The sequence below is a fragment of the Leucoraja erinacea genome, chromosome 12 (assembly GCF_028641065.1).
Source record: "Leucoraja erinacea ecotype New England chromosome 12, Leri_hhj_1, whole genome shotgun sequence".
Lineage (NCBI taxonomy): Eukaryota > Metazoa > Chordata > Chondrichthyes > Rajiformes > Rajidae > Leucoraja > Leucoraja erinaceus.
In genome coordinates this window covers 11322389-11466567 of record NC_073388.1, presented here as the reverse complement: position 1 = coordinate 11466567, position 144179 = coordinate 11322389, and the positions used below count along the sequence as shown (strand labels likewise).

Genomic DNA, 144179 nt, shown 5'->3' with positions numbered 1-144179 from the left:
TATTATCACGTGTACCGATGTACAGTGGAAAGCTTTTGTTGCCAGCATCTGTCGTCAAGATCAAACCCAGGTCCCTGGCTCTGTGAGGCAGCAACTCTAAACCGCTGTGCCACCATATTTGTGTCCAATCCACACTGAAGTACAGCAGACCACCTCCACATCTTACTTTTGAAGAAGGGTCCCATTCTGAAACTGTGGTGGCACGGTGCTGCTGCGGTAGAGTTGCTTACAGCACCAGCGGCCTGGGTTCGATCCTGACTAGGGCGCTGTCTGTATAGAGTTTGTGCGTTCTCCCCGTGATCACGTGGGTTTTCTCCGAGATCTTCGGTTTCCTCCCACACTCAAAAAACATACAGGTTTGTAGGTTAATTAGTTTAGTTTTGTTTAGTTTAGAGATACAGTGCGAAAACAGGCCCTTCGACCCACCGGGTCCGTGCCGACCAGTGACTCCCGCATATTAACACTATCCCACGGACACTAGGGACAATATTTTACATTTACCAAGCCAATTAATCTACAAACCTGTACGTCTTTGGAGTGTGAGAGGAAATCGAAGACCCACGCAGGTCATGGGTAGAACGTACAAACTCTGTACAGACAGCACCCGTAGTCGGGATCAAACCCGGGTCTCCTGCGCTGCATTCGCTGTAAGGCAGCAACTCTATCGCTGCGCTTGGTATAAATGTAAATTGTCCCTAGTGTGTGTAGGTTATTGTTAATGTGCGGGGATCACTGGTCAGCGCAGACTTGGTGGGCCAAAGGGCATGTTCCCCTGCTGTATCCCTAAACTAAACTAAACTGTTCTCCAGAGACGCTGCCTGACCCGCTGAGTTACTCCAGCACTTTGTGTCTTTTTTATTCTCCTATGCGTTGTCCCTGCACCCACCTAGATTCCATCTATCTGAAGCAGATTTTGTATAAACTTAGTCTTCAAACCTAGTCTCTGAACAGCAAAGCCTAGAACAGCCTAGAGACAATAGACAATAGGTGCAGGAGCAGGCCGTTCGGCCCTTCGAGCCAGCACCGCCATTCAATGTGATCATGGCTGATCATCCCCAATCAGTACCCCGTTCCTGCCTTCTCCCCATATCCCCTGACTCCGCTATCTTTAAGCGACTCCCACCATAAATAACAAGCATTCCCCTAGCCATGACATGATAGCCAAGTTTATTTCAGTCAACGAGCTTGGAATGGTGACATTCATAAGCATTACAAACAAAAATTCAAGTACCATTAAAAATCAAACATACTATTAAAAACCTGATATATTATTACCTTGCTTTAAAATTATTTTTTAAAAGCAACACAAAAGAGTGGTAAACACTTTCATGTATTTTAATACATTTTGTTGTCTTAAGTTAATGTTTACATATAACTAAGTTACAGAAAATGTAAATGACCTGGACTTTACATCTTTTGCTTAGGTGTCGTTCCACTCCACTGAAATTAATGCTTGCTGACCTGAGTCAGGTTAAGTTGAGTGCAGGGTCAGCAAAATTCTCCAGGGCAATAGCTAAGATACTGCAAGAAGTTGATGCATAGCAACTGGACTGGAGGAAGAGCCCTGTCTCAGAGTGCTGTCCAGAGGACACTAATGCCCCCTTCCCACTTAGGAAACCTGAACGGAGCGGTTCCCGGAGGTTTTTGTCAGTCTCCCTTCCTGCTTCCACTACCTGCAACCTCCGGTAACCACCTGCAACCTCCGGGAACCGCACGGAAACCTTGGGTGGGGCGCAAAGTCTTCAGAGGTTTCCGTTCAGGATATTCAGAACTTCTATGTTCATCTTGAGATACAATAAACTGCAGGTGCTGGTTTACAAAAAAGAAGACACAAAGTGCTAGAGTAACACAGCAGGTCAAGCAGCATCTATGAAGAACATGGATAGTAGAGTTTAGTTTAGTTTTGTTTAGTTTAGACTGGACTTTTAGACTTTAGACGTTAAAGATACAGTGTAGAAACAGGTCCTTCAGCGCAGCGAGTCCGTGCCGACAGCGATCTCCCTATACATTAGCTCTGTCCTACACGCTAGGAATAATTTACAGAAGCCAATTAACCTATACACGTCCTTGGAATGTGGGAGGAAACCGGAGCACCCGGGGAAAACCCATGCGGTCACAGGGAGAACGTACAAACTCCGTACAGACAGCAACCGAGGTCAGGATCGAACCCGGGTCCCTGGTGCTGTAAGGCAGCAACTCTACTGCTGCGCCACCGTGCCGCTTAGTTTGGTTTAGTTTAATTGAGGTGATATTTTGGGTCGGGACCCTTCTTTAGACTGTTCATTTTGAAGTGATTTGATCTGGACCTTCCTGCAATAGAGCTGTGTGCTATTGATATACAGACTCCGCGATGCTCTGAATGAACAGAGTCATAGTTAAGGGCCTGTCCCACTTGCCGATTTTTTCGATGACTGCCGGCATCATTGACTGACGTATCAGGTTACCGAAACATTTGTGGCGTGATGCGGCACGACACGGTGGTGACGTGGCGTGATGTCGTATGACGCGTGGCGTTTTTTCAAGTGTCGCAACATTTTTTTGTCCCCGCTGGATTTTGAAATGTTCAAAATTTTTTGGCGACACTGAGATGACGCCGGGAATCGCCGAAAAAATTCGCCTGGTGGGACAGGCCCTTTATACAGCACGAAAACGGGCCCTTCTGCCCTAGTCACCCCATGCGGACCAAATTGCCAATCTGATCTAGTTTGCTTGTGTTTTGCCTATTTCCCTTTAAACATTTTTCTTTCTTTTTAGATGCTGTAATACTCACTTCTACCACTTCATTTAGCAGCTCTTTCCACTTGCCTGCCATCCTCTGTGTGATGAAATTGCCTCTCAGGTCCCCTTTAAATCTTTCGTTTCTCTTAACTTAACTTTATGCCCTCTAGTTTTTGCTTGCCCGAACTTTCACCTTAGCTACGCCCCTCATGATTCTACATTTCATGAATGTTAGAACAGGTTTAAAGGACGGGTGGAACAATGGCATGGGCAGCCCACTGGCACAGCTGGTAGAGATGCTGCCTCACAGCTCCAGTGACCTAGGTAGGTTCAATCCTGAACTCTGGTATTGTCTGTCGAGAGTTTGCACATTCTTCCTGTGGCCGTGGGGTTTCTTCTGGGTTCTCCGGTTTCCTCCCACATCCAAAGATGGGACGCTTAGTTGGTTAATTGGTCATTGTAGTTTGCACCTTGTGTGTAGATGCATGGTTGGGTCTAAGGGAGCTGTTGAGAATATGGTGAGAATAAAATGCGATTAGAGTGAAAGGATGCTTGATGGCTCGGAAGTGTGTTTTCCTTAGGCTTGACTTCATGATCACACTGTTTCTATTCTCCATTTCTTACGTTTTACATTCTTACTTTCTCAGCTATTAGTGCAGAATTCCAGTGTGGCAATAGGCCCTTCGGCCCACCGAGTCCGCACCGACCAGCGCTCCCCACACATTAACATTATCCTACTCACACTAGGGACAATTTTACCTTTATACCCAGCCAATTAACCTGCAAACCTGGACGTCTTTGGTGTGTGGGAGGAAACCGGAGCACCCGGAGAAAACCCACGTGGTCACGGGGAGAACGTACAAACTCCGTACAGACAAGCACCTGTGGTCGGGATCGAACCCGGGACTCTGGCGCTGTGAGTGCTGTAAGGCAACAACTCTACCACTGCGCCGCCATGCCGCCCATAACATTCTTGGCTGTTTATCACCTCTGTAGCAAAGCAGCACCTGAAGTGAGGACCTGAAAAAGGGATCTGACCAGAAGTGTCACCTATTCCTTTTCTCCAGAGGTGCTGCATGAGTTACTCCAGCATTGTGCATCTATCTTCAGTATAAACCAGCATCTGCAGTTCCTTCCTATACATAGCACCTGAAGAGATATCTTCTTATAACCATATAACCATATAACAATCACAGCACGGAAACAGGCCATCTCGGCCCTTCTAGTCTGTGTCGAACACTTACTCTCACCAGACTGATAGCTGGGATGTCAGGACTTTCATATGAAGAAAGACTGGATAGACTCGGTTTGTACTCGCTAGAATTTAGAAGATTGAGGGGGGATCTTATAGAAACTTACAAAATTCTTAAGGGGTTGGACAGGCTAGATGCAGGAAGATTGTTCCCGATGTTGGGGAAGTCCAGGACAAGGGGTCACAGTTTAAGGATAGGGGGAAATCTTTTAGGACCGAGATGAGGAAAGCTTTATTCACACAGAGAGTGGTGAATCTCTGGAATTCTCTGCCGCAGAAGGTAGTTGAGGCCAGTTCATTGGCTATATTTAAGAGGGAGTTAGATGTGGCCCTTGTGGCTAAAGGGATCGGGGGGGTATGGAGAGAAGGCAGGTACAGGATACTGAGTTGGATGATCAGCCATGATCATATTGAATGGTGGCGCAGGCTCGAAGGGCCGAATGGCCTACTCCTGCACCTATTTTCTATGTTTCTATGTTTCTATGTCCCATCTACCTGCACACAGTGACAATAGAAACCTGTTTATAAGCTAAATAGTCAAGTCAAGTCAAGTTTATTTGTCACATACACATACGAGATGTGCAGTGAAATGAAAGTGGCAATGCTCGCGGACTTTTGTGCATACCTTACGAAACTAAATAGCTTAAGGATACTTTGATACAGCTTGTGTATCAATTGGCCCAGCTCTTTCCAAGCTCAGCATCCTGGGAAGTGCAATAGCTTGACTTCATACATTCTGTATAAGCACTGTACCTGTGAAAAAGCAAATACTACAACTTCCATGACCAAGTCTTGCAGCTTCTATTTATAATCTGCTCCATGACTCAGATATAATGATTACATAGTTTAGGCAGCATATAACAATAGTGAGACATGAAAGATACTTTACACATCTTCTGAAAATGGGCAATATTTATCATTTTTCATCGTGCTCAGTTTCACCAATTGACCCCTGCTGAAAGGTGGCCAACTTGCAACGCTGGCTGGCTGGGATACAGGGCAGCATGGTGGCACAGAGGCAGAGTTGCTGCCTTACAGGGCCAGAGACCCGGGTTCGATCCTGCCTGTGGGTGCTGTCTCTACAGAGTTTGTATGTTCACCCTGTGACCTGCATGGGTTTTCTCTGGGAAGCTCCGGTTTCCCCCCACACTCCAAAGATGTACAGGTTTGTAGGTGAATTGGCTTGGTATAATTGTAAATTGTCCCTAGTGTGTAGGATGGTGTTGGTGTGCAGGGATTGCAGGTCAGTACGGACTCGGTGGGCCAAAGTGCCTGTTTCTACGCTGTATCTCTAAACTCAAAAATAAAACTAAACTAAACAAAACATGACATAAATCAGACGGAAGATTGGGTGGAGTGCAGCAAATGGAATTTACTACGAAGAAGTGAGGTATAACAGTTTGGGTAGTCAAATAAGTCAGACATAGACTGTAAATGGTAAGTCACTAAGGAATGTAGCTGAACAGTGGAATATAGAGGGCCAAGTCCGCAGTTCTCTGAAAGTATTAACACAGCTGGATAGGACGGTGTAGAAAGCAGATGTCATGCTCGCCTTCACAGATCAGAGAGTAGATTGCAAAAGTTGGGAAATAGTCGTACAACGTGGAAACAGGCTCTTCAGCCCTACTTGCCCACACCGACCAACATGCCCCATCTACACTAGTCCCACCCTGCCTGAATTTATAGACAATAGACAATAGACAATAGGTGCAGGAGTAGGCCATTTGGCCCTTCGAGCCAGCACCGCCATTCACTGTGATCATGGCTGATCATCCACAATCAGTACCCGTTCCTGCCTTCTCCCCATATCCCCTGACTCCGCTATCTTTAAGAGCTCTATCTAACTCTCTCTTGAATGCATCCAGAGAATTGGCCTCTACCTCCCTCTGAGGCAGAGAATTCTTCAGATTCACAACTTTCTGGGTGAAAAAAGTTTTTCCTCATCTCCGTTCTAAATGGCCTACCCCTTATTCTTAAACTGTGGCCCCTGGTTCTGGAGTCCCCCAACATCGGGAACATGTTTGTCCCTCTAAACCGGTCCGATCCAAGTACCTGTCTAAATGTTTCTTAAATTTTGCGATAGTACCTGCCTCAACTACCTCCTCCGGCAGCTCATTCCACGCACCCACCACCATTTGTGTGAAAAACCTACTCCTCAGGTTCCAATTAAATCTTTCCCCTCTCAACTTAACCCTGTGTCCTCTGATTCGTGATTCCCCTACTCTGGGAAAGAGACTCTGTGCATCTACCCGATCTATTCCTCTCATGATTTTGTACACCTCTACAAGAGTTATGTCGCAACTTTACAAAACCCTGGTCAGGCCAAACTTAGAATATTGTGTGCAATTCTGATGCCCTCAAGATAGGAAGGAGGTGATTAGTTTGGACACAGTGCAGGAGAGATTCACAAATACTTTACTTGGATTGGTGGACATTAATTATAGGGAGCAGGTTGGATAAGCTGGGCTTGTTTTCCATGAAATGGCAGTTTATGGAGTCAGATACAATGATTACTTTTTAGAGGCATTTTTAGCAGTTAAATAGGTTAAGGTGAGGGAAATCAGAACGGAGGCTAATTAAATAGTTCATAAATTCTAGGAGCCGAATTAGACCATTCGGCCCATCAAGTCTACACCACATGGTTGATCTATCTTTCCCTCTCAACCCCATTTTCCTGCCTTTGCCCAACCCCTGACACCCATACTAATCAAGAATTTCTCAATCTCTGCCTTAAAAATATCCATTGACTTGGCCTCCACAGCCTTCTGTGGCAAAAAATTCCACAGATTCACCACCCTGGATGCGTGTGCATGGGCTAAATGGTCAGCATGGTCCTGATGGGCCGAATGGCCCGTTTCTGCACTGTGCGAATATGGATACTGTGCGAGTATTGGTGGCCATTGTGTGTGGGAATAAAGAAATAGTCGAATGAAAATCCGTTGTTTTAAGCGACGGAGACTGGAGGCGATTGATTCCGTAAACAAGTTCAGCGTGACCAGTGGAGTGAAGATGTTTTGATTTGCAAATAAGTTTCCCTGCCTTCCTACAGCATTTTTTTTTAAACACAATCGGCGCCAAAGCTGGGATTTCATAGGACTGAGTTTTTATTTATGACTATTTTGGAGAGCATATCTTCGACAGGGCTTGACAGCCTTCCAAGGGCGGTCGAGGCTGCCAACGGCATGCAGACTGCCTTGCATAACACAGTCACACACTCCCTCTTCGCTGAGACAATGATCAGCCTCGCCACCTGTGCTGAAGCACCACTGCTTATCGAATTTCACACGTTCACATACACCGTTACCCCAAAGCAGACTTGCTCCAGTACTTTGGAGTTTTGTTTTCAAGTGTCACCAGCCAAAGCTATGGAAGATTAGTTAGTGTAAACTGAGAATGAAATGGAAGGGTTTCATTTAAGTGTTTATTTTGACATATCTATAAATATATATATTCTATGTTTTAATGTTGATGGTGACAGGTGCGTTAGTAGAGGTGGGCAGGGAGGGTAACTAGCGTCAGGCTAGTGAGATGTGTTTATATGACATAAAGTGACACCGTTCTTTCTGCTTTCCACCCACGACGTTCGAGACCTTCCCACGGCAGCGCTGATCCCGGGTGCAATTGTGAGTCATGTTCATGAAACGTTAGCAGACTGGATGCAGCATATGGCGAGGATCACAAGGGAAGAAGTGCCAGATTCATCATGTTTATATCTTAGTAAGTGTTAGGACACGGAGAACAACACGCACCTCTCCCCCTCCTGCCCAAACGTTGCTTCAAATGTGGAGATCTCTATTCTCGAGGAATCTACCACAGGTCATCTCTCAATGCCGGCCGCGTGTGACCTCGGGTATTGTTTTCAAATTATTGACGCGTCCAACCAAGGAGAGTTGAGGAGCATTTGCGAGCTCAGCCGTGCCATTTATATATAACCAACGCACAGCCAAGCACAGTTGTAACGCGGTGAACACAATTCAACCACCGTGTTCTCTCCTTCAGTGTGTGTGTGTGTATATATTTTCTGGTCGGATCAGAGCTTGGAGAACGAACGCCAGTAACCTTGTGGCTCGGTTTCCGATTTAGTGATGTTTTGAAAAGACGCCCAAAATTTCTCAGTAAAAAAAAAATAATCAGGCGGACAGTTCAAGCTGTGCAGTGAGGAGCAGAGAGGACTGTGCAGTGAGGAGCAAAGCCCACTGACTGCCCCTAATCCCGAGCCCAGGTGGAAATTAAAAAGAACTGCTCAGGACAATTAACTTTCGTAACAACACGCTCAACAACGCCGCTGGTTTAAGGGCTGCATGTTGCATGGCAATATATGCTAATCCCGAAATAAATAATGGCCAATACATTATTTATCTCGGCTAGAATAATTCAGTGACATATTGTCAAGGTCCCAGCCATCGCTGATTAATTCAAGTGCTTTCTGCCCAACGCTGGGTGCCGTTTCTGCATCGTATCTGAACCGTAGCAGTTTCTGAGCGGAATTAATATTCAATGGATACACAGATACAGTTGAAAGCATTTCTTTACTTACATAGCGCCTTAATTTCCTTTCTGGGGGCGATTTGATAAGCCAGCCGGTGTGAACGATGTCCTCCACACTCATGCCTGCGAGACGCCAGGACAACGTTTCTTTTTTTTTGGTGTGTGTATGTGTGTGTGTGTGTTTGATTTCGCTGTCAACTCAGCTTTCCCATGCACGGTGCAATGTTAAATCCATCCCAGTATCTGTCATCTGTCTAATGGCACAAGTTCCTTCTGTTCGGAGGCGGAAGCAAATAGCGAGGGAGCCGCACACACCACTTATCCCACCCATTTACACAGAGCTGTCCAATAATAGTCATATGGCGGCCTGACGCGAGGTAAACAACAAACACGCACACATCGCGCCCTTCCCCTCTCCAAAGGCAGAAAGAAAAACCGAAAGCGCGTCCAGACCACCCTCAATTGTGGAATCAAAAGAGATTAGAAACAGAAAACTCAAAACTGAATGGCGACATTGTGAGAAGTGATACAACGTATAATCGCCAATGGAAACAGGGTGTGTGTTTGAAAATAGAATTGAAATTCACCTCCTATTTCACAGATTAATAAGACATTTCTCCCGGTTGCATAAATCTAATGGGCCGGTGATAATTGGTAGGAATACAAAGCTTCTGCCGTAGACAAGCATACGGTGTATACATTAAAACCGAGACTGCGGTTATCTGCATTATTTTCAGTTGTCCGCGACTTCTTATTTCTACTTTCGAACTTGCTTCCCCTGTCGGTCTGATCGCACCTGTCGGTGTCATGTGCGAACATGTGCAGAGAAGTCCCATAGAAATACAGATCTTCATGGCCAAATGACCAAACCCAAAGCGTTGGGGGGGGGGGGGGGGGAGAGGAGGAACCGCGAGATGCTGGTTTAAAACAGAAGGCAGACACAAAAGGCTGGAGTAAACTCAGCGGGTCAGGCAGCATCTCTGGAGAGAAGGAATAGGAGACGTTTCGGGTCTTCAGGGGAAAAGGGAAACGAGAGATACAAACGGTACTTGGGAGTGTAAGGACGTTTCACAACGATTAAGGAGTTGTGTAAATTGATCTCTGCCGCTTTCCTTCCTCAAGTACCAAACACAATGAAGGCGCAATAACCAGTAGTCCCACTATCCAAATTGCAAGCATAATATTGCATGCTATTAGGCTTCAACAAACCTCAAATGGCGGGGGGGGGGGGGGGGGGGGGGGGGGGGGGGGACGATTCCTACATTTGATGATTAAATAATAAATTCCATGGATTATTTTATCAAGCTTTAAACAATCTTCAGTGTTTATAAAACAAATATCAAATTGTAAATTCAAGGAAATGGCAGATGTTGGAATCTTGGTGGAACACAAAGTACTGGACCCTGTCCGATGCAGGGTACTGACCCCATATGTTGCCTATTCATATCCTCTGGAGATGCTGCCTGACCTGCTGAGTTACTCCAGCACTCTGTGATCGAACCAGATTGCAGCATCTGAATCTTGCTAGACCACAGTGCTGGAGCCAGTCTAAAGAAAGGTCCTGATCTGAGAGGGCGCCCATCCATGTTCTCCAGAAATGCTGCCTGACCTGCTGAGTTACTCCAGCACTTTGCGTTCTAATCAAATCAAATTGTAATCCTGATGCAAATGTAACTAAATGCATATTGCAAAACTACCACTAGTCTGACCTTCAACCATCTTCTCATCATTACTTCTAATCTTTCTTCTTTTCAATCGATGCTTATGTGGTCAGTTTTTTTTCCTGGTATTTACTATTTAACATTACAATACCCAAACCTGTAAACGACCATTCTCTCTTCATTCTCACTGTGGCAAAGTTAAATCTAACTGCAGTCTCGATCTATTTCAGGAACTCCTATTAAAAAAATTTCTACAATTATCAAGGTTTTTTCAATTCTTTCATAGCATTTCTTACTTTCTTCATTACTTTCAACCGACGATTCCTGTGGAATATGTTTTGACAAGTGTGAGCACTTAAATAGATAATGTAGACTTTTTCTGGTCCATCTGGCTGAGAAATTTGGATGACTAACACCCCTTTCCCAGAACCTATGCGACCTTCAAATACTCCAATGCAGCTGATGGGATGAGTCTGTTCTTTGTAGGCAGCATCCTATCAGGAAGTGTAACAGCTTGGTTTGGCAAAAGCTAGGACGGCCAGAAATTGGAGCTCAACATCGACATCGATAAGGAGTTAGTGGTGGACTTTAGGAGGAGGGGAACACTTCTGTCTCCTGTCTCCATCAATGGCGTGGATGTGCATTTGTACCAGGGAGTACAAATATCAAGGTATTTGTGTACCCGGACAGTAAACTGGACTGGTCCAGGAACGCTGAGGCCGTGTACAAGAAGGGACAGAGCCGGCTGTACATTTTGAGTAGGCTCCGCTCCTTCAACATCTGCAGTAAGATGCTGCAGATGTTCTACCAATCGGTGGTAGCCAGTGCCATCTTTTTCGCTGTTGTGTGCTGGGGCATCAGGGCGAAGCCCGCGGATGCCAATAGGATCAACAAACTCATCAGGAAGGCTGGCTCCTGTCCTGGGGGTGAAGTTGGATACATTGGAGGTGGTTTTGGAGGGGAGGATGCTCCTCAAACTGCGGAGCATCTTGGACAATATAGCTCACTCCCTCCATCACACACTGGTCAACCTGAGGAGCACCTTCAGCAACAGACTGGTTCCACCAAGATGCAGTAGAGAACGCCACAGGAGATCCTTCTTCTATCAAACTGTACAACTCCTCCCCCTCTGTCATGGGGTAGACTGAGACTGAGACTGACTCCCTCCCCCCTCCCCAATCTTTGCACATCCCCAATCCTTTCCACTCATCACTTTAATTTCATATTTTGTGTTTTATGACAGTTGGCAGATCAATTTCTCTCCTGGGATAAATAAAGTTCTATCGTATCGTATCATCGTAAATTGCAGAGTTGCAGATTTAGCCAAATCTATCACCCAGACCGATCTCCTCCCCCATTGACTCTTTCTACACATCATGCTGCCTCGGGAAAGCAGCCAACATAATCAAGAACCATTTTCACCCTCGTCATTCCCTGTTCTCCCCTCTCCTTTTGGGCAAAAGATTAAAAAAAACTGAAAGCACGAACCTCCAGATTCAGGAACAGTTTCCTCCCTTGATGTTATCAGAATGGTCCTCCCATAAGCTAAGATCTAGTCCTGATCTCCCAACCTACCACATTGTGGGCCTTGCACTTTTTTTGGGGTATTTTCTCAGTAGCTGTAAGACTACAACACTAACACAATATTCTGTGTTCTGGTGTTTCCCTTTCTACTTCCTGTTGTTCTTGTGTGTGGTTTGATTGTACCCTTGTATAGAATGATTTGACTGCATAGCACGAACACAACATTTTCACTGTAACTTAGTAATTACTAATAAACCAATATCATTGGGCCCAATTTACATTGTGACCAACAGCCAAACTGCTTGTTGCACTGCTCAGCTTCCTCACTTCATGGATTTCATTTTAGTTTAGTTTAGTTTTGTTCAGAGATACAGCACGAAAACAGGCCCTTCGGCCCACCGAGTCCACGCAGACCAGCGATCCCCATCCATGAGCACTATCCTACACACTAGGGATGATATACAATTTTTACCAAAGCCATTTAACGTACAAATCTGCATGTCATGAGTGTGGAAGGAAGCTAGGTCACGGAGCACCTGTTGTCAGGATCGCACCCAGTTCTCTGGCGCTTTAAGTCAGCAACACCGTACCGCCCATGTAATGTGACACGTTCTTCGGATCCCTTGGGCCTTATCATTCAAGTTCAGAAAGGAGTAGACCAAACTTCCCCAAGCATTACTAAAATCAAAAACACATCAAGCTTTACTTCACATCTGTGATCTCCATCAAACTGTAAGCATCCCATTTCATATTACATTTGTGATTTTTTTCCAAATATAGCAAACATAAGAAATCTCACTCAGTTTGTCATGTCACCCAATTTCTAGCAACCAGTTGCAGTCAAGCCTTAGTGGAGAGCAATGTCTCGTCATTCAAAAATTAGTTAATGTCTCCATTTAAGGCTGTAATTAACTGCAGAAAAAAAAACTATTGTTCTTTAACTGCATTGTAATAACTTTAGAGATCTACTTTGGTTTATTTTTTGCAAAGTTTGAAGATTTTTTATAGCTTAATAAAATAATGGATGGGGTAAAAATACCTGTGCAACTGACAGCCGAGCAGGTTCGACAAAAGCTGTGAGAGTCTTGTGGTTATTTAAAAACAGACAATTGGTTTGATGAAACAAAAAAGCACAATTCATTTTCAAAGGCTTCCCATTTCGGTCACGATATATTTTATCTTTGCCTATACTTTTCCCCAAGTCTACATCTTGAATGGGAATTGTACATTGATGAGCAGTTCTATACGGCAACAGTGACCACACATAAGTGTGGTCACTCCAGTGTTCTCATGATGATCAACACGCTGGTTCAGTTTGCGTCTGGCACGATAACCCACCTTGTTCGTGCCATCGTGTCATTTTAGATTTTAGTTTAGTTTACTTTAGAGATACAGCGCAGGAACAGTCCGACCAGCGATCCCCGCACAATAGCACTATCCTACACACACGAGGATCATTTACATTTACACCAAGCCAATTAGCCTACAGACCTGTACGTCTTTGGAGTGTGGGACGAAACCGGAGCACCCCAGTACAAACCCCAAGCAGGTCACGGGGATAACGAACAAACTTCGTACAGACAGCACCCGTAGTCAGGATTGAACCTGGGGCTCTGGTGCTGTAAGGCAACAGCTCTACCACTGCGTCACCGTGCCGCCCTATTGTCCAGAGTGTTTACTTCACAAATAATGAATTGAGGATTTTTGCAGGTAGTTTTTTTAAAGTTTTCTTGGCCAAGGATCTTGTCCCATCTTTTGTAAGATTGTGTATCTTTAGTTAATTTAGAGATACAGCGTGGAAACAGGCCCACCGAGTCCGGGCTGACCAGCGAACACCTGTACACTAGTGCTATCCCACACACAAGAGATGATTTACAGAAGCCAATTAACCTACAAACTTGCATGTCTTTGGAATGAGGGAGGAAACCGGAGCACCCAGAGGAAACCCACACGATCCACATGAGGGCGAACAGTACAAACTCGATACAGATGGCATCTGAGGTCAGGATCGAACCTGGTGCTGTAAGGCAGTAACTCTACAGCTGTGCCACCAGGCTGCCCTGAACAAAGGCTAATGAATGGACCTGGAAAAAGAAGCCTGGAATATTTCCGACCAGTATGGTTTCGCATCATGTCAGATAATATGTCCTTTGTATCCATGTAATAGTCAGAAAACAGTACAATGACATTTTGAAAATGAATTACCCTTTTTTGTTCCATCAAACCAAGTGTCTGTTTTTAAGTAATCACAACCCTCTCCCAGCTCTTGTTCAATATCTATGACTGTCAGCTACACAGGTATTTTTACCCTATAGATTCTTTTATTAAGCTTTAAAAAATCTTCAAACTTCATAAAAAATAAATCAAAGAAGATTTCTAAAGTTCTAACATGCAGCTAATGAACAATAGTTTTTTTCTTTAGAAGGAAGATAAGCACTCGAGACATGAGAACACGAATAGACTTATTCCACCAAAGATAGACACAAAATTCCGTAGTAACTCAGCGGGTCAGGCAGCATCTCTGGAGAAAAGGAATAGGTGACGTTTCGGGTTGAGACCCTTCTTCAGAGTAATTGTCAGTGAGGGTTCCCTCTTTCCTGAGTCTCAGTCTGAAGAACGGTCTCGAACCAAAACTTCACCTATTCCTTTCCTTTAGAGATGTTGCCGGACCCGCTGAGTTAATTCAGAATTTTGTGTCTATCTTCAGCGTAAAATTGCATCTGCAATTGCATCCTAGACTTATTCCACTACTCATTAAGATCTGATCTTGGGCTTAGATTGACTTTCCTGCTCATTCCTTCAGCTTTCATTGCTTCAGTAATACGGCCATCATGCTGCAGAAATATTAAGATGATGTCCTTTCTTTTGGAAGGAAGAGCGTGCTTAAAAACACACAATGTCCACGTGATTATGGACATGGGGGTGTTCCGCTCCCTGCATGTCCCTTAGTTCCATCATCTAATTGAAAATGCTCTGGCTTCCATACACTCAAAGCATGACTCAATGATTTTAAACATATTGTGTTGGAGGTGCTCAGAGGCAGCATCTCTGCAGAGAATGGACAGGTGACATTTCAGTTTGGCCTTTCCTTCAGACTCAAAACATTGCCTGTTCATTCCCTCTCAAGATGCTGCCTGACACGCTGAGTTCCTCCAGCACTTTGTGTTTTATTCAAGATTCCGGCATCTGCAGGTTGCTTCTTAGTGCCTTAATGTTGTAATGAGCATAGATATAACTTGGTACAGAGGAAGTAAAAAAGCTCAGAACATCATGCATGTTAGTTTGAGTTTATATTTCCAAGCCAGTTCAGAGCTGTATTATCATAATTAGTCATAATCCTAGTGAGATAAAATAAGGGACAAGGTAACTATGGTTTCTGATTCAGATGCAAACTGCATCCTTGTACAAATCAATTGAATCAAGTTCTCTATCTTTTCATATGATGAGTTACTATGTCTGCCATTTGTCCTTATATTTAAGAACTGATAACAATCAAAATAAATTAATATCAAAATAACAACCTTTTACCAGTATTGCGTCATCCGCCCACAGCTTTATCATCATTTGAGAGGAACCTGTTAAGCAATTCACCAAATGGATATCAAGCAATTACTCCAAAGAGGCAAGGAGAGGTCAGAACCTTGCATCAACGTTGCTTGAAATCACAACAAGAGATCGGAAGGTTGGTAGGGGTGAGCCAAGTATCCAGGATTGTCAAGCAACTTTGTAGGCGGCACAGCTGTTCAGCGGGAGAGTTGCTGCCTTTCTGCGCCAGAGACCCGGGTTCGATCCTGACTAAGAATGCTGTCTGTACGGAATTTGTACATTCTCCCTGTGACCTGTGTGGGGTTTTTTTCCCGGGTGCAACAGTGTCCTCCCACACTCCAAAGACGTGTAGGTTTGTAGGTTAATTGGCTTTGGTTAAATTGTAAATTGTCCCTAGCGTTAGTTTGCGGGAGGGGGGGGGGGGGGATCGCTGGTCGGCACGGACTGGGTGGGCCGAAGGGCCTATTTCCGCGCCGTATCTCTGAACTAAAACTAAACTAAACGAAAACTGAACTAAATCAATGGATTCAGAAGAGGAAGAAAGAGAAATAAAAGGCTTTAATAGGTTTCAAAGATGTCATGTGAAATGCTCGGTGCATAATTGATGTGAGATGATTTCCAGTTAAAAAGTGATGCAATATTTAAAAGTAACTACAGGCAGGCACACACCCTTATACATATCATAAATATAATTAGATTGTGGTCACTATGCTAATGGAGCTATGAATCTTTGTAGCATCGATAAGGGAGGAACATGTTTATGATTCCAAGCACTGCTGATAGATCTGTTTTATAATGCTCAGTATTTATGTTTATAGGATAGCATTGTAATGCAATACATTATGTGAACAGGAGACAGAAAGAGTCTTTATACTGTGGCGAGAACGTCCTGATTCTGGATTCTTGGGGACAACGGTCAGTTGTTTTACAACAAATATTCCAGCCAGCCCAGCATTGAGGTTCTCTCAAAACCAGAGAATCAAATAGGTTACAAATCCAGTTACATTTGGATGCATTATTCATTGCACAAGAATTACGTAATTTAGGCGATGGTAATGAATTTCTGTGTAAGCTGTGAACAAAGGAGCTTCTGCTATTGCCTGGCAGAGCCCCAGTAGACATATGTTCAGCCACATCATGATAAAGCACTACTTCTTATCCCTCAGTCCATTCAGTAGTAGATACTGTGCTACAGGAATACTTGCCTGATCATAAACCAACACTTACACTGGGTTGTGGCCCCCATTGAATTGCAAAGCCAGATCTTTTACATAGTTGAACGACAGCATCCAGCACATTGTGCTGGTTTATAAACTCGTGCACATAATCTCAGAGTTTTGGATGCATTTACAATCGTGACTAACTGACATGGTGCACTCAGTGCAATACAAAGTCCATTTACTCAACCTACAGGACAGACTGAATACATCAAAGGCCATGTGTAAGAAGGAACTGCAGGTGCTGGTCTATACCGAAGGTAGACACAAAATGCTGGAGTAACTCAGCAGGGTCACACGGCATCTCTGGGGAAAAAGGATGGGTGCCATTTCAGGTCTGAACCCTTCTTCAGACCCTGAGTCAGTCTTCAAACCACAGTGACACAGCGGTAGAGTTAATGCCCCTGTCCCACTTAGGAAACCTGAACGGAAACCTCTGGAGACTTTGCGCCCCACCCAAGTTTCCCATGCGGTTCCCGGAGGTTGCAGGTGGTTGCCGGAGGTTGCAGGTAGTGGAAGCAGGTAGGGAGACTGACAAAAACCTCTGGGAACCGCACGGAAACCTTGGGTAGGGCACAAAGTCTCCAGAGCTTTCCGTTCAGGTTTCCTAAGTAGGACAGGGGCATAACTGGTTTACAGCACCAGTGACCTGGGTTCAACCCTGATTACAGGTGCTGTCTGCGCGGAGTTTGTACGTTCTCCCTGTGACCGCATGGGTTTTCTTCGAAATATCGCCCATCCTTTTTTCTCCAGAGATGCTGACTGACCGGCTGAGTTTTAGTCTTTAGTTTTAGTTTTACACTAAATCACTGGCCCTCTGAGTTACTCCAGCACTTTGTGTCGATCAACGATCGTGTGCCTGCCTTCGGGCCAGAGTGGCGCATGGACTGAGATATGGTTCTGTTATAACTCCATCATAGAATCTTAGTCATAGAATGATACAGTGTGGAAACAGGCCCTTCGGCCCAACTTGCCCACACCGGCCAACATGTCCCAGCTACATTAATCCCACCTGCCAGCATTTGGTCCAAATCCCTCCAAACCTACCCTATCCATGTACCTGTCCTGTCTCTTAAATGTTGGGATAGTCCCAGCCTCCTCTGGCAGCTTGTTCCATACACCCACCACACTTTGTGTGAAAACGTTACCCCTCAGATTCCTATTCAATCTTTTCCCTTTCACCTTGAACCTTCTGTATGTCCTCTGTTCCTTGATCTCCCTACTCTTGGCAAGAGATTCTGTGCATCTGCCCGATCTATTCCTCTCATGATTTTGTACACCTCTATAAGACCACCCCTCATCATCCCGCACTCCAAGGAATAGAGCCCCAGTCTACTCAACCTCTCCCTATAGCTCAGACCCTCTAGTTCTGTCATTCTCATGGACAAGAGTTCTAGGTGTTAGAAACATAGAAACATAAAAAATAGGTGCAGGAGTAGGCTATTCGGCCCTTCGAGCCTGCACCGCCATTCAATATGATCATGGCTCATCATCCAACTCAGTATCCTGTACCTGCCTTCTCTCCATACCCCCTGTTCCCTTTAGCTACAAGGGCCACATCTAACTCCCTCTTAAATATAGCCAATGAACTGGCCTCAACTACCTTCTGTGATAGAGAGTTCCAGAGATTCATCACTCTCTGTGTGAAATTTTTTTTTCTCATCTCGGTCTTAAAAGACTTCCCCCTTATCCTTAAGCTGTGACCCCTTGTTCTGGACTTCCCCAACATCGGGAACAATCTTCCTGCATCTAGCCTGTCCAACCACTTAAGAATTTTGTACGTTTCTATGAGATCCCCCCTCAATCTTCTAAATTCTAGCGAGTACAAGCCGAGTCTATCCAGTCTTTCTTCATATGAAAGTCCTGCCATCCCAGGAATCAGTCTGGTGAACCTTCTGTGTACTACCTCTATGGCAAGAATGTCTTTCCTCAGATTAGGAGACCAAAACTGTACGCAATACTCGAGGTGTGGTCTCACCAAGACCCTGTACAACTGCAGTAGAACCACCCTGCTCTTATACTCAAATCCTTGTGCTATGAATGCAAACATACCATTCGCTTTCTTCACTGCCTGCTGCACCTGCATGCCTACTTTCAATGACTGGTTGCATCACCAATAACCAGTGCCATCCCGGTTGACCAGAGATCTATCAATATTTGGCCTCAAAACATGGAGCTCTTGCTTCTGTTGCTTCTGCACTCTCTCCATTTCCATGCACTCACTTTTTATTGTCCATTGGGGTAGCTCCAGAACTACAGCAATCCCTGTTGGCAGTCTAATATTTCAAAACACAAACAACTTGTATTACTTATGTGGAGCCTGAGTAGAGTTAACTACTTCAAAACCCTTCAGGGGATTGTTACAAGGGAAGAACTGATACTGTGTCAGAGAAGGAGACCAAGTTTTAAAAAAAAAGCTTGGTTGAAAGGGAAAATACTTTAATAATGGAAAAGACAAAGAACTGTAGGTGATATTTAATACACTAAAAGACACAATATGCTGCAGTAACTCAGCGGGTCAGACAGCAACTCTGGAGAACATGGCTAGATGGATTTTTGAGTTGGGATCCTTCTTCAGACTGTATCAAAAGTAAACACCTGATTCCAAGCATCATCTATCCATGTTCTCCAGAGATGCTATCTGGCCCACTGTACTTTGTCTCCTTTGTGTATTAACCAGCATCTGCTGTTCCTCGTTTCAACTATTTGCTCCAGCTCTGATTAAGTTTGTGGATCTTCAGGATAACGGTGGATAAAGGTCTTCAGCCATGTCAGATGCAGCAGAACTGGAATTAATGCAAATGCCGAAGAAGATGCCTTGTAAGTTCTGCCTATTTGGGTCTCGTGACTTTATGCTTTGGAAATTGTTATTTATAACATTTTTATTTCACTGTTAAATCCGAAATAAAATTAGCAAGGAATGTTGGAAACAAGAGATTTATATAAATATTAATGTAAGCTTTGGGGTGGCACAGCGGTGCAATGGTAGAGTTGCTGGCTCACTGCTCCGGAGACCTAGGTATGTCCCTGACTATGGATGCTGTCTGTACGGAGTTTGTACATTCTCCCTCTGACCTGCGTGGGTTTTCTCCGGGTGCTTTGGTTCCTCCCACACTCAAAGATGTATAGGCTAAAAGATTAGAGTTTAGAGATACAGCACGGAAACAGGCCCTTCGACCCACCGAGTCTGCACCGACCAGCAATCCCCGCACACTAACACCATCCTACACAGACTAAGGACAATTTACACCTACACCAAGCCAATTAACCTACAAACCTGTATGTCTTGGGAATGCGGGAGGAAACCGAAGAACTCGGAGAAAACCCACGCGGTCACGGGGAGAATATACAAACTCCCCACAGACAGCACCCGTAGTCGGGATCGAACCCGGGTCTCCGGTGCTGCAAGGAGCGCTGTAACGCAGCAACTCTACCGCTGCGCCACTGTGGCTTGTAGGCTGATTGGCTTTGGTAAAGTTGTAAATTGGCCCTAGTGCGTGGGACGGTGCAGGTGTTTGGGGATCGCTGGTCGGCGTGGACTAGCTGGGTCAAAGGGCCTGTTTCCGTGCTGTATCTCTAAAGTCTAAAGATAACACAAAAAAAAGACCCTTCGTGGGTGAAAACCAATTTAAAATTGCATGGCAAGACTCCAAGGAGAGATCTTCCGTCAGATGTATTGAAGATGAGTTGGGTTTTGAGAAGGATTTTTAAAGGAGGGGAGAGATCGAGCCATTAAATTGTTTGGGAAAGGTGCTCTAACAAGTGGGGGCGAAGGAAGCTGTGTGATGTAACACCATTGCCAACACATAAAGGATGGTGAATGCATGAAAGAATGGTCAAATGAATAAAGCATACATTGAGATTAAAGTTGAAGAGTGAAACTGGGGAAAGTCACCCCAAAATTTGGAGAGGACAAATGAACCTACAAAATCAATAGATTTGATCAGGCTGTTATCAGGCAACTGAACCATCCTCCCACAACTCGAGAGCAGTCCTGAACTACTATCTACGTCACTGGTGACCCTCGGACAATCTTGGATCGGACTTTACTGGCTTTATCTTGCACTAAACGTTATTCCGTTATCATGTATCTGTACACTGCAAAATGGCTCAATTATAATCATGTATTGTCTTTCCACTGATCCATTAGCATGCAACAATAGGTTTTCACTCGGGCCACGTGACAATAAACTAAACTGAACTGAGATATACAAAACCTATTGTCCTCTTATACTTCCCGAAGTTGTAATGCCTTTTTAGCATCGCAAAACCTACAATCCCTTCTTACCTTCCTTTAAAGTGAATGGTAGGGCTGAGAACTGCTGGAGAACAGAAGGACCTTGGAGTGTAAGTACATGATTCCCTGAAAGTTGTGTGTCAGGTGGCATTACTAACTTCATCAGGAAGGGCATTGGGTATAGAAGTCGGGACATTATGTCACAGTTCTACAAGAAGTTGGTGAGATATTTTGTTTGGTCACCCAGCTATAGGAAAGTTGCCATTAATCTGGAAACGGTGTAAAAACAGTTTTATGAGCATGTTGCCTGGATTCGACGGACTGCCTTACGGGGAGAGGTTAGGCAGGCTAGGATTTTACTCCTTGGAGGATAGGGGACTGCGCAATGTATAAAATGATGAATGACATAGATGGGGTGAATGCACACAGTCTTCATACCAGATTGGAAAATAAAGAATTAAAGGGGATAAATTTAAGGAGAGAGGGGAAAAATTTGATAGGGCTACTTTTTCACACAGAGGATGCTGGGTGCATGGGGCAAGCTACCAGACAAAGTGGTTGAGGCAGGTACAATAACAACATATAAGGGACATTTGGACAGGTACATGGATGGGAAAGGTTTAAAGGGTTACGGGTCAAACACAGGCCAACGGGACCAGCATAGATGGGCATCTTTGGTTGGTGTGGATGAGATGGGCTGAAAGGCCTGTTTCTAAGTTGTATGACTCTAAGATCTGGAGCCATGTAAACTGCTGGGAGAAGGGAAAACCCAAATAATAATACAGGCCAATGAAGTCAGGGAAACCCCACCCTGTCTCAAGTATTCAAAATGAATCCAGGAGATGACATTGACCTTAATTCTCATGACAGGATACTCACAAATTGTTCAATGTGAAAACCATCACTGCCAGAAATAGGCTTTGAGTTCAAGGAAATAAGCAAATCATTGTTTAATGCATGAGCTGCTAACGTCTTTAACAGGTCAACTATTCTTTGAAATTGAATGCCTAACCGCTAACCTCAGTCCAGTTTATGTTATTGTCACGTGCAACGTGGTACAGTGAAAAGCCTTTGTTGCGTGCTAACCAGTCTGCGGAAAGACAATGCATGATTACAATCGAGCCATTTACAAGTGTGCAAATAGGGAATAACGTTTAGTGCAAGATAAAGCCAGTGAAATGCGATCAAAGATAGTCCGAGGGTCCCCATGAGGTAGACAGTAGATCAGGTCTGCTCTCTAGTTGTGGAAGGATGGTTCAGTTGCCTGATAGCAGCTGGGAAGAAACCATATAACCATATAACCATATAACAATTATAGCACGTAAACAAGCCATCTCGACCCTACAAGTCCGTGCCGAACAACCTTCTCTGAATCTAGAGGTGTGCGTTTTCACACTTCGATACCTTTTGCCCGATGGGAGCAGGGAGAAACCTAGTTCTGCCTTTGAATCACTTTGGTTGTAATTATTTCCCCTTCTGAATTTTTGTTGAAATAAATGACACAGAACAAGACAATTCAATAACCACATTCTTTTTTTAATAAACCTTGATCAATTAACATTAAATTCATAGCTCCAGAGATGGCAGAAGGCAATTAAAGCACGTTCCTTTAGGAAGGAGACGAGGAGGAATTTCTTTAGTCGGAGGGTGGTGAATCTGTGGAATTCTTTGCCACTGAAGGCTGTGGAGGCCAAGTCAATGGATATTTTTAAAGCAGAGATAGATAGATTCTTGATTAGCACAGGTGTCAGGGGTTATGGGGAGAAGGCAGGAGAATGGGGTTAGGAGGGAGAGATACTGTAGATCATGATTGAATGGCAGAGTAGACTTGATGGGCCGAATGGCCTAATTCCACATATTAATGATGACCTTATTACATCTAGCACATCAAAGTAGGTAAGTTATTGTCCATCTGTCTATCAAAAAACCTCACCTGTTTCAACCTATTAGCTGTGTAGAAAGGAACTGCAGATGTTGGTATATGGTGAAGATAGACGCAAAGTGCTGGAGTAATTCAGCTGGTGAGGCAGCATCTCTGGAGAAAAAGGATGGGTGATGTTTCGGATCGGGACCTTTCTTCAGACACTGAATTTCGGGTCCCTATCTGAAACGTCACTGATCTTTTTTCTCCAGAGATGCTGCCTCACCGGCTGAGTTACTCCTGCGTTTTGTGTCTATCTTCAACCTGATATCTGCCATGCTTTGACCTGCCCTTTCTCCAGCCCCTCCTCTCTTCCAGGTTTCTTCCCTCCCCCTCCGAATCGGTCTGAAGAAGGGTCCCGACAGAAACATCCCCTACGCAAGCTCTCCAGAGAGGCTGCTTGACCCATTGATTTACACCAGTGCTTGTGTCTTTCTTTGTAAACTAGCATCTGCAGTTCCTTATTTATCCAATGTATCTTCATATTGCATTGAATCTTGTTAATCTCCTCTGCACTTTTTTCTAAGGTTCAACTCCTCAAGAAAATTAAAAGTGGGTACAGTATTTTAACTGAGGCTGTATCAAAAATTGGAATACAATGAATTTGTTAAGGTGTATTTTAGTTTGAATATAGAAACATAGAAAATAGGTGCAGGAGTAGGCCATTCGGCCCTTCGAGCCAGCCCCGCCATTCATCGCGATCATTGCTGATCGTCCACTATTAATAACTCATGCCTGCCTTCTCCCTATATCCCTTGACTCCACTAGCACCTAGAGCTCTATCTAACTCTAATATACTGTGAAACCTCATTATTTTAGCTTTATCTTCTTGAAATTTGTCATGAACGTTTGGAAAATAATACATTACCATGTGTCAGTGTGTTTCATCATTGACTGCAATTGTTTTCTCAATTATTTATATGGGGTCTATACATTTGGCCTATGCATGCTCATTCTGTATTTGTCCAAATTAAACATAATAACAAAACAGACACAATCACTCCACCCACTTGGATTTACTTGTAATATTTAAGCATCTTCCATTGTCATAATTTGCAGATTGTTCTTGCAGTTTACATTTAGACTATTAAAAGAAACGTCCATTGCCAGGTCTGGTCTCTGAAGTCTATAAATGCCATTGGCAGCTGTCAATTGCTTTCTGCCGAAGATAGACACAAAATGCTGCAGTAACTCTGACAGTCTGAAGAAGGGTCACAACCCAAAATGTCACCCATTCCTTCTCTCCAGAGATGCTGCCTGTCCCGCTGAGTTACACCAGTATTTCATGTCTATCTTTGGTGTAAAACCAGCATCCACAGTTTCTTCCTACACAATTGCTTTCCGCCATCGGGTTTGAAGCCAATTTTCAATCCATTGAAGGCAAACGTTTTTAATTCCACATGCTTTAATCAAGCTCATGATCAATATTGCCTAGTTATTAATCACAACAAACTCAAGATTTTCAGAGCTAGTAAAGAGGTTTGTGAATAATATCCCCTGATCACTAACCATCCTATAATAGAATACTTAGTTTCAAATGATGTTGCAAACTTTGTATTATTCATCACATAAAATAACATTTCCTTAGATTAGGGAGTGACCTTGAGCATAAGATGTTTGTACGCAAGTTGTCGTTGATAGGTGTATCCACTGGTTGACATGCAAGGCATTCTTTTTGGTAATTCTTTCTCTGTTTATTGTTTCAAAAGAAACTTGTATGGTGAAAATTGCCATTTACATTGTTATTTTCTTATGTCTTAGCATTTTTTTGATATCCAAACTTTGATTCATCAGTGATCGTTATCATTGTTCTACGACTCACTTTTGATTTTGGCTGTCACGTAGGATATAGGTTTAAGGTGAGGGGGCGAGAGATTTGATAGGAACCCGAGGGGTAACTTTTTCATACAAAGGATGGTGGGTGTATGGAACGAGCTGCCGGAAGAGGTAGTTGGGACAGGTAGTATCGGAACGTTTAAGAACCATTTAGACCAGTGGTTCCCAACTTTATTTTGGCCATGCCCCACCTAATCACCTCTAAAATCCTGATGCCCCCCCCCATGTGGTGATATATAATTCTTATCATTTAAAAAGTGAACTCCGTTTCAGCTGAAGAAGCTTAAAATACCTTGGTTTAAACAAGCTTCAAAAGAACATGGCATCCATGAAAAAGAAAATGAAATAAACAAAAGAGAGTTAATGTTCTGAGCAAGAAATTACTAAAAAATTGTTAAAAAAAAGAAAAAAACATTAGGTGGTATTAAAATAATAATAATGATAAATATGATCATAAAAGAGTATTCACAGGTAATAAAGAGAGAGAAAATTTCTATATTAGAATATTGAAATATTTGTGGATTGTCTCATACGAAAAATCGAAAATTTGGACCCAGACCTCCTCAGTCGCGCTCAATTGCCCCCCTTAAAAATCAAATTGCCCCCCACGTTGGGAACCACTGATTTAGACAGATACGTGGATAGGACAGATTTAGAGCAATATGGGCCAAATGCAGGCAGGTGGGACTGTGTAGCTGGGACATGTTGGCCGGTATGGGCAAGTCGGGCAGAAGGGCCTGCATCCATGATGTATGACTGTGACTCCATGACTGATTATTTCTCATTTGATTCCAGTGTTTCACAGCGTAAGATTAGTTCTTCCATTGATATTGTACATCTGTCTAAATTACCCTCAAATCTCAAAGCTTCAAACCTTTCTGAAAGTCCATGAATTTAATGGCCATTAAGTTCATTATTACCATCATCTGAGAATCAGAAATATTTTTCAAAGACCTCAAATAATTTTTAAGGTGCAGCTTTTTTTGTTGCCAGCCCAGTCTTTTTTCAAATCTAAATATTTTTTTTTTTTTGCATTCATAATAAGAAGTTAATGATATATTTTTTCTGACATGATATTTGGGGACAATATGCTATCACAATCACAATCGTAATAATACTTTGTTTAAGAAGGAACTGCAGATACTGGAAAATCAAAGGTTAACAAAAATGCTGGAGAAACTCAGCGGGTGAGGCAGCATCTATGAAGCGAAGGAAATAGGCAACTTTTGGGTCGAAACCCTTCTTCAGACTGATGTGAGGGTGGGGGGGGGAATGGAGAAAGGAAGAGGGTTGGGGGAGAGCTGAGAAGGGGAGAAGAAAGTAGGAACTATCTGAAATTAGAGAAGTCAATGTTCATACTGCTGGGGTGCAGAGTGCCCAAGTGAAATATGAGGTGCTGCTCTTCCAATTTACGGTGGTCCTCACTCTAGCCATGGAGGAGGCCCAGGACAGAAAGGTCGGATTCGGAATGGGAGGGGGAGTTGAAGTGCTGAGCCACCGGGAGATCAGGTTGGTTATTGCGAACCGAGCGGAGGTAATAATACTTTATTAGCCAAGTATGTTTTGCAACATACAAAGAATTTCATTTGCCACGTCAGTCATACAAATAAAAAGCAATGGAACACACAAAATACATTTTAACATAAACGTCCATCACAGTGACTCCTCCACATTCCTCACTGTGATGGAAGGCGAAATAAAACGTTCAATCTGTTCCATTTGCTCTCCCGTGGTTGGGGGCCTTGAGCCCTTCATTGAAGAGATGATCTTGACTTCCCTAGCCGCAGTGGGCCCTTCGCACCAGGACCATCAGCTCCTGCATCGGGGGGGGGGGGGGGGGTGTCAGCTCCCCCACGTCGGACGATCGAACCCCACGTCGGGGCTAGTCGAACCTTCCGCGACATTGCCGCTCCAGACATCCACAGCCTCTCCCGAGACTGCGAGCTCCTGATGTAAAGTCCGCAGGTGGAGCGATCCCAAGCGAGGGATCGACTCCGATATAAGTCCACGCCCCGTAGTGGGGCTCAAGGTCAGTCCGAGGAAGCCTCCACCTCCATCGATGGTTGGCCGCCGCAGAGCGACTGGAGAATGCGATCCGAAAATTAATCGCATCTCCAGGGAGGTAAGAAACTGAAAAAAGTTTCCCCCGACCCCCCTCCCCCCACATAAAACAAACCGGAGAACATTTACACAGACTTTTAACACACTAAAAATGTTTAAAAAAAACACAAAAAAACGGTATGTTTACGGTACTGCCAATCATTCGGCGCCCCTGGTGGTTGGCCAATATAAGAAACTCCCAAATGGGAGATACAGGTTAACAAGGTGATGGGTAACTGGCATTGGGTCAGGAGACAAAATAGGCTGCTTTCTTTTGGATAAATTGAAATTCATGAAGGATTGGAAGATGGAAGCCTAGAAAAAAGGTTTCCTACTGGAAAAATGAGCTTCCAGTGAAGGTGGTTAGCAGGTTCGTTTAGCGAAAAAAATTGTATATGGATGGGGCTGGAAGACGCAGGTATCAGCCTGTTTGAGAAATGGTTATATGGTTAAAAAGGTTTTCCTACTGGAAAAATTAGATAGCGAAAAAAATTGTATGGCTAAAGACATCAGCAGCTGAGAAACTCAGGTGCACGCTGAAGCCAACGAGATTCCACAGGAGGAATTAAATATTCTTCGTAACAGGGATTAAAGTATGTTTCAAGAGCCAAAGAGAGTATGGTTTGTTGGTATGAACGGATATTCAGGGTGAGTGATTAAAATAGTGGCAAAAGCAGGGAGCTAAGAGCGAAGAGCTTCACTTTTGATTTATCAATGATTCACTATTCTACAGGTGTCCTCCAAGCAAACTAGTGGCCTTGGAGTTCAGAGATGGGGTGAAGAGACAAAGCTAAATATTTTCACATTCCTGCTTCACCAGATTTCTCAAGCCTATGACCATCCCATCAGCTCACGTGCAGAAGTTGAAAAATGAGTCTGCAGCACAGGCTGCAGAATGGTAGCATGCAGTAGGACAAAAGTGGGGAGGGACCAAGGATTCACTAAACATGACTGGCCAAGTGGTATGTGTATAGGATTGATGGGAGTATAGAGACATAGAAACATACACAATAGGTGCAGGAGTAGGCTATTTGGCCTTTCGAGCCATCACCGTCATTCAATATGATCATGGTTGATCATATAAAATCAGTACCCCATTCCTGCTTTTTCCCCCTATCCCTTGATTCCTTTAGCCCTAAGAGCTAAATCCAACTCATGCAAAGGCAACACATGGAGCACCATGTGGCTATTTCAATGCAGGTTAATGGCATGGTCTGCTCCATGAGACACAGCGGAGAAGCTGATATCAAGAATCATGCAATCACATAGATACCATTTGTAATTTTGACCTGGCTTACATTCAACGATTAGCCAGACTAGTGACAAAATGTATCTGTTTGAAACCTGCACATTGTGGGCAACTGGATCAAGTGGAAAGGAAACACTTCTAATTGGTGCTACTCAACCCATTGTGCATCCCTTTAGTCCACTTTAAATATAACCCTCACTACGTTTAAATCTCTTCTTGGAAACAGGATGATAAACAATTGTCCTCAATCAGAAAGTTGTTTCAAACATAAAACACCTAATTATTTGTCTTTTTCTAAGACATTGAAAAAACCTTTCTTTCGTGATGGGATGGGAGAAACCTTGCAAGTAATGAACATCCCTGAACATTCTCTGCCTCAGAGGGCGGTGGAGGCAGGTTCTCGGGATGCTTTCAAGAGAGAGCTAGATAGGGCTCTTAAAAATAGCAGAGTTAGGGGATATGGGGAGAAGGCAGGAACGGGGTACTGATTGGGGATGATCGGCCATGATCACATTGAATGGCGGTGCTGCCTCGAAGGGCCGAATGGCCTACTCCTGCACCTATTGTCTATTGTTCTCAATGAGATGCAATGAGCCATGGTGTAGAACTGCTGCAGACCATATAGATGAAGGTAGATCCATAGGTACGTAAGTAGGACCTTGTTCCAATGCAATGATGGATCAGTAATATATTTCCAAGTCTAGAGAATGTACTGTTTGGAAAAGAAGTCTCAGAAGTCCCAACCACTTTCATCGAATAATGAGTTAAAAGAATATCAACTGTACGTTAGCCAGTACTATATCAGTAGTCCACGTGGGTGGAAACGAAACAGTTTTCTATCACATAGAGTTTAGTGTTGTTTAGTTTAGAGACCAGAGCAGAAACAGGCCGTTCGGCCCACCAAGTCTGCACTGACCAGTGATCTCTGTAGACTTACACTATCCTACACACACTAGGGACAATTTACATTATCCCAAGCCAATTAACCTACAAACCTGTACATCTTTGGAGTGTGGGAGGAAACTGGAGCACACAGAGAAAACCCATACAGCCACGGGGAGAACGTGCAAACTCCGTCCAGACAGCACCCATAGTCAGGATCAAACCCAGGTCTATGGCGCTGAAAGGCAGCGACTCTACCACTTACAAGTGCCGCCTACAAATTTATTTGACAATAGCTACTGAGCTCACCCCTAACAACCTTCCAAACACTTGTTGCGTTTTTGATCAATGTGGATGCAAGGTTTTGACCTTTGCTTGCCTCTTTGAAGTGATATTGAAGTTGTGAATTCCTTGATATACATTTTGTGAATTGCTTGACAGGTTCTTCTCAAATGATGATAAAACAGTGGGCCGATGACACAATATTGGTGTAAAGTTGCTATTTTGTCTTTAATTTAGTTTGATTGTTATCAATTCTTAAATATAAAAACAAATGGCAGACAAAGTAACTCATCATATGACGTGCAGAATGCACAAACGTGACAGCACCCATATGTACAAACTCTGACGCTGAAGGCAGCAATCCACCCTGCTCACCCTTAGAGGTTGTGCATTGTAAAAATTTGAGCTCATTAAACTAGTTTAGCTTTACAAAATGGCATGTTTTTAAAGGAGCACTTTTCTGAAGGCTGGTGACCTCTTGCATTCCCAATCAGTTTACTCCAGGCATGGGAGCTTTTCCTGGTGACCTTCAATTCCCAATCAACTCTGTTGTAATGAAGCATCTGATCATTTTTGTACTGACATTTGTCAGACTCTTATGTTGTGTACAAGCTGACTACCACTGTTCCCACATCACAACCAGAGGTCATAGCCTCCAGAATTAAAGGCCGCTCTTTTAGAAAAGAGGTGAGGAGGAACTTCTTTAGTCCGAGGGTAGTTAATTTGTGGAACTCATTGCCACAGAGGGCTGTGGAGGCCAAGTCAGTGGATTTTTTTAAGGCAGAGATAGACAAATTCTTGATTAGAATGGGTGTCAAGAGTTATGGGGAGAAGGCAGGAAATGGGGATTAGGATGGAGAGATAAGCCATGATTGAATGGCGGACTAGACCCGATGGGCCGAATGGTCAAAATCTACTCCTATAATTTGTGAACAATAATAGCTACATTTTATAACAATTTAATTAGCTGTAAATCATTTAATTAGTTGTATTTTATTTAATTCACATGTTTAATCAATAATGTTTTATTATTAATGTTTGATGTTTTATGTGTCATTCCTAACTGGCTGTATGTCATTGTCACTTGGGGGTGGAGCACCAAGGCAAATTCCTTGTATGTGAATACCTGGCCAATAAACTTATTCATTCAAAAACACAGGTGATGTCCTTTAAGGATTTATTATAGTTCCTTATTAAGTTCCTTCTTTAATTGGCACATTTTTCTCCAACACCTATTTACAATTAAAAAATGAAAAAATTACCCCTCTTGAGAGTTTAATAAACTAACCACACTTTTCATGCTGCTTTCTTTCATAAATTCACACCTTCATTTTAAGTTATACGATTTGGATAATTGTTGTTATGCTTCGACTGTTAAACTCCATTTCAGGTTGATTGCAATGTTTGTAACATAATTGTGAAGGCATCTATATTAAGATCATTCCCAAGCTTCCTGTTGAAGATCGGCAGGCATGGCTCAGGGGCGCCACCTTATGGCCAGTATGACGAGTCCTCGCTCTGCCGTTCTACATCTGACACAAATAGCAAAGTGGTGGGAGAATTCAGTAGGTCACACAGCATCCGTGGAGGAAATCAGACTGGAGAAGGATCCCGACCTGAAATGTCGCCTGTCCATTCCATCCACAGATGCTGCTTGACCCACTGAGTTCCTCCAATACTTTGTGTTTTGCTCAAGATTGCAGCATCCATGGTCTCTTGAGTCCCCATCACAGCTGCAATCAGGCAACTGAATCATCCTACCACAATCAGAGCAGTGCTGAACTACTATCTATCTTTTTGATGACCCTCAGACTATCCTTGATCGGACATTGCTGGCTTTTCCTTAGAAACATAGAAACATAGAAAATAGGTGCAGGAGTAGGCCATTCGGCCCTTCGAGCCTGCACCGCCATTCAATATGATCATGGCTGATCATCCAACTCAGTATCCTGTACCTGCCTCTCCATACCGCCTGATCCCTTTAGCCACAAGGGCTACATCTAACTCCCTCTTAAATATAGCCAATGAACTGGCCTCAACTACCTTCTGTGGCAGAGAATTCCAGAGATTCACCACTCTCTGTGTGAAAAATGTTCTCCTCATCTCGGTCCTAAAAGATTTCCCCCTTATCCTTAAACTGTGACCCCTTGTTCTGGACTTCCGCAACATCGGGAACAATCTTCCTACATCTAGCCTGTCCAACCCCTTAAGAATTTTGTAAGTTTCTATAAGATCCCCCCTCAATCTTCTAAATTCTAGCGAGTACAAACCAAGTCTATCCAGTCTTTCTTCATATGAAAGACCTGACATCCCAGGAATCAGTCTGGTGAACTTCTCTGTACTCCCTCCATGGCAAGAATGTCTTTCCTCAGATTAGGAGACCAAAACTGTACGCAATACTCCAGGTGTGGTCTCACCAAGACCCTGTACAACTGCAGTAGAACCTCCCTGCTCCTATACTCAAATCCTTTTGTTATGAATTGTTACAAAACATGAATCAAAACACCTCCTCAGCCACATACAGGCATTGTTCTGACTTCCACACTTTCTACATGGAAAGAAAATGCAGAATTTTGTTAATCTGCCATTTTGATGTTGCTATGGAGAGAGTGCCTATTTTTTAACCGATAAAGTGCATTTGATACTTTTTAGGTCGTATTAAATTGGGGTCATGTTGTAGTCAGTGACGTTAATTGCACAAACAAGAAAACGCATTTGTGGTAGCCAACGTGTTTTTTTGTATTAGTTCAGAAAGCCCTGGAACAAAAACACCATGGTTGTGATGGAAAGTATTGTGGATTTGAATTCTTAGTGCTTGCTCAACAAGTCATGCACATGCAATTGCTTGCCTTTATACAAAAACAGGAACTATAATGACTCCATACCCAATCTACAAAATGGCCAATAAAAGGCATTCATTTAATGCGTGGAAACAATTGTGCGAAGCATTTTGTTGCCACTCTTGATGGTAATCTTTTACAAAAATAAGTTCCTGAATGCTTTTGCTGCAAGGACAGCTGGAATTTATTGCCCTTTTCTGCAAAAGTTGTTTTGGGCTTCCTTCGGTACCTTCTGCTGCTCAGCAGTCCACATCCACCAGCGTACCATGGATAAAAGTACAGAGTCAGATCAATTTATTCATCTGGGGCAGTTTCTTCCCAGCTGTTATCTGGCTAGTGAACCATCCTACCACCACCTGAGAGCAGTGCTGAACTACATCTTGGTGACCCTTGGGCTGTCTTTGATTGGACTTTACTGGCTTTAACTTGCACTAAACATTATTCCTCATCAGGTAGTTCGTTTTACACTGTAAATGGCTCGATTGTAATCATGCATTGTCTTTCTGCTGACTGGATAGCACGCATCAATAGCTTTACACTGCACCTCGGTACACGTGACCATGACTAAACTGAGCAAGTCAAAATTAGGAGTATTAGTTTTTGGTTTTGGAGAACCAGTGTGGAAACAGGGTTGGACAGGCTAGATGCAGAAAGATTGTTCCCGATGTTGGGGAAGTCCAGAACAAGGGGTCACAGTTTAAGGATAAAGGGGAAATCTTTTAGGACTGAGATGAGAAAAACATTTTTTACACAGAGAGTAGTGAATCTCTGGAATTCTCTGCCACAGAATGTAGTTGAGGCCAGTTCATTGGCTATATTTAAGAGGGAGTTAGATGTGGCCCTTGTGGCTAAAGGGGATCAGGGGGGAGGTATGGTAGATAACGAGAGACAAAGCAGGTGCAGGATACGATTGAGTTTGTAAATTGATGCTTTCCTTCCTCAGCACCAAACCATTTTGATATTTAAGAGGGAGTTATATTGAATGGCTAAGGTGCAGGGGGCTCGAGAGAAGGCCAGGATACTGAGTTGGATGATCCTATGATCATATTGAATGGCTGCAGGCTCCTGAATAGCCTACTCCTGCACCTTTCTATGTTTCTATGTTTCTATTTGGCCCACAGAGTTCACACCGTTCAGTGATCACCTGCACAGACAATTTACAGATGCCAATTAACCTACAAACCGGCATGTTTTTAGAATGCGGGAGGAAACCGGAGCACCCAGTGGAAACCCACGCATCACAGGGAGAATATGCAAACTCCGTACAGGCAGCACCTGTAGTCAGGTTTGAACCTGGGTCTCTAGCGTTCTAAGGCAGCAACATACCTGTACATCATTGGAGTTGGGGAACACATATACAGTACTCAGCTTTTGACTAGTTCATATTGTCACAGAATTGTTTTGGATAATCCAGATAAACATTTGTTTAAAGGTAACAGTTATTGCTGGAGGATCTTTGGCAATATTAGTGTCATTTGAATGTCCAGAGAAGAAAGTTAGGATCCGTCTCACTCAAGATGGTCAGTCTTTGATACTTGTGACCATATTATTTGCCCTTTGACATTCCAAATGTAAAAGTCATTTACGTTCTGCTTTGTTGAGTTACCATACAGCGCACAAATAAGATAAACACAACACTTCAGAATTTAACATAAAACATAAAAAACATCCCCCCACAGTGGAATCAATGTTTCCCGCTGTGAGGGAAGGCACCAAAGTTCAGTCCTCTTCCTCTGTTCACCTGTGGTCGAGAAGTATGAGACTTATGAGCGGTACCTCTTCAACAAGAGACAGCAAGAAGCAGGAGAGAACTTGGAATCGTTTCTCCCTAGCCTGGGAACACGAGCGAAGTCCTGTAATGTCTGCCAGTGCATGACGGATAGCTTGCTCCGCGACAAGATCGTGCTTGGCATTAGCGACTCGCAGACGGGGAAACGTTTGCTGCAAGAAAAGCTCTGGCCAGCAGATGTATTGACATCTGCAACAGTGCTGAGACTACTGAGTCACATCTCCAGGCTTTCACCGACGGTGGAAGTAGCAGGTCTGCTGCTACTGTCCATAAAATCAGACAGCCGAGCGGCAAGAGAGGCGCTGGTGTGCACCATCCACACAAGCAAAGCAGTTGGGCTAAGCCAAAGAAAAGCCAAGGCCAGCACAATCAGGAAGCGAAAGTGTGCAGGTATTGTGGCAAGGAGCATGCAATGGACAAACAGCAATGTCCAGCCTAGAGGCAGACGTGTAAGCCATGCGGCAGTCAGAACCTCTTTGCCAAAGTGCGCAGAAAGAGGAAAGTGCACAAAGTGGACGACCAGGCTGGGAGTGACACGAGCATCGAGTTCATCGATAATATCACACTCACAATTAACACGGTGCAGCCTAGAGATGATGTCTACTTATTGATGCTCGTCAATGGGAAGCAGGTCGACTTCCAAGTGGACAACGTAGCGAGCATGAACATCTTGCCACGCAGATATTTACACGGCGTAAACCACACACTAGCTCCATGTCACAAGAATCTCATGATGTGGAATAAGACTACGATGGACGCGGAAGCAGTTTGCCGGGCTAAGCTGCTCAATCCCAGGACAAACCGCAAATATTCTGTTGAGTTAATTGTGGTCAGTGGTGCATTCACACCGCTGCTAGGAAGCAAAGCTAGTCAGCGAATGAATTTGATCACTGTGAATGACGAGTTTTCACTGTGTACACACATCGACTGTCGTAAAGGAGAAAGCGTGTGAGGCTGAAGGACGCTATGCCGAGGTGTTCGACGGTAAACTAGGAGAGTTGCAATCCAATCGACAGTAAACTAGGAGAAGCGCAATCCAGTCTTACCGCCATGATGATTACCTCATGCGATGAAGCAGAAGGTGAAGTCGGAGCTAGAGCGCATGGTGGAGCGCCACGTGATCTCACCAGTTCACGAGTCGACGAGTTGGGTCAGCCGGCTCGTGGTCGCGGAGAAAAAGGAATGACGATCTCCGGGTGTGCATGGATCCACGACCGCTAAACAAGGTGTTAAAGCGAGATCACTATCCGATCCTAGTTATTGAGGACATCTTGACCAAGCGAAGATCTTCAGTAAGCTAGACATGGGCTCAGCTCTGGCAGGTGAAACTGGACGATGAGTCGAGCGTATCCTCTGAAATCTTCCAGCGAAGATTACATCAAACGATCGAAGGGCTACCCGGAGTGATCTGCGTCGCAGACGACATCCTCGTCTATGGTAAAGGAGAGGCGATGGAGGACGCGATCATCGACCACGACTTGAAGCTCGAGCAGTTACTTCCTCGATGCGTACTGCAATACATCAAACTCAACAGAGACAAGTCCATCTTCAGAGCAACTGAGATACCTTTCTTAGGACACGTGATCACTAGCACAAGCCTGCAACCCGACCTCAAAAAGGTTGTCGATGTCGTCAACATGCCAGCACCCTCAGATGTACAGGGTGTGTAGAGGATGGTTGGATTTGTCAACTACCCAAGCCGCTTTCTACCCAGTCTGATACCCTTGAGCCCATCAGACAGCTGACAAGACCAGACATAGCATGGGACTGGCCTGCTGATGACTGTCGTCACTCACAGTGATCAATGCGCTGTTCAAGATCAGACAGATGGTGTCTGAAGCACCGATCTTAGCGTACTACAGTCCTAAGGAGGAGCTGATGATTCAGTGTGATGCAAGCAACAAGGGACTGGGGGCAGCCTTTCTCCAAACGGGACGTCCCACCGCATATGGGAGCAATAACCAACACCGAATCGCGATATACCTCGATGGAGAAGGAGATGCTCGATGCAGTATTCGCAATGGAGCATTTTCATTTATACACATTTGGTCGTTTCACCAGCATGATCCACGATCACAAGCCGCTGGAAATGATAGCGAAGAAGCCCCTAGTGAAAGCACCGAAGTATCTTCAAAGAATGCTACTCCACCTACGGAGCTATGATTTCGGCATCAGCTACTGTGTGGAATGAGCTTCCAGTGGAAGTGGTGGAGGCAGGTTCAATTTTATCATTTAAAAATAAATTGGATAGGTATATGGACGGGAAAGGAATGGAGGGTTATGGTCGAAGTGCAGGTGGATGGGACTAGGTGACAGTAAGTGTTCGGCATGGACTAGAAGGGCCGAGATGGCCTGTTTCCTTGCTGTAATTGTTATATGGTTATATGGCTACTGTCAGCGGAAGCTCATGTACCTTGCGGATACATTGTCGCGTGCAGTTAGCGGTACTCCGAGCAGAGAGCAAGCATTCGAGGAGGTCAACATGGTATCGCACTTGCTAATTCGCGATGAGCAAATGTGCGATGAAACAGCGAAATAAGACACGCTGCAGATGCTGAAACGAGTCATTATCAGTGGTTGGCCTTGCGAACGCGATAAGCTACCAGAGCAGCTCACACCTTATTGTAGCCAGATGGATGAGCTCGCGGTCCAAGATGGTTTGATCTTCAAGGGCGAACGCGTGATTATACCGCTAAGCTTACGCAGAGACATGAAAGAGAAAATACACTCTTCACATTTGGGCATCGAAGGCTACCTACAACGAGCATGCGAATGCCTAGTCTGGCCTGGCACGAGTAGCGGCATCAATCCGTATATCGCTACATATGATGTGTGCCGCACCTATGAGGTGAGCAAAAAAGCCACTTATGTGTCAAAGCTACCGACAAGGCCAAGGGAGAAAGTCGGCACAGATCTCTTCACATGGGACGGAAATGATTATCTTATCACTGTAGGCTACCATAGCAACTTTGTCGAAGTAGACCGGCTGAGACACACGAGCAGTCCAACCGTAATTCGCAAGTTGAAAGCTCATTTCGTGAGTTACGGCAGCCCGACACAAGTTGTGAGCGATAACGGATCTCAGTACACATCGATCGCATTTCGCCGGGGAATGGGATTTTGAGCAGCCGTGCAGCAGACCAGCTAATAGCAAAGTGAACGGGAAAGCAGAATCAGCCGTCAAAACAGCGAAGCAAATCATGAGGAAGAGCAACAAATCACGATCCAACACCTACCTAGCAATGTTGGATCATCGTAATACACCTTCGCAAGGGCTGAGTACGTCCCGCCCAGCGCCTCATGAATCGTCGCACGTGGACACTTCTGCCGACGACAGCTAGACTACTTGAACCCAGAGTTGGCTACGAGCATGAACGCATGAAGCAACGTGTTCAGCAGCAAGCTGACAATTACAAGTCAGCTAAAGACCTTTCCACACTTCATGAAGGGGATACAGTGTGAATGCAACCCCTCGTACAAGGAAAGAAGAGTTGGGAGAAAGCCATTGTTTCTCGCCAGCTTGATGAACGTCCATACGTGGTTCAGAGCCCATCTGGCATACATCGCGTACATCTCCGCAAGACCCGCGAAAATCCACCAGACGAGGTAGTCGCACGCCAACACGCGAAGCACAGTCAGACCATCAATGATCAGAGCGCATCTACAACACCGACAACAACTAATGTGTCACAGGCGTTTAATCAACAGCCAGCGCCTACTGAAAAGAAAACAGCTACAAAGCAAACTGACAAAAACAATGACATTGACATGAACAAAACAATGAAAACTCGTTCAGGTCGCGCAGCGAGACTGCCAGAGTATCACAGAAACTATGTGACATTGAGTTTATCATTATTAATTGTTATATTTGATGATGCATGTTTTTATGAATGACTAAACGAAACGGTCATGGAAAAGCATTTACTTTAGCTTGTGAGCAGTGCCGATCATTTGTTGACACAATTTACAAGTTCATGGTACGGGACATGTGTATTCACATTGCACAGTCAAGAAGCAATTTTCTCAAATTGTTATTGATTCTCAATGTTTAAAGTACATCATAAAACTGTCATTGTGATTTGATGGTCTGTATGAGGTTACAAGTATGTTAACCAAGTTTACGAAAGTTCGATAATGAAAAGGAAAGGAACTTTTACTTGAAAAAAGTGTTCTTTTCTCACTGGATAGATATATGCCAAGCGAGCATGCATTGTATATCTGTAAGTTTTTCTCTTTTGGAAAAAGGGGGAAATATTATGATATGGATGCGTGTAATGTATGCTACGAGAGATTGAATGACTTAATTAAGTCCACGCATGTGTTACACATTGGAAAACATGTCTCCAAACAGAGAGTACACGAAGGACTGCTGTAGCTGCGAGACCAGTGTAGGAACTGGAGGAAGTGCCCAGCAGGTGTATCTGTGATAATGGAGAGAGAAAAACTAACTTAATATTACAGCTGGTGATTAATGACAGTGGCCCAGTTCTGATCCGAATAGAGAAAGTTCAGAAATGGTTAGTTTTACTGCAGGATAACTGTAGTTGGTTCAATTCTACCCACTCCCATTAGCAAGGGCTGACTTACTGGGCAATTTCGACAGTTTGGCATTTCACAATGAACTAAACTAAACCCCAACTGCGGCTCGTAACAACCGGAGTGTGAACTGGTTTTGGTAAATGCACGCGGGTTCAATAGACTATTTCAGTACAATTGCTAATCAAGTCAAGTCAAGTTTATTTGTCACATACACATACGAGATGTGCAGTGAAATGAAAGTGGCAATGCTCGCGGACTTTTGTGCAAAAAGACAAACAACCAAACAAACTATAAACACAATCATAAACACACTTATTCTTTTACATAATAAATAATGGAAGGAAAAACATTCAGTAGAGTTAGTCCCTGGTGAGATAGGCGTTTACAGTCCGAATGGCCTCTGGGAAGAAACTCCTTCTCAACCTCTCCGTTCTCACCACATGGCAACGGAGGCGTTTGCCTGACCGTAGCAGCTGGAACAGTCCGTTGCAGGGGTGGAAGGGGTCTCTCATGATATTGTTGGCTCTGGAGTTGCACCTCCTGATGTATAGTTCCTGCAGGGGGGTGAGTGAAGTTCCCAAAGTGCGTTCGGCCGAACGCACTACTATCTGCAGAGTCTTCTTGTCCTTGGCAGAGCAATTCCCAAACCAGATGGTAATATTCCCGGGCAAGATGCTTTCCACCGCCGCTGCGTACAAGCACTGGAGGATCCTCGGAGACACTCTGAATTTCCTCAATTGCCTGAGGTGGTAAAGGCGCTGCCTTGCCTTACTCATGAGAGCTGAGGCGTGTGATGCCCATGTCATATCCTCGGAGATGTGGACTCCCAGATATTCAAAACAGTTCACCCTATCCACAGGATCCCCATTTATCCTCAATGGAGTGTACGTCCTCGGATGATGTGCCCTCCTAAAGTCCATGATCAGCTCCTTCGTTTTTTTGATGTTCAAGAGGAGGCTGTTATCCTGGCACCAGAGTGAATAATCGGGGATGTGATGGTGATACTATATGGGACTGCTGTGACAATAAATCACAATTGGACCACCACATTGCTCTGTGTGTGTTCTCGCCCTCCCACTAATTTCTAATTTGATACCAATTATTATTTTTCTATATTGTTAATAAACATAATCCTGATAAATAAAGATTAAACCCTGGATGAATAAAAAGTGTTATATTTTAATTTCTCTCCCCTGATGTTCGATGCTCTCCCCCCTCCCCCCGAAAAACCGCATGTCTGGCTAGTTACTTGTAAAAATTCCAGTCGGCATATTTATTTGTAGAAGGGTCTCGACCCGAAACATCGCCTACTTACTTCGCTCCATTGATGCTGTCTCACCCACTGAGTTTCTCCAGCATTTTTGTCTACCTATTTGATGGGGGATCTATCTTAAATGAAAATACTCTTAAACAGTAGGTATTAATCACTTAAATATTTTTCACCCTTCAAAATATACCTCTATCTATATTACTAAAAGCCTGTTCTTGACCGTTTTGGCCATCTGTGCTATGATTTCCGAGAGAACGCCGCCACCTACGGCCGTCATTTTTGGCCACTTCGCTCAGAGCCCCCCTCCGCCGCATGTGTGCCGAGGATTTTTCCCGTCGATTAAAAATGACAGAGATATTAATGTTTTTACAAAATTCCCCATTCTCTCTGCTGCCCCCGCTGGCGGCAGGGAGGAGGGACTATAAAACCAGGAAGTGGTGTGCCACACAGTCTCTTCAAGCTGGAGGAAGGCAGAGGGTCATGTTTCTCTGAGCTGTGAATAACACTGAACACATGTCTACTCAAATGCAAGTGCTCTTAGTGGTTCTAAAATGCTTGCAGAATGTATCTATTGGTTCTAAACTTGCAACAAAGTGTCTATTGGTTCTAAAGCTTGCAAAAAAAATGTCTATTGGTTCTAAAACTTTCAAAAAATGTCTATTGGTTCTAAATCTTGCAAAAAAAGTGTCTATTGGTTCTAAAGCTTGCAAAAGTGTGTCTATTGGTTCTAAAGCTTGCAAAACATGTCTATTGGTTCTAAATCTTGCAAAAAAAGTGTCTATTGGTTCTAAAGCTTGCAAAAAAATGTCTATTGTTCTCTATTGGTTCTAAAGCTTGCAAAAAAAATGTCTATTGGTTCTAAAGCTTGTAAAAAAATGTCTATTGGTTCTAAAGCTTGCAAAAAATGTCTATTGTTTCTAAAGCTTGCAAAAAGTGTCTCTATTGGTTCTAAAGCTTGCAAAACGTGTCTATTGGTTCTAAAGCTTGCAAAAAATGTCTATTGGTTTCTGAAGCTTGCAAAAAAAAGTCTATTGGTTCTAAAGCTTGCAAAAAAATGTCTATTGGTTCTAAAGCTTGCAAAAAATGTCTATTGGTTCTAAAGCTTGCAAAAAATGTCTATTGGTTCTAAAGCTTGCAAAAAATGTTTATTGGTTCTAAAGCTTGCAAAAAAATGTCTATTGGTTCTAAAGCTTGCAAAAAATGTCTCTATTGGTTCTAAAGCTTGCAAAAAAAATGTCTATTGGTTCTAAAGCTTGCAAAAAATGTCTCTATTGGTTCTAAAGCTTGCAAAAAGTGTCTCTATTGGTTCTAAAGCTTGCAAAAAGTGGCTCTATTGGTTCTAAAGCTTGCAAAAAAAATAGAAACATTGAAATTAGGTGCAGGAGTAGGCCATTCGGCCCTTCGAGCCTGCACCGCCATTCAATATGATCAAGGCTGATCATCCAACTCAGTATCCAGTACCTGCCTTCTCTCCATACCCTCTGATCCCCTTAGCCACAAGGGCCACATCTAACTCCCTCTTAAATATACCCAATGAACTGGCCTCGACTACCCTCTGCGGCAGAGAGTTCCAGAGATTCACCACTCTCTGTGTGAAAAAAGTTCTTCTCATCTCAGTTTTAAAGGATTTCCCCCTTATCCTTAAGCTGTGACCCCTTGTCCTGGACTTCCCCAACATCGGGAACAATCCTCCTGCATCTAGCCTGTCCAACCCCTTAAGAATGTTGTAAGTTTCTATAAGATCCCCCCTCAATCTCCTAAATTCTAGAGAGTATAAACCAAGTCTATCCAGTCTTTCTTCATAAGACAGTCCTGACATCCCAGGAATCAGTCTGGTGAACCTTCTCTGCACTCCCTCTATGGCAATAATGTCCTTCCTCAGATTTGGAGACCAAAACTGTACGCAATACTCCAGGTGTGGTCTCACCAAGACCCTGTACAACTGCAGTAGAACCTCCCTGCTCCTATACTCAAATCCTTTTGCTATGAAAGCTAACATACCATTCGCTTTCTTCACTGCCTGCTGCACCTGCATGCCTACTTTCAATGACTGGTGTACCATGACACCCAGGTCTCGCTGCATCTCCCCTTTTCCTAGTCGGCCACCATTTAGATAATAGTCTGCTTTCCTGTTTTTGCCACCAAAATGGATAACCTCACATTTATCCACATTATACTGCATCTGCCAAACATTTGCCCACTCACCCAGCCTATCCAAGTCACCTTGCAGTCTCCTAGCATCCTCCTCACAGCTAACACTGCCCCCCAGCTTAGTGTCATCCGCAAACTTGGAGATATTGCCTTCAATTCCATCATCCAGATCATTAATATATATTGTAAATAGCTGGGGTCCCAGCACTGAGCCTTGCGGTACCCCACTAGTCACTGCCTGCCATTGTGAAAAGGACCCGTTTACTCCTACTCTTGCAAAAAAATGTCTCTATTAGTTCTAAAGCTTGCAAAAAAATGTCTGTTGGTTCTAAAGCTTGCAAAAAAATGTCTATTTGGTTCTAAAGCTTCTCTATTGGTTCTAAAGCTTGCAAAAAAAAGTCTATTGGTTCTAAAGCTTGCAAAAAAATGTCTATTGGTTCTAAAGCTTGCTATTGGTTCTAAAAAAAAATGACTATTGGTTCTAAAGCTTGCAAAAAAATGTCTATTAGTTCTAAAGCTTGCAAAAAAATGTCTATTGGTTCTAAAGCTTGCAAAGAAAATGTCTATTGGTTCTAAAGCTTGCAAAAAAATGTCTATTTGTTCTAAAGCTTGCAAAAAATGTCTATTGGTTCTAAAGCTTGCAAAAAGTGTCTATTGGTTCTAAAGCTTGCAAAAAAAATGTCTATTGGTTCTAAAATGGTTCATACTAGCGCTCCAGAAAGCAACCTCCCCCTCCCTCCCCCTCCTGGTTGGCTTGGTTTGGGTGTGTCTTGAAATTGAAAGGCACTATTACTGCAAATGGTGGCTTGGGAGCTTTGGCTTGAAGTTGAAAGGCACTATTACTGCAAATGTTGGCTTGGGTGCTTCGGTGTTAAGTTGAAAGGCACTACTTACTTCAAATGGTGGCTTGGGTGCTTTGGCTTGAAGTTGAAAGGCACTACTTACCGCAAATGGTGGCTTGGGAGCTTTGACTTGAAGTTGAAAGGCACTACTTCCTGCAAATGGGGGGCGTGGGTGCATTGGCTTGAAGTTGGAAGGCACTACTAACTGCAAATTGTGGCTTGAAGTTGAAAGGCACTACATACTGCAAATGGTGGCTTGGGTGCATTGGCTTGAAGTTGAAAGGCACTACTTACTGCTAATGGTAGCATGAAGTTGAAAGGCACTACTAACTGCAAATTGTGGCTTGAAGTTGAAAGGCACTACATACTGCAAATGGTGGCTTGGGTGCATTGGCTTGAAGTTGAAAGGCACTACTTACTGCTAATGGTAGCATGAAGTTGAAAGGCACTACTTACTGCAAATGATGGCTTGGGTATGGCTTGAAGTTGAAAGGCACTATTTACTGCTAATGATAGCATGAAGTTGAAAGGCACTACTTACTGCAAATGGTGGCTTGGTTGCTTTGACTTGAAGTTGAAAGGCACCTCTTACTGCTAATGGTGGCTTGGGTGTGGTTTGAAGTTAAAAGGCATTACTTACTGCAAATGGTGGCTTGGGTGCTTTGGCTTGAAGTTAAAAGGCACCACTGTAAATGCACTTACTTCCTGTTTGCACTGTATATTGATTTTAGATCAAACGCTACCACTTACGGCTGTGATCTTTGGCCATCTTACTCAGTCCCCCTCCGCTGAGCAGGTGCAGAGAATTCTTCCCATCAATGAAAAATAAAAGTGTTATTAGTTTTTTTTTAAATGTTGAGAATCTCTCTCCTGTCAATCACTCCATGAAAGCCACACATTTTCCGGTGGGTGGGGGAGGGGTTATAAAACCCGGAAATGTGGGTGTGGCTCAGTCTCTGCAAGATCGCAGAGGGAGACGTCACAACTCGCTGTCTTTAGTGGCTTTGCACCCTACTTCAAATGGTATGAAACTGCACTTGAATTTGGTGGCCTTATATCCTGCTTGAAATAGAATTTCAAGGATTAGCCATGAGTCAACTACCAGCCCACCAGCCGTGAGTGAGTGAGTTGCCAGCACAACAGGCTTGATTGACTGAGACGCCAGCCCAAGAATCCATTTGGCGCACAATCTGCATACTAGCCCTCTGGAAACCAGTCCCTTCAGCCCACAACACTCATACTAGCGCTCCAGAAAGCCCCCCCCCCCCGGCCACCAATATTAGAATTGGTGGAGAGGCGGAATATTGTGTTGGATGACCAGCCCTCCTGTGTGATGCTGGGACCCAACGGGAGTGCCCCAGCCCGTTTGTTCCGTTAGTTGATTCACGGGATAATTGCCGGGAATAATGTCCATGCACAGACACTATTTATAGTCTGCAGATGATGTGAATACTGGGGATGGTATGGATTGTGGGGAGGGGAGTCTTGGAATACTGTGTGATGTCCCTAATCTTTTTTTTGTTTATTTGTTTTATAACTCCATGTCCATCTCTATCCTTATCCCTATCCCTATCCCAATCTCTATATCTATCTCCATCTCACCAGTGTTGAGGAAACACTAATCCTTGTTCATATGTTACTTCCTGTTCTCAACCTTTAACAAACTGTTGGAGCCTCAAGATAGTTTTAGTCATCTCCGTCATGCGGCACACCCAAACTTGATCATCTCCATCACGGTGAGTCATATCCATCACACAAGTATTTTATGTTCATAATGTGTTAAATAATACAATAACCATCATTATCAATTGTAATTGATAAATGAACTATGATTCTGCCTATTCATCTATTTAATATTGTTTTAGAGGAAGTTGGTGAAAAGTTAGGTGAAGGATACTGTCCTTGCTGAAAATCACCACTTTTTTTTGGCAGTAAACTGTTACAAAGGTTTAAAATCATGGCGTTAGACTGAAAAAGTACTTTTTGGGTGGTTTATTTGAGGAAAATACTCTACTATTTGAAAGACAGGGACAACAAATCGATTTAAGTTATATTTTAGTGTTGTTCATCATAAAAATGCGATGGATATGACTGAGGGTGATTCTTCAAGAAAGTGTCTATTTTTAAGTTTCTGGAAACCCGATTATAAAACTTAAATTTTTGCAACTTTGAATGGTGTTTCACATAGATGGACATCTCTACTAAAGGAAAAATGTTTGGAGCAAACTTTTACTGTCACTCAACACAGGTGAGTGACGGTATGACTCCAATCCTCGGGACAAACATTTTTGGGGAAAAAAGGTAAAATATATAATTTTATCAAGAGTAATTTTTTTAAGGGTGATAAATATTTTAATTACTAATACCTACCGTTTAAAAGTTTTTTTTTATTACAGATGGATCCCCCATTAAATAAATTATGCCGACTTGATATTTCACAAGGAACCATCAGGACATGCGGTTTTCCGGGGGGGGGGACGAACATCAGGGGGGAAATTACAAAATAGCACTTTGTTCATTTAGGGTTCAATCTTTATTTATGAGGATTATGTTTATTAACAATATAGAAAAATAAGAAATGGGATAGAATTTCCCTTATATACAGCACCAAAGTAGCGGGACACCAAAGTAGAAAGTTACTGAAGAATCACCCCTGAATGCAATGGCCAACCTGGAAATAATAAATTTAATTCTCTAAAGGATTGCGCCAAACATATTGTTCCCATAGCAGAGATGTTCATCTATGTGAAACAACATGCAAAGTTGCAAAAATCTAACTTTTATAATCGGGTTTCCAGAAACTTAAAAGTGGACACTTACTGAAGAATCACCCTCTACCTTAGTCTAACCCTGTCATGAACCTACCCCAACAACGACCGTGACCTGCCACCATCAGAGATATTCCGCCCTTTTCCTACCCACCCCTCACTAAACTCTGCAACTTTTCTCCCTCCCCCCCCGTTCTAGCAGAGACCGGTGAAATGTTAATTCCATTTCCATCTCGCATTTCCAGCATGCTCTGCTTTCAGATTTCCAGCGCCTGCAGTGTTTCTTTCTCGCCACTGCTCCTCAGCCTGCTGCTTGCTGCCCCCTCCCAGCCAGCGTGTAGCAAGAAAGCAGGCTACAGCAGGATATGCCCCGGCGCTGTTTGTTGCTTTATCATACGCACTGACCAACATGTCACGGGCTGGCAGAGAGAGGTGTGTCTGCTGACTGATTGGTGGAATGGTGACAAATCTCGCGATAGGATTTTGACAACACAGCAAAAGAGGGAGCTTTTTTTGAAAAAAACAAACCCAAAAAAGACCGACAGTCGAGTACAATCTGCGGCCGGTGATTTCATGGTGCGTGTGTTTTGCGCGGGGGCGAAAGGAAGATGAGCGAGGAGGAGAAAGCCAGCACGTCGGGGGAGCCGGAGAGGGTCGGGGTGAGTGTGGCGCCGAGGCGGGTTTCATGGAACGTTCATTGTTGCAATGAATTGTATCAATGGGCGATAGAACGCGGGGCAATGAATCAATGGGGTATCAATGGGCGATAGAACGCGGGGCAATGTATCAATGGGCGATAGAACGCGGGGCAATGTATCAATGGGCGATAGAACGCGGGGCAATGTATCAATTGGCGGTGGAACGCGGGGCATGTCTCAACTTTCCACCCGGCCTCGGCCGTGCGGGACTCCCTCTCAATACTTGTCATTCCACACTGATTACTACTGCTTCTACTACAGCAGCGCCGATCACCCATCTGCCTTTATTTTCAAAAACCGCACACGCATAACATGTTCGGAGCGCGCTGGGGGGTATTTATTGCGTCGGTGGCGGGAGATTGTTCTCTGGTGATCAGCGTTTTTGTTTTGGGATCATCCTGTGCGTTGTGGTTAACCAGCAAATGGCTGCTGTTGCTGCTGCTGGTGATGGTGGTCAAAGATCTAGCTTTAGTATTTTTGGTGGTGGTGGTGGTAGTGGGAGGGAGGGGGGCTGATGGAGCCTGTGCAGTTCAGGCCTAGCTGCCCAATAACGTCAACGCTGGCCACATCGTCTACAAAGCTGCATTATGTGACGTTTGCACTGGGGGAGCTGAAATCTGCAATGACTGGGCAGCAAACCTGGCCACCCTTCCCCTAAATAGGAAAGTAGCAATGTTTTACAAGTTCACTCGTCTCAGAATTCATCCCGTGGAATAAGTCATGAGTCTGAAATAATTTGAACGATTTAAAATTTGTTAGGGATGAAAAAGAAACCCAGATTGAATGGCCTAATTCTACTCCTATAATTTATGAACATTATTCAATTCAGTTTAAGAAGAATATTAGGGGGAAACTCAAAAACATACTAAAGTTAAGACAAGTAACTCGTCTGCTGAACATGTAATTACATATTTCAGTAATTGTTTTAAAACTTCAGTAAATTTCAATTCCTCACTTTGTTCATGGGATGTGTTTACTGACAATCCCTAATTAACCTGAGGGTGTTACTGGGTCTGCAGGGTTTTATTTATGAGGATAGCCTGGCATTTTTTCCCATAGAGAGCATAGGAGGCTGAGGGATGATCTAATAGACGCGGATACCAAGATGAGGGGCCAAGATAAGGTGAACAGCCACATTATTTTAACATGGGCAGGATATTCTAAAACTAGAGGGCATAAGGGAGAGAGGAAAGATTTAAAAAGGACCTGCGGGCAACTTTCTCACACAGAAGGTGGTGTGTATAGGGGGGTTGCACGAAAGATCATCGGGTCAAAGGGCGTGATACTTTCAAAGGTCAAAGCAGCTCAATCCTTCTGGAGTACAAGGCAGCTTCCGGCATACACTTAACACACAAAACGCATACATTCTTACCTGTTAAAAACCACCAAAATGGTCCATTTTTACGCTGTAAAAAATTGTGGAAATAGTGGTAACTGTGTGAGAAAACTGCCAAAATCACTGCTGCTCACTGACTTGCGAAAGAGCAGCATGCCAGCGGATTGAGGGCAAGTTCCGCTCACGACACCTGGGGCTGGAGGGTGACGAAAGATACTAGAGCACGATCTTGAGGGTAACTAAGTGCTCTGAACCTGAGGACCAAGGTGTAAAGGGCCGGAGGAGCGCATCCCTCGGTACAGCCCTCACTCTCCCCCCGGGGTCAGCGCTGTCTGGCCACGGCCGACCCCCCCGGCCCCGTCTCCCCCCTGTGAGGCCGCACTGTGATGGGCTGTGGGTCGGCAGCGCCCTCACAAGGGGCCAAGTGGAGCGGTGGCTCCGGGCAGTGGACACACAGGGCCATAATTCCGGCAACGTCCTCGTCAGCTGCAGCAGAGTTGGGGACAGTCTGGTCTCTCCGCCCACCCAGAGTCAGTGATCGCGCTGCATCGGGACCGGCACCCGACCCCCACACCGCCCTGACCCTTGGACCTCGACCCCCACACCGGGGGGATTCACCCCCCCGACCCTTGGACCTTGACCTCCAAACCGGGGGGATTCACCCCCCCCGACCCTTGGACCTCGACCCCCACACCGGGGGGATTCACCCCCGGACCCCCACCACAACACGGGGTGATTCATAACTCCCCCCGACTCCCACACGGGGGGACATATGGCCCTGGGTCCGTGAGTGTGGAACCAGTCAGCGTGGACTCCGGATGCTGGGACAGAAGACGGGCCCGTTGCACCGGCATCCATAGTAAGTGCTTACCTGACGTTCACCGCATGTACTCCAGAAGGCGTGGCAACAGTACGGGTCACGGGTCGTGACCTCGACTGCCCTGTAACCTCCTTATGTGAAATGAGTTTTGAAGAAAGAGCACAGTGACGCAGCTGGTAGAGCTGCTGCCCCACAACACCAGAGACCTGCTTTCGATCCTGACCGCAGGTGCTGGCTGTGTGGAGGTTGGACGTTCTCCTATTGACCGCGTGGGTTTCCCCCAGATGCTCCGCACGGTCTCTTCCCAAAGATGGGCTTTGTAGGTAAATTGGCCTCTAAAATGTCCCTATTGTATACGGAGTGGATGTGACTGATAACACAGAACAAGTGTGAATGGGTGATCAGTGGTGAGCTTGGACTCTGTGGGCCACAGGGTCTATTTCCAATGCTGTATCTCTAAACTAAACTAAACTGAACTAAACTAAACTAAACTAAACTAAACTACACTAAACTAAACTAAACTAAAGAAGTGATCTTATTGAAACATAATTCTGTTAAGGGCCAGGCAGGGTAAATGTTGAGTAGATGTTTGCTGTCATGGGAGAGTCTAGAGCCAAAAGCCACCGTCTCAGAATAAGGCTGAGATGAGGAATAATATTTTCTCCCATAGATTTATGAATCGTATGGACTACTCCTGATCCTACTTCTTATGGGTTGGGTTTTATTCATTGTTTTAGAGATACAGCATAGAAACAGGCCCTTCGGCCCGGAGAGTCCAAATAATTGCTGACCATTGATCACCCGTTTACACTGTTCAATGATATTCCAAGTTTGCATCCACTCCCTACACACTGGGGACATTTTACAGGGGACAATTAACTTACAAGTCCCAGGAGATGGGAGGAAACCCCAGAGCACCTGGAAGAAACCCACGCGGTCACATGGTGAAGGTGCAAACTCCATGCAGACAAACCGAAGTCTGGATAGAACTCAAGTAGTAACCTTTGAGCCATTGTCTCTGGCGCTGTGAAACAGCAGCTCTATGAGCTGCGCCACTTATCAGAAATACCTAAGACACAAACACAGCCTCATATATTCCATGGGAGGAACGACAACGTAGCCTTCGCCTTTGTATTGTATTCATTGTATTCAAATTTATTGTCATTGTCTCAATTTGAGACAACGAAATGAATTTCCCGTACAGGCAGTATCGTTAAAAAAAAAAAATCACAAGAAAAATAATAGAAATAAATAATAAATAAATAATCAAACATATTAAAAATAAAATTGAAATTGAATTAAAAATTTAAAAAAAGCACAAACACAGAAAGTCCACAACACAACATAACATAAATGGCACCCAGGTGTTTGCACCATAGTCCAGCCAGCCTCCCCTAGGTCCATCCGTGGTCGGGGCCTTCCGAATAACCCGCAGCCGCCGAGATGGGTGGAATAATAGGCCCTCCCGCCGATTGTGGAACGCCGACGCCGAACTACTCCTGATCCTACCTCCTCCTCAGGGTTGGGACCTTTTGATCATTGCCTTTTAGCCGGAGTCTGCAGCTCCTGAAACCACCCTTCGAGCCCGGCAGAGTCGCAGGAAATAATTGCTGACCATTGCGCCACCGCGTTGGGAGCTCTGCAAACCGCTGCTCCATGATGTCGGCAGCAGGTCCGGCTCCAGACGGCGACCCCCGGTAAGGCATCGCCAGCCCCGCGATGTTTCAGCGCTGTCCCGCTGCTGCTGGAGCTCCGGTCGATCCCAGCAGGAAAGGCCGCGCCAATCCAGGTAGGTAGGTCCATGGTGGGGGGGGGCAAACTCCATGCACTCGAAATAGTCGAAGTCCTGGACCAGAAGCGGCTGAAGGAGTAACCTTTGCAGCCATGCCCCCTCTCTGGCGCTGTGTGAAAAAACAGCAAAAAAAGCAAAAAAAACCTATCAGAAATATCTAAGACTAAAAAAACAAAAACCAAAAGATACATGGCTGTAGGTGGAGGCTGCTGGCACCAGCGCCACCGGAAGTACAATAGCCTTCAGTCAGGAATATCGTGGTCTTTTTATCGTGAACGTTTTCTTTGATGAAATTTGCCACACGGTTACAACATTTAAAATTAAACAATTTTGTAATTGCGTAATTTCACAGAATATCCGGGAATTCGATACCAAATATACTTTTGGAATGTTGTATAATTTTAATAGGTATTAGGTTAGAGCTGTTTACCACTGTACAAGATGAATAGAGCAATAATACTCTGATGTTTTTTTTTACAGCTCTTTACCCAGATCTGTCCTGCACCTAAACAAGAAACTCCAATTACACAGGTACATGGGCAGAATCAGTTCTGCAACACAGTGCATGCATTTATATACACACAAATATGTTGTATTTATTATTTTCATTTAATTTTCAATGTTTTATCTGTACCTGTGGTTTCCCAAATGAAATTTAGTTCTAATTTTGATTTTAAACATTTTGTTCCAAGATTTCTGTGCCGAGGAAACTTACTTTAAAAAATGAGGTTCAGAATAGTTATTATTTTAGAAAATGGACCCTGGAAAATCTGGGAGAAGGAAAAAAGAAGCTCTTGATTTCCTTGTTCCACTTTTTCAGTTCATACTAGTTCATATTAATTACTTTGCATCTCTCACAACTAGGAATGGCACAAGAAATGTTAGGAAACAATAAATTATGCCTTAAATAATGAAATGTATCAGTGCTGTATATTGCTGTTATTTTATACTCTTGCTGCTCAGATTTTTTTGTTCTCACATCAAACTAATGTTTTGTTGTTGTAGTTTAACTTTCTTCAGAAATTTATTTTCAATTTTAATTCTATAAATGAAAACATGGCTTTAGAACATACATTTTCCTAATATTTATTTTAGTTAGTGAAAATACCATCAGAAATATACATTTCTTTGGTTGGCATTTTTTTGGGGGCAGCTTAGCGGCACAGCGCTAGAGTTCTCCCTGTGACCTTGTGGGTTTGTAAGTTCTCCCTGTGACCTTGTGGGTTTTCTCCGATTGCTCCAGTTTCCTCCCTTCTTTCCTGTTCAAAGGCATACAAGTTTGTAGGTTAATTGGTTTTGGTAAAATTGTAAATTGTCCCTTGTGTGTAGGATAGTGGTAGTGTACAGGGTGACCACTTGGCGGTGCGGACCTGATGGTCAGAAGGGCTTGATTCCGTGCTGTATCTCGAAACGTTTCAACTTTGGTTGCATTTTGTGCTGTGCTAACTAGGACTATCCATGGCTTATAAATACCTATGAAAATAATAAAGTGCTGGAGGAACTCAGTGGGTCAGGCAGCATTTGTTGAGGGAATGGACAGAAGATATTTTGGGTCGGGACCCCTCAGATCTCTTTAGTGATTGCTTGCATTTGATTTATATGTCTTTTCGTTTAGTTCAGATTAGTTTAGAGATACAGCATGGAAACAAGCCCTTTGGCCCTCTTGAGTTCACACTGGTTCTATGTTATCCCACTTTTGCATCCACTCCCTGCACACTAGGGGCAATTTATTGACGTCAATTAATCTACAAACCCGCACGTCTTAGGGATGCGGAAGGAAACCGGAGCACCCGATGGAAACCCACGTGGTCACAGGGAGAACGAGCAAACTCCACACAGACAGCACACAAGGCCAGGATCAAACCAGGGTCTCTGGTGCTGTGAGGCATCAGCACTACCAGCTGCGCCACCATGCTGCCCTTTAAAAAAAAAGATACAACTTTCAGGCTGAACAATACATTCGGCTGAACATCTGCCTCGCATTAGCTCAGTAGTTAAGAAAGGGTTAATGGTTAAAGGATAACTCAAATTGGAGGAACAGCACGTCATATTAGACAGCTTACAACCCAGTGGTCTGAATATTGATTTCTCTAACTTCAAGTAACTCTTGCATCCGCTCTCTCTCTGTTCCTCCACCACCCAAGTTGTTTCACTAGCCTCAAAGCCGTCTTGTTGAGTTTCATTGTCTGTAACTCATTTTCACCTAGCCTGCAGCTATCAATGGCTATTTCCTTTATCACCGTAACTTTTTTGCATATCTTTCATTCATTTGTTCTGTATCTCTCCATATCACCGTCTATATCTGTCGTTTCCCTTTGCCCTCATTCTGAAGAAGGGTTCAGAAACATCAACGCTCCCCCTGAAATTTCACCAGTTCCTTTTGCCCAGAGATGCTGTCCGATGCTTTTTGTGTCTATCTAAGGGTTAAGCTTGGATTCCATTCCTCAGAGCTGTTTATGGCCCAAACCTTTCTGAAATAACAAATGAACAAAATCAGTACGTGGGAGAGGATGTTAGAAACAATTGTGACATTGGAAGGGCAGAAGTGGGAATAGTGTTTGCCAGCCAACTCTCTGACTCAGTGAGTGAGTGAGTAGGCGAGCCTGCTTATTGCTGCCAGCTCTTCACTGCTCAATCCATTCTCTGAATGTTGCTGCTCACTATTAGGTGTCCTTATATCAGGCGTTCATAATCCAGGCAAAGCCTGTAATTATGAATAGGTATTAATGTACAGACAACAAATCTGCCTGGATTTGTGACACTGTCAATGGATCCCTTAAGGTCCTGGAGTTTCTTTCCTCTTCATGCCATCATGCTTTTTTCTTTTAAAGAATAACTGAAGAAGCAACTTGTTATGTTTTTCCCAAATGCCTGCAGCCAGCATGATGTTAACCATGTGCAAACAGCAGTGCCGGATTTAGATGAAGAGAGTCCCCAGGCTATTCCACTTGTGAGGCCCTCCCAATCCCCCACCCCCACGACTAGAGGAAGATGGAAGAGTGTTTTAATTAATTTGAGTAAAGCCAAGGATGATGATGGGTGTTTAAAATTCCGCAATTCACAATTCCTTCTCTAAAGGACATAAAATGTTATAGTTAAATACCGTAGTGATTGAGTAGGTTTTTAGCAACGATTATCAGCTCTACCCCTAGCATTGCTCATTGCCAACTTCCTAGTTCAAATATCTTTGCACTTTCCTACTTACCCCTCAGTTTTGACTTTTGAAGCCTGCAAGTATCCAAAGAGGTTCCCTGCACCCGCCATCGCTGCTTCTGGAGCGCGTGTGAAAGTTTGCCGGACCCCGGTGCCACCAAATTGACAACGATGTGCAGTGGCGAACTGGGTCTAAAAATATTGGTTGCCAGGAGACAAAGGGGTCACACTTCATCAGGGGCTTACTTGATATAGGGGGGCCACTTCATCAGGGGCCCACTTGCCATCGAGCAAACTGACACCCTGGCCAGACCGCCACTGCCGATGTGCAGCCGAGCATGGCCAATGAGATTAGGGGCTGGAAAGCTGCACTTTTTAAAAATGTATTTATTGCCAGTGCTAGTGTTGAGTTATCAGCTTAACGCAGTATTATTCTGAAATGGAAGAAAAGGAAAATTACTGAAGGGTTGTTTAGAGACTACAGTGCATTGTGACAGCAAGAAAGCCCTATGACAGTGTCAAAAATATTATACACCTTGGCCGGAGGCCCCCTGGATTTTGAGGCCCTAGGCTTCAGCCAACCAAGCCTATAGTTCAATCTGGCACTGGCAAACAGGAGAATAATAATTCCTAAGACACAAAAAGCTGGAGTAACTCAGCGGGACAGGCAGCATCTCTGGAGAGAAGGAATGGGTGACGTTATGGGTCGAGACTCTTCTTCAGACTGGTTAGGTAAAAGGGAAACAAGAGATATAGACGGTGATGTGGAGAGATAAAGAACAATGAATGAAAGATAGGCAAAAAAGTAACGATGATAAAGGAAATAACTGTTTATTGTTAAGCTGTTTGTAGGGTGAAAATGGGAAGCTAGTGCGACATGTGCGGGGGAAAATAGAGAGCGAGGGAATGCCGGGGCTACATTAATAATAATAATAATTATACTTTATTAGCCAAGTATGTTTTGCAACGTATGAGGAATTTGATTTGCCATACAGTCATACCAATAACAAGCAATAAGGCACGCAAAATACATTTTAACATAAACATCCACCACAGTGACTCCTCCACATTCCTCACTGTGATGGAATACGAAAAAAAAGTTCAATCTCTTCCCTTCTTTGTCCTCCCGCGGTCGGGGGCCTCGAACCTTCCGTTGTCAGAGCGATCTTGGCGATCGTGCCCTCCGCGTCAGGACGATCATGCTCCCGCATCGGGGGGGATCTCATCTCCCCTGCGCTGGGCGATCGGACCACGGGTTGGGGCTGGTCGAACCTTCTACCACTTTGGAGATTCCCGACATCAGTTTCACCCCGAGACTGCGAACTCCTCGATGGTGAAATCCGCAGGCCGTGGTTGGATCGTCGACCCCAGGCATGGGGATCACAGGCTCCGATGGTAAGACCATGGCCCCGCGGTGGGGCTCAAAGTCAGTCTCGAATGAGGCCGCGAGCTCCATGATGTTGGGCCGCAGGGCGACCAGAGATACGATCTGGAAAACAATCGCATCTCCGGCAAGGTAAGAGACTGAAAAAAAGTTTCCCCTGACCCCCTCCCCCACCGCCCAACATAAAACAAACCAGAGAACAGTAACACAAACTTTTAAAACACACTAAATATAACAAAAAGATGAAAAGACAGACAGACCGTTGACTGCACCACCTGAAGTGAGGGAATTCAATATTCATACCAGTGGGCTGTAGGCTGCCCAAGCGAAATATGAGGTGCTGTTCCTCCAATTTGCGTTTAGCCTCACTCTGACAATGGAGGAGACCTAGGACAGAAATGGGAAAGAGAATTAAATTGTCGAGCATCAGGTTGGTTCAGGCGGACTGAGTGAGTGTGTTCCGCGAAACGATTGCCCAATCCGCGTTTGGTCTCGCCGATGTATAAGAGTCCTCATCTTGAACAATGGATACAGTAGGCGAGGTTGGAGGAAGTGCAAGTGAACCTCTGCCTCACCTGAAAGGATTAATAATGACTGTTTATGATACCGGTTTCTATAGATGTTACAACTTTTACTTCATCGCACAACTCAAATTATCTTTTCAGATTTAACCCATATTTTATTGTAATACAAATTATTGCCTGTATTGCTCTTGTGCAGTGTTTATTAGTGATCGTACTTTAAATAAACATCTCACAATTCAGAGCAATTGATCTTATCACATTTGTGTGGACAATTTAAGACTTGCAGATTTGTAGGTTAATTGAGCACTGTAAGTTGCCCCCTAGTATGTAGGAAGATGGATCGCAAGTTGGATAACATAGAATTGGATAATTTGTAAAACTTAATTCTCTCACTTTTAATGGTTCAACTAGTCCAAGTGGGAATGTCACCACGGGGGGGGGGGGGGGGGGTTGTGGTGTGGGGCGGGGTGTTGGGGGAGGGAGGATGTGGGAGAGGGTGGTTTGGGGCAGGGGGTGTGTGTGGGCGGGGAGGAGGGTTGTGGAGGAGGGGGGTTTGTGGGTGGGGAGGGAGGATGTGTGAGGGGAGGGGGGGTTGTGTGGGTGGGGTGTTGAATTGTGGGTGTGTGGGCGAGGGGGAGGGGGGGTGTGGGCAGGGAGGGGTTGTGGGGTGAGGGATTGCAGGGGAGAGGGGTGTATGGGGCGGGGGGAGGTGTGGGAGGGGGGGGAGGGGGGTGGGTGGGCAGGGAGGGGTTGTTGGGGGGAGTGATTGTGGGATGGGGGTATGTGTGGGAAGAGGGTTTGTGAGGGGGGCGAGAGGTGTGTGGGCGCGGGGGCTGTGTGGGAGAGGGGTGTATGTGGGCAGGGGGAGGGTTGTGTGAGGGGTGTGTGGGAGGGAGGGGGTGTGTGGGAGGGAGGGGTGTGTGGGAGGGGGGGGGGTGGGGGGGGGGGGGGAAGGGTGTGGGGCAGGGGGAGAAGAGAGCTCAGAAAAGACGGGGGAAGAGCCATGGGGAAGTGTGCGGCATTACGGGGAGGGGGTGCGGGAGCCAGCGAGGAGGACCAGAGGGGAAGGGGTTGGGGGTGCGATGTGGACTCACAGCGGGGTCTGGTCGCTTCGCTGGTCTCCGTTCTCCACACGGCTTGTGGACTCAGCCCCGCCTCCGGGGATTTATTCTCTTCGCCCCGCCCAGTGAATTAACAGCAAAGATTAATAGCTGGAGGGGTCATTTCCTTCATGGTGACTGACAGGCGAGAAGACCAAAATGCTGATCACACAATTTTTTAAACCTTCATAACTTTTGAAATCTACCACCGATCGGAACAAAACTTGGTGGCTTGGAGCAGAGTAAGGTGGCGAGTAATCCTAGCGATATAGGGTAGCGTTTTGCCGCAAATGTAATTACAACGCAGTGATCAAGATGAGAGTTTTAGTAATAGTATAGATGGTGCTTTTTTTATTACGTACTGAGGTACGCTGAATTTTTGTATTCAGTTTGAATCCCAATGAGATTTTTTCAATCCTGTGTGATCTGTGTTAAATGGGTGGTTAATGGCCAATGTAGACTCAGAGGGCTGCTTTCCAAGCTGTATCTCTCTATCTATCTTGGCATTCTACTTATATATACCAGCATTGTCATGGATTCTATTTTAGAAAATAAAATGTGATCAACGATGAACAGACTGAACAACATTTTCCTTCCCAACTTGAGTAGAAGGACAAAAATAGGAGACGTTTTGTCTGTCCTATTTTGGTTTAGTTTATTGTCATGTGTACCGAGGTACAGTGAAACGCTTTTGTTGCATGCTAACCAGTCAGTGGAAAGACTATACATGATTACAATCGAGCCAGTCACAGAGTACAGATACATGACAAAGGGAATAACATTTAGTGTAAGGTAAAGTCCGATTCAAGATAGTCCCAGGGTCTCCAATGAGGTAGACAGTAGCACAGGACACTAGTTGTGGTAGGAAGGTTCAGTTCCCTGTTAACAGCTGGGAAGAAACTGTCCCTAAATTTGGAGGTGTGCGTTTTCACACTTCTGTACCTCTTGCCTGATGGGAGAGGGGAGAAGAGGGAGTGGCCAGGGTGTGCTTCGTCCTTGATTATGCCGCTGGTCTTGCCGAGACAGCGTGAGGTGTAAATGGAGCCAATGGAATGGAGGTTGGTTTGTGTGATGGTCTGGGCTGCGGCCACATAGTTTTTGCAATTTCTTGCAGTCTGGGATGGAGCTGGTCCCGATAAAATGCTTTCTACCACCCATCTGCAGAAGTTGGTGAGAGTTGTTGGGGGACATGTTGAACTTCCTGAGCCTTCCAAGGAAGTAAAGGCATAGGCGTGCTTTTCCCTTCACCTGCTGCCTCCATGTCTTAGGAAAGAGAAGAAAGTTGTCTGTTTGGGTATTAAATCATTTCCTGCAATTATGATGCACTAAGTTTTTGCTACTGAGAAATTTTACCAGGCACGTTGGTGTAGCAGTATAGACCCGGGTTCGATCCTAGCTACGGGTGCTTGTCTCTATGGAATTTGTACGTTCTCCCCGTGACCTGCCTGGTTTTCTCTGAGATCTTTGGTTTCTTCCCACATTCCAAAGACGTATAGGTTTGTAGGTTAATTGGCTTTCTGTAAATGTAAAATTGACTCTAGTGTGGGTAGGATGGTTTTAATGTAAGGGAATCACTGGTCAATGCGGACACGGTGGGCAAAGGGCCTGTTTCCACGCAGTACAGTGCTTCCACTTTGAAGGAAATTACCGAAAATTCTGGTTGTCTTCGGTTAATTTTAGGGAAATGGAATAATTCCGGGAAATTTCCACATCCGGCCCGCAAAGGTAATACACACAGCACTGCCGGTTTGGTGCTCAAAGGTTTAAACAGAGGGCTGTCAGGTTAACGAGTGGGAATTTAAACAAAGAGCTGCCAGCTGCAGCGCTATGGGTTCTAAATATAGCGCTAGCTGTTTTAGTGCTATGGGCTTTAAACATAGCGCTGTGGGCTTTACACATAGCACTATGGGCACAGCGCTATGGGTCACAGGACGTTCGGGAAAATTCTCGTCTAACAATGAGTCTTTGACATTCCCTTTCTCAATTGAGCATTTGATTATTTTTCAGGCAGTGATAGAATTCTGGATAAGTCTAGTGGTGAAAAGTTACCAGTGGACGGTCGGATTACAGTTACATTGGGATTTGCCTTGATTTTACAGAACGGTGGGTGGGCTCAAGGGGCCAAGAGGGAGAGAGGGAGGGGTGGCGAGGAGGGAGAGAGGAGGGAGAGAGGGAGGGAGAGTGGGAGAAGGAGGAAGGGAGAGAGGGAGAAGGAGGGAGGGAGGGAATAAGAGAGGGAGGGAGGGAGAGAAAAATGAAGGGGGGAAGAGAGAGAGAGGGAAGGAGAGAGGGATGGAGCGAGGGAGGGAGAGAGGGGGAGGAGGGTGGGAGAGGGATGGAGGGTGAGAGATGGAGGGAGAGAGAGAGGGGGAGGGAGAGGGAAGGAGAGGGATGAAAGGAGGGACAAAGAGAGGTCGAGAGGGAGGGAGAGAGGGAAGGAGAGGGAGCAGAGACTGAGACACATGAGAGCAGGTTGAAAACAAAGACACCAAAAGCTGTTTGAGGCAACGAAAACTGCCTTGCATAACACTGTACAAGTGAGTAACAGAAACAGGCAGATACGGTGTAGGTACATAGATCTGTTTTGCCTTGTTCTTCTTTGTGTTGTTAACGTGTGCCCGCAAAGAAAAATACACGACAAATAGCACGCAGGAAGCATTTTTGAAAATTTCAGGAAATACCATCAATTTCCAGGAAATTTGGGATTTAATGTAATGTCATTTCAAGAGAGAGTTAGATTTAGCTCTTGGGGCTATAGGACCCAAGGGATACGGGGAAAAAGCAGGAACGGGCTACTGCGTTTATTGGTTCGTAGGGCCGAATGGTCTACTCCTGCACCTATTTTTCAATGTTATTATGCATGATTCATTCTGGGTTTGTTTTTACTGCCGCTTCAGGTCTTGGTTAAGCTTAAGCATTTCACGAAACCTCACACATTTTAACGTGTACTTGCATTACAATACTTCACTATGAAGCATACTCCCAGGTTACCAAAGCCACTTCCACTTCCTCTTCTTTCGTATGGCGTCCACAGCCTAAAGTTGTAGGACAACTTGTTCTATTTGATCTTATTTGATTGTGCACGCCAGGTTGATTGCATTCGTCGAAACAGGGCAGACCACGTGAAGGATGCAATCTTCCATCCCACCAGAGCCACCATCTATCTTCAGTGCAAACCACCTTCTGCAGTTCCTTCCTTCACATAGGATGTGTTCTTATTGATTTCAGAGTAGTTGTAGCGAGATAGGTTTTTTAACTTAAGAATAAAGTATATCTCATGTTAGTTAAATGAAACCATTTAACTTTATCATTTTAATAAGCATGCTTCTTTTGGCCTTTCTTCCCATTCTAGAACAGTTTAGAGAAGATGCGAACTTTTACTTGGAAGGTGTTTGACCTATTCAAAGTAGGTAATCATATTAGTACTGCGTTAGGTCCTGAGGAAAGGGAAACGTTAACCGGAGCTACCTGTAACAAGGGTGGCCCTCTTGCATCACGGAAGTAGCAATGGAAATTAAATATTGCTCTAAAGATCTGAAGCAAAAAGAGAAATTAAGTGATAGGAGTAGAATTAGGCCATGCGGCCCATCAAGTCTACTCCGCCATTGAATCATGGCTGATCTCTCTCTCCCTCCTAATTCTCCTGCCTTCCCCCCATAACCTCTGACAAATGTTGAAGATACACAGTTTCCTAAAAGAGAACGGCCAAATTAACTCTTGAGATGGAGACACTTGGTTGAAGCACAGGTTATTCCATGCAAGAGCTGTTGTATCTATTCTCTCCCATGTTTCGATAACCGAGTGTCTCTTTTCCTGGTTACTTAGTAAGGTGTTGCTTTCAGCATTAGTGTTTAGAACAGTAACATGAGACTGGTGTGTGAATATTCCTGTGTATCTGTTATTGTTAAGCTGAATGGCCCAATAACTTGGTGGCTTTGTATGAGTGCAGATGAGTGCAGAGTAGATTATTTTATTTTATTAATTTATTATTGTTGCGTGTACTGAGGTACAGTGAATAGGGCGGCACGGTGCCCTTTGGGGTGGTACAGTTGTGTAGCAGTAGAGTTGCTGCCTTCCAACGCCAGGGACCCGGGTTCAATCCTGACTGCTGTCTTTACGGAGTTTGTCGGTTCTCCCTGTGACCACGTTGGCTTTCTGTGGGTGCTCCGGTTTACACTCACACTCCAAAGACGTACAGGTTTGTAGGTTAAAATTTCAAATTATCCCTAGTGTGTAGAATCGTGTTAGTGTATGGGGTGATTGCTGGTCGGCCCGAACTCAGTGGGCTGAAGGGCCTGCTTATGCGCTCTGTATCTCTAAACTAAACTAAACAAAAGAGCAAAGGCAGACTGGCATTGAGGTCAAGAATATGCTGCTGGTCTTGCTGAGACAGCGCGAGGTGTAAATGGAGTCAATGGAAGGGAGGTTGGTTTGTGTGATGGTCTGGGATGCGTCCACAATTCTCTTGCAATTTCTTGCAGTCCAGGATGGAGTTGTTCCCAAACCATGCTGTGATGCATCCGGATAAAATGCTTTCTACGGCCCATCTGCAGAAGTTGGTGAGAGTTGTTGGGGGATCTGAGATCCGGTCTGAGGGCCTGTTTGCGCGCTGTTTCTCTAAACTAAACTAAATAAAAAGAGCAAAGGCGGCCTGGCATTGAGGTCAAGAAGGATGATGGGAGAAAGCGCATCACAATAACAGAGGATCCTTTCATGATTCCAATTGTGCTGTGGCTATGGTTGAAACTTGAAAAGAGAGATTCAAAAATGAAAAGAATGCAGAGAAACGTTGGAGATAGATTAATTAACTTCTGTAGTATCTCAGCAGGTCTGCCAGCATCTGTGGAGGGAATGGATAGGCGACCTTTCTGGGTGGCACCCTTCTTCTGACCGAATAACATTGCCCGTCCATTCCCTCCACAGATGCCGCCACTGAGTTACTCCAGCATTTTGTGTTTTGCTCAAGGTTGCAGCATCAGTTCCTTGTGTCTCCATTGGAGATAGATTGGTAGCTTGGAAATGGTTGGGAATATGTGCTTTGAGGAGGTGGTGATAGACGTGGTTTTAAAAGGATTGGAGGTCAGCCTCTGAAGAGACAGTGCCATTAAAATTGTTGTTAAAGATTTGTGGACATACAAAAAAATAGGATGGCACGGTGGCGCAGTGGGAGAGTTGCCGCCGTACATTGTCAGAGACCCGATTTCGATCCTGACTATGGGTCCTGTCTGTATGGAGTTCGTATGTTCTCCCAGTCACCTGCGTGTGTTGTCTCTGTCCGGTTGCTCCGGTTTCCTCCCACACTCCAAAGACGTGCAGGTTTGAAGGTTAATTGGCTTTGGTAAAATTGTAAATTGTCCCGAATGTGTGTAGGATTAGGTGGGCCGAAGGGTCTGTTTCTGTGTATCTCCAAACTAAAGTAAACTAAACCTGATCACAATGATCAGCCATGATCATATTGAATGGCGGTGATGCTTGAAGGGCCGAATGGCCTACTCCTGCACCTATTTTATATGTTTCTATGTAATACTTGGTTTTGTTTAAACTAAACTCTTGGTAGAAAGATAGAGTTTACTGCACAGAGGTTTTCTGACCAAAATTGAAGTACTTGCCATAAACTGGCATTGTCATAAATAGCACAAGGAGTACAAAGAATTGATGCTGCTTCACTATATTCATTGTGATCCATTAACGGACATGGTTATCGTGATGAACAATGGATACATAGAGACGTGTAAGAGTTTTTGTAAACTTGAGTTTTTCCTTCAGTTAAAGGTCTTAAAATTATGGCTGACGCAGTGTTGTTTTTTTTTAACTTTCAGAGCTATGTCTTACCATTGCAAACTAAACTGCCTCCAAAGAGCTCTAGTACAGGAAGCGATATGGATTCAGAATACGAAGAGAAAATGGTAAGAGTTGATCCTACCAAATCAGTAAGATGTCCATTTTATGTGTGCTTAATTACTGCAGACCTTGTGAATGTTTTTAAAGAGTGAAACATATGAATGTCATTGGGCCAGTATGTCTAGGAGTAGGGAAATTGGCAGCTTTATACTTCAGGTTGTTCCAGGTTCTGCAGAATTTTACTGAGAATCGGCAAATGCCACCGTTCTGAGATTAATTTTGCAACAGTGCCGCAGCGGTAGAGTTGATGCCTCTCAACGCCTGACACCCTGGTTCGATCCTGACTACGGGCGCTTATCTGGACGGAGTTTGTACACACTCCCCGTGACCCGTGACTACGACCCCCTCTCCCGACCATCCTACTAGACAATGTTCTATCACTGGAAAATAAAGTGGACTTAAGGTCAAGGTTGCTTTATCAAAGGGAGCTGAGGGAATGCTGTGTGTTCTGTTTCACAGAGACATGGCTCACCCCCAGCTCCCCAGACTCAGCAGTCCAGCCTGAAGGGTTCTCCAATGTATGGACCGAACGCAGGCATTGGGCAAAGGGAGAGGCGGGGGCGTCTGCCTCATGGCCAACTCTTCCTGGTGCTCAGACGTGGCAGTTCAGTCTAACTCCTGCTCTCCGCACCTGGAACATCAGGCGAAGTGCCGCCCCTGCTATCTCCCGAGGGAATTCAACTCCATCTTCCTGACCGCAGTCTACATCCCACCCCAGGCAGCCGTCCGTCTGGCATTGGAGGAACTGCACGCCGTGGTCAACCAAGCACCAGTCAACCTGAAAAAATCACTCCCTAACTACCACCAACATGTCTCCTGCAGCACCAGAGGATTAAACACCCTCGACCATCGCTACACGACCATCAAGGATGCCTACCGCTCTATCCCTCACCCTCACTTCGGGAAATCTGCCCATTCAGCGGTGCTGCTTCTTCCTGGATACAGGTAGCAACTGAAGAGCGCACCCCCCAGAGATGAGGACTGTGCAGAACTGGTCTGGGGAGGCAGAGGAACAACTACGGGACTGGTGGAGTTCATAGACTGGGCAATAATCAAGGACTCTGGCAATGGACCTGAATGAATACACCACAGTTGTTACAGACTTCGCATGGAAATGTGTGGAGGACTGTGTTCCTACAAAAACCATCCAAGTGTTTCCTAACCAGAAGCCTTGGATGAACCAGGAGATCCGTATTCTTCTGAGGAGCAGATCCCGGGCATCCAGGTCTGTTGATGCAGAAGTCTATAAGCAGTCCAGATACGACCTTGACAAGGCTATCCAAAAGGCCAAAAGGGACTTCTGCTCTAAGCTGGAGGATCAGACGAATGTTCGGCAACTGTGGCAGGGCTTGAATGGCCATCACAAAATCCTCAATTGGCAGCGAAGCATCACTCCCTGATGAGAATGCGTTCTACGCATGCTTAGATAGGGGGAACACTGATGTGCCTTCTCGAGCCCCCATACGCTGTGATGGTATTACAGTCACAGTCACAGAGGCCGACGTCAGAAGATCTTTCAGGGGGGTAAACCCTTGGAAAGTGCCAGGACCTGATGTTATACCCGGTCGGTGATTTAATAACATTGGTGCAATATACTGTTTCCTCTTTGAACCTATTTAACATTGATGATGACTGATGCACATGTACATGTGGTTTCTTTTATGTATCTGAGGATGTGGGGAGGAAGGTTCCAATAGTGTGAGAGCACAGGACCAGAGGTCGTAGCTTCAGCATTAAAGGATGCTCCTTTAGGAAGATGAGGAGGCATTTCTTTAGTCAGAGAGTGGTGAATCTGTGGAATCCATTGACACAGAAGGCTGTGGAGGCCAAGTCCATGGATATTTTTAAGGCAGAGATAGATACATTCTTGATTGTGATGTGTTTCAGGGGTTATGGAGAGAAGGCAGGAGAGTGGGGTTAGGAGGGGAGAGATAAATCAGCCATGATTGAATGGCGGAGTAGATGATGGGCCGAATTCTTGCCATAGAGGGAGAACAAAGAAGTTTCACCAGACTGATTCCTGGGATGTCAGGACTTTCATATGAAGAAAGACTGGATAGACTCGGCTTGTACTCGCTAGAATTTAGAAGATTGAGGGGGGATCTTATAGAAACTTATAAAATTCTTAAGGGGTTGGACAGGCTAGATGCAGGAAGATCGTTCCCGATGTTGGGGAAGTCCAGAACAAGGGGTCACAGTTTAAGAATAAGGGGGAAGTCTTTTAGGACCGAGATGAGAAGAACTTTTTTCACACAGAGAGTGGTGAATCTCTGGAACTCTCTGCCGCAGAGGGTAGTCGAGGCCACAGTTCATTGGCTATATTTAAGAGGGAGTTAGATGTGGCCCTTGTGGCTAAAGGGATCAGGGGGGTATGGAGAGAAGGCAGGTACAGGATACTGAGTTGGATGATCAGCCATGATCATATTGAATGGCGGTGCAGGCTCGAAGGGCCGAATGGCCTACTCCTGCACCTATTTTCTATGTTTCTATGAATGGCCTAATTCTGCTCCGATCACTTATGAACCTATGAACGTATATCACATATCCAATGCCAAATGTTGGGTACCTTTAAGGAATGTGAGAGTCTCAATTGTGGTGATAACAGTAGGTATGTTACAAAACCTACCTGAATCGTGGCTGAGCATCTGCCCCACCCCTTGTGTGTGATTTTGGCGCTGTTTAGAGGGGGCGGGTTTAAAACGCGATTTTTACTAGGCTGTTGCAATCGAAAATGTTCAGCCTAGTAAATCATTAACGGAAAATCGCTGAAAGACCTCGTCGCAAAAGGTATTATTAGTTTTTATGGCCTTGTAAAATAGTTAGAGTAATTTAAAAACCACTCTCTCACTCCGCAACCTCTCGCAGCCCCAGGGTTTTATAAAGCAAACAATTAAAGGTATGTACCTTATTTTTACATTAAATGGGGCATGTAAATAACCCTGTAATTAAAGTTTTCTATAGCGAGTAGTTCATTTTGGGCTCTTTATATCCCGCAGTATTTTTCCTGGCATTTGAGGGCATAAATCTAGCGCAATGTGAACGTTCTAAACCAGCGCGTTCACAGGAACCCACTAGAAAGCCGATTTAAATTGACTTTAATTTACAGCAATTGAACACTAAATTCCTTCCATTTGGCCTATAAATTGATGTAAATGAGATTTAAAAATCATGTTTTATTGTGAATTATTTGTGAATATTATTTGGACACTTGGGCTATTTAAAAATGTTAATCATTTATTAAGAAATGGATAGATGTTTAGATCTAGTAAATTGAAGTTTGAAATTAGCTACAATTGGGTAACTAACTAATTATATGCTTTAATTTCAGGTCATCCAAGTTAGATTATTTTATATTTGTTTCAGAATGGTTCAATCTATGATAACTGTAAATTTCATTCAGTTCTCTTAATTTTTAAGAAGGTTATGTGCTTTTGACTGTCCACGTCACAGCTTTTTTGTTATGTCCATAGAAAATCAATAGGGAACAAGATGCTAATTTCCGAGTATGAAAATGGCCATAACTTTTTTATTACTTGAGATATGAAAGTGAATTATGTGTCAAATTAAACTTATTGTTATGCTTTATCTGATGGGATAAATTGCAGACTTGATTTTTTAAATCTCAAAATTTTGTAACATTGCTAATAACAGGAGTTCCATTGTATCAAGTAAGAATTGTCTTTCAGCGAAGAAACAAGATTTTATTTTTTGATTTCTCTGTTACAGAAATTGGACCGAACCAAAAGATTTGAGTTCCTCTTAAAACAGACCGAGCTGTTTGCTCATTTCATCCAGCCAGCTTCTCAGAAAGCTCCTTCATCTCCACTAAAGTTGAAACTGGGAAGGCCTCGAACAAAACTGGATGAAAAACAATCACTGCTTTCAGTCGGAGAGTAAGTAAAACATGCCATTTGAATAAAAAACCTTTAATACTTCTGTCTATCTAATGTCTTTTTAAAGTATGACAGACAGTGCGTTATCATACGCTTTGTATCTCTTACTAGTTTTCTCTGTATGAACACCATCAAACCCAATAGTTTTTGATTAGTCAGAGTGTCAGGGGTTTTGGGAAGAAGGCTTCCTTCGTCTCATAGATAGAGCTCTAGGGGCTAGTGGAGTCAAGGGATATGGGGAGAAGGCAGCCACGATAGGGGACGATCAGCCATGATCGCAATGAATGGCGGAGCTAGCTCGAAGGGCCGAATGGCCTCCTCCTGCACTTATTTTCTATGTTTGTATGTTTCTAAGGCAGGAGAATGGGGTTGAGAGGGAATGATAGATCAGCCATGATTGAATGGCGGAGTAGACTTGGCTTAATTCTGCTCCTATAACTTATGAAATCATGAATAGCACATTTTGAATTTGTAATGATTAAGTGGCGATTAACTTTAAATGCTCTACCCCATCGTATTCTGACTGACTTGATGGGCCAAAGGGCCTAATTCTGCTTCTATCACTTAGGAACTTATGAACTTATGAGTAGTTGATTGTACATTTTGAACATAATGCTTAAGCGACGATTAACTTTAAATGCTCTTCCCCATCGTATTCTGACTGAAAGCGGCTTTTTAACTTTCTGGGTTTGGGCTGTCTAAAATGTTAAATCATCAGTAGTCACGAAACTGGTGTACATTTCAGGCATGTCCACGAATAATTTCCTTGACAAATTATTGAAAAGGCTTTGAACAGCTGAACCTCCTGTGCTAATCCCTTCAGCTTCCCGCAAGTCACATCCTGCCAATTTAAAAATGACCCATTTAATATTTTTGTTGATGTTAATTTGGGTGGCAGGGTGGGGCAGCGGTAGAGTTGCTGCCTTACAGCGCTGGAGACCTGGGTTCGATCCTGACTACGGTGCTGTCAATAGACAATAGGTGCAGGAATAGGCCATTCAGCCCTTCCAGCCAGCACTGCCATTCACTGTCACTGTCGACATCCACAATCAGTACCCCGTTCCTGCCTTCTCCCCTGATTCCTAAACTCCGCTATCTTTAAGAGCTCTATCTAACTCTCTCTTGAAAGCATCCAGAGAATTGGCCTCAACTGCCTTCTGAAGTAGAGAATTCCACAGATTCAAAACTCTCTGTGTGAAACGGAATTTGTACGTTCTCCCCGTGACCTGCATGGGAGCTCCGGTTTCCTCCCACTCTCCAAAAACGTACAGGTTTGTTGGCTAATTGGCTTGGTAACATTGTAAATTGTCCCGACTGTGTGTAGTATAGTGCTAGTGGATGAGGATCGCTGGACGGCACAGATTCGATGGGCCAAAGGGCCTGTTTCCGCACTGTATCTCTATTCTAAACTAAAATTGATCCTCAGTCCATGCCAGTATATTAACATCAATGCTCAAATATTGTTTAATTATCTATTGTACTTCAGTTTACCATAGGGGTAAGTCCAAATATACTATACCAACTTGGGTCAATTGTTCTGCTGGTTGCCGATTCTAACAATGGATTTGCCAAACATGACCTCCCTTTCCTAAATCCATGTTGACTTTGTTCAACCCACTCGTAATTTTACTGCCATTATATGCCGTTTGTTTCTCCATAGCCATATAAAAATGAAAACATATTATAATACTTAACATACTATTATTAATTATTAGGCCAACTTACTATTATTAATTAGGATAAATAGATATTCATAAATGTATACAATATTAGTATATCATGTAGGAAAGAACTGAAGATGCTGGTTAAAATCGAAGGTAGACACACAATGCTGGAGTAACTCAGCGGGACAGGCAGCATCTCTGGAGAGAAAGAATGAGTGATGTTTCGGGTCGAGACCCTTCTTCAGATGATAATACGATAAATATATGATAAGCATATTTTGTATGCTTAACGTAATATAAACATACAGATTGCTTATTTCACATTTTGTATAGTCTGTGGATTGTCACTTTGTCGTGGTGGAGAAGCTTATGTGGTTCTGAGATCCTGAGAGCGATGCCGTCTGGAGCTATGTTCCTGGTAGGGCCACCCATGGCGGTAAGGTCGAGGGGGAGGTCTCTGACAAAGAGCATCCAACCAAGACCTTAATGGTGGAACAGGCGGAGGATGATGGCTGACCTTAATGGAGCGTCACAACGGCTGGGAAGGCGGATGAAGGCTGCAGCAGAAAAGGGTCTCCGGTCATCTTGGACTCCATGCCACTGGATCCTGTCCCAGATCTGTCAAGGAATGTGTGGTGGCTGTCTGTGCACCAGACTCCCCACGATAAACAAAGTCACGCACAGGCGTCTTCCATGAGGACATTCATACTCGTTTTGAGTGACCGCTGATGATACGAAACACCATAAGCTTGTAATACTTCTCTATATCTATAATTATGCTTCTGTAAATCTGTCCTCAATGTATAATGTTAGATGTAAGCCCCTTACTGTGTTGCCAAGGTTTACGTAGCTTTATGCTTGGCATGAATAGAAGCAAGCGTTGGAGTTGTGAAGGAGTTTTAAGCTTGAAAGCTTAACATTTAATTTAAGCTTAAATCCAGTGCCGGATTTAGATGAAGAGAGGCCCTAAGCTGTTCCACTTGTGAGGCCCCCAACGACCGGACAGCCATGGCGGCCAAATCTCCCACAATTCAAAGCGAGGGAGAAAGTGCCCAGCGCCGACCAGTTGCCGTTGCAGTGCGCATGCGCAGGGCGGCCAATGATGTGCTGGCCGTGGTTGTGCGCATGTGCAAGGCGGCCTGCCGTGCCGGCAGATGAGGAGCGAGCGGAGCCCGGCGGCCCGGACACGGATAGCGGGGGGAGATGGAGAGAGAGAGATAGAGAGGGGGGCCGCCCAGAGTTGAACGGTAGGTGTTCTGCCTTGGCCGGAGGCCCCCCCTAGACCTCGAGGCCCATCAATTTTTTCGGGGGGCCCCCTAGAAAGTGGGGGCCCTAAGCTATAGCTTGTTTAGCTTATACGTAAATCCGACACTGCTTAAATCAAGTTGATAATTTACATTTTTAATAATGTTATGATTTTCTTTTAAGCAACTTATAATATCTGACCCGTAACATCACCTATCCATTTTCTCCAGAGATGCTTTGCCTGACCCACTGAGTTACTCCAGTATTTTGTGTCCATCCATAGTAAAGTTATAGGCAGACACAAAATGCTGAAGTAACTCAGCGGGACAGGCAGCATCTCTGGAGAGAAGGAATGGGTGACGTTATGGGTCGAGACCCTTCTTCAGACACAGTCTGAAGAAGGGTCACCCATTCTTTCTCTGCAGAGAAGCTGCCTGTCCCGCTGAGTTACACTGGCATTTCAAGTTCAAGTGAGTTTATTGTCATGTGTCCCTGAATAGGACAATGAAATTCTTGCTTTGCTTAAGCACACAGAAAATAGTAGGCATTTACTACAAAACAGATAAATGTGTCCATATACCATGATATAAATATATACACACATGAATAAATAAACTGGTAAAGTGCAAATAACAGAAAGTGGTTATTAATAATCAGAGTTTTGTCCGAGCCAGGTTTAATAGCTTGATGGCTGTGGGGAAGTAGCTATTCCTGAACCTGGTTGTTGCAGTCTTCAGGCTCCTGTACCTTCTACCTGAAGGTAGCAGGGAGATGAGTGTGGGGCCAGGATGGTGTGGGTCTTTGATGATACTGCCAGCCTTTTTGAGGCAGGTAGACATTTAAACCGGCATCTGCAGTTCTTTCTTACACAGAATAAAGTTGTGATCATTTGCACACTCGGGACTTTGTTAGTGGTGGAGTGGCAGATTTTCAGACTGTTGTATTTCTTGTAATATCACAACACCCTCTTATTACATGTTATGCAGTTGATGTATAGTATTATAATCCATTTTTCAGCAAACCCCGTAAGTTTGAAGGGAGCAGAGGAAACAGTGTTCCGGTGTGTTCAAGAATTTACTCGCTAGAATTTAGAAGATTGAGGGGGGATCTTATAGAAACTTACAAAATTCTTATGGGGTTGGACAGGCTAGATGCAGGAAGATTATTCCCGATGTTGGGGAAGTCCAGAACTAGAGGTCACAGTTTAAGGATAAGAGGGAAGTTTTTTAGGACTGAGATGAGAAAATCATTTTTTACACGGAGAGTGGTGAATCTGTGGAATTCTCTGCGACAGAAGGTAGTTGAGGCCAGTTCATTGGCCATATTTAAGAGGGAGTTAGATGTGGCCCTTGTGGCTAAATGGATCAGAGGGTATGGAGAGAAGGCAGGGATGGGATACTAAGTTGGATGATCAGCCATGATCATATCGAATGGCGGTGCAGGCGCGAAGGGCCGAATGGCCTACTCCTGCACCTATTTTCTATGTTTCTATGTTTCAAGGGGATCTGGGCCCCAGTGAGTTTAAGGGAACTGGGTTCTGGTGACTTTCAAAGGAGCATGAGAACTGGGGTGCTGGTGAGCTTGAAGGGAATGTATGAACCCAAGGGTTTGGCAAGTGAAAGGACACACAGTACTGAGGCCCCAGTAAGTGGGTCAGTGGACAGGAGCATAGAAAACGCCACTCTGTAGCCAGATGCCTGACCAAATGGTCCGATAATAAACTATTAGAGTTTTATTATTTCCCAAACAAAACTAATGATTCTAAACTCTGGAGAAGGGTCTCGACCCGAAACGTCACGTATTCCTTTTCTCCACAGATGCTGCATGACCTGTTCAGTTAAAGGGCCTGTCCCACTTGGACGACATTTGCGCGTAAATTACGCGACATCATTTACGCGTCACGACGCACGACACACATGGTGCGCATTACGCACGCATGGCACGCACGGTCTAGCGCGGCGTCCCAGGATTTTGGGCTGTACAAAATCTTCGCATGCCATCTGCGTGACGCTCAAATGACGCCCAAGTGGAACAGGCCGTTTACTCCAGCATTTTGAGTCTATCTTAAACTAATGACACAATGGTCTTGTGCTAAGTTCATAAGTTATAGGAGCAGAATTAGGCCATTTGGCCCATCAGGTCTACTCCCCCATTCAATCATTGCAGATCTATCTATCCCTCTCAAGCCCACTCTCCTGCCTTTCCCCCCATGACCCCTGACACCTATAAGGATATTGTGTTTTTTTTTAAATACTTTGGGACTGTCCATCATTTTTGCTTTTGAGTTGCAGAACAAATCATTTATTAAAGAGTCATAGACAACAGGAGTATCAGAGGTAGACAAAAATCCTGGAGAAACTCAGCGGGTGTGGCAGCATCTATGGAGTGAAGGAAAAATGCAACGTTTCGGGATGAAACCCTCCTTCAGACTGAGAGGGAGTTTGTGGGGGGGGGGGGGGGCGTTAGTTATCTGGGGCGGGAAGAAGAAAAGAGAGAGGTGGAGAAACTTCGGAGGGAGGATGAGAACTTCTTCAAAGTAGGCATAACTTGAGGAGATTTCACAGTGGAGTAGACAAAATGTTTAAGAAGGAACTGCAGATGCTGGAAAATCAAAGGTAGACAAAAATGCTGGGGAAACTCATCGGGTGAGGTAGCATCTGTGGAGCGATGTCCCCAACATGATTTATGAGGATGTTACCCAGACTCGAGGGCTTAACCTACAGGGAGAGGTTGAGCAGGCCAGGACTTTATTCCTTAGAGCGCAGGAGGATGAGGGTTGATCTTATAGAGGTGTATAAGATAATGTGTGGAATCGATAGGGTAGATACACAGTCTTTTACCCAGAGTAGGGGAATCAAAAGCAGAGGTCATTGGTTTAAGGTGAAAGATGTACTAGGAACCTGAGGGGCAACTTTTTGAGCGCAGGGGGTGCGGTGGGTATATGGAACGAGCTGCAAGAGGAGGTAATGGAGGCAGGTACTACAACAGCTTATAAAAGGCATTTGGACGAGTATATGGAGAGGAAACATTGAGAGGGACCCGAGCCAAACATGGACAGGTGGGACTAATGTAGATGTGGAATTTTGGTCAGCAGGGGCAAGTTGAACTAAAGGGGCTGTTTCCATGCTGTATATTGGGCATGTCCCACTTTCACGACCTAATTCACGACCTTTTTTACTCGTGGACATTTTTCATCAGGCTAGAAAATAAAGCCCGATCTACTTGCCCCCAAGAGTACCTACAACTAGCATCACGACCTCCGCCGACCTCGTGCCGACCATGCTGCGAGTATGAGTCAAGGGTAAACTCGGCAGAGGTCGTGAATTAGGTCGTGAAAGTGGGACAGGCCCTTAACTCTATAATATTCCCTAATCTCCCAAGCTCTAAAATTCTTGTTATTCCACCTGAAAATTTCCACGATGCCAATATCGCAAAGCTTCTTACCACCAAATTGCTCATCTTTCTATTCAGGTGTAAATGATGGATGAGCTGCAATATAAAATGGCAATTTACAACTTGAGAGTTGTCTTGTACAGATCATGCCTTCCATCTGGGTTTCCATAGAGTGATGTTAATTTTTCTTAAGATAGTAACAGCTGTTACATACACCCACGCAGTCCCCCCTCAGAGCTGTTACTCTGTTCCTGTCGAGCTGCTGCATAACAGACCTTTCCTATAGTTAATTCCACTCCAGACTCCTTCTGATGGGTTATTCATCAGAGTTAGCTGGAATGGTGGGTGGACTGAACGAAGATTTAAAATGGAAGTCAGGGCTGAAGTCCAGAGGTGGTATTCTCATTTAATTGGTGCATTGCTGAAAATGTAAGGCCGCAGGTTACGCTGCGGAGAAATATGAAGAGGAGCTGACTTGTAAACAGCTTAGTCCCACAAAGTTGCAAGTTGATAATAAATATCTATTTTTAAAACAGGAAAATCCAGCAACTGGGTTTAGGCGGATTCAAAATCAGAGCAGCAGGTCACAAGAAAAGGGAATCGAAGAGCAGAGAAAGCAGGTAGCAGAAGAGTAGGTTTTTTTTTTAAAAAAGCAAACGCTTTGTGAAAGAAAATATAAATGCAATGTAATCATATGGAGCCTCTCACATCTCTCCAGTACTTCATTTCATTCACGTGGTAACTTTATTTGAATGAATTATGGCGATTTTAAAGACAGGCACAAAGTGCTGGAGTAACTCAGCGGGTCAGGCAGCAGCTGTGGAGAAAAGGTTTAGTTTAGTTTAAAGATACAGGGCAAAAACAGGCCCTTCGGCCCACCTAGTCCGTGCCAATCAGCGATCATCCCTATACACTAACACTATCCTACGCACTAGGGACAATTTACAATTTTTACCAAAGCCAATTAACCTACAAACCTGTAAGTCGTGGGATGTGGGAGGAAACCAGAGCTCTTGGCGAAAACTCACAGCGGACACAGGGAGAATGTACAAAACCGTACAGACAGCACCCATAGTCAGGATCGAACTTGGCTCTCTACTGCTGCGCCTCCATGCAGCCCTTGGAAAAGGATGGATGATGTTTCGGGTTGGGACCCTTCTGAAGGAGGGTGCTGACCCGAAGCATCACCCATCCCTTTTCTCCAGAGATGCTTCCTGGCCCGTTGAGTTACTCCAGCACTTTTTATCCATCTTTGGTTTCAATCAATCAATCAATTAATCAATCAGATTTATTCATCACATACACAATAAAATGCAGTGAAATGAAATTGCCATCAGCTGTACAATCAAAAAGAACACACAATACACAATAAAAATTTAACACAAACATCCACCACAGCATTCTTCACTGTGGTGGAAGGCACAAAGTACAGTCAGTCCTCCTCCGTGGTTCGGGCCAGATGTACAGGCCCTCTCGTCTGGATGGTAAGTTCCAAATCGGTGCTTCCCTACCGGAGACCGCGGCTTCATGATGTTGAAGGCCGCAGGCCGGCGGTCGGAAATCTTCTCCGGGGATCCCCAACGAAGGATCCCAGGCTCCGGACGCCGTGCCTGCGACTAGAAGCTCCGCAGACCGCGGCTTCAGGCTGAACAGTCCACGGGCCAGCGATCGGAGCACTACCTTCTGGCGATTCCGGCATGGGTTCGCCCCGCTCCGCGATGAAAAAGGTCCAGGCTCCGAGCCCGACTCCGGGAAAGGCCGCACCAATCCATGGTGTTAAGCCACGAGGGAGGTGACATGGAAAAAGTCACCTCTCCGTGGAGGAGGCGACCAAAAGCGGTTCCCCCTTTCCCCCCCCCTCATGACAAACACGCTGCTGGCAGGGCAGCTGTCTCACAGCGCCTCCACCGACCAACATCTGCAGTTCCTTGTTTTAAACCAGCATCTGCAGTTCCTTGTTTCTACATGGCAATAATTCTGTTGTGTACCCGGCATATTAAAAGTAACAAGTTGAATGTCTGATGTTAATCTGTTTTCCATTGGTATTGATTTAGGGAGGAATGTTGGCCAATTTGTGGTCACTTTTATTTAGTTTCATAGGACTTCTGAAGTCCAATGTTCGACTTCTAATTTGAATTACTGCAGAAGACTGCCATATATGTCTACACAACAGAAAGGGGTTTGGGAGAATTAAAATTGATATGAGAAAAACCTAGATGCTCACAATTTTTTTTACCCGGGTAACAGATGGGTGGAGTATGTTGTAAAATACATAATAATCCAATATGATGAAAAGTTGAGACTTACAGATTATCTTGGTTCACGGAAAAGTCAACATTCGTATGCTTCAGCTGATTTCTGCAATTGCCACATTTTTGTGCCAGGGATTTGCACAAATGCAATGGCACAGCAGCAGCAGTAGAGCGGCAGCGGGTTCGAACCTGACTATGGGTGCTGCCTGTATGGCGTTTGTACGTTTTCCCCAGGTGCTCCAGTTCCCTCCCACACTCCAAAGACGTATAGGTTTGTAGGTTAATTGGCCGAGGTAAAAAATATCCCTCGTGTGTAGGATAGTGCTTGTGTACGGGGATTGCTGGTCGGTGTGGACTCAGTGGGCCGAAGGGCCTGTTTCCCCGCTGTATCTATAAACTAAACTAAACTAAGCATCAATTTTAATTTCTAAATTAATTTTGGTGTCATCTGTAAACATACTGTTTATTCTTATGTACATTCTCAACTAAATCCTTAATATATATGATAAACAGCAGAGGACCCTGCACCAATCCCTGTGGCACACCAATGGTCACAGGCCTCCATTTTGAAAAAAGCGGGCCTCCACTGCTTCCCTGTTACCAATCCAGTTTTGTATCTCATTGTCAATCTCACCCTGGATCCATCCCATGTGTTCTAACCTTCCAGTCCAGCCTACCATGCAGGTATCTTGCCAAAGGCCTTGGCAAAGTCCACATACACAATGTCTACCACCCTGCCCATGTCCATCATTTTGGTCACCTCTTCAATAAAACTCAAATCAGATTTGCGAGATGCACAAAATCATGCTGACCATCCCAATTCAGTCCTTGCCCTTGTTGTCATTGCGAATAAATCCTGTATCTCAGAATCCCTTCAGTATAGTACTTTCAATATTCTCTAAGGTAGACAAAAATGCTGGAGAAACTCAGCGGGTGAGCATCTATGGAGCGAAGGAATAGGTGACGTATTTAAGAGGGAGTTAGATGTGGCGTTTGGTTCTTAGACTAGATTAATTGTCTTCTTGGGAATGGGTCAGTGTAGGAAGTGGATGAGAAAGTGGGATAATGAAGCGGGTGTGAAAGTGGGATGACAAAGAACCCGTGCAGGTCAGTGTGGGCTTGGTGGGCCGAAGGGACTGTTTTAGGGTAACCGCGCGGAAACAGGCCCTTCGGCCCACCGAGTCCACGCCGACCAGCAATCCCTGAACACTAACATTATCCGACACTCACTCACTAAGGACAACTTACAATTTTACCGCCTATTAACCTACAAACCTTCACGTCTTTGGAGTGTGGGAGGAAATCGGAGCACCCGGAGAAACCCACGCAGGTCACAGGGAGAATGTACAAACTCCGTACAGACAGCACCCGCAGTCAGGATCGAACCCGGATCTCTGGCGCTGTAAAGGGCCTGTCCTACTGCACGAGCTAATTCAAGAGCTCTCCGGAGTTTAAAAAAAAATCAAACTCGCGGTAAGCACGTAGAATGTATGTAGTGGGTACGTCGGAGCTCCGGACGTCTCTTAGCGGCTCGTAACGCTAACGGCAGGTACTCGGGAAACGCGGTAAGCTCGTGAAGACTCGGGAAGATTTTTCAACATGTTGAAAAATGTCCACGAGAGCCCCAAGTCCCTTCGAGCGGCTATTACCGTAATTCTCCAATGTTCAAATCGGGGGAAACTCGGGGGAACTCTTGAATTAGCTCGTACAGTGGGGCAGTCCCTTAAGGCAGCATCTTTACCGCCATGCCACCGTGCCAACTGTTTCTACGCTGTATTTTTCTATATTTAAAAACAAAGTTTCTCTATTCGCTTATGAAAACAGCAGCGTTTTGCTGATGTATGTGTTTCATCGTCTTAGTGCAATAATGGGATTCTGCATTTGCTAAGCTAGTTCAGCGCCACCAAGCTAACGCTGGCTCTCGCACCATCTTAAAATCTGCTATATCTGACTATATCTACTGTTATTGCATTAGTAAACTTAGGTTGACAAATATATTGATGAATCATAAATGTTATTACATTACAAATTTTAAATCTTTACTTTTCCCCGCTGATCCTGATCTTGCCAACATGAAGTAATCGTCACCGACGCACTGAACAGGAGGAGGATGAAGAGTTGCTCTCCGAGAGCAAAAAGACATCAAATGTGTGCGTTAGATTCGAAGAGTCGCCATCCTGTAAGTATAACCACGATAAGTTGCCTTGTTAGTGCTAGCACGGAGTCTAGCATTGCATGGAAACAGGCCCTTCGGCCCATGCCAACCAACATGTCCCATCTACACCAGTCCCACCAGCCCGCTTTTAACCCATTCCCCTCTAAATCTTTCTTGTACCTGTCCAAATGTCTTTTAAATGTTGTTATAGTACCTGCCTCAACTACCTCTGGCAGCTCGTTCCATATAACCAGAGACCTTTGTGAAAAGGTTGCCCTGAGGTTCCTATTAAATTGTTCCCCTCTCACCAGAAACCCATATCCCCTGTTCTTGATTCCCCTCCTCTAGATAAAAAACTCTGTACATCTACCCTATGTATTCCCTCATGACCTTATACACCTCTATAAGACTAACCTCATCCTCCTCCTCCGCTCCATAAAGTGGTGAATCTCTGGAATCAGAGGGTAGTTGAAAGTTCATTGGCTATATTTAAGAGGGAGTTAGATGTGGCCCTTGTGGGATCAGGGGGTATGTGGCTAAGGGGATCAGGATGATGCTAGGAGCGGGATTAGGCCATGATCAGCCCTACTCCTCTATGTTTCTATGTTTCTAAGACATAGGAGCGGGATTAGGCCATTCAGCCCATCACTTGACCTTCACAGCTGTCTGTGGCAATTCCACAGATTCACCACCCTCTGGCTAAAGAAATTTCTCCTCATCTACATTCTGAAGAAACTTAATCTGAGGCATTTGCCTCTGGAACTACCTTTAGAAAGGAGATGAGGAATTTCTTGAGGAGGGTGGTGAATCTGGAATTCATTGCCACAAGACCTCGGTACACATGACAATAAACTGAATTGAACTATCTAGGCCTTTCATTATCCGGTAGGTTTCAATGAGATCTCCCCCCCTTCCCCTCATCCTTCTAAACTCCAGCAAGTATAGGCCCAGAGACCTCAAACACTTCTCGTGTACAAGCCTGCCCAACCTCTCCTGAGAGCTCAGGCCCTCTAGTCCTGGCAACATTCTCGGAAATCGTTGTCTACACATGTTTATAAATGTTTTACGGGTTTTTATTTCATTGTAAATTGAATCCGATCTTACAAACACTAAGTATTTCAATTGAATTGAAATCCAATTATTTTAAAATCAATTCTAAAGAGCATATGTGTGTAGATGCAATACCTTTTGGTTCCTGTGAATGGCGCTGCTGTCGTTATGATGGCCTCTGTAACTCAGGAGTACTGCAGTGAACCGGCAGAATCACAGGATCATTTTCTTTCCCATGTCTTTAACTGATCGGATACTTACAGGAGGTCATTCTTGAAAATGATTTGAATATAAATTATGAGTATCAGCATGATCTAGCCTGAACTGTTGTAAGACAATATCGACACAGCGCCAGAGACCTGGGTTCGATCCTGACTATGGGTGCCATCTGTATGGAGTTTGTACGTTCTCCCTGTGACTCGATGGGTTTCTCCGGGTGCTCCGATTTCCTCCTACACTCCAAAGACATACAGCTTTGAAGAAAGGTCTCGACCAGAAACGTCGCCCATTCCTTCTCTCCAGAGATGCTGCCTCACCCTCTGAGTTACTCCAGCATTTTGTGTCTACCAGCTTTGTAGGTTAATTGGCTTCTGTAAAAAAAATGTTAAATTGTCCCAAATGTGTCGGATAAGTGTTAGTGTACGAGAATCGCTGGTTGGCGCGGACTTGGAGGGCCGAAGGGCCTGTTTTCTCTGAAGGCTAAAGACAGTTGATCAGTATTAATTATTGCGTACACATACAGCATGGAAGCAGACCATTTGGCCCAGGGAGTCAATGCTCACTATCGACCACCCATTATCATCAGTTTTACTTTAACCCCATGTTCCTGTATTCTCCCCACATTTCAATCTATTCCCCGAGATATTTTTCACATTAAATCTCTGTACTGAACAGATTTGGTTAATTGAGACACGAGGAACTGCAGATGCTGAAATATTGTGTGGAACATAGAGTGCTGGAGGAACTCAGCAGATCAGACAGCATCTCTGGAGGATATCAATAGACGACGTTTTGGGTCGGGTCCCTTTTTCGGACTTAAAAGATCGCCTGTCCATGTTCTCCAGAAAATGTTGCCTGACCTACTGAGTTACTCCAGAAAATGGGTTTTATTGTTTTAGGAGACCTTCCGATAAGCACACAGACATACGGGAAATGGAGGGCCCACTGAGTCCGCGCAGCCCAATGATTCCCGTACACTAGCGCTATCCTACACTCGGGACAATTTTAGCAAACTTTACAGAAGCTAATTAAACCACAAATCTGCATTTCCTTGGAATGTGGGAGGAAACTGGAGCTCCCAAAGAAATCCCACGCAGGTCACGGTGAGAACGTACAAACTCCACACAGAGAGCACCTGTAGTCAAGATCGAACCAGGGTCTCTGGCGCTGTAAGGCAGTAACTCCACTGCTGCGCCACCTCAGTTCTGGGCAATAAAATTGCTGTCACCTCTCATACCTGGTGACCAAAGTCCCATTATCACAATTCAGTGACTTTGTTTTTTTTGTGATACTTGGTGTATTGACCCTCAGTCTGTGAGGGTCACAGTATATCCATCCGAAGACAGGTGGAAGGATCCCTCACGCCCATTCCTTACGTCATTTCCTAGTGTGGCACATTTGGCCGAGCTGTTGCCTCAGAGCGACAGAGATACTGGTTTGATCCTGACCTCGGGTGCTGTCTGTTTGGAATTTGCACATTCTCCCTGTGACCATGTGGGTTTCCTCCACGTGCATCGGTCTCCTCCCACATCCTAAAGATCTGCTGGGTTTGCAGGTTCATTGGCTCCTGTAAAACTGCCCCAGGTGTGATAACCCCAATAATATACTTGCATTACATGGAACTAATGCGAATGGTTGGTTGATGGTCGTGTGGACCCGGTGGGCCGAAGGGTCTGTTTCCATGATGTCTCTTTCAGCATTACTTTGATATCTCACCGCACACTCACACTCTCAATGATTCTTTTGTAGCAAGTGAAAATCATGTCATTCTTTGCTCAATTATACAAATAATGTGTTGTATAAGTCCTCTGAGGGCAGACGGCTGCTGTAATCATGTAATATTATGGACACAATCATCAAACAGCTGCCTTTTATGTGTTGGAAGCTGCATTAAATTTGCGAGTGTGATTAAGGGGATAAAGTCCAACGTTTCTTTTCAATTTTTGCTTTGAATTCCAGATGTGAAGTCGGGAACCCTCAGAGATTATCAAATACGAGGACTGAATTGGATGATTTCTCTTTATGAAAATGGAATCAATGGCATTCTTGCCGACGAAATGGTAAGGAGGAGAATTTAAGGAAGAACGTTATTACGGAGTTGAGCTTACATCAGATCAAAGTGTCAATATTAAGTTGATACACTTGGGGGATATAAGGCATTCCCTCTGGTCTTGGACATATTCATCCTGTTAGATTAGTGACTTGGGGGGCAGAAAGGAAATGTATAATCGCGGTGTGTGTATTTCTTTGTAAATGGATCCCGGTTTCATGTGAGGTTGATATTTGTGGCGCCACGACTGTTTAATGATTGGCTAGGATAAGTGTAAGGCAGGATGCGAGTGTTTAGCATTTGTATTAGTGAACACAACTTCAACAAACTGAACTATAACAGCCTATTGCACTTTATCTGTTTATTTATGTGTGTATATATATATATATATTCTATGGTATATACACACTGATCTATCTGTATTAGAAACATAGAAAACATAGAAATTAGGTGCAGGAGTAGGCCATTCGGCCCTTCGAGCCTGCACCGCGATTCAATATGATCATGGCTGATCATCCAACTCAGTATCCCGTACCTGCCTTCTCTCCATACCCCCTGATCCCCTTAGCCACAAGGGCCACAGCTAACTCCCTCTTAAATATAGCCAATGAACTGGCCTCAACTACCCTCTGTGGCAGAGAGTTCCAGAGATTCACCACTCTCTGCGTGAAAAAAGTTCTTCTCTATTTATGCCTACAATATCCTGTTGTGCTGCAGCAAAGCAAGAATTTCATTGTCCTACCTGGGACACATGACAATAAACTCTCTTGACTTGAATTAATCGCCCATAGTTTCCTTTATTGAGCAGATACTGGTAGCCTAGGGGTTGAGAGCAGGCATTGTGGCCCGAACGCGACCCCAACCAGTGAAGGGAGGTGCCCATGATAAACCCAATGATATACTTGCACCTACACGTTAATTTTTTCTGTGCTTGTTAACATATATATAGCTTATATATAGCATGTGGAGTTATTGTCAGCATAAATGTGTATAAGCAGTCTTTGGGCTTGGTTTTCTTTGTTGAGCACTTATCCTGGTATTAGAGCAATAGTTTCTTTAGTAATATTATTTTGTCAAGAAATCCTACATCTAAAATGTTGCTTGTGTTATAAACCCAGGGTCTTGGCAAAACACTACAGACCATCGCATTGCTTGGCTACTTAAAGAACTACAGGAATTTACCTGGGCCACATATGGTGTTGGTGCCAAAGTCCACCTTGCACAATTGGATAAAAGAGTTCAAGCGCTGGGTTCCTTCGCTCCGTGCAGTTTGCCTTATCGGGGATAAAGACCAACGGGTAAGGAATATACTTCAAGAACGCCTCTAAGCCAACCTTTCCTATTCTGCAGCGATTATGATTTGTCGAATTCTTTAAATGAAACAAAAATGAGAAGAGCAATCATTTTGCGGAACCGCCAGACGTTTTTCCTACTTTCTCTTCAGGGTTGTGAGGTTTAGTTTCAAGAGTGTTCAACAACGTACACAGATGAACTTTAGCAGTGATTCCTTCTACAAGATCAAATTGGCAGATGCTAGCAATCCTTGTGATGAAGGGATTGTTGTTGATCTTAACCTGTGACGTCCCTTGACTAACACAAGTATAAATCCAAATTCAGACAATGCAATACATCTGAAATAAAAGATTGAAAAGACTAGATGGGCATCAGAGTGGTGCAGTGGTGGAGTTGCTGCATTATAGCGCCAGAGAACCTGGCTTGATCCTGACTAGGGGTGCTGTCTGCATGGAGTTTATACGTTCTCCTTGTGACCACGTGGAGTTTCTCCAGGTGCTCCGGTTTCCTCCCACAGTCCAAAGACGTGCAGGTTTGTAGGTTAATTAGGCTTTGGTGAAAATTTCAAATTGCCCCTAATGTGTGTAGGATAGTGTTGGTGTGCGGGGATCGCTGGTGGGCGCGGATTGAATGGGCAGTCACAGGGAGCAAGTACAAATTCCGTTCAGACAGAACTGAGGTTTGAATCGAACCTAGGTCTCTGGCACTGTAAGGCAACAACCCTATTGCTGCTTCATTGTGAAGCCCTAATATCTCTTTACTAAAACTAAACCCAGGTCGTGGATTGTGCTGACTGATGTCCGGTCACCAGTCATGGTCCACGTGTCGACTGTGATAGTGATACATGCAGGACATTGGGAACTATAACGCAGCAATATCAGCCTGGTTATGGGACCAGCACTCCAGTGTGTTCAGGATACAGAACTTGTTGATTACAATTTAAGCAAAGAATCAGCTTTGGTGAAAGTATTCAATCACTTATTCAGTATTGATAATGAGTCTTCACACAAAGGGTGGTGGGTGTATGGAACGAGTTGCCGGGGGGAGGTCGTTGAGGCAAGGATTATCGCAACGTTTAAGAAACAGACAGGTAAATGGACAGGACAGGTTTAGAGGGATGTTGGCCAAATGCAGGCAGGTTGGACTATTGTACATGGGACATGTTGGGAAGAGTGGGCAAGTTGGGCCGAACGGCCTGTTTCCACACTGTATGACTCCCTGACTTCAATATATTTAAATCATTTGCACTTGGAAGCAAGTTCAGATACTGATGATTGCAGATAATTTAAAACTATACAGGACTGAAAGGGTACTTCAGGGAGATGCATTATAATACATGATGCTGCTGCACCCGCTGAGTTTCTCCAGCATTTTTGTGTACCTTCGATCTTCCAGCATCTGCAATTCTTTCTTGAACACAAATGCATTATATTACATTTAGTAATGGGACGGTTGATGAAAATTAATTTGAAGAAAATTAATTTGCAGGAATGTGAAACTTGCCAGGGGGGAGGATGAAGCAACAAATTAATTAAATGCAAATGGTGTTGTAAATGGTGTTAATAAACAGTTTAGAATAGGGCTACATGTGCAAATCTGTAAATTGGAGAGGTTGATAAAGCTGAGCATTACAAAAATAAAATGAACTGCTTTTTTTTATCTGAGACACACAAGTAACTGCAGACGGAATTTTGTGGAGAACACAAGTGCTGAAGTAACTCAGTAGGTCAGGTAATGTCCCTGGAGGACGTGGATCAGCGACATTTTGTGTCAGGAATATTTCTCAGAAGGGTCCCAACCCAAAAGATCGAGTCTGAAGAAGGGTCCCGGATTGTCTATCCATGTCCTCTAGAGATGCTGCCTGACCCGCTATGTTACTTCAGCACTTATTGTTTAGCTAATTTTTTAAGTAAGATTGTGAAGTACAGAGTGAGTAACGCTGAATTTATATAATCCATTGTTATGCTGGAATGGAATATTTTACCATCTTTTTTTTAAATTATTTTTTTATTTTTATAAGAGAAAAGAGAAAGAAGAGAAGAATGAGGATAGTAGTGAAGTGTAGTCCGCAGTAATTGGCATTAAATGAATGATGATGTTTAAGTAAACTGCGTGCTTGAGAAGGTACACAAAAAAGCTGGAGAAACTCAGCGGGTGCAGCAGCATCTATGGAGCGAAGGAAATAGGCAACGTTTCGGGTCGAAACCTGCTTGAGAATGTGAGAGAAAATAAAAGAAAGAAAAAAGAAAAGAAAACAGGCCCCAAAGAAAAGAGGGTCTTAGAAAGGGAAAGGAAATAAGTAAAAAATCCAAAGAAGGTAATATTTTACCATTCTAAAATGATACATCGGGCATCAAGAGAAAAGTCTGAAGAAGGGTCCTGGCCCAAAACATCACTTATCCATGTTCTCCAGAGATGCTGCCTAACCCACTGAGTTATTCCAGCACTTTTATTTTGTAAACCAGCATCTGCAGTTCCTTGTCTCTACCTCTTAATTAAAGGCTGCTTTGGTTGTGAAGGGAGATAAAATAAATTGCATTACCACCACAAGATAGGAACAATGGAGGCTAAAAACAATTGTCAAACTGTCAAATTGGAAAGATATTTGATAATTACAAAATGGAAATTCTATTTCGATCTGTAATTCGAGAGTGCAAATCTAAAAAAAAATCACTGCATTTTTGAGTGACAGTGAGAGAAATTCACGTATGTGAAGAGCTGTTAAGATATAAAGAGGATGGAAGCAGAATCTTGAATATTTTTACGTCATTAGGAACTAAAACTTTTTAACGTTTTGGAAAATAGGGGGGAAATGGGTCGTTCAGCCATAGAGATGTCAGCATATCTGATCAATATATAGTCTAATCCAAGCAAGTGTGAGGTGTTGCGCTTTGGGAGGTCAAATGTAACGGTCAAATTAATGGGATGATCCTTAACAGCATTGAAATACAAAGGGATCTTGGGGTCCAAGTCCATAACTCCCAGATACTGGCAACACAAGTAGATAGAGTAGCAATGTTACAACATTTTGAGATTTAAAAAATCAAGTCTGCAATTTATCCCTTCAGATAAAGCATAAAAATAAGTTTAATTTGACACCTAATTCACTTTCATATCTTCAGTATTAAAAAAGTTATGGCCATTTTCATACTCGGAAATTAGCATCTTTTTCCCTATTGCTTTTCCATTGACTGAACACAAAAGCTGTGATCAAGGACAGTCAAAAGCCCATAACTTTCTTAAAAATTAAGAGAACTGAAATACAATACAATACAATACAATACAAATTTATTATCATTTGAGCCCCAATACATTTTCAGTTATTATATATTGAAGCATTCTGAAACAAATGTGAAATAATCTTGCTTGGATGACCTGAAATTAAAGCATATAATTAGTTAGTTACCTAATTGTAGCTAATTACAAGATTCAATTACTAGATCTAAACATCTATCCATTGCTTAAGAAAAGATTAACATTTTTAAATAGCCTAAGTGTCCAAATAACATTCACACAAGAATTCACAATATAACACGAGATTAAATCTCATTGTCATGTATTTTTTATAGGCCAAATGGAAGGAATTAATGGCCATTTTCATCATCTAGCGAGGAGACCTGTTAGAAGTATATAAAAATTATGAGAGGCACAGATCGGGTCTACTTCTTGCTTGCGTATGGCATACAGCCTGAAGTTGTAGGTCAAGGGTAGACATCCAGGTCAGGGCAGCATCAGCTACTTTGATGTCACCAGGGAAAAGCCTCACGTCAGTCAGAAGATTGCAACCTTCACGTGATCCACCCTGTTTCGACTAATGCGATCAACCCGACGTACACAAACAGATCGGGTACACCGTCAGATCCGTTTTCCGAGGATAAAAAAAATCAATTATTAGAGGGAATCGTTTTAAAGTGAACGGGGCAATGTTTAAAGGAGATATGCGGGTCAAGAGAATGATGAGCACCTGGAATGTGCTGCTGGAGGTGGTGGTTGAAGCAGATGCGTTAGTGGCATTTAAAATACTTTTGGATTGGCACGTGGAGATGCAGGGAATGGAGGGATGCAGGTTGTGTAGAGGTAGATTCAAGATGGTCTTGGCATCATGTTTGGCACAGATGTGGGCCGAAGGGCCTTTTCCTGTGCTGCACTGTTCTCTGATCCATAGTTTTCTGCTGTTGTAAATATTATATACCAATGACAATCCTAGGTTAGATTTGCTATGTATTGAATGAGTTGGTTTCTTTCGGAGTGCTAAGAGCTCCTCCATTGATTTTAATGTTCCATGGCTAACGAGGATTAAAACACAACATTTAGTGTTCCAACATCTGACTCTTGCACCAAAATAAACTGTAAATAGGGAGTGGAACAACCTACATAGTTAGACACAAAATGCCGGGTTAACTCAGCGGGACAGGCAGCATCGCTGGAGAGAAGGAGTGGGTACATAGAGGTACATACTACACAGGTAACCAACTATTGCGGCCTCAGATTACAGAAATATATATTTTTTGGTGCTTAGATGCTTCAGAAACTGATGTTTTTATTTGTCTCCTGGGAGTTTAAATTCAGCATTGTGCTGGTCAAGCAGAAAATTGTGCAGTAATTTGTGGAGGTTTTCATGGGGTGTCATGACATGACACATCACTTACCGCAAGAGTGGTCGCGCAGATGAACAAGTGCCGAATGTCGAGTTATTTGACCCAGGGAATTATCGCTCGGCGAGACTTTGTACCTTCAAGAAAAGATATATTGCAACAGAAGAGGTCAAACAAATAATTTATGACCTTCTGAGATCTGGCCTGGATAGAGTGGATTTGGAGAGGATGTTTCCACCAGTGTGGGAGTCCAGGACCAGGGGACATAGCCTCTATACTCATAAAAGGACGTACCTTTAGAAAGGAGATGAGGAATTTCTTTAGTCAGAGGGTGGTGAATCTATGGAATTTTCCACAGAAGGCTGTGGAGGCCAAGTCAAGTCACAGTCTGAAGAAGGGTCTCAACCCGAAACGCCACCCATTCCTTCGCTCCAGAGATGCTGCCTGTCCCGTTGAGTTACCCCAGCATTTTGTGTCTATCCAAGTCAATGGATATTTGTAAAGCGGAGATTGACAGATTCTTGATTAGTACAAGTTGCACGGGTTATGAGGAGAAAGCAGGAGAATGGGGTTGAGAGGGGAAGGTAAATCATCCACAATTGAATGGCGGAATAGACTTGATGGATCTTTCAGAAAGGCCTAATTCTGCTCCTATGACTTTTGAATATATGAACATAAACACAAACTTATAAACATAATTTATTTGAACTGATAATCATGCTTTTGGTTGAGTACCGAGGAAGATGTTAAATTGTGACTGGATTTTCATTACATTTTTACACATTTGATAACAGGCTGCCTTTATTCGGGACATCATGATGCCAGGAGAATGGGACGTCTGTGTTACATCGTATGAAATGGTCATAAAGGAAAAGTCTGTTTTCAAGAAGTTCAATTGGAGATACCTGGTAATAGACGAAGCTCACAGAATCAAGAATGAAAAATCCAAGGTAGGAATGTTAAATATGGACGGAACGTTCTCACATCCGAGTAGTTGACGACGTTCTATACCACAAAGATATAATGTTCTATCAGTTAAGGGCCTGTCCCAGCAGCATGCGACTCCATGCGTCAAGCACGACCTAACGTGGTCGCTTGAGCCGGAGCCGTATGGAGTTGTGCGGAGCTGGTGCCGACATCGCGCGGGGCTCCGAAAAACTGACCGTGTTCAAAAATTCCGCGCGGCAGCGGCCTGCCGGCCCGCAGCCGCCTCGACGCCGTACGCACCGCCTCGACGGGCATACGCATCAGTCACGTGCGAACTATCCACGGACTTCTCTCGAACTTCATGTCACTCACTCGACCTCCGCGCGGCCCCCGCTTCCGGTTTGGTCGCGCTCGCCGCACGCAGGTCGCATGCTCATGGGACAGGCCCTTAAGAAGATGTACTGCCAGAGTTGAAGATTCAAAGTTTAAAGGTGATGTGTGGGGCAGGTTTTATTTTTACCGAGAGGGTGGTGGTAGACGCAGATATGATAGTGGCATTTAAGAGGCTTTAAGAAAGGCACACGGATATGCAGGGAATGGAGGGGTATCGATCACGGACAGGCTGAGGAGATGAGTTTAACCAAGTTCGACTTGAACATTGTGGGACGAAGGCGCTGTTCTGTGTTTATACTGATAGGCCAAATACACAGAATTTAGTTTATTGCTCCGTTGGAAGATAAGTATCAATGTGCTGTTTTGGTAAAAAAGCCTATTTTTGAATGGTAATTTCTATATCTTTGGGTGTGAGTAATCATGGTGTTTATCTCCTGATGTCTTGGTTTGTTAAAAGTTGTTATCTTCTGGCACCACTCTTTCTCTTCACAGCTATCTGAAATTGTTCGTGAGTTTAAGTCCACAAATCGCCTGCTGCTGACAGGAACCCCTTTGCAGAATAATCTTCATGAGCTGTGGGCTTTGCTGAACTTCCTACTGCCTGATGTGTTTAATTCTGCTGATGTAAGTGTCTGGGGATCTTGTCGATGTCTAAACTCAAGTAAACTAAACTGACTCAAAGCCTGACTTTTTTCAGAGAGCACTTGGTTAAGGGATTAAAATGGGGATAGAAAACTGAAACTTCATGTGGCTTTGTGCTTATTTAAATAATTTGATTATAGCCACAGGGAAAAAGGATTTCCTATTCTTGTGAAGAGAATCATTTTTATTTCCTTTCCCTTCATAGGATTTTGACTCGTGGTTTGATACAAACAACTGCCTGGGGGATCAGCAAATAGTGGAACGTCTACATGCTGTAAGTTTATCATCAATCCTGCTAATAAAGAGGGAACTGAAACAATCCCATCCTATGACAACAAAGTACGATGTTTCAAAGTTTGAGCATTATTAACGTAAAAGGTAGACAAAAATTGCTGGAGTGACTCAGCGGGTCAGGCAGCATCACCGGAGAACATGGATAGGTGATGTTTCGGGTCAGGACCCTTCTTCAGACTTCGGTCTAAAGAAGAGCCTCATCCCGAAATGTCACCTATCCATTTTCTCCAACGATGCTGCCTGACCCGCTGAGTTACTCCAGCATATTGTGTCTATCTTTGGCATAAAAAAAGCACCTGCAGTTCCCTTTTCTTATATTATTAATGTAAGTCTAGATATAATGTAAGCTGCAAGGAATGATATTAACATAAAATAAAGCTGTATATACAACTCTACTTGTCACCCCCATCCAAGTCAAACCTTGGGATCTTTATATGATTCAAAAAGATCAAAGAAGGTGCGCCATGGTGGCCCAGCGGTGGAGTTGCTGCCGTTAAAAACAAAATCTGTTATAAAGATAGATACAAAATGCTGGAGTAACCTAGCAGGACAGGCAGCATCTCTGGAGAGAAGAAATGGGTGACGTTTCGGGTTGAGACCCTTCTTCAGGCTGACAGTCTCTCAGGCTGGAGAGTCTTGACCCTAAACGTCACCCATTTCCTCTCTCCAGAGATGCTGCCTATCCCGCTAGGTTACTCCAGCATTTTGTATCCCTATCTTTATAACAGATTTTGTTTTTAACGGTCTGAGTGATCACTAGGTGGCGGCAATGGGCAAGGACATATCAAGAATAACATGCGCTATTTTCACTGTTTATATGAACCTCTTACCATAAACTATGGAATCCATGATAGAATATGTGAAGTACTGCAGGAAGTGGCTTTATTATCATGCTTTCAGTATCCATTTTCTCTTTCATACACCACCTTAGACATAACATTTAAAATATATGAACTAACATCCCCTTACTCGGTTATAGCGGACAATCACCGCTATGGGAATGGCGTCCAATGAATAATGGACACCATTCCCCCCCCCGTCCTCCATGGTCCATTATAACAAGGGTTATCTGTGCCTGAGGGGGCATGGTGGCACAGCAGTAGGGTAGCTGCCTGCCAGTTCGATCCCGACTACGGGTCCTGTCTGTACAGAGTTTGTACGCGTGGGTTTTCTCCAAGATCTTCGGTTTCCTCCCACAATACAAAGACGTACAGGTTTGTAGGATAATTGGCTTGGTATAAGTGTAAATTGTCCCTAGTTTGTTGTAGGATACTGTTAGTGTGTGGGGATCGCTGGTCGGCGTGGACTCGGTGGGCCATAGGGTCTGTTTCAGCTCTGTATCTTTAAACTAAACTAAACCAAACTAGGCCAACACCGTTTTAAAATGTTAACCCCTTCATCCCTTGGTGAGTCTTGTGTGTACAAACACAGATGTGGACACAATATGCTAGGCACAGTCTCACTGTGCTGGAGTTCTGTGTAAAGTTATATTAAAAACATCTTTGATACTCCTAATTACTTTCATGCATTGTATTACACGTACCAAGGTTCTCTCAGATCCGTTTGTACCACCAAAAACACTATTTATACTTTCACTCCATTTCGATAGTAATTAGCTATTTAATGTTTTCCTTCCATTTGTCAATAGACAATAGGTGCAGGAGTAGGCCATTCGGCCCTTCGAGCCAGCATCGGCCATTCACTGTGATCATGGCTGATCATCCACAATCAGTACCCCAGTCCCTGCCTTCCATTTCCCTTGACTATGCTATCTTTAAGCTCTATCTAACTCTCTTGAAAGCATCCAGAGAATTGGCCTCCACCGCCTTCTGAGGCAGAGAATTCCACAGATTCACAACTCTCTGAGTGAAAATAGTTTTTCCGCATCTCCGTTCTAACTGGCCAACCCCTTATTCTTAAACTGTGGCCCCTGGTCCCGGACTCCCCCAACATCGGGAACATGTTTCCTGCCTCTAGCGTGTCCAATCCCTTAATAATCTTATATATTTCAATAAGATTACCTCTCATCCTTCTAAATTCCAGTGTATGCAAGCCCAGTTGCTCCAACCTTTCAATATATGACAGTCCCGCATCTGGATGCATCATTTAATTTCCCGGACATTAGTTCCATTCACATTTTCCTCTAGCCTGGACACAATGAAGGTAAGGACCTCTTGCTTTCACGGGGTACATAGTTTGCAATGCGCGCTTATACCTTCTCCCCATTGACTGTACTCCTTGTCACACATGTTCCAGGTGCTCCGACCATTCTTGCTACGGAGAATTAAAGCAGAGGTGGAAAAAAGTTTGCCCCCTAAAAAAGAAGTCAAGATCTACGTTGGTTTGAGTAAAATGCAGAGGGAATGGTGAGTGGATAGTTATTGAAGCTTGTGTTAACTTTCTGGAGTCAGTTTCATGGAGTCTTTGCAGTTATGTTTCTAAAGTGGCCCTTCTTAAATTTCTCTCCAGCAACCATGTCCTGGCAATGAGCGAACCCGAGCTCAACATCCCCCCCTTTGTTTCACGTCCATTATTAATAGAAACATAGGAAATAGGTGCAGGCGTAGGTCATTAATATGATCATGGCTGATCATCCAAAATCAATACCCCTGTTCCTGCTTTCTCTCCATATCCCTTGACTCCGTTAGCCCTAAGAGCTATATCTGACTCTCTCTTGAACGCATCTTGAATACATACTTAGAAAGGAAGAGCACTTAGAATGCTTTTCTTAAAACACAAAGCACAGGAATGATTCAGCGGGTCAGGCAGCCGGTCTGAAGAACGTGAATCAGCAATGTTTCGGCTCAGGACCTTCATCAGTACTATCCACGTCCTCGGATGTTGCCAGACCCGTTGAGTTACTCCAGCATTTTGTGGTCCACGCAAATGTCCAACATCTGTAGTTCCTTCGGTGGTACACAAAAATGATGGAGAAACTCAGCGGGTGCAGCAGCATCTATGGAGCGATGGAAATAGGCAATAGTTGCCTATTTCCTTCGCTCCATAGATGCTGCTGCACCCGCTGAGTTTCTCCAGCATTTTTGTGTACTTTCGATTTGTTCGTTCTTAAACACCCTGTATAGTTCCTTCTGTCTAATTGCTTGCTTATGTCTTCATATGATGCAGTCTTCAGCAACTGTAAAATAAAACAGTGCTCCAATTGTAACTGATGCATCTTTATTAAACCCATCCTTTCTGTATGGGTTAGCTATGCAGTTGAGTACTCTAGCTGTGACTGAAAGAGGCAAAATCACCTTGGGGGCTGAATTATAAACTGGCTCCATCAGTGGTACAATCCTTTGAGGATGTGTAAAGGGAGGTTTATCTGTTAATTCAGCTGGAAGTCTAAAGGTTCTCGTGGGAAGAACATGCGAGTCAGTTAGCTCATTGAAGTCAAGTCCCATGCTAACTATTAGCCCTCCAGCTCACAGTTTTATTTACTTGCCGTAGCAAGAATCTGGCAAAACAGCAAATCTGATGATACTTACAGTGCCTTCCTTAATGTTTGGGACAAAGACACATCATTTATTTATTTGCCTCTGTACTCGACAATTTGAGATTTGTAATAGAAAAAAAAATCACATGTGGTGAAAGTGCACATTTTCAGATAACCAATAATAAAACTGTTAGAGACATCAGCCAAACCTTAGGCTTACCAAAATCAACTGTTTGTAACATCATTAAGAAGAAAGAGAGCACTGGTGAGCTCACTAATCGCAGAGGGACTGGCAGTCCAAGGACGACCTCCACAGCTGACGACAAAGAATTCTCTCTATAATAAAGAAAAATCCCCAATCCTCCTGCAGATCAGAAACATTTTTATTCAGGAGTCAGGTGTGGATTAGTCAATGACCACTGTCTGCAGAAGACTTCATGAACAGAAATACAGAGGCTACACTGCAAGATGCAAGCCACTGGTTAGCTGCACAAATAGGATGGCCAGGATTGGCCAAGAAGTATTTAAAAGAGCAACCACAGTTCTGGAAAAGGTCTTGTGGACAGATGAGACGAAGATTAAGTTATATCAGAGTGATGGCAAGAGCAAAGTATGGAGGAGAGAAAGAACTGCCCAAGATCCAAAGCACACCACCTCACCTGCGAAACACGGTGGTGGGGATGTGGCCTGGGCATGTATAGCTGCTGAAGGTACTGGCTCACTTATCTTCATTGATGATACAACTGCCGATGGTAATAGCATCATGATTACTGAAGGGTTTAGACACATCCTATCTGCTCAAGTTCAAACAAATGCCTCAAAACTCATTGGCCGGCGGTTCATTCTACAGCAAGACAATGATTCCAAACATACTGCTAATGCAACAAAGGAATTTATCAAAGCTAAAAAAATGGTAAATTCTTGAGTGGCCAAGCAGAGCACCCGATCTGAACCCAATTGACCATGCCTTTTATATGCTGAAGCAAGAACTGAAGGGGACTAGCCCCCAAAACAAGCATACACTAAATGGCTGCAATACAGGCCTGGCAGAGTATCATCAGAGAAGACACCCAGCAACTGGTGATGCCCATGAATCACAGACTTCAAGCAGTCATTGCATGCAAAGGATATGCAACAAAATACTAAACATGACGACTTTCTTTTACATGACATTGCTGTGTCCCAAACATTATGGTGCCCTGAAATGGGGGGACTATATATATATAAACACAGCGGTATATTCTACCTGGTGAAACCAAAATGTATACAAATGGGCGTTATTAAAATCATATTAACCATATGATTTTTTTCTATTACAAATCTCAAATTGTGGAGTACAGAGGCAAATAAAATAAATGATGGGTCTTTGTCCCAAACATTATGGAGGGCACTGTGACTAATTATAACCTCTTTATTTTGCCACTTTTTCTTCTCTTGTGGTGAAATTGAATCTTGCTGGAGATGATTCTGAAGGACCTGGTAACCATCTGAGCTTTAATTGACTGGACATTTCATGGATGTGAAATATAATACTGAAGATAGACACAAAAAGCTGGAGTAACTCAGCGGGCCAGGCAGCCTCTCTGGAGTGAAGGAACGGGCGACGTTTTGGGTCTGAAGAAGGGCCGTCACCCATTCCTTCTCTCGGTTCAAACCAGCATTTGCAGTTGCTGCAAATAAAATGCTCAGTTTTGTTTTGCGGCCTTTTGAAAAAATGTTTTTGATATTGTTTCTGCTGTTTTCAGGTACACAAGAATTTTAATGAAGGATATAGACATTCTAAACTCTGCCGGTAAAATGGACAAAATGCGGCTGCTGAATATCTTGATGCAGCTGCGGAAGTGTTGCAACCACCCGTACCTCTTCGATGGTGCTGAACCCGGGCCTCCTTACACCACAGATACTCATCTGGTCTTCAACTGCGGCAAGATGGTTGTTCTGGATAAGCTGCTGCCCAAATTGAGGGAGCAAAGTAGGTACTCGCAGGCCCCGAGCTATCGATCCCCCCCCCCCCCCCCCCCCAGGTTTTCCAATTCTTGCTTCAGAAGGCTGACCACGTGCGGCACTCTCTGCAGTGCCTCAAGACGAGTCAAGAGCGTTTTATTGTCATATGTTCAGAAACGGAACAACAAATTTCTTACTATTATTTAGTTTCGAGATCCAGCGCCCTACGGCTTACCAAGTCCGCGCCGAACAGTCATCCCCGCACACTAACACTATCCTACGCACACACGAACTGGGAACAATTTACAATTATACCAAAGTCGATTAACCTACTAACTTGTATGCCTTTGTAGTGTGGGAGGAAACTGGAGCACCTGGGAAAAACCCACGCAGGTCACGGGGAAAAAATACAAACTCGGTACAGACAACACCCTTAGTAGGATCGAACCCGGGTCTCCAGCGCTGTGAGACAGCAACTCTACCGCTGGGCCACTGTGCCGCCCCTTGCAACAGCACAGCAGATATGCAAACATAGTAATCTGTAACAACAAAAAAGTTCAGTATAATTATACATTAAAAAACAATGTTTAGTTTAGTTTATTGTCATGTGTACTGAGGCACAGTGAAAAGCTTTTTGTTGCTTGCTAACCAGTCAGAGGAAAGAGTATGTATGCTTACAATCAAACTATCCGCAGTGTACAGATACAGGACAAAGGGGGTAGAGGTTTAAAAGAGTGGAGCCATTGTAATGAGTAATTGCCCATCCACATCTAGACCAGCACGCAGAGAGTCGCCTGCCTTAGACGCCGTCTTGGAACCTCATGTAGATGTAGTTTGGAGCTTATTTGGAGGTTGTAGTGTTTAATAGCCTGATGGTTGACGGGAAGAAGCTGCTGCAGCACCTGGACCTCACAGTTTTGAGGCTCCTTTATCTCCTGTTCCAAGGCCAAGCCAATGGATATTTATAAGGCAGAGATTGGAAGATTCGTGATAAGTGAGCGTGTCGGGTTATGGGGAGAGAAGGGAGGAGAATGGGATTGAGAGGGAATGATAGATCACCCATGAATAAATAGCGGAGTAGACATATTAGACAGTAGCCTAATTCTGCTCCTATAACTCATGAACCTTCCCGATGGCAGGAGTGAAATGAGAGTGTGGCCAGGGGTGGTGTGGGTCTCTGATGATGCTGGCTGCCTTTTTGGGGAAGTGACTCCTGTAGATCCGAGTGATGAGGAGACAAAGCAAAATCTCCAGGCTGATTCTGTGGGCGAAAGATATTTTAAATCATTTTTCAGGCAACTTTGATAGCTTTTGCCTAAAGGGTTTTGGATGTTGTCAGAAGAATTGGGCATAAGTGCAATCAGTAGCTATTGCCTGAGTGTACATTGTGTTTTTGCAATCCACTATTGCATCCGTTTGTATTTTGGAAGTGGGAAGTTAAACTATTCCAAGCAAAAATACCCACCTTGGAACTGTATAAGGTTGAACTAAACTTTTCGCAGCCTTGGTGCCCTGTGTGATAGTTATCACATCATACAGCATGGAAACAGGCCTTCCACTCAACTTGCCCCTGCCGACCACCATGCCCCATCTACACACCTCCCACCTGCCTGCGTTTGGTCCATAACCCTCTAAACCTATCCTATCCATGTATCTGTCCAACTGTTTCTTAAACATTATAATAGTTCCAGCCTCAACTACCTCCACCAGCAGCTCGTTCCATATACCGCCCACCACGCTATGTGTAAAAAAGATACCCCTCAAGTTCCTATTAAATCTTTCACACACAGAATGGTGAATCTCTGGAACTCTCTGCCACAGAAGGTAGTTGAGGCCAATTCATTGGCTATATTTAAGAGGGAGTTAGACGTGGCCCTTGTGGCTAAAGGGATCAGGGGGTATGGAGAGAAGGCAGGTACAGGATACTGAGTTGGATGGTCAGCCATGATCATATTGAATGGCGGTGCAGGCACAAAGGGCCAAATGGCCTACTCCTGCACCTATTTTCTATGTTTCCCCCCTCACCTTCAACCCATGTCCTCTGGTTAGAAACATAGAAAATAGGTGCAGGAGTAGGCTATTCGGCCCTTCGAGCCTGAAAATGATTTTCTCATCTCTGTCCTAAAATACTTCCCTCTTATCCTTAAACTGTGACCCCTTGTTCTGGACTTCCCCAACATCGGGAACAATCTTCCTGCATCTAGCCTGTCCAACCGCTTAAGAATTTTGTAAGTTTCTATAAGATCCCCCCCTCAATCTTCTAAATTCTAGCGAGTACAATCCGAGTCTTATCCAGTCTTTCTTCATATGAAAGTCCTGACATCCAGGGAATCAGTTTGGTGAACCTTCTCTGTACTCCCTCTATGGCAAGAATGTCTTTCCTCAGAAGACAATATAATGTTCCATTGTCAGTAAATATGACAATGAAACACTCTTGATCTTTGATTCTGGACAGCTTGAACAGCATCCACTGCATATCTATTATGAAAATGTTTGTCTCTCCTCTGCTGCTTATTTTGAACAAACGTTCTATGATGTTTTTGTAACGAGGCCATCGCCAGTATGGGTGCCAAATAATGCAAAATGTAAAGCAGCTGTTAATTCAGTATTTACTTTGACTTTTTTGTTTTATTAATATTATCTGCTTGTTATTAAAGGTTCCCGAGTCCTCATTTTCAGTCAGATGACGCGCTTGATGGATATACTTGAAGATTACTGTATGTGGCGTGGCTATGATTACTGTCGTCTTGATGGGCAAACTCAGCATGAAGAAAGAGAGGTCTGTAGTAATGCTTACCTTGCTTTGAGCTCCCCCCTGAGGATTTAGTTCATTGCCACATTGTTCTGTGCAAAGTCTGGGTCAAAACAAGCAGAAAATGCTCCCATTTCCTCCCATTCTCGAAAGACATCCAGGTTTGTAAGCCAATTGGCTTAGCTAAAAATTGTAGTTGCCCTTATGGCACTGTATCTGGGCCAGGTGGAGCAGGAGCATTTTTCTCCGAGTCCAGGTGTCAGGAGTTATGGAGAGAAGGCAGGACAATGGGGTTGAGAAGGAAAGATAGATCAGCCACGATTGAATGGTGTAATTGAGTAGACTTGATGGGCAGAACAGCCTAATTCTGAACTTCCCAACCATCCCTTGTCTGCTGCTCCTGAAGAAGTCCCAGTCTTCCAACCACCGTAGAAGGCCCAAAGCTCCCCTTTCGTCGGAGTGTGGGAGGAAAGTCCAGGAACAGGGGGCGACAGTCCAAGAATAAAGTGGAGGCCATTTAAAACTGAGATGAGAAAAAACGTTTTCACCCTGAGAGTTGTGAATTTGTGGAATTCCCTGCCACAGAGGGCAGTGGAGGCCAATTACCTGGATGAATTTAAAAGAGAATTAGATAGAGCTCTAGAGGCTAGCGGAATCAAGGGATATGGGGAGAAGGCAGGCACGGGTTACTGATTGTGGATGATCAGCCATGATCACAATGAATGGCGGTGCTGGCTGGAAGGGCAAAATGGCCTCCTCCTGCACCTATTTTCTATGTTTCTGAACCAGAGCAGGCGGAGAGAACCCATGCGGTCACGGGGAGAATGTACAAACACATACATCACGCATGGCCAGGATCGAACCCATGTCTTGGCGCTGTAAGACAGCATCGCTACCTCCGCGCCACGGTGTTGTGAAACAAATCCTTTAAAAATCATTCGATATATCACAATGCTAACTGAATGATTCCAGCTGCTATATCATGTGTGCCTTTGTTTTAAACAGCGAGCAATAGATACCTTCAATGCTGTCAACAGTAACAAGTTCATCTTCATGCTGAGCACCAGAGCTGGTGGTCTGGGCATCAACCTTGCAACAGCAGATGTCGTCATTTTGTACGATTCAGATTGGAATCCGCAGGTGGACTTGCAAGCTATGGTAGGTAGCGCGACATCTCACTTCTTATAATGCTGAACTAGTAATACTTATCATCTAATGGAGGTGTACAAAATCATGAGAGGAATAGATTTTGGTAGACGCACAAAATCTCTTGCCCAGAGTAGGGGAATCGAGAACCGGGGGCAAAGGTTTAAGGCGACGGGGGGAAAAGTTTTAATAGGAACCCGAGGGGTAACTTTTTCACACAAAAGGTGGTAGATGTGTGAAATGAGCTGCCGGAAGAGGTAGTTGAGGCAGGTACTATCGCAACATTTAAGAAATATTTTGACAGGTACTTGGATAGGACAGGTTTAGAGGGATATGGGCCAAGTACAGGCAGGTGGAACAAGTGTAGATGGGGCAAGTTGTCCGGTGTGGACAAGTTGGGCCGAAGGGCTTGTTTCCATCATGGTCTGGTTTGGCTCAGCCATCAAGCACGACACTTGGAGGCTGCAGCAAATCGTCCGATCAGTAGAGAAGATTATTGGCTGCAACCTTCCCTCCATTGATGAACTGTATACAGCAAGGGCCAGGAAGCGAGCGGGCAAGATCATCTCTGACCCCTCTCACCCTGGCCACAAACTCTTTGAGTCACTTCTCTCTGGAAGGCGACTCCGGACTGTCAAATTTTTTTTATCAACCTTTATTGTCATCTTGCAAGCAACAAGTACAGTGCAAAATGAAAAGACGTTTCCCAGTGAATAGCGGAGCCTCGCACATGAAATTTAAAACACTTCTCACATAATAACACTAAAAAAAACAATCCAGTCCCTGATGGAACAGAATAAATAGTTAAAATCAGGTAAAAAACACAATGTTAAAAACAGTAAACCAATCATAAAAAAATGTCCGGGGCCGCTGATTTGAGTGGCCAGTGCCAGTTATTAAAGTGTTATTAAAATCTGCCTCAGCCAGACATAAAAACATTTTTTATCCACGAGTAGTTGCTCTACTCAACAGCCAAACATCTGTTGCCTCCCTTTGATCTGGTATTTTGTTGGTTCACATGCTTGATCAATGGTGTTTTATCATTAATGTTTTATTATTTTTATTAATGTTTAGTGTTTTCTGAGTCATTCATAACTGTCACTGTATGTTGTGTTGTTACTTGTGGGTGGAGCACCAAGGCAAATTCCTTGTATGTGAATACTTGGCCAATAAACTTACTTACTTACTTAAGACCAATTGGCTCAGTAGATAATATCCTCCCCTTTGAAACAGAGTATAACGGGCCATGTTTCTGAACTTGCCTGTGCAATCAAGCCTGGCATTTCAGTGGGTTAATGAAGGAGTGCAAATAACAGTGGGTTTGGCGTTATTCAGCCCAGTCATCAAACCTAGAAGGACAGCACAGTGGCACAGCTGGAGAATCTGCCGCCTCACAATGCCGGAGACCCGAGTGCGATCCCGACCTCGGATGCTGTCCGTGAGGTGTTTGCACGTTCTCCCTGTGACCGTATGGGCTTCCTCCAAGTGCACCAGTTTCCTCCCACATCCCAAAGATGTGGGGGTTTGTTTGTAGGTTAATTGGCTTCTGTAAATAGCCCCTGGTGTGTAAGGAGTAGATATGAAAGTGGGATAGCAGAGAACACGTGTGAATGGGTAAAGGGCGGTCGACGTGGACTTAGTGGGCCGAAGGGCCTTTTTCCATGCTACATCTTTCAATCAATTAATCAATGAAGAACTATCGGAGTATCGAGGTGGGTGTTCCAAGCTTAGCGGAATAATTGCAGTATCCCATCCAATATTTATACCTCCATTAATATTACATGTTTATCTGGTTATTAAACTTATTGCTGCCCGTGACACCCTGCTGTGCGATTATTACTCCCACGATTTAAAAGCAGGCGTTTTCTTTGGTGACGTGTTAAGAATTGCTTGATTTAGCCACTGCATTTTGAAGACATTCACTGCTCGCTTAGTTCTGAGCAAATTTGGGAGAAACACGATGAAATATCGCAATAAATTCCTTTCTGTCTTAAGTTATTTTTCTTCATCTTGCCATTCGTGTGAATTGCATTGAATTGAATGATACACCATGGAAATAAGTCCTTCAGCTGACAGAGTCCACACTGATAATCGATCAGCTGTTCACACTGGTTCTGTATACCACTTATGCAGTGGTTTAATAGTCAACTTGCAATAACTATGCTGTTATTTACTGAAAACTTGGGTCCATGACTGAAATTATTTCATTATCTATAATTCATATTTTTAGTGATTTGAAAGCAAATATCCATTGATCACTGCTGTTGCTTAAAGAGGATTTTATTGTTCCCTACAACTATTTTTCTGACACACTAAGCTTTGAGTATAACTTATTTCCAGAATGTCTGTGTACGTAAAACGTCTTCACAGTCAATTGGTACCACTCAACTTCCCAGATCTGACCTGACTTATGTTCACAGAGGTGCGGCATAGTCTCACAGCAGTAGAGTTGCTGCCTGACAGTGCCAGAGACCCGGGTTCGATCCTGACTGGGGGTGCTGTCTGTACAGAATTTGTACGTTCTTCCCTGTGACCTGCGTGGGTTTTCTCCGGGTGCTTCGGTTTCCTCCCACACCCCAAAGACGTGCAGGTTTTCAGTAAAATTGTAAATTGTCCCTAGTGTGCAAGATGGTGCTAGTGTGTGGGGTGATCGTTGGTCTGCGCATACTCGGTGGGCCGAAGGGCCTGTTTCCACACTGTATCTCTTTAAAAAAAAAAGAGAATCCAGGGAGCATTTCTGCATTCCAATAAATTGCTTGATTCATTGATAACATTTTGCCCTAGCTAGTCTTAAAATGCTATTTGTGCTTAAAATGCGATCCTTAATGCTGCTCTAGTCAATAGTTTTGATTTGGATTTGAATCTAGAACCATTTGGCATACATAACTATAAATTCCAGAACAAGGGGTCACAGTTTAAGGATAAGGGGGAAATCTTTTAGGACCGAGATGAGAAAAACATTTTTCACGCAGAGAGTGGTGAATCTCTGGAATTCTCTGCCACAGAAGGTAGTTGAGGCCAGTTCATTGGCTATATTTAAGAGGGAGTTAGATGTGGCCCTTGTGGCTAAAGGGATCAGAGGGTATGGAGAGAAGGCAGGTACAGGATACTGAATCGGATGATCAGCCATGATCATATTGAATGGCGGTGCAGGCTCGAAGGGCTGAATGGCCTACTCCTGCACCTATTTTCTATGTTTCTAAATTGTCATGTTTTTTCCCAAGTGTGCAATGCAAAGTGTGCTTGTTGTGGTTATTGAAGAAGCTCGTTTTAAAATGCTTAGCTCCAACATTTATGTTTAGTTCTGCAAAGCATACCCATTTCAGAAATTTTGCAAGGATTTTATAAATATTTAGATGTTTATAATCACTGTTTCAAGAGTCAATATGTCAATACAGTTTTATTGTCATATGTCCCAGATAGAACGATTAAAGTCTTACCTGCAGCAGCACAAAATAATATGTGTTTTTGCATTTGCTTATTTGCAGAATTTGCAAGATGTTCCAAAATTATCTTATGATTATTATTTTTTAATAGGATCGTGCTCATCGTATTGGGCAGAAGAAGACTGTCCGGGTATTCCGGCTCCTGACAGATAACACAGTGGAAGAACGGATTGTGGAAAGGGCTGAGATGAAGTTGCGACTTGACTCTATCGTTATTCAGCAAGGTTTGAAGGCATCTTTGCTTTGGGGAAATTTCATTCGACCCACCAACATCCCAATTATTACGGGTGTCGGGTTATGGGGAGAAGACCGGAGAATCGGGTTGAGAGGGAAAGAAAGATCAGCCATGATTGAATGGCAGAGTGGACTCGATGGGCCAAATGGCCTAATTCTGCTCCGATGAACTTATGAACTGTTCTGTCTTTAGGAGATTGAGAGGGGATCTTATAGAAACTTACGAAATTCTTAAGGGGTTGGACAGGCTAGATGCAGGAAGATTGTTCCCGATGTTAGGGAAGTCCAGGACAAGGGGTCACAGCTTAAGGATAAGAGGGAAATCCTTTAAAACCGAGATGAGAAGAACTTTTTTCACACAGAGAGTGGTGAATCTCTGGAACTCTCTGCCACAGGGTAGTTGAGGCCAGTTCATTTGCTATATTTAAGAGGGAGTTAGATGTGGCCCTTGTGGCTAAGGGGATCAGGGGGTATGGAGAGAAGGCAGGTACGGGATACTGAGTTGGATGATCAGCCATGATCATATTGAATGGCGGTGCAGGCTCGAAGGGCCGAATGGCCTGCACCTAATTTCTATGTTTCTATGTCTTGAGAAACATTTCCCCAGAAATCGGTAAAGCAAAAAGGAAACATGAAGTATTGTCTGCAGTTCTGGTTGCCCCATTACAGGAAAGATGCGGAGGCTTTCGAGAGGGTGCGGTAGAGGTTTACCAGAATGCTGCCTGGATCAGTGGGTTTCAACTACAAGGAGAGATTAGATCAACTTGGATTGTTTTATCTGGAATGTCAGAGGTTGAGGAGAGACTTGATAGAAGGGATCAAGGCATAGATAGGGTAGACAGTCAGAACCTTTTTCCCAGGGTGGGAATGTCCAACATTAGAGGGGCACAGCTATATGGTTAATGGTGATGATGTACAGGGCAAGTGGTGATGGCCTGGGGTGTTGGTTGGAGGCAGATACGATAGTGGTGTTTAAGAGGTTTTTAGATAGGCACATGGAAGTGCGGGGACTAGAGGAATCATGTAAAGGCAGATGAGATCAGTTTAACTTGACATCATGTTCGGCACATTGTTCCTATGTTCTATGATAAATTTTACTTTTTGTTTCTGTGGGTGCCAGATTGGAAATTAACGCCAGACATTGCCACATTTGAGAAGATAACGCAGGCCACAGATGGTAGACTAAGTACATAGCTTCTCGCAAAAGAATTAGGCCATTCGACCCATCGAGTCTACTCCGCCGTTCAATCATGGCTGAGTTTCCCTCGCAACCCATTTCTCCTGCCTTCTCCCCGTAACCCTATAACGGATTTAAGAGAGAGTTAGATAGAGCTCTAGGAGATAGTGGAGTCAAGGGATATGGGGAGAAGGCAGGCACGGCTTATTGATTGGGGACGATCAGCCATGATCACAATGAATGGCGGTGCTGGCTCGAAGGGCCGAATGGCCTCCTCCTGCACCTATTTTCTGTTTCAACACCTGACACCCGTACTAATCAAGAATCTGGAGGAACCAAATGTAGGAGGAAAACAGAATGCTTGAAGATCAGACACCATAGCTGCTGAGTTCTTCTAGCATTTTTACAGCCATGTTTGATCACATTTTGAAATGGATGCAATCTGATTTATTAGCAATCGCGTTTGATTAAATTGATGATGTCATAGAGGGTGGATGAGGTCCCTACACTTGATGTTTACAGGGACTTTCAAAGGTCTTTGGATAACATGGGCATTATCGGGCTTGTTGGCAAAACTGAAACCGGAGAAGGGGTGACAAGAAAAGGTGTGACAGCACAGAGACAATATTTGGTTCTGAGATTTTGAAAGGAGTCAATTTTCGGTGCACAGTGGTGTTCCCCTGCAGTGTGTAACAGGGTAAATATTAAAGGCTTGGACAGATGAAAATGAATCCACAGGATTGAGTGATCACACAGGTACCTGGGTAGAAAAGAGAACCTCTAGTGCAGTGTAGTTTAGTTCAGAGGTACAGCACGGAAACAGGCTCTTCGGCCCACCGAGTCCACGCCAACCAGCGATCCGCGCACACCAACACTATCCTACACACGCTAGTTTAGTTTAGTTTAGGTTTGAGACACTGGGCGGAATACAGGCCTTTCGGCCCACTGAGTCTATACCGACCAGCGATTCCCGCACACTAAACGCTACCCTACACACACCAGGGACAATTTAGAATTTTACCAATTTTTACGCTGGCCAGTGTGGGCTAGGTGGGCCGAGGGGAGTGTTTTAGGGATACAGCGCGGAAACAGGCCCTTCGGCCCACCGAGTCTGCGCCGACCAGCGATTCCTGTACACTAACACAACTCGGCGCTCACTCACCAAGGACAATTTACAATTTTACCACCAATTAACCTACAAACCTGCACGTCTTTGGAGTTTGTGAGGAAACTGGAGCTCCTGGAGAAAACTCAGACAGGTCACGGGGAGAACGTACAAACTCCATACAGACAGCACCCGTGGTCAGGATCGAACCCGGGTGTTTGATGCCGTAAGCAACAACTCTACCTCTGCGCCACTGTTAGTTTTGGGGATGTAGTGGCGATGTTCCCAATCTGCTGTAGCTAGCCAGTTTTAAGTCGGAGACACAAGGAATTGCAGATGCTGGTACCTTGAATAAAACACAAAGTGCTGGAGTAACTCAGCAGGGCAGGCACTTTATTTGGAGGAAACAGATTGGTGACGTTTCGTGTCAGGATCCGAACTGAAGAACGGTCCTGACCCCAAATATCCATCTCCTCTACAGATACTGCCTGACCCGCTCAGAGTGATAGAGTCATACAGTGTGAAAACAGGCACTTTGGCTTAGGTTCCTATTAAATCATTCCCTCCTCACCTTAAACCTATGGCCTCTGGTTCTTGATTTCCCCCACTCTGGGTAAAATACTCTGTGCATTTACCCTATCTATTCACATCATGATCTTATGCACCTCTATAAGATAACCCCTCATCCTCCTGCACTCCAAGTGATAAAGTCCTAGCCTGCTCAACCTCTCATAGCTCCAGCCTGTGAGTCCTGGCAACACCTTCACTGTACCCTTTCCAGCTTAACAACATTAAGCTGTTCTCAGCCATGGTAGCTGGGATGGTATTTTTCCTTTCAACTCCCCACTACCTCCACAAGTTCATAAGGCCCATCAAGTCTACTCTGCCATTCAATCATGGCTGATGTATCTTTTCCTCTCAGCCCCATTCTCCTGCCTTCTCCCATTAACCCCTGACACCCGTACTAATGAAGAATCTGCCAACCTCCGCCTCAAAAATATCCATTGAATTGGCTTCCAGCGATTCACCACCCTCTGACTGAAGAAATTCCTCCTCATCTCCTTTCTGAAGGTACGTCCTTTTATTCTGAGGCTATGGCCTCTGGTCCTTTCACCACTTGGTAAGTTTCAATGAGGTGGCCCCTCATCCATTTAAACCTCCTACCTAAAGGGGCAACCTTTAATCTAAACCTAATCCTCCAACCATGTGCGACGTTACAGTGGAGGAAGGAATTGAGACTATTCCTGCCAGTGACTCTTGCTTGACATAGTGTTCCATCGAATGAAAACTGGATCAGAATTCAATGGGAATCTGAATTCCTTAGTCTGAAGAAGGGTCTCAACCCGGAACGTTACCCGTTCCTTCTCTCCAGAGATGGTGCCTGTCCTGCTGAGTTACTCCAGTATTTTGTGTCTATCTTCAATGAGAATAGAGTCATAGAAACAGTAAAATACATGCACGCGTAGGCCATTCAGCCCGTCGAGCCAGCACCACAATTCAATATGATCATGGCTGATCATCTAAAATCAGTACCCCGTTCCTGCTTTTTCCCTATATCGCTTGATGCCTTTAGCCCTAAGGGCTAAATCTAACTCTCTCTTGAAAACATCCAGTGAGTTGCAGAGAATTCCACAGATTCCTTTGCTCCATAGATGCTGCCTAACCCGCTGAGTTTCTCCAGCATTTTTGTCTATCACAGATTCACAACTCTCTGGGTGAAAATCAGTAATATTTCCTGCTGAGACAGGAATAGTCTTCCTGGTGACGTGGCTGAAGGTCACTCCTGCTGGTGAAACCAGATACTACCCTGCATTTCTGCAGACGGAAGAGATGTTTCCACTAATGGAAGAGTCTAGGACTAGAGGTCATAGCCTCAGAATTAAAGGGCATTCCTTTAGGAAGGAGACGAGAAGGAACTTAGTTAGTCAGAGGGTGGTGAATCTGTGGAATTCTCTGCCACAGAAGGCAGTGGAGGCCAAGTCAATGAATATTTTTAAGGCAGAGATAAATAGATTTGTGATTAGTAGCAATGTTACAACATTTTGAGATTTAAAAAATCAAGTCTGCAATTTATCCCATCAGATAAAGCATAACAATAAGTTTAATTTGACACCTAATTCACTTTCATATCTCAAGTAATAAAAAAGTTATGGCCATTTTCATACTCGGAAATTAGCATCTTGTTCCCTATTGATTTTCTATGGACATAACAAAAAAGCTGTGATCGTGGACAGTCAAAAGCCCATAACCTTCTTAAAAATTAAGAGAACTGAATGAAATTTTCAGTTATCATAGATTGAAGCATTCTGAAACAAATATAACATAATCTTACTTGGATGACCTGAAATTAAAGCATATAATTAGTTAGTTACCCAATTGTAGCTAATTTCAAACTTCAATTACTAGATCTAAACATCTATCCATTTCTTAATAAATGATTAACATTTTTAAATAGCCCAAGTGTCCAAATAATATTCACAAATAATTCACAATAAAACATGATTTTTAAATCTCATTTACATCAATTTATAGGCCAAATGGAAGGAATTTAGTGTTCAATTGCTGTAAATTAAAGTCCATTTAAATCGGCTTTCTAGTGGGTTCCTGTGAACGCGCTGGTTTAGAACGTTCACATTGTGCTGGATTTGTGCCCTCAAATGCCCAGAAAAATACTGCGGGATATAAAGAGCCCAAAATGAACTACTCGCTATAGAAAACTTTATTAACAGGGTTATATACAAACCCCATTTAATGTAAAAATAAGGTACATACCTTTAATTGTTTGCTTTATAAAACCCTGGGGCTGCAAGAGGTCGCGGGTTTAGAGAGTGATTTTTAAACTACTATAACTATTTTACAAGGCCATAAAAACTAATAATACCTTTTGCGACGGGGTCTTTCAGCGATTTTCCGTTAATGATTTACTAGCCTGAACATTTTCGATTGCAACAGCCTAGTAAAAATCGCGTTTTAAACCCGCCCCCTCTAAACAGCGCCAAAATCACACACACGGGGTAGGGCAGATGCTCAGCCACGATTCAGGTAGGTTTTGTAACATACCTATGATTAGTACAGGTGTCAGAGGTTATGGGGAGAAGGCAGGAGAATGGGGTTAGGGGGGAAGAGATAGATCAGACATGATTGAATGGCGGAGTAAAATTAATAGGCCGAATGGCTTAATTGTACTCCTATCAATTATGACTTACTGACCTCATGAGATAGATGAAGCACTGGCTGGAAGCAGGGGGAACAAAATGCGTTGTGACAAATGAGTTCACAGCAGGTGTCCTTGAGACTCTTGAAAGGCGCCCATAAATAAAATTTATTATTATTATTATTATTATCCTGTTACTTCCTTCATGAATTAGCTCACGGCAGGGATGCAGATTTGTTTTGTTTTGGTTTTATTTTTTTTAATTAATTTCAGTCAATTATTATGTAATCAATAACAGAATCAGCACAGCAGCATCTGACTTTGTTTCTGGAGAAGGGTCTTATTTTGTACCCGTTCCGCAGTATCACTTGAGCTTTTGACGACGCATTGTTTTGTCGTTTTCTTTCCCCCCCAGGGAGGTTAATTGATCAACAGGCCAACAAACTGGGCAAGGATGAAATGCTGCAAATGATTCGGCACGGCGCCACCCATGTGTTTGCCACCAAAGACAGTGAGCTCACCGACGAGGACATTGACACCATCCTGGAGAGAGGAGAAAAGAAGGTACAAAAATACCGGCTTGTGATCGTCAGTCCGTGCGTTTCTCCACTTTCATAAACGATAGGAGCAGATTGAGGCCATTCAGCCCACCGAGTCTACTGAGCGCTTGCAATGCCATGGCATAGGGGGCTAGGCTGGGTATAGGCATTTGATGGCTCGCTAGCACAGGTATGATGGCTGATAGGCCGGTTACAAATGGCCTCCACTGCCTTCTGTGGCAGAGAATTCCACAGATTCACGACCTTCTGTCCAACTCATTGACAGTAACATTTGTAGTTTGTTTCTACGTCCATACGTTCTAGGGGCAGAATCAGGACATTTGGCCCACCAAGTCTACTCTGCCACTCAATCCATCTTTCCCTCTCAATCCCAGTCTCCAGCCTTCTCCCCATTACCTCTGGCACCCATACTAATCAAGAATCTGTCAATCTCCGCTTTACATATATTCATTGACTCGGCCTCCACAGCCTGCTGTGGCAGTTTAGTATAACATTGTCATATGTACCGAGGTTCAGTGAAAAGCTTTTGTTTGCATGTAAACCAGTCAATGGAAAGTCTATGCATGAACACAATTAAGCCACAGTGCACAAGTAAAGATTAAAGGCTACTGGATTTAGTGCAAAGATAGAACTTTGAAATCTGATAAAGTTCAATTAAAGATAGCTTAATCTCCAATGGCCTCCAATACCAGGAACCAAACTTGACAAAACACAACCATCGTGGATACAGGAACACTCAGATATTGTGAGAATTCTTTCCAATGCCACGTATGCAGTTATAAATGTAGACTTTAGAGTCACAGCACGAAAACAGGCCCTTTGGCCCATTGAATCTGTGCCGACCAGAGATCACCCCACACACTAACACTATCCTACACACTGGGGACAATTTTGCAACTTACCGAAGCCAATTAATCTACAAAACTGTACCTCTTTGAGGTATAGGAGGAAACCGGAGGTCACGGGGGAAAAAACCCACGCAGGTCACGGGGAGAACGTACAAACTCAGTACAGATAGCACCAACTCTACTGCTACGCCAGCGTGCCGCCTGCAGGGGCATTGTGTGGTAATGCAAAAAGATACAACATTCATTGCAAAGATAGATCTGGATTTTTTTTGTTGACTGGACGGATCCAGTCTTAATGATGAGGGATGTTAGTGCATGGAAACATGAGATTTGTCCCTCACAGGGCAGCTGAAAAAGGACACACACGCACATGATATGCCTGTTCCTTGGTTGGATGGTTCTTCAACTGGGCCCAATGCTGTCATCATCTGCATAGGGTTACTGGTCGGTTGATAAGTAGCGGGAACTCTAGATAATTGTTTCCCACCAATAATGCAAGAGTACTGAAGTAAATATCCAGGTTCTGATGGCCCCCAAACCACCATCAACCAGGAATCCAATCCAGAGATCACCTTGACAAACACGACAATCTAATCAGCTGGGCGGTCAAGGGGACACATTTTGTCTTTAGGTGTAACATATTGTCTGTGTTATTTGACCTGATTCTTAATACATTGCACACACACATTTAGTTGCGTTTAGTTTGGAGATTAAGCGAGAAAACAGGCCCTTCGGCCCACCGAGTCTGCACCCACAAGCAATCCCCACACATTAACACGATCCTACACACACTCGGGACAATTTACAATTTTACCAAGCCAGTTAGCCTACAAACCTGGAGTGTGGGAGGAAACCTGGAGAAATCCAGAGCTCCTGGAAGACAAACGAATGCGGGTCTAGTCAGGATTGAATGTGGGTAGACACAAAATGCCGAAATAACTCAGCGGGACAGGCAGCATCTCTGGAGAGAAGGAATGGGCGACGTTTCAAGTCGAGACCCTTCTTCAGACCTGGGTCTCTGGCGTTGTAAAGGCAGCAACTCTACCGCTGCGGCACCGTGTCATCCAAGGAGATTTATACAACGCACGTATAAATCTCTGCATTACACAATTACTTTCACATTTCTTTTCTCTTTTGTCTTTTTTAACATCATTGCCTCTCTTGTAATCTATCCTTTTGTTGTGCTTAACTACCTTTTCAAGTACATTTCATTTTTTATGGTTATAGACAGCTGAACTGAAAGAACGCTTGCAAAATCTTGGTGAGAATTCTCTGCGATCATTTACAATGGAAACAGAAAGTTTATATAGTTTTGAAGGAGAAGATTATAGAGGAAAACAGAAGGTGAGTCTGCGTTTATTAGTTCTGACTTCCGTTTTCTGTTGTTTTGCAATTTATTATCTTAGTCTACCTGTATTTGTTTGAGCTTTATTTAAGAATAAAGCTGCTTTAATTTAAGGTGCATACATACAATTGTCTTTTGGAGCATTGTTAAGACTAATCTAATGTTTCCACCATTTGTACCAATTTAAAACCATTGTCTGTACTAGGTATTCTACATAGACAAAAAATGCTGGGGTAACTCCGCAGGTGAGGCAGCATCTGTGGAGAGAAGGAATAGGCGACGTTTCGGGTCGAAACCCTTCTTCAGACTGATGTCGGGGTGGGGTGGGGGGGTGGGAAGAAAGGAAGTAGGAGGAGACAGTAGGACTGTGGGAGAACTGAGAAGGAGAGGGGAAGGAGGGAGAAAGCAAGGGCCATCTAAAATTAGAGAAGTCAATGTTCATACCGCTGGGGTGTGGGCGATCCAAGCGAAATATGAAGTGCTGTTCCTCCAATTTGCACTGGGCCTCACTCTGGCAATGGAGGAGACCCAGGACAGAAAGGGACAGATTGGGAATGGGAGGGGGAGTGCTGGGCCACCGGGAGTTCTGGTTGGTTAAGACGGACTGAGCGGAGGTGTTCAGCGAAACGATCGCCGAGCCTGCGCTTGGTCTCGCCGATGTAGAGCAGTTGACACCTGGAGCAGTGGATGCAGTAGAGAGGTTGGAGGGAGGTGCAGGTGAACTTGTGTCTCACCTAGAAAGACTGATTTAGGTCCTTGGATGGAGTCAAGGGGGGAGGTAAAGGGACAGGTGTTGCATCTCCTGCAGTTGCAGGGGAATGTACCCGGGGAAGGCGTGGTATGGGTGGGAATGGACAAGACCTTTGTCCCTTCCCATCTCTTAAAACGTGTGGTGTATTGTCACCTCTCATCATTGCAAAATAACTGCATATGCAAAAGTGATTGAAATACAAGAAAGAAATTGAATTGAATCATGAACCTTTCCTACCTCAGGATCTCCCAAATGCCTTAGAGTCAATAAAATACCTTTGCAATGTGGCCACTTGATACTAGGAACGTGACAGCTAAAATGCGTGCAGTGAACTTCCGCAAACAACCTTGTGATCAAGGTTATTCAGTACGTCCTGGTTGTATTGATTGAAGGATACATATTTAAAAACGTTTTAGAGGTACAGCGCGGTAACGGGCCCTTCAGCCCATCGAGTCCGCGCTGACTAGCAATCCCTACACACTAATACTATCCTACACATACAAGGGAGAATTTTACATTCACACCAAAGCCGTTTAAACCTAAGAAGCACAGAACAAAGCAGAGCCGGCACCAAGGATTCAGGGAAGGTGGAGCCCACAATGGTCCATTGTTGGCTGTTGAAGAGATGATAACGAAGGGATATGAACAGTGAAACTAGCGGGATGGCCAGGGTGGAGGAGGGACGGACAGGGTGAGGGAGGGACAGCGGGAATTCGAGGGTTCCTTGAAATTAGAGAGATCAATATTCATACCGCTGAGTTGTGTGGAGATCTGATCTAAAAGGTCGGAGAGTCAAGGAACTGCAGATGCTGGAATTTTGAGCACAACACAAAGTACTGAGGTAACTCAGCGGGTGAAGCAGCATCTGTGGAATGAATGTAGTTTAGAGATGCAGCATGTAAACAGGCCCTACAGCCCACCGAGTCCACGCTGATCAGCGATCACCCGTACCCTAGTTCAATCTGACACACGAGGGACAATTTACAGAAGCCAATTAACCTACAAACCTGCACTTCTTTGGGATGTGGTAGGAAACCAGAGCACCTGGAGAAAACCCATGCGGTGACAAGGAGGAAGTACAAACTCCGTACAGACAGCACCCGTAGTCAGGATCAAACCCGGGTCTCTGGCACTGTAAGACAGCAACTCTACCGCTGTGCACCGTGGATAGGCATTGTTTTGGGTCGGGACAGTAGATACTGGAATCTTGAGTCAGGACCTTTCTTTAATCTGAGGAAGGGTCCTGACTCGAAATGCTGCCCATTCATTCCTATTTTTTTTGTATGTTTTATTATGTTATCTAATGAGTTTACAGACCTGTTATGCTGTTGCAAGTAAGAATTTAATTGTTCTGTTTCAGTACATGTGACAATTAAGCTCTCTTGACTATTATTGTGTCTCTGCTTATAGCTCACAGGTTTTGAACTGCTCTTGTGGGATACGTGTGCAAATATTCAAATACTTCTTCAGTCTGAAGAAAGTCCCTGACCCAAAATGTCGTCTGTCCATTTCCCTCCAAAGATGCTGCCTGACCTGCAGAGTTCCTCCAGCACTTTGCGTGTTACTCGAGATTCCAGCATCTGCATTCTCCCGAGTCTATACAATATTCCGCTTTTGGTTTAATAGAACTCATTTGGAATCAATGGGGTAATGTCTCCTATGGTGGTGAAAAGAGGAGTGTTACAATGTTACGCACCAGTATTCAGCGGTGCAATTTCACACAGCAACACTTTTTTTAGTTTATAAACGAGGAATTTTCCCACTCATGGTGAACAGCATCTCAGGGGATTCACTGGTCTTTACTTAATGCCTTTGAATTTGAACAATGGGTGAATGTAGATCTTGTCATTTGTATGACTGTGCAGCATTCAGTGTTTGCACTTGGGTTAATTTAATTTTTACAACACCGGGGAATGAAAGTACTTCATACATGCTTTAATAATCTGCCTTTATCCTTCTTGCCTGCTCTTAGTATATCGTCTTTTGCAGCTTTCTTTGTTTTGCGTATATTATCTCATGGTTTTTAATGACTGCCAGGGTTGAATGGCTACAATCTCTGAGTTCCCAGTTCACTTGAACCCAGGCTTTTGACTCAAATCTGTATGACGTTGTGTTCTTGGCACCATTCTCCGTGTCTTGGCATCATGTTCGGCACCGACACCGTGGGCTGAAGGGCCAGTTCCCTTGCTGTATTTCTGTTTGTTCTATGTCCTACATTGACAGATGTCCACAGTACATAGTCCACCTCCGCTTTTCTGGCAACTGGTGGTCTGGCACCTCCCTTAATCCAGACAAAATTACCAGAGCGCACTTGAAATCCTCCCCCCCCCCCCCCCCCCCCCCCCCCCCCCCCACCTCTGGAACTCCAGCCCGGCCAGATCCATTCCCATAGCCGACTCCCGAGGCCGACTTTGTATCCCGGCCCCTCAGCGGCCTGTTCCGGTACCGTTGGATTCCTCTCGGAGGCCATGACCTCTGTTGGTCCGGAAAAACGGATAATCCAGAAAGGCTCTTGGAACCAAGGGTGCTGGAAAATTGATGGTGAACCTGTATAGCGTGTATTTAAATTGAGGATTGAGTACTATTTTTCAATGTACAATGTGAATGAAAACATTTTCTTTGGTAATAAACAGATTGGTTTGACGGAGTGGATCGAACCGCCCAAACGAGAACGGAAAGCCAATTATGCAGTGGATGCTTATTTCCGGGAGGCACTACGTGTCAGCGAGCCCAGAGCCCCAAAGGTACAGCAACGTATAAAACAGTCTTGGCCAAGCTTGGTTAGGGAATCGACTTGGTTTCAAATTTACTTTGGCCTAGTGATCTTTGGAAAGTGACTTCAATATAATGTGGATAAATGTGAGGTTATCCATTTTGGTGGCAAAAAAACGGGAAAGCAGACTATTATCTAAATGGTGGCCGATTGGGAAAGGGGGAGATGCAGCGAGACCTGGGTGTCATGGTACATCAGTCATTGAAGGTAGGCATGCAAGTGCAGCAGGCAGTAAAGAAAGCGAATGGTATGTTAGCTTTCATTGCAAAAGGATTTGAGTATAGGAGCAGGGAGGTTCTACTGCAGTTGTACAGGGTCTTGGTGAGACCACACCTGGAGTATTGCGTACAGTTTTGGTCTCCAAATCTGAGGAAGGACATTACTGCCATAGAGGGAGTACAGAGAAGGTTCACCAGACTGATTCCTGGATAGACTTGGTCAGGACTGTCTTATGAAGAAAGACTGGATAGACTTGGTTTATACTCTCTAGAATTTAGGAGATTGAGAGGGGATCTTATAGAAACTTACAAAATTCTTAAGGGGTTGGACAGGCTAGATGCAGGAAGATTGTTCCCGATGTTGGGGAAGTCCAGGACAAGGGGTCACAGCTTAAGGATAAGGGGGAAATCCTTTAAAACCGAGATGAGAAGAACTTTTTTCACACAGAGAGTGGTGAATCTCTGGAACTCTCTGCCACAGAGGGTAGTTGAGGCCAGTTCATTGGCTATATTTAAGAGGGAGTTAGATGTGGCCCTTCTGGCTAAAGGGATCAGGGGTATGGAGAGAAGGCAGGTACAGGATACTGAGTTGGATGATCAGCCATGATCATATTGAATGGCGGCGCAGGCTTGAAGGGCCGAATGACCTACTCCCGCACCTAATTTCTATGTTTCTATGTTTCTATAATCACACAGTGATCCAAATGTGGGGAGGCAAAACAAAAACATGTATTGTGATGTGACAATAGAACCCTTGATATCAAAGGCAACTTTATTCAACAGCAAACACAAAGTGCTGGAGTAACTCAGCGGGTCAGGAAGTATCTCTGGGGAAAAAAGATTCATGACGTTTTGGGTCGTAACGCTTCTTCAGAGTCATATTTCTGAAGAAGAGTTCCGACCCGAAATGTGACTCATCCTTTTTCTCCAGAGATGCTGCCTGACCCGCCGTGTTACTCCAGCACTTTGTGTCTATTTCCAATTTGAACCAGCATCTGCAGGTCCTTTACACACGTTTTATTCAATGGCATTTTATTGCCACATGTATCTAGGTAAAGCAAATTTCTTTTTTTCCATACAATTCTTTAAAATCTTGTTATATATACGCGTAACCATACCCAAGTACAAAAGTGTGAGACTAGTAGATTGCAGAAAGTTCGTACACAAGAGTCGCCATGTTACTGGCACCATCTTGTATCCATCAAGTTTCAAAGTTCTTAAACATGTAGAGTCTTAACTTGGCCTTGTTGGACGATACAGCTCACACCCTCCATGACACACTGGTCAACCTGAGGAGCACCTTCAGCAACAGACTGGTTCCACCAAGATGCAGTACAGAACGCCACAGTAGATCCTTTCTCCCCTTTCTGTCGTGGGGTAGACTGACTCCCCTTCCCCCCCCCTCCCCCAATCTTTGCACATCCCCAATCCTTTTCACTCGTCACTTTAATTTTGTGCATTTATGACTTGGCAGATCAATTTCCTTCCTGGGATAAATAAAGTTCTATCGTATCGTATTGCATTTCCCAGAGAATGATCACCTAATTGCCATTGATAAGGGATGTTTTATTTTAGTTTAGTTTAGAGATACTGTGTGGAAACAGACCCTTTGGCCCACCGAGTCTGCACCGACCAACAATCCCCGCACACTAACACTATCTCCCACACACACTCGGGACAATTTCAATTTACACCAAGCCAATTAACCTACATTGGAGTGTGGGAGGAAACCGAAGATCTCACACAGGTCACGGGTAGAACGTACAAACGCCATACAGACAGCACCCGGAGTCCGGATTGAACCCGGCTCTCTGGCGCTTTAAGGCAGTAGCTCGACCGTATCTCTACAGTAAAAACAATTTAGACCTCTTTTATCAAGAGTATGACTTTATGACTGTTCGATGAAACACACAGGGACCATCTTTCTTCTCTGTTCTAGATGACAATTTGAAATATTTCTCATGACACTGGAACTGGTGCATTTCATGTAGATGCTGAAATTAACTTCCATTGACTTAATGGAGCTGAACTTTGGAAGTATAATTCAGAAACTCAACTGTATTGTGTATTAGACACATGAGAAGAAATTATTACCTTGATGTATTTCCAGAGGAGACTTGGAAAGACGTAATTTAAGAAACTAAATTTAAGAAACTCATTCACGAGGAGCAAAGTATAAAGGAGTTGTGTGGGGAAAGCCTTTTTACACAGGACCTGGTGTGTGTCATAGAGACTTAAAGCCGTGGAATCATACAGCATGGAAACAGGCCCTTTGGCCCAACTTAACCACGTCAAACAACATGCCCCATCTACACTAGTCCCACCTACCCGCGTTTGGCATGTATCCCTCCAAACCTGTATTATCCATGTATCTGTCTAAATGTTTATTAAATGCTGGGATTGTCCCTGCCTCCTCCGGCAGCTCGTTACATACACCCACCACCCTTTGCCACTCAGGTTCCTATTAAATCTTTCCCCCCTCACCTTTAACCTATGTCCCCTGGAGCTTGGAATGGACTGCCAGCGATGGTGGCAGAGACACATACGCTAATGCCATTTATGCGACCTTTAGATAGGCAAATAGATATGCATGGATTGAAGGGGAACAGATCATGTACAAGTAGTTGGGATTATTTTATCTTGCCATCATGTACAGACATTGTGGGCAGAAGGGCCTGTTCATGTGCTGTACCCTTCTGTGTAGGAAATAACTGCAGATGCCCGTTTAAATCGAAGATAGACACAAAATGCTGGAGCAACTCTGCAGGACAGGCAGCATCTCCAGAGAGAATGAATGGGTAATGTTTCGACCTGAAACGTCACCCATTTCTTCTCTCCAGAGATGCTGCCTGTCCCGTTGACTTGCTCCAGCATTTTGTGTCAGTACTCTTCTGTGTTCTATGTGCATGCCACCTTATTGTTTGATCCAGTGAAGGATACATACATTGTATATATGCTTCCAATATATAGTTCCACTGAAGTTAGTGGCACTGAACTTGGATATGGATTGCAACATCCATAAGCTATTACGTGACCTGTTTGGCTCCTACAGTATTAAGATAGATTATGGGTGGTGATGGGTAAAATGATATTGTGTAAAATAATCCTCCACTCAATCTAATTCTTAGAAATGTCCATCAAAATAGCAATGTTACAAAATTTTGAGATTTTAAATATCAAGCCTGTAATTTATCCCATCAGATAAAGCATAAAAAGAAGTTTAATTTGACACCTAATTCACTTTCATATCTTCAGTATTAAAAATGTTATGGCCATTTTCATACTCAGAAATTAGCATCTTGTTCCCTATTGCTTTTCCATTGACTTAACACAAAAGCTGTGACCGTGGACAGTCAAATGGCCATAACTTTCTTAAAAATTAAGAGAACTGAAAGAAATTTTCAGTTATTATAGATTGAAGCATTCTGAAACAAATATGAAACAATCTTACTTAGATGACTTGAAATTAAAGCATATAATTAGTTAGTTACCTAATTGTAGCTAATTACAAAATTCAATTACTAGATCTAAACATCTATCCATTTCTTAAGAATAGATTAACATTTTTAAATAGCCTAAGTGTCCAAATAACATTCACACAAGAATTCACAATATAACATAATTTTTAAATCTCATTGTCATAGGCCAAATGGAAGGAATTTAATGTTTAATACCTGTTAAATAAACAGCTTTCGTTTACCTGTCCCGTACCTGAAATCCGTCCCCGTTGACGGCTTTAGAAGCTGATTTTAAAATTACTCCAGCACTGAAATTGTTCGGCGATTTAAAAAAAAAAACACATATACACAATACGACCGTCAGAATGATTCTTCAGCAAAAGCTTGCACTCCAACCAAATATAATCGAACACAAAGGTAGGAAAAAAACGGGTTTTAACCCCGCCCCCCCCTCAAAGGAGCCAAAATCGCACACACGGCCAGTGGCAGAATTGCAGCGCCGCTGAAGGTAAGTATTGTAACATACCTAATCAAAATCTTCACATGCTATGCCTTTCTCTTTTTTCAAATGCCTTCTTATTGGATTTAATCGTGCCATTGAGTTTAGTTTTGGTTGAGTTTAGTTTATTGTCACATGTACCGAGGTGCAGTGACCAGTTTTTATTGCATGCTTTCCAGTCAGTGGAAAGACGATACGTGATTACAATCGAGCACTGTCCACAGTGTACATATACTGTACATTTACAGATACTAAACATACTAAACAGTGCCACCATAATGTTTGGGACAAAGACCCATCATTTATTTTTTTGCCTCTGTACGCCACAATTTGAGATTTGTAATAGAAAAAAAAATCACATGTGGTGAAAGTGCACATTGTCAGATTTTAATAAAGGCTATTTTTATACATTTTGGTTTCACCATGTAGAAATTACTGCAGTGTTTATACATAGTGCCCCGATTTCAGGGCAGCATAATGTTTGGGACACAGCAATGTCATGTAAATGAAATTTCTGACTGATTATTTATTGTTACAGGCACCTCGACCTCCAAAACAGCCAAGTATTCAAGACTTTCAGTTTTTTCCTCCGCGCCTGTTTGAACTACTGGAGAAAGAAATCCTTTCGTACAGAAAAAGCATAGGCTACAAGGTACCGACTGCTGTTTAGTTTAGTTTAGATGAGAGACACAGTGCGGGAACAGGCCCATCGAATCCACACCGAACAACGATCCCCACATTATCCTACACTAAGAACTCTTTTTTACATTTATACCAAGCCAATTAATCTCCAAACATGTATGTCTTTGGAATGTGGGAGGAAACCAAATTTCTCAGAGAAAACCCACGGGGAGAACGTGCAAACTCCGCACAGACAAGCACCATAGCCAGGATCAAACCCAGGTCTCTGGTGCTATAAGAGCTGTAAGGCAGCAACTCTACCGCTATGCCATCATGTCGGCATTGGGCAATTCACTTTCAGAAGCGACGCTGCTGAACGCTTGATTTGTAGACATGGTGAGGTTTCCTGCAGTGTCTCTGGATTGTAACGTACTGTGGTCTTAACAGACATTGCACAAAGGAAACGTTCTTCCCTTCTAATATTATTTTAATAGTTCTGCAGGAATCTCAAATCTGGAAAAAGTGAAGAAAACCCATCAATCGCTGAGGCTTTCAGGCTCACTTGAAAGATGCTCTTACATCTCACCGTGTATTTAAAATCTGACTGCATCTTTCATTTTAATGGCAATATGTGTTTGCATGGGACTAGCGCGTGATTTTGTGACCTCAACATTATCTGTTGAACCTCATCAGTAGGGCTGATAGATGAATAATGGTCCTTGAGGGAATTAATATCATTCAATCCTGTTCTGTTAAGAGCCATTAAGAGGCACATTTTAGCATGGGAAATTTCCTCATGTCCATGTTCCCGCATATTGTGTAGTTTCTGCATTTTACAAAGATGAGTGCATTTTACAAAGATTGGGGATCTGAAAATGTTGTATTTTTAATACCTCGCCAGTTATAAGCCAGCGGTCTCTAATGGTGGCAGTTCATGCAACTGGAAGGTGATACTTGCTCCTCTGTTTCAAGTAATTTCTTATTGCATTGTCTGAGTCATCAGTAAAATGTGATTTTCTTTAACCTAGGAGAATTCATAGAGAGCGCATTTGTCCAACGGGTCCACTCCGACCATCAACCACCCCTTTACACTAACCTAACCCAACTTTATTCTCTCCATATTGCTATCAATTCCCCCCAAAATTCTACCACCCATCCCCACTTAAGCATCAATTTCCAGGAGCCAATTAACCTACAAACCCACACGTCTTTGGGATGTGGGGGAGACCGGAGCTCCTGGAGGAAACCGACGCAGTCACAGGGAGAAAGTGCAAAGTCCACACAGAAAATGCCTGTGGTCAGTCTCTGGCGCTGTGAGGCAGTGACTCTTCAAGCAGCACCACTGTGCTGCCCCTTGCGAAAGAACTAGCTAAAGAGGCTTTATAGAAATTTCAGAATGAAAATTGTATTGTGGTCAACAGGATCAACATTGATCAAAATCATTTTTGCTCGGTTAACACTTGTGCAGCTTTCCTCTGGAGAATGCATCTGTTTTGCTAACCCCGGGAATAAAGTCATCAACCGGAAGTTTATGGCTTCGTGGCTCAGCGATAGAGCTGCTGCCTCACAGCGCCAGAGACCTGGGTTCGATCCTGACTACGGTGCTGTCTGTACAGTGTTAATACGTTCTCACTGTGACCTGGTTTTCTCCAGGTGCTCCGGTTTCCTCCCACACTCCAAAGACGTACACACAGGTTTGTAGGTTAATTAGTTTGGTCTCATTGTAAATTCTTCCCAGTGTGAGTAGGGTAGTGTTAGTGTGCGGGGATCGCTGGTCGGTGCGGTCTCGATGGGCCGAAGGGCCTGTTTCCGCGCTGTATCGCTAAATTAAACAAAACTTTATTTTGGGAGGGGGCAGGATTTCTCTGAATACCATCCCAAGTGTTTTTTGATGATTCTTTGGCTTTGGTTGTAGGTGCCGAGGAATCCTGACTTGCATAATGCAGCACAGGTACAGAAAGAGGAACAGCGAAAGATCGACGATGCACTGCCCTTGAACCAGAAGGAAACTGAAGAAAAAGAAAAGCTCCTAATGCAGGTTGGCATCGAAGTCGACTTCATTTTAAATAATCCAGCTCCTTCCTTTCCACATTGTCACTGGCACATCTCAAGCTATGTTTAATTTCTGTATTACCATACCACCATAACTATACATGCAACGTCTGAATGAATTCATACAAAAACTGAGTGTTTAGTTTATTGTCAGCTGTAGTGAGGTGCAGTGTTATGCCCCTGTCCCACTTAGGAAACATGACCGGAAACCTCTGGAGACTTTGTGCCCCACCCAAGGTTTCCGTGCGGTTCCCGGAGGTTTTTGTCAGTCTCCCTACCTGCTTCCACTACCTGCAACCTCTGGCAACCACCTGCAACCTCCGGGAACCGCAGGGAAACCTTGGGTGGGGCGCAAAGTCTCCAGAGGTTTCCGTTCAGGTTTCCTAAGTGGGACAAGGGCATAAGGCTCTTGTTGTGTGCTAACCAGTCATCGGAAAGACAATACATGATTACAATCGAGACATTCACGGTGTTCAGATACAGATTGATGGTAAGCGGATAATGTTTAGTGCAAGATAAACCCAGTAAAGTCCGATCAAAGATAGTCCAAGGGTCACCAATGAGATAGATAGACTGCTCTCTTGTTGTGGTAAGATGGTTCAGTTACCTGATAACGGCTGTGAAGAAACTTTCCTGAGTCTTGTATCAGGCTAAATGTGTTTTGTCGCCTTTTGCTCCTGTCATTGGAGACTTTAGAACTAACTTTGATCGGATATTATCAGACTTCAATGTTATCTCTGCACCCTTTATCCTTTATTTTGGCACTATGTCGAGTATTTTCTTTGATTGGATAGCACACAAATAAAGACTGTTCGCTGTACCTCGGTGCACGTGACAACAATAAACTACATTTAAAACTTGAAACATTGGGAGATGTGGCAGGGTATGAGACCAAGAAAGAACTATGGAGGTGTATTACACTTACCAGTTTTTAGTTAGTGGCCAGGAAGTAAAGACACATCTGTGGAATTCTTTGCCACAGAAGGGTGTGGAGGCCAAGTCAGTGGATATTTTTAAGGCAGAAATAGGTAGATTCATGATTAGTACAGGTGTCGTCGAGGTTATAGGGAGAGGGCTGGAGAATGGGGTTAGGAGGGAGAGGTGGATCAGCCAGAATTGAATGGCAGAGTAGACTTGATGGACCGAATGGCCTAATTCTACTCCTATTCCTATGACTTTATTTTGCTAATGTGATGGTGTTTTATTTTAGGCAGGGGATCCCAGAATCCTAGACAGTTAAGTGATCCCACTAATAACATTAAAGGCTTCAAAAGTAGAATAGCTAAAAGATATTAGATTGCCCACTTTCAGTTAGGATTTTTAATTGTAATTTGTCGAGTCTAAATTCCACCTTTTAGACTTTAGAGATACATCGGGGAAACGGGCCCCCTCCAGCCCACCAAACCCACACCCACCAGCGACCCCCCTCACTATCACTATCTTGCACACTAAGGACAATTTTACAATTTTACTAAAGCCAAGTAACCTACAAACCTGTACGTCTTTGGAGTGTGGGAGGAAACCGGAGCACCCAGAGAAAACCCACACGGTCACAGGGAGAACGTACAAACTCCGTACTGCCAGCATCTGTAGTCAGCATTGAGCCCAGGTCTCCGGCGCTGTAAGGCAGCAACTCTACCGCTGCGCCACTGTGCTTCCCTCTATTAAGGCTTAAATTTAACCAAGAGTTGAGCGTCTCTGCCAGTTGAGAATGCAGCAGTTTAAGACAGTTTTAAGTTGCTGCTTTGTGATTGCTCTTGCTGATAATTCCGGTATTTATATCCCTTAGTCCGTTCAGTGAAAACACCGACTAGAATACTTTAAATCATCCTTTATTTCACCGTGGTGACCAGGTTTCTCTGTTCCACCCTGGGAAGCTCTCCCAGTGGATCACGGAGAAACACGTGTGCTCAAACAAAGGAATTAGCATATATGTATGGTTGATACAATGGGAGGTAACTTACAAAAGGTGATGATTCTAAACCAATAACTACAGTATCACGTGGTTATATAGGTGGGGACAATCTTTCTGCCCAATTACAATCATAAGTTCAAGTTCAAGTGAGTTTATTGTCATGTGTCCCTAATAGGACAATGAAATTCTTGCTTTGCTTCAGCACACAGAACATAGTAGGCATTTACTACAAAACAGATCAGTGTGTCCATATACTGTAATATAACATCTTAGCAAACATCACATAAACATCACATGTTTTTGGAAAAACTATGTCACAGCAAGGATAATGAAACTTATCTAAATAATGTCAAAATAAAGAATTTAAAACTTAACTCAGAATACTTAAACCTTAGTCCTAAAGTATCCCCAATTCTACATATTCTCATTGCTTCCTTGAGTGCAATGTAGATCCGACTCTTAGCTGCTAATCCTCCAAGTTGCTGTCTATCTATCATTCATTCATCTGATGAATATGGTCATCAGTTTGCCTCCAAAAATAGCAGTATACAATTACAAACCATATAGTTACTCCATTGGATTAGATTACACTCACTGCAGTTGTTTTAGATTTTATGTATATTTTTAGAAAGTAATCTATTTGCATTGTAGTCAATAAGATTGATTCAATCTCGTTAATATTTAACTGAAGTTGATGGAAGCCACGAAGGTCCATATTTAATGATACGCTGCAGTCGTGATAAATCACCTTAATTTTCCTGTCTGTATGTTCCAGTAACATTAACTGCAACATTTAATGATTATTTACTGGTTATTTTTAAACAATGAATTTTCCTTCTGTAAGAGTTAATTGCACTGACGAATTATTTGCTAGGGCTTCACAACTTGGAACAAACGGGACTTTAACCAGTTCATCAAAGCCAACGAGAAATACGGTCGGGATGACATTGATAACATTGCACGCGAGGTCGAGGGAAAGACTCCTGAAGAAGTCATTGAGTACTCGGGTAAATCTTTTCCCTATTTATCACGGAATTGATGTATGGGTAATTCTTGTTGTAACGGACTATGGGGGAAGAGATGGTGTCCGTTATTGCCGATTGTCCGCTATAACAGAGTAAGGGATTCGCTAGTGGTCACTCCGTGAGGCTACCAATTGTTTTCAACAACAAAGTTCTTTTTAACAACTAAACATGTATTTTTGTTACTGCGAGCTGAAAATACTAAAGGCTCTTTCGTCCATTGTTGAATGGAGTATCATTGCGCAAGTGTCGATCGAAGCAATTGCTTGTCAATTTCAATGGCTCCGCAATACCGAACAATACTGAACGGGACTTAATGATATTGAACGGTACTGAATGATACTGAATGATACTGAATGAATTAATACACTTTATTTATTATCACCTGGGACATGTCACAGTGAGATCCTTTGTTTTATGTACACAAGGCATGCACGGGGTCACCATATAAGCAAGCCGACAAAGTTACCAAGTATTCCATGTAATCCCCAACGGTCCATCTTGGCGCCCCCACCTCCACCATTGCCGGGTCCCCCTTTGTCTTCGGCGGCCCCCCCCTCACTCTGGGTCCTGGTGAGTAACTAACAGCCTGTGTTCTTAGAGAGACAGTGTTTGTCTGATTACTATGGGGCTGCTCCATCCACTTTCACCAAAATCCATGATAGAGAGGTACGTAACAATGAGGGTAGACTGTATTTGAACACAGGATCACAAATGGAACACAAATACTAATCGAAATTTAATCAGAAGTGAATCTGGTAAAGATTTTCCTTACCTCTTTTTGCATTGGCTTCCCCTCACTGACGTTGGTTTTCGTCCAGTTTCTTCCAATCAGAATAAAAGGACGTGCCATCAGGAAGGAAATGAGGAATTTCCTTTGTCAGAGGGTGGTGAATCTGTGCAATTCATTGCCACAGAAGGTTGTGGAGGCCAAGTGAAAGGGTATTTTTAAGGCGGAGATTGACTGATTCTCGATTAGCACGGGTGTCAGGGGTTATGGGAGGTAGGCAGGAAAATGGGGTTGAGAGGGAGCGGAGTAGACTTGATGGGCCAAATAGCCTCATTCTGCTCCTATCACTTATGAACTGATGACACGAAACGCCACCTATTCCTTTTCCCAGAGATGCTGCCTGTCCCGCTGAGTTACTCCAGCTTCTTGTGTCTATCTTCGGTACAAACCAGAACAACATGTTGTTTCACGGAGTGAATGCTGGAACATATGACTTTATCAATTTAAAATATACAGAAACAAATTAAAGCCCTTAACTGAAGCGGACTCTCATCCAGCTTGGATACCAAAGGCGTTCCCTCACAGTGGATCACAGCAAATGAAAAGTATGGTTGAATCTTCATATTATCTGAAAGTATATTTTGTTACAAGAAACTCCATAGGTTTCTTTTTGAGTGGACATTGTGAGGTTGGGTGCAGTGATAATTACTGTGTGTTCCTTAGATCGTCCTACTTGCTGCTGGTTTGCTTCCAGCCGTTGTTCAGCATTAATCTCTTTATTTCAGCTGTTTTCTGGGAACGTTGCAATGAATTGCAGGACATCGAGAAGATCATGGCCCAGATTGAACGTGGGGAGTCAAGGATTCAACGACGGATTAGTATAAAGAAGGCTCTGGACGCAAAGGTGGTGTCTTATCTGAGTTCACGATCTATCTCCATGTGCATGCGTGTAATTAAGAATATGAAATGCAGAACCATTAACCTATTCATGTGTAAGAAAGAACTTCAGATGCTGGTGAAACATTTTTCATACAGAGAGTAGTGAATCTCTGGAATTCTCTGCCACAGAAGGTAGTTGAGGCCAGTTCATTGGTTATATTTAAGAGGGGCCCTTGTGGCTAAAGGTATCAGGGGGTATGGAGAGAAGGCAGGTACAGGATACTGAGTTGGATGATCAGCCATGATGATATTGAATGGCGGTGCAGGCTCGAAGGGCCGAATGGGCTACTCCTGCACCTATTTTCTATGTTTAAATTGAAGGTAGACACAAAATGCTGGAGTAACTCAGCAGGTGAGGCAGCATCTCTGGAGAGAAGGAATGAGCAACCTTTCGGACTGAGACCCTTCATCAGAGGAAGGGTTGAGACCCGAAACATCACCCATTCCCTCTCTCCAGAGATGCTGCCTCACACACTGAGTTACTCCATCATTAACCTGTTCACAACTCTTAGTGATCACATCTCAGTTAGAAGGTTGTGAGTGTGATGCTTGGTCCAAGAGTTAGTCTTTAGAATGGAGATTAACATTCCAGTGTGGTCTGATGTAGTGTTGAGCAGTTAGGGCAGCACAGTGGTGCAGCGGTAGAGCTGCTGCCTTACAACACCAGGGACCCGGTTTAGATTCTGATTATGGGTGCTGTCTGTGCAGAGTCTGTACATTCTCCCTGTGACCGCATGGGTTTTCTCTGCATGCTCTGGTTTTACCCACATTCCAAAGTTGTGCATGTTTGTAGGTTCATTGTCTTCTGCAAATTGCCCCTCGCGTGTAAGATCTTCTTCTTTTGTGTCCATCTTGTTACAAATGTTGACGTCGCTGTCATCGTCCGTCCTGAAAAGGACGCACGCTTCCGGCGACAATCCGTGGAAGCCATCACTGGTCGCTATAGATAATGGTGGTAGCAGAATTAGCTCAGGATACTTCCAGTTTCCAGCCCCACGACGTGGACGCTTCTGCTATGAGGCCGTGTGTAGGATGCAAAAATGGGATAACATAGAACTTGTGTGAATGGTTGACCGATTGTCGGCATGGATCCCGTAGGCTGCTTCCACGCTATATATCAAAACTCTAAACAAGATGCGTACTTTGGTTTCGTTTTTGTCACGTGTACCGAGTACAGTGAAAAGCTTTTGTTGCGTGCTAACCAGTCAGTGGAAAGGCAATACCTGATTACAATCTAGCCATCCGTGGGGTACAGATACATGATAATGGGAATAATGTGAATAACATCTGGTGAGCAGATTAGAAGAGCATAGTTGAAACAAGAGAGGCTGATGTTGGAGTAGAGATTTAAAAGAGTGGAGCTATTGTAATGCATGATTCCGGGATGCACGCGCACGCACACACACATACACAAGCACGCGCACATGCACGCACACGCACACACGCAAGCACACGTACGCACGCACACATACACATACACAAGCACACGCACATGCACGCACATGCACATAGACACACACACACGCACGCACGCACACACGCACACACCACCGCCCCCCCTTGGGCACCATCTTGGGTCTGTCCTTTCCAGATGGGCAGGGACCCAAAGAAGACCATTGCACTATTAGCATCTTGAACCTTAAAGAAACTGTTGAATGACGCTACGAACTTCATTGTTGAAGCAGAAACTTCAACATTTCAGCCTCCAGTTGGATGCTGGGTGAGAGATGCAATTGAAGTGTCCATCATATTTCACATTACGCAATCTGACTTGTCGATGTTGCCTGAAAATGGCATCCCCTGTGCCGCGGCATGTATTTGCAACGAGGTGTGTTTGACTTTGTGTTGCTTTCTGTTCTGTTCCAGATGGCCAGGTATAAAGCCCCATTCCATCAACTTCGTATTCAGTATGGAACCAACAAAGGGAAGAATTACACAGAGGAGGAGGACCGCTTCCTCATCTGCATGCTGCACAAAATGGGCTTCGATAAAGAAAACGTGTACGAGGAGCTACGGCAGTGCGTGCGTAATGCGCCGCAGTTTCGGTTCGACTGGTTTATCAAGTCCAGAACTGCGATGGTACGAAACCTTCTCACTACAAACACGTTCAGTAGATATTTAAACAGATGAACCTTTGTTTAATGCTCAACATAACTGTCTTAATTGTTCCGGGTATTATCGTTGGTTGCAGTGGGTTAGTTTAGTTTAGTTTCTAGTTTATAGATACAGCGCGGAAACAGGCCCTTTGGCCCACCGAGTCTGCACCGACCAGAGATCCCCGCACAATAGCACCATCCTACACACACTGGGGACAAATGTTTTACATTTACACCAAGCCAATTAACCTATAAACCTGTTCGTCTTTGGAGTGTGGGAGGAAACCGAAGATCTCGGAGAAAGCCCAAGCAGGTCACGGGGAGAACGTACAAACTCCGTAAAGACAGCTCCTGTGGTCAGGATCGAACCCAGGTCTCTGGCGATGCAAGCGCTGTAAGGCAAAACTCTACCGCAGCGCCACCGTGCTGCCCGTGTGGTGGTGGTGGTGGGTTCAACATTGGGAGTATGTGTTGAATCCAACATTAATACTCTGACCCATATCTGGTCTTTTATAAAATAAATTGTTCAGCACAATACATATATATGCAATTCCCCCCATTATTGCTGTTCATGATTAATGTATTAATGTATTAAAAGAAACAAAGCATTAACTAGCAATGACATTAATTGCACATGTTCAAAGCAATTACCAGCCCTTATTTTAACAAAAGTAGTTTGGAAGCATAATGGCTACAAATTCATACTAAATGTATTTAACACTTCGGGTAATCAAGACTGACGGGTGTGAAATATTTCCATTTTACTTATGGTTGGGCTTTATTTAATGATTCTACTCTTTGTGCAAGTCAAAGGAAGCTGCTGCACTTGGTTTTATTCCAGTCACTTAATGCCGATGAGAGGGCATTTATAGAGGACAGTGATCGCATGTTCTTGTGTGGAGTAGCCCCTGTCCCTCAAAGCAAAATACAGAGATATTTCCGCTTACATCTTTGCTTGGCCAGGCCGATCCTGCAACACCTGCCAGGACAACGGGCCTTGATGGCCTGAATCTGGAGGTGTGCATCTTCACGCTTCTATACCTATCGGGCAAAAGGTATTGAAGTGTGAAAACGCACACCTCCAGATTCAGGGACGGTTTCTTCCCAGCTGTTATCAGGCAACTGAACCATCCTCCCACACAACTAGAGCAGCAGGGTGCTAGAGAATTAGAGAGTCCCGAACTACTATCTACCTCATCGAGGACCCTCGGACTATCTTTAATCGGACTTTACTGGCTTTACCTTGCGCTAAACATTATCCCCTTATCAAGTGTCTACACTGTGAATGGCTCGATTGTAATCGTGCATTATCTTTCCGCTGACTGATTGGCACGCAACAAAAAGCTTTTCACTGCACCTCGCTACACGTGACACTAAACTAAAACAAAACTAAACTAAACTAATGCTGCAGCTTGGACTAAGGAAACGGCACCACAAGTTGGGCACTCGTGTATATAGAGCCAGTGGGCTATTTCTATACACTTTATACTTAATCTGGGATTGTGTTTATGTAGGGAAATAATTTACTGAACTGTACGCAAATTAAAATAATTTAACTGTACCTCGGTACATGGGATTATAATGAACAAGTGATAATTCTGAGCAATGAAAAACGTGCTAAAAATTATTTCATACTGTGTAAAGATGGTGCTCCTCCTATATGGTGCAAGAAATAGCCCACTGCTCAAATGCATGGAGCTCCCTCCCTATTGTCATCTTTTCACCTCCAGCCTTTGTCCTCCCATCAACCAGTCAAACCTCACACACCTGTATCCACCTATCAGTCTGAAGAAACGTCCCGACCCGAAACATCACCAACCCATGTGCTCTAGAGATGCTGCCTGACCCGCTGAGTTACCCCAGCACTTTGTGTCTTCTGCAGTTCTTTGTCTCCACCTGTTACTTGCCAGGATAGATACAAAATGCTGGAGTAACTCAGCGGGACAGGCAGCATGTCTGGAGAGATGGAATGGGTGACGAGACCCTTCTTTAGACCCGAAACGTCACCCATTCCCTCTCTCCAGAGGTGCTGCCTGTCCCGCTGAGTTACTCCAGCATCTTTGGTGTAAACCAGCACCTGCGGTTCCTTCCTCCATATTTGCCAGGATTTGACCCGCCCCCGCCTCACTTTTCCAGCGTTCTTCCGCCCTCTACTCTAATCAGTTTAAAGACGAATTCCAACCCGAACGTCACTTATCCATTCCCTCCATAGGTGCTGCCTGACCCGCTGAGTTCCTCCAGCACTTTGTGTTTCGCTCATGATTCCAGCATCTGCAGTTCCTTGTGTCTCCATGAAGCCAAATATTGGGATCCTGTTAGAGATGGAGCAGTTTGTTCTATTGGGGCCACTGCCGTTAAACTTGGAACATAGGAACCGCACAAGGTGGCCTGGGTAATCAGGCCCGGTGGCGCAGCGGAAGAGTTGCTGCCTTACAGCACCAGAGACCCGGGTTCGATCCTAACAACGGTCGCTTTTTGTACATTTTCCCTGTGACCAGTGTGGGTTTTACCCAGGGACCTCCGGTTTCCTCCAAAACTCCAAAGACGCACAAGTTTGTAGATTAATTGGCTTGGTTTTAATGTAAAAATTGTCCCTAGTGTGTGCAGGATAGTGTTAGTGTGCGGGGATCGCTGATCAGCGCAGACTCGTTGGGCGGAAGGGTCTGTTTCCGTGCTGTACCTCTACACTAAACTAAATCACTTCTCGCCCTTGTGGTCTTCCTATTCACCGTGTTGGCATTGCTGTCTGAATTGTTGCTTCTGCCTTTCATTTTGATACCAGGAACTCCAGAGACGATGCAATACATTGATATCACTGATCGAGAAGGAAAACTCGGAACTTGAAGAAAAGGAACGTGCTGAAAAGAAGCGGCGAGGACCAAAAATGGGAACGGTAATCCAGATTGTATTCTTTTGGGAAGCAGGGGATGGGGAGTTTGCAAACAGCAGGTTTGACAGGATGGTTCAATTGCGGACAACAACTGCTGTAACATGGGGTGGCCACAAGAGGGGGCACCTAGCTTGCTAAACAGCATGTGCAGGTGTAACTCAGCGGGACAGGCTGAGAGAGAAGGAATGGGTGACGTTTCGGGTCGAGACCCTTCTTCAGTCTCCTCAAAGCATATACAGGCACCTCGCGTTTTGCACATGCTCGATTTATACATTTTTATAATAATCCTTGTCTAATTACTACTGAAGTTTAATTTATGCACGGCTATTTTTGGAATAACAGACTCAAATTTCTGCTTGGTACCACATGATAGAGTAGTTATGAGTGGTGCTGGAATATAGAGTCATAGAGTCACAGTGTGTAAATGTGCTCTTCGGCACAACTTGCCCATACCAGCAACATGTCCCAGCTACACCAGTCCCAGCTGCCTGCGTTTGGTCCATATCCCTGTCAAACTGTCCTATCCATGTACCTGTCTAACTGTTTCTTAAACGTTGGGATAGTCCCTGCCTCAACTATCTCCTCTGGAAGCTTGATCCATCCACCCACCACCCTCTGTGTGAAAGGGTTACCATTAAATATTTTCCCCTTCACCATAAACCTTGGCCCTCTAGTTGCCATGTTGGTTGTTGGAGAACCTTAAGCAAGTAATTGCAGATGCACACTGGTTGACATGTTGGTGGAGGGAACGGGTGGTTAGGGTGGTGCACAAGATAGTAAGTACATTTGCTGCTGCCATTGTGGAGCCTATTGACTGTGGTTAGAAAGGCACATGTCCATGCAGATAGCGACTCTTCCATCACACTAAAGAACCGTAACTTGTAGATGGTGGTACACTTTTGGGGTTCAGCGGATGACCCTCCAGAGTATAGTTTGGCCCAAATAGTTCCAATCAATAGGACATAAAGTGCTGGAATAACAGCAGGTCAGGCAGTGTCTCTGGACAACATGGACAGGTGATGTTTTGGGTCGGGACCCTTCCTCACGCTACACTCCACCGTGTTTCGGTTTGTACTCGCTAGAATTTAGAAGATTGAGCGGGGATCTTATAGAAACTTACAAAATTCTTAAGGGGTTGGACAGGCTAGATGCAGGAAGATTGTTCCCGATGTTGGGGAAGTCCAAGACAAGGGGTCACAGTTTAAGGATAAGGGGGAAATCCTTTAGGACCGTGATGAGAAAAACATTTTTCACACAGAGAGTGGTGAATCTCTGGAATTATCTGCCACAGAAGGTAGTTGAGGCCAGTTCATTGGCTATATTTAAGAGGGAGTTAGATGTGGCACTTGTGGCTAAATGGATCAGAGGGTATGGAGAGAAGGCAGGGATGGGATACTGAGTTGAATGATCAACCATGATCATATTGAATGGCGGTGCAGGCTCGAAGGGCCGAATGGCCTACTCCTGCACCTATTTTCTATGTTTCTATGTTAGGAAAGGGCCCGACCCGAAACGTCACCTTTCCATGATTTCCAAGGATGTTGCCTGACCTGCTGAGTTATTCGTCATTTTGGGATCTCACAATGGAAGGATGGGCATTGATGAAGCAGCTGATGATGGTTGGAACACAAGGCATAGCTTTGAGAAGTGTCTATTTGCTAATTTGGAGCAGGGAAGCAATCACTACTCCAGCATTTTGAGTGTTTTTATTGCTGATGCTCATAGACTGCTTGGAGAACATACTGTAAGACTACTAATCCCACAATAAAGCTGCTACCACTTTGCCAGTGCCAGAGAGAGCTGAACATTTGTCAACGATTGAACATTATTTCAGTAAATGGTGGAGTTCTGTCCTCTCATCCAAAACAAGCTCTCGTTAACCATCACGAAAACCGCATCAATATAATTATTAAATGCAAGTCCCCCAGATCCAGAAATTGTGGTAATGAGGATATTGATAAAAAATGAGCTCAAATATGAAAACAGGGTTTGCCACTTCCTAGATGTGCTCACTTACTCACTGGTAGAAAGCAGGAAATTTGCCATTGATGAATAAATGGGAGCTTATATTTAAAAAGTCAGTAAGTAATTAAAATGATTGGGGATGATAATGAATTAAACTGCACTGTGCAGCATAACCTTTTAATCACTTTTTATAGGGTAGAATCTAGAGTCGAGCCAAGTGCCAACCATCTCAGTGCATTATTTATGCTGATTACCTGAACTAATGTTGTGGAAAATGATTGAGAGAACACATTCATGAAACACACTTCAAGGCTGTGTGCCATAAATCACCTTCTCTCCTACATTACAGATGTAGACTTCGTAGGGATAGAAATGAATAGAAATATATTGTGTAGGAAGGAACTGCAGATGCTGGTTTACACCGAAGATAGACACAAAAAGCTGGAGTAAGTTTTTCACACAAAGGGTGGTGGGTGTCTGGAACAAGCTGCCAGAGGCGGTAGTTGAGGCTGGGATTATCCCAACGTTTCAGAAACAGTTAGACAGACACATGGATAGGACAGGTTTGGAGGGATATGGACCAAGCGCAGGCAGGTGGGACTAGGGTAGCTGGGACATGTTGGCTGGTGTGGGCAAGTTGGGCTTGTTTCCACACTGTAACACTCTATGACTAAGTAATTCAGCGGGTTAGGTCAAATACAAATTGGAGGAACAGCTCCTTATATTGTGCTTGGGCAGCTTACAACCCCGCGGCATAGATATTGATTTCTCTATCTTCAAGTAAACCCTGCATCCTCTCACTCTCCATCCCTCCCCCACCCAAATCGTCCTACGAATATCATTGTCGATCTGTTGAGTTTCACCCGTGTCACCTTCTCCACAGCCAACAATGGGCCATTGTGGGCTCCACCTTTTCTTGATTTGTCCTTTTGCATATCTTTGTACCTTTCATTATCTCTCGTTTCCCTCTCCCTTGACTCTCAGTCTGAAGGTGGGTCTCGACTTGAAATGTCCCCTATTCCTTTTCTCCAGATATGCTGCCTGACCCGCTGAGTGACTCCAGCATTTTGTGTCTGTCTCTGGTAGAAAAATATAGTTGACCAAGAGCACTGTTTGATGTCGACGGAACATAAATTCAGATGCAAGGTTCAGTTTAGTTCACTTGGGTGTCTTAAACTTTCTGAGACGCAACTTTCATCATTGTTCAACATCTATCAAGGAGAAGTCCTACTTCACCCTCATTAGACCCACATTTGGACTACGCAGTTGCAGCATGGGACCCATACACAGATAGAAACATTTCTTCCATCGAACGTGTCCAAAGACAGGCAGCTCGATTTGTTACTAACACCTATGAGAGAGAAGCGAGTGTCACCAAACTACTGAATTCTCTGGGGTGGAACCCTCTCCAAGACAGAGGTGAAGCTCACCGTTTGACCTGTTTTTACAAAATGTTAAATGGTCAGCTCGACATAGATTACCAAACCTACACCATACACAAACCTATTAGGAGCAGACGCGAGCATTCAATCCAATTTGAGATTCCAGCTACCAAGACAGAGGTGTACAGCAATTCATTCTTCCCCCGCACAATTAAAGCATGGAACAGTCTTCACCGTACCATAGTTACTCAACCAGACGCAACTAAATTTAAGGTAGCTCGCCTTCTCCAAGATCCCTTTTTTGCTTAAGTCCACCCTCCGCCACCTCCAGTTGAAATTTCATTTGGAATATTTTAGAGGACCAAAAACCAAGAGCCAAGTTTATTGTCACGTGTACCGAGGTACAGTGAAAAGCTTTTGTTGCATGCTAACCAGACAGCAGAAACACAATACATGATTACAATTGACCCTTTTAGAGTGTATAGAGAGATACATGATAAGGGAATAACGTTTAGTGCAAGGTGAAGCCAGCAAAGTCTTCGACCTGACCCAAAACGTTGCCTATTTCCTTCGCTCCATAGATGCTGCTGCACCCGCTGCGTTTCTCCAGCATTTTTGCTAACCTTCGATTTTGCAGCATCTGCAGGTCCTTCTTAAACACAAAGTCTGATCAAGGATAGTCTGAGGGGGTCACCAATGAGGTGGATCAGCACTGCTCTCAGGTTGTGGTAGGAAGAATCAGTAAAAAGGGTGGGGTGATAATAATCAGGATGCTCCTCAGCTTCTTCCCGCAGGCTATAAGACTGATAAACGGACTTTGCCCCCTGCCAAAGTATCGCGCACCAACCACCAACCTGGACACACTGCAGCAGAGCCACTGTCGTGCCGCTGCCGATCGGAACGCCTGTTGATGTTTAGTAGAGAGTAGAGTGTTTAATTTGTTCATGGTATATGTATTTTTATTTCTATTTATTTTTTACTGCACACTGGTTGAGCAACGTTTTTTTGTTTCCTCTGGGTATGTGAGTACTCAGGAAAATGACAATAAATATATACTATACTATACTATACTATCAAATGCACATTTAGCATGAGCAACCAGAAATATTCCTTAAAAATCTACTCCTGATGAGTGAACGCTGACTCTTTGTTCAAGCGCTAATCACTTTATGTAGCGGAGTAGACCAGGAACACTGGTATGTGGTTCCGTAGCAACTGAGGTGTTGTGACAAGTATGATTTCCTGCTGTTCATTTGTAATACCTTTCATTATTGAAACTCTACTGGTGTAAACGCTACCTCGCCACACCAGCTGGTTCAGTAACACGTCCCAGCTGGCTCGTTAGTACTCACTTTTTTCCATTAAAGAGATAAATGAGAAAAGGCAAATTTTAAAAATGTTTTTTTTTTTTTTTACTGCACAAAATTTTCCACCGCCCACATTCCCCTAATGTTTTCCTTTTTTTTTCAAAGCTGCAACATCTTGTTGTGCTCTTTCTGTTCAACACCCACTGGTATTGCAATTAAATAGCCCTTTTTGTCACATCGTCCCTGACTGCCAGTGTTACTGAGAGAGTTTCATATCTCTTCATGAAGGAGATTGATAGGCTCTTGATTAGTAAGGGCGTCAAAGAATTAGTTTAGTTGAGAGATACAGCGCGGAAACAGGCCCTTCAGCCCACCGAGTCCGTGCTGACCAGTGATCCCCACACATTAACACTATCCTTCACCCAATAGGGACAATTTACATTTATACCAAGCCAATTAACCTACAAACCTGTACATCTTTGGAGTGTGGGAGGAAACCAGAGATCAGACACAGAAGAGAAAATTACATTGAAAAACCACGCAGGTCACGGGGAACTCTGTACAGATAAGCACCCGTGGTCAGGATCGAACCCGGGTCTCTGGCGCCGTAAGGCAGCAACTCTACCGCTGTGGCACCGTGCCGTTATGGGGAGAAGGGAAAGATAGATCAGCCATGATCGAAAGGTGGAACAGACTCGATGGGCCAAATGGCCTAATTCTGCTTCTATCTCTTATGAACCTATGAGACCATTAGTCCAACACTTTTTTATTTTCTTTGACCCAAGCCCCAATATTGTCCAAGAGTCAGAGTTTGATTCAGGAAGCCATGTTGCAGCTTTACAGGACTTTAGTTCTGCTGCGTTTGGAGTGTAGTGCGCTGGTCTCTTCACCCCGTTACTGGAAGGATGTGGAGGTTTTGGAGAGGGTGCAGAAGAGATTTACCAGCATGCTGCCTGGATTCATGCTCATTAGTTATAAGGAGAGGTTGGACAAATTTGATTGCTGTCTCTGGAGTGTCAGGGGCTGAGGGGGAACCTGACAGAGGTATATAAAATGTATACGGGGCATAGATAGGGTAGACAGTCAGAACTGTTTTCGCAAGATGGAAATATCAAAGAGATTAAAAGAGATGTGCGGGGCAAATTTTATTTTAACTACAGAACGTGGTAAAGGCCTGGATCTCACTAGAGAAACTCAGCGGGTGCAGCAGCATCTATGCAGCGAAGGATGCTGCACCCATAGATGCTGCTGCACCCGCTGAGTTTCTCCAGCATTTTTGTGTACCTTCGATTTTCCAGCATTTACAGTTCCTTCTTAAACGCCTGGATCTCACTGCCTGGGTGATGGTTGTGGCTGATACAACAGTGGTATTTAAGAGGCTTTTGGATAGGCACATGGCTATGTAGGGAATGGAGGGATAGGGATCACGTTTAGGCAGAGAAGGGTAGTTTAACTTAGTATCATGTCCAGTACAGGCATTGTGGGCCGAATGGCCTCTTCTTGTGCTGAATTGTTCAAAGTTTAACAAAAGACTATGGAAGCGGAAAATGTGAAATTAGAACTGAGAATGCTGTAAACATTCAAGGGATAAATCAACACCTGTGGGGGGGAGTGTGTTCATATTTCCAGTTGGTGATCTTTCATCGTAACTGGGAATATTTCCAGCATTTTCTGTTTTAATTTATGCCAGGATTAGTTGCTATTCCCGAGGCGAGTCACTGAAAAAGATCTGGGACTGTTTTTACTGATTAGTGCTGCTTTTGATAGTACTGTTACATCGCATCTGCCAAGGGACAAAACTAACAGTTGCTTTGAAAATTGATCACAATCACACTTGTTCCTTTATGGGACAAAGAGTGATAGAGCGTGGAAACAGGCACATCGGGCCAACTTGCCCTCACCAACCAACATCTTCCATCTACACTAGTCCCACCCGCCTGCTTAGGCCCATATCCCTCCAAACCCATTTTATCTATATATCTATCTGTCTAAATGTTTTGTAAACGTTGCAAAGGTACCTGACTCAACTACCTCCTGCTGCTCGTTCCATACACCAACTACACTTTGTGTAAAAACGTTATGCCTCAGGTTCCTCTTAAATCTTCCCCCCCCCCCCCTCCCCAGCTTAAACCTATGTCCCCTGATTATCAATTCCCCTACACTGGCCAAGAGACTATGCGGTAATCCAAAGTATTCCTCTCCTGCTTTTGTACACTTCTATCAGATCACCCTCCATCCTCCTGCGCTCCAAGGAATATAATCCTAACCTGCTCAACCTCTCCCTGTAGCTCAGGCCGTTGATGCCTGGCAACTTCCTCGTCAATCTTCTCTGCACCCTTTCCAGCATGAAAGTCTAATGTCCGTCAAAAATTGCCTTCACTTATGTTTTGACACAATTATACAAATTTCCTGTTTAAGTCTTGGGCCATCCTACACACCAGGGACAATTTACAATCTTTACCGAAGCCAATATGCCTACAAACCTTTGTACACCTTTGAAGTGTGGGAGGAGACCAGCACACCCTGAGAAAACCCACGCAGGTCACTGGAGAACATACAAACTCTGTATATTCAGCTCCTGTGGTCAGGATCGAACCTGGGTCTCTAAGGCAGCAACTCTACTGCTGTGCCACCGTGCTGCTCTGATGGAATTTGTGCCGCCTTGGTCTTGGCACCATGTACGGCACAGGCACGGTGGGCCGAAGGGCCTGTTCTTGTGCTGCACTGTTCTATTGCATGGTTGTCGACTGCAGAGAACGGCTCGGCTGGGAGTTTAATAGTTTGCTTCCCCTTTGTGCCGTCTTGACTGATGGCAAATGTGGTAACGCAGCAAATGAGTTCTGTGAGTCTAACCGTGGCAGCTGTTCACCGCAGAGATCACTCCTCTGGTCACCGACAGTATAACTCACACTGGCTTGGCGCCACATAAAGCACAGGAATGGGTGAGTAGATGGATTTCCAGGGGAGGTGGAGAGGCGTGCGGCTAGGTTTTATGTTACCAGTTGCAATCTCTGCAGGCACCTGCCATTAGGAATCATTTATCTGCACTGAAATGGAATGTAAGGACTCTAAAGATTTTTCAAAGATAAAGTCAGCGATTTTTAACAGATTCCCGTTGATCGAGTGTTGGGATCAATGCACACATTTAACACACCAAAAGGGTGAAATTCAATATATAGGTAAAAGTATTCTAATGCTTGCATCGAAATGGTAAATTTCCTTGTTTAAGAGGGAACTGCAGATGCTGGAGAATCGAAGGTTACACAAAAAAGCTGGAGAAACTCAGCGGGTGCAGCAGCATCTATGGAGCGAAGGAAATAGGCAACGTTTCGGGCCGAAACCCTTCTTCAGTCTGAAGAAGGGTTTCGGCCCGAAACGTTGCCTATTTCCTTCGCTCCATAGATACTGCTGCACCCGCTGAGTTTCTCCAGCTTCCTGGTAAATTTCCTTGCCTGAAGAAGGGTCTCAACCCAAAAACGCCACCCATTCCTTCTCTCCAGAGATGCTGCCTGTCCCGCTGAGTTACTCCAGCTTATTGAGTCTATCTTCGGTCAAATTTGGAATGGTCATTGGCTTTTTGGCTAAAACTAATGTAACTTTCAAGCATTCCGTTCACCCTGCAAGGCTTAGTTTAGAGACACAGCAAGGAAGCAGGACCTTCGGCCCACCGAGTCTGCGGCATTCCAGCAACCCCTGCACATGAATTATATTCTACACACACTAGGGACAGGTAACATTTATACCAAGCCAATTAACCTACAAACCTGTACGTCTTTGGAGTGTGGGAGGAAACCAAAGATCTCGCAAAAAACCCACGCAGGTGACAGTGGAATAAGGATTTCACTGCTCTATTGGTACACTCCAAAGACGTACAGGTTTGTAGGTTAATTGCCTTTGGTGAACTTGTAAATTGTCCCTAGTGTGTGTATGTAGGATATTGTTAGTGTGCGGGGATCGCTGGTCGGCGTGGAAACTGTGCTTTAAGTGTCGAATATGTCAGGAGGACACATTATTGGCAACAATGCTGAATGCAAGATTCAGCTGTCAGCTCCTTATGCCAGTTTACCCACTACTACTTTTTTATTTACAAATGTAACCACGTTCTTTTGTTTCTTTCAGACACAGAAAAGAAAAGCAGAACCAACTCCAGAAACCTCTGGACGAAAGGAATGGAAGAAAGTGAAGAACTAAATCACCTTGTTGGAGTGAAGACTGCATCCTAGTTAACACTATTTCTTTTCATTGCTTTTCTCACCTGTATATTCATTAGAAAAATTGATGTTGCAGTTTCAAAAATGTCAAAGAATTTTGAATACATTCTCAAAGTAGATAATAGGACTCCTTTTGGATTTCTTTTGTGTGATGCTGTTAATGCTTAACTTTTTTACCTTCATTCTTGGTTCATTCCAATATTGTGTAGTCCGTACAGTGATCTACGTGTGTTAAATTGTTTGCATGCGTTTTAATATATTGGCTGTTTAAGATAAAACCTAACAATCCCGTGTTTTGTACATGAGTGAGAATTGTCGTAAATTGGAATTCTGAATACTCTGCGATGTGTGTGTCAGGATCTGTGAGTTAGTTTTCCAAAACAAGCATCATTTTTAATAAAAAATTAAATCAACTTGTTCGAATGGACAATTCTCTTTTTCTTTTATTGAGCAGTTTCACCTGTAAACTTAGGGTACTGTACAAACGGGCTAAAGTGTTAACGATAAGACACAGAGTCCCCCTTCCAATGTTCGTGCCACAAAGGTAAAGGAATAGCGAGTGGCCCATTTCCCGAGCAGTGAATTTCCATATCACCCACCATATTATGTGTAGGAAGGAACTGTAGATGCTGGTTTACACCGAAGATAGACGCAAAATGCTGGTGGAACTCAGCAGGACACGCAGCATCTCCGGAGAAAAGGAAAAGGTAACGTTTTCGGGTTGAGACGCATCTTCAGACTTTTTTTTAGTAAAGATGAGGGAACATGGGCCTGGAAAAAACGGAAGTCGTTGAAGAGACGAAGGGAGTGTCTTATCTATCACACCCACTATTATATTGCTATTGAGTGAATGTGTGTGTGTATCTCAATTAGATGCAAACAATGTTTGGGTTGAGTCCCACTGGATAGTCTACACCAAAGGTCATCCCGGCTATTTGTGAGAAATCACACAGCATCTTAGACAGGGAAATTTATTTGGAAAATCATCCCCCTTCCCCACAAAGTAGGATAGAAATTAATCTATGGATATTGTAAATCACACTATACATGAGTTCATTAGGTACCTTTAATATTTTAGAGATACAGAGTGGAAACCTTAGCCCACCGAGTCCACGCCGACCAATACTAGTTCTACCCACACTCCAGGGACAATTTACAGAAGCCAATTAACCTACAAATCCACACCACTTTGGAATGAGGGAGGAAACTGGAGCACCTGGAGGAAACCCACGCGGTTGCGGGGAGAACATGCAAACTCCGTACAGACAGCACCCGTGGTCAAGGTCGAACCCGGGTCTCTGGCACGTGTAAGGCAGCAACTCTACCGCTGGGACACAATGCAAGAGAGAAAATAAACAGGGTGCAGAATACAGTGTTACAACTAGAAGATAGACACAAAATGCTGGAGTAACTCAGCGGGTCAGGCAGCATCTCTGGAGAAAAGGGATAGGTGATGTTTTCGGGTCTAGACCCTTCTTCAGACCCGAAAGGTCACCTATTCCTTTCCACCAGAGATGCTACCTGACCCGCTGAGTTACTCCAGCATTTTGCGTCTATCCTCAGTGTAAACCAGCATCTGCAGTTCCTTCCTATGCATAATGTTGCAGCTACATAGAAAGTGCGGTAAAAAAGTCCAAGGATCACAAGGAGGTTGATTGGAAGATTGGCACAGCTAGTAAAGCTGCTACCTCACAGCACCAGAGACCCCAGTTCGATCCTGACCTCGGGGTGCTGTCTGTGCTGAGTTTGCACATTCGTAGTGATTGCATGGGTTTCCTCCAGGTGCTCTGGTTTCCTCCCACATCCCAAAGTTCTGCCGGGGTTTGTTGGTTAATTGGCCTCTGTGAACTGTCCCTGGCGTGCATGGAGTGGAGGCGGGAGTGGGACCACGCAGAACTAGTGTGAACAGGTGATCGATGGTCGGCGTGGACTTGGTGGGCTAAAGAGCCTGTTTCCCATGCTGTTTCTTTTAATGACTTCAATCAATCAATACGAGAGAGGACTGATCCAGAGGCTGAGTACAACGGGGAAGAAGCTGTTCGTGAATCTGGTGCTACGTGCTTTCAAACCTTTGTATCTCCTGCCGACAAGAGAGGGAAGAAGTGAGTTGCCCTTGGTTATGTTGGCTGCTTTCCCGTGGCAATGTGAAACATGGGTCGAGTCGATGGGAGGGAAACTGGTTTGCCTGATGGACAACTCTACAATTTCTTGTGTCCTTGGGCAAAGCAGTTGCCATACCTGCTGTGCATGGTTCTGTTCTCCAGCTGTCACTGTAAGCACAGATTGCTTGAGAGGAAAAGGTGTCCATTAAACCACGGAGCTACCCGCAGCCGACCTCGAGGGCGCAGAAGGCAGGAACTCCCCCCACCGGTTCTTCTCACCGGGTCCCTTAGACAGGGTCTGCCTCCGTCATTGTCTCCTCCCCCTCCTCGCTCATTCCCATCCCACCGAGCGTACATAAACATTTTAAACAGGCAGTTCAATGGCGCCATAGACTTGACGGGCCAAATGGCCTAATTCTGCTCCTATCACTTATGACCTTATGGGTCCTCCGTCATCGCTCCGTGGCGGGCGAGTCCACCTCTGGGAATGTTGACCATCCTGGGCTCTTGTTCTAGTTCCTCCCTTATAGTAATGAGTCGAGTCAAACACACATCAAGAGAGAACACATGTTTATTGAAATCCACTTACAACATCGGGTCTGCAGGACATTACAGTTCCTAGCAGCTACTCAGACTGGATGTTGTAGGCAAGCTCTTGGTAATATGAATCGCATATTAGGCGGAGCAACTACTAACAAGCACTACAATTGCTTAGTAGGAAATAACCAATCTACATCTTTCCTTGTAGAAACAAAATAAAGCATAGAAACGTGGGAACATGGTGGCCGAACAATATAGTAGCCGGAAAGTTAATAACGCATATGGGGAAGTTTAGATGGTTACACAAAATCACCGTATCTAATGGGTGGCCTGTTGACCCGTCCGGCATGTGTGCGGTACAAATCCGCTTCTCCTTCTTTCACCGGACAAGTTACCGGGGATGTGACCGGGGTCCCGCCAGGGAGGGGTCTTGGTAAAATGAATCGCATTTTATGCGGAGCAACAACTAACAAGCACCACAGTTGGTTAGTAGGAAATAACCAATCTACACTTAAGAACTCTACCAATCTGCTTTTCCCCCCACTTTAAGATGCACATAATAACTTAATGAAGCTTTTGTCACTGATCCCAATGGTGTGATGTCAAATTCTGTTTACTAATGCCCCTGTGAACTGCCTCAGGTATAACTGCGTTCAGTTCTATTTACAAGAAGAAATTGATTTTGGAGACACAATGAAGTGCAGATGCTGGAATTTTGAACAAAATGCAACGTGCTGGAGTAATTCAGCAGGTCAGCAGCATTTGTGAATGGAATAGATGGGCAACACTGTGTCTACTCCTATCATTTATGATCTTATGACATTATGCTGGTTTGCAAAAGAAGTCACAGAGTGCTGGAGCTATCGGTGTATGTGTGTGTGTGAGTGTGTGTGTGTGAGAGAGAATATGTGTGTTTATATGTGTGTGTGTGTGTGCGAGTGTGTGTGAGTGTGTGTGTGTATGTGTGTGTAGTGTATGTGTGTGTGTGTGTGTGTGTGTGTGTGTGTGTGTGAGTGTGTATGTGTGTGTGTGTGTGTGTGTGTGTGTGTGTGTGTGTGTGTGTGTGTGTGTGTGTGTGTGTGTGTGTGTGTGTGTGTGTGTGTGTGTGTGTGTGAGTCTGTGTGTGAGTGTGTGTATTGGAATTGGTGGAGAGGTGGAATATTGCGTTGCGGGACCAGCCCTCCCATGTGAAGCTGGGACACAACGGGTCCCACTTAGTTACGGGGGGACTGCGGCGTCACACACACACTAACCACCCCACACACACACACACACTAATAAATACACACACAAATCCACACATAAATACATCCACACCCAAGATCAGAGTTTTATAAATATACTAGGCCAAGGGGGACCCGTTGTGTCCCGTCCCCTCAACGAGCGGTTGCGAGGGTGGGGGTGGAGGGGGGAGGGGCGTCACATGCACTAACCAATTCCAATAGAGATTTACCCCCTGGAGTCAAATCAGCTTACCTGAAACGTGTGTGCATTATTTCTTCAGTTATTAATAAAAATGTTCAAGAATCTGAAATTGAGTTTGGTGGCCTGCACTCTGCCTGAAATGCTGTGAAATGTAATTTGGTGGCCTGCACTCTGCATGAAATGGAATTTCAAGGAATAGCCGTGAGTGAATTGCCAGCCCACCAGCCCTGAGTGACTGATCTGCCAGTCCACCAGCCTTGAAGTGACTAAGCTGCCAGCCCACCAGTCCTGAGTGACTAAGCTGCCAGCCCATCAGGCCTGAGTGACTGAGCTGCCAGCCCACCAGGCCTGAGTGACTGAGCTGCCAGCCCAATAATCCATTTGGCCCACAATGTCCATACTAGCCCTCTGGAAACCAGTCCCTTCTGCCCACAACACCCTATCTGGCGCTCCAGAAAGCCCCCCCCCCCCCCCCTCCCCCTCTCCACTGGCCACCAATATTGGAATTGGTGGAGAGGTGGAATATTGCATTGGGGGACCAGCCCTCCCGTGTGAACATGGGACGCAACGGGTGCCACTTAGTCTAGCATGTATATACCATCACCTATCCATTTTCTCCAGAAACGATGCCTGACCTGAGTTACATCAGCATTGTGTGTTTGTGTGTGTGTGTGTGTGTGCGAGTGTGTGTGTGTGTAGTTTCAGGCTATATATATATATATATATATATAGGTTCAAATGTAAAATAGATGCAGGCCATTATAGATAAAACAAACTATCAGTATTTGTATTTTTCTTAATGCAAAACGAATTGATATTATGTGATTTGAATACTGCACCTCTTTCTTCTTGGTTTTCCTACAATTAATAGAATATTCCAGGGAAATATTTCATAATGTTGTCGAGCCCACGAGAGGGAGCAAGAGCGCCGTATTAATGTGCAGGCTCTCCAAGTGGGCTTGTGCTTCAGCTCAGCCCACGGTTCTGCCGCTCACTCTGCATTAGGCCGACGCAGCCTGGGAAAGCTCTGCGCCTGGTCACAGCCTCAAAATCCATTCGGGTTCGTGGTCCTGACCCCCTATTTAGTGACCTTTACTGCAAACGCGGGTACGTGTGGTGCATCAGACAGAGTTTAGCTTGTGTGTGTCAAGCTGGCGTTGAGTTGATCAGCATGCCAACTAACGCGTGCTGTCAAGATTTAAACATGAAGAACGGCCCCTTGGGGTGAGGCGCTGTAAAGCATTTCCTGAGCCATGGGTCAGAACCTTCAGGAAGAGAGTGGAGGAAAGTATAACAGAAAATCTATTTTCCAAGTGCTGACTGCGTGCTCTGTATTTCCAGCACACACACTAATATATATATATATATATATATATGTTTTTTTTGTTACGTGGAATTTCCAACGGTTTGCAGTATTTCTTTTTTTTAAATCAATAATGCACTCACTTGTATTGTGCAAAAATCCAGCCTGCAGGCATTTAAACGGACCTTGATCAACAATTTATCAGTTTTGCCGTGGGTAAATGGCGGAGACACAAATGACAATGCTGTTTACCCCAAGGGCCAGAGCTCCTGAGTGTGCGGATTCACAAAGTTGGTAACAATCGGCCTGTGCAATAATGATACATCAATTAGAATATGGAGAATTTAAGAGACATTCTCTTAATACCACTAAATGCATTATTAATGTCACAATTAAGCATCTGCACAGATGCAGCCTGAACCTCATCATTCAGGCTGCAGGGATGTGTTGCTGACAGCTCTTCAGAGAGTGTGCCATCCTTGCTTGAACTTCCCTGAGTGTGACTGTGGAGAGACATCGACGTGATTGACTGTTAATTGCCTTCTGAAGTGACATTTATTATTTTAGTTTAGTTTCGAGAAACAGAGCGGAAACAGACCCTTCGGCCAAACCGAGTCCGCCCCGACCAGCGATCCCCGCACAATAACACTATCCTACACACACTAGGGACAATTTACGTTTATACCAAGCCAATTTACCTACAAACCTGCACGTCTTTGGAGTGTGGGAGGAAACTGGAGATCCCGGAGAAAACCCACCCAGGTCACGGGGAGAACGTATAAACTCTGTAAAAGACAAGCACCCGTGGTCAGGATCGAACCCAGATCTCTGGCGCTGTAAGGCAGCAGGACTCGGTGGGCCAAAAAAGGGCCTGTTACCACGCTGTATCTCTAAACTAAGCTACACTAAGATTTTCACTTAAGTAAGTGTGTAAACCAGAGGGAGGTT

General features: G+C 44.1%; 2 protein-coding genes across 2 annotated transcripts in view; one reads left to right on the top strand and one right to left on the bottom strand.

Annotated features, from left to right (window-relative positions):
• gab3 (GRB2 associated binding protein 3) overlaps window positions 1-8989 on the bottom strand; it is a 131392-nt gene extending 122403 nt beyond the window's left edge. The window contains exon 1 of the mRNA XM_055643573.1: window positions 8508-8989. Coding sequence (XP_055499548.1) covers window positions 8508-8579 — 72 coding nt within the window. The 5' untranslated portion in view covers window positions 8580-8989. The remainder of the gene's footprint in view (window positions 1-8507) is intronic.
• Window positions 8990-45471: 36482 nt separating this feature from the next.
• Window positions 45472-138274, top strand: smarca1 (SWI/SNF related, matrix associated, actin dependent regulator of chromatin, subfamily a, member 1). Its single transcript, XM_055643572.1, has 25 exons — window positions 45472-45771; window positions 50239-50289; window positions 61739-61825; window positions 65547-65713; window positions 76346-76446; window positions 79651-79751; window positions 80860-81039; window positions 86424-86579; window positions 87442-87573; window positions 87797-87865; window positions 90142-90251; window positions 93067-93293; window positions 95923-96044; window positions 97023-97175; window positions 100701-100833; window positions 106695-106843; window positions 108915-109031; window positions 112417-112527; window positions 117270-117383; window positions 119268-119390; window positions 122194-122326; window positions 123857-123975; window positions 125877-126089; window positions 128889-128999; window positions 137770-138274. Exons 1-25 carry the CDS (start codon window positions 45721-45723, stop codon window positions 137839-137841), a joined length of 3102 nt encoding a protein of 1033 aa, XP_055499547.1. The 5' UTR covers window positions 45472-45720; the 3' UTR covers window positions 137842-138274.
• The last annotated feature ends 5905 nt before the right edge of the window (window positions 138275-144179 follow it).

Coding starts and splice junctions, on each gene's coding strand:
- smarca1 (XM_055643572.1), top strand. CDS start 45,721: ATGAGCGAGGAGGAGAAAGCCAGCACGTCGGGGGAGCCGGAGAGGGTC. Junction 86,580..87,441: donor TCAAGAATGAAAAATCCAAG/GTAGGAATGTTA, acceptor TTCTCTTCACAG/CTATCTGAAATTGTTCGTGA. Junction 106,844..108,914: donor TGGAGAGAGGAGAAAAGAAG/GTACAAAAATAC, acceptor TTATGGTTATAG/ACAGCTGAACTGAAAGAACG.